This window comes from Hyperolius riggenbachi, chromosome 4 (genome assembly GCF_040937935.1).
Source record: "Hyperolius riggenbachi isolate aHypRig1 chromosome 4, aHypRig1.pri, whole genome shotgun sequence".
Lineage (NCBI taxonomy): Eukaryota > Metazoa > Chordata > Amphibia > Anura > Hyperoliidae > Hyperolius > Hyperolius riggenbachi.
Genome location: NC_090649.1, coordinates 33,202,928 through 33,347,106, shown reverse-complemented (window position 1 = coordinate 33,347,106; position 144,179 = coordinate 33,202,928). Strand labels below are relative to the sequence as shown.

Here is a 144,179-nt window from a genome sequence, read left to right as displayed (position 1 = left end):
TAAATTAGATTATGAGTGACGGCCTGCCCCCCTGTGGCATATGAGGCTGTGTAGGACCCACAGAGTCCAAGATCCCTCTGCTAACCCATTGATTGATGTGTTACTTTTTGTGGGAATTATTTTATATATATTATTTGTGATCTTAGTTGTTCTTTCCCCTAAGCTACGTTTATGAAGACTTGAGACCACCTTCGTTTCCCATATATGGAGACTTGAGTTGGCTTATTCACCTCTGGTTCTTACATAGATACTCACCTGCCAGAGACTGGGTAAAAAAATTGGGAGGGGTGGCTGCTCTCCTTGAGAGAGTGGCAGGGTGGCAGTTCTTAATATATAAGTTGAATGATATAAGATACCTTACATTATGGTGTTGGGGGGTTTGTGTATATTCTGAGGAGGTCTGGGTACACACACTGTATCGGCGGAGAGGCTTGTGGGGCTCTAGTTGTGCTGTGGATTTGATGCACAGCCTTGCCGCAGCGTATGTGAGCTATGCGGAATAGAATATGGTATAGCTATGTAGGGGTAGAGGGTTTGGATTCACAAGACACGGGTGGAGGGTGGGGCAAGTGGGGAAGATCTAAGGGTAATAGGTGTAGGCACAAGTGGATACGGAATTCCGTGTTACGATGTGTATTGTAATCAGTTAATATATTGTTGGAGGTATACGAGCATACGGACTTCCGTGTTATTGTGTGCATTGCAACCAGCCAGGTTTCCGCCCCCGCCGCCGACTGAACCAATTAGCGAACACCCTAGTCGGGGTCATAGTGCGGTGGGAGGTGGCATGGGCGGGCATTCGCACACTTAATCATTGCAGCGTGCGGCGTGTTCAGAGCCCCTGATGAGTCACGTCCCATTGAGTGCCGAAACGCGTAGGGCGGAGTTTCTGGACACGCACGCTTAGCCAATTACACCATGGACGGACACAGCCGGCGTTACGGCGGGGAAGCCTGGAGGGCGTCCATGGATTTGTGAGATGTGCTTTTTTACTTTTTTATCTGCTACGCAATTTTGATTGTGGGCTTTTATCCATATTAAAGAAGATTTTATGCCATGCGAGGCGGTTGTCTTTTACATTCTCTAGATCCTATTGCTGATATATATTGATGAATCTGCTGATGTGCCTGGCCTAAAGAATACCTTTGGTGAGCAGGGAAACGTGGGGGGGAGTGTGACCCCCGAACCTGCATGTGGTGATAGGAAACCCCTTGCACAGTGTGTGTGTGAAACACAGGGTGTACTAGTGCTAGGGGATTACACACTATGTGCTTATTTCTCTCTGACCTAGGTATATGAATAACCGGCACGCTGTAGGATAAACTTTGGACGCGCTGCTGTGATCGGAACTTGTTACTGTGAGGGGGAACTTGGCGTTTTCACTCTTGGACAGCTGGCTGCATACCAAGTGACTGTTTTGAGCGCTGTATCAGTTTGTTAATTTTAATCTTCATTTATCATTTCTTCTTATAATAAAATCTGAAAATATTGTTTATAACGATGATATAAATCGAACTACGTTCGTAATAAGTGTTGTAAAACATTAGTAAGTATTACTAAAATTTTACTAAAACTATACCTAACCCTACTCTCACACAGAACCCTCCCTGTACCTATCCCTAACCACTAGACCTTCCTGGTGGTGCCTAAATCTAAGACCCCCCTGGTGGAGCCTAAACCTAAGACCCCCCCTGGTGGTGCCTAACCATAACCACCCCCCTGGTGGTGTTGTATATTGTACTGTAACTTTACCTAACCCTACTCTCACACAGAACCCTCCCTGTACCTATCCCTAACCCCTAGACCCCCCTGGTGGTGCCTAACCCTAAGACTCCCCTGGTGGTGCCTAACCCTAAGACTCCCCTGGTGGTGCCTAAACCTAAGACTCCCCTGGTGGTGCCTAACCCTAAGGCCCCCCTGGTGGTGCCTAACCCTAAGGCCCCCCTGGTGGTGCCTAACCCTAAGACTCACCTGGTGGTGCCTAAACCTAAGACCCCCCTGGTGGTGCCTAACCCTAAGACCCCCCTGGTGGTGCCTAAACCTAAGACCCCCCCTGGTGGTGCCTCAACCTAAGACCTTTCTGGTGGTGCCTAACCCTAAGACTCCCCTGGTGGTGCCTAAACCTACGACCCCCCTGGTGGTGCCTAACCCTAAGACCCCCTGGTGGTGCCTAAACCTAAGACTCCCCTGGTGGTGCCTAACACTAAGACGCCCCTGGTGGTGCCTAAACCTAAGACCCCCCTGGTGGTGCCTAACCCTAAGACCCCCTGGTGGTGCCTAAACCTAAGACCCCCCTGGTGGTGCATAAACCTAAGACCCCCCCCCTGGTGGTGCCTAAACCTAAGACCCCCTAGTGGTGCCTAAACCTAAGACCCCCCTGGTGGTGCCTAACCCTAAGACTCCCCTGGTGGTGCCTAAACCTAAGACCCCCCTGGTGGTGCCTAAACCTAAGACCCCCCTAGTGGTGCTTAAACCTAAGACCTCCCTGGTGGTGCCTAACCCTAAGACTCCCCTGGTGGTGCCTAAACCTAAGACCCCCCTGGTGGTGCCTAACCCTAAGACCCCCCTGGTGGTGCCTAAACCTAAGACCCCCCTGGTGGTGCCTAAACCTAAGACCTTCCTGGTGGTGCCTAAACCTAAGACCTCCCTGGTGGTGCCTAAACCTAAGACCCCCCTGGTGGTGCCTAACCCTAACCACCCCCCTTACTGATCGCTTTATTATGTGGATAATAATGTTTTACAAATAATGACTGTAAAAAATATATTGCAATTTACGTTACTTACTGATTGCTTTATTTTGTGAATAATAATGTTTTACAAACAGTAAGGGATAACATTTTAAATAATGTTTTAGTTAAATAGGATAAATATGTTTAGTATTTTTATAAACGTTATTCGTCACGGGTGCAATTTCTAAACGTAAATCACCACAAGCACAGTTATAAAACATTACAAATCTCCGGGCGCGGTTTATAAAACGTTATTAATCTCCGGCACCCTTTTTTCCTGTTCGGCGCCCATTAAACAATATTTATTATGAGAGTGAATGACGGCGCCCTTTTTGTCCACTAGCTGCCTGCGCCCTTTTTTCCTGTTACCATCATATGGTGCCCTTGTGTCAAGATATGCAGTTTGTATTACCTACTATGGCTATCATTCATAAAGCATTTCCGCATGCGCAAATGCTTATAACAGCTGACTTTACCGACCGCTCAGCAAATTCAGCATTCATAAAGGCTCCTTCCTCATGAAAAGCTGACCTTACCGAGCAGAGCGATAAATCACCGCCTTGTGTGGTGATTATTGTAAAAAATGTAGCAAAATGTTAATTCATAAAGATCACTGCAAGCGGTGTGAGGTCGGGAAGTACCGCTCCCTCTGATGTGGCGATAACAATGTTAAGTGAATGGACACACAGACCTCCCAGGCAGCTGCAGCAGAGCGGAACACGGAAAAATGTATCAGCTCGGCAGCTTCCCGTGCTTCCGCAAGCCTACCGCCTGCCTACCGACAGCCTAGTACGGGGAATCTCCGCACTACTATCGCATGTGAACACTTTTTCATGAATGCCCACCCAGAAGTCTAAAATACCGACAGCGGGGTTTTCCCGCACTGATTCTCCTTAACGACAACAGGTTTATGAATGATACCCTATGTGCAGTAGTATAAATACTGGACATACACAGTCCAACATGCTGAATATAAGTAAAGGAACATTTCTTATCAAAATCTTGTGAGTCTTTCTCAGGTGTGAAATCCCTCTTATAGCACATAACATATACATGGCCTTGCTCATCAGAGGAACAAGCAGACTGAATAAATGTACGCTAACACAGGGATTTGAGTAATTGGGTAACTCAGGAAAGTCTCTCATTAGATTGCAATATCTAATAGTGCAAAGGTCCCTGCATGTGCTGTCGCTTTAAATGTATCAGGAGGCTCTACCTGCAGCCACTAAGACAGGTGCTCTTTGTCAAGGTGCAGTTTGCGGTCATGGATGCTGAGACACTTGGTTTTGGGCCTTGCAATATCTGGTAATGCAAAAGTCCCTGCAGATGCTGTCATTTTTAATGTAGCAGGAGGCTCTAGACTGGAACACAATTTCCAGAATGGACAAATATCTGCGTTAAACACAAAATTCGGAATTGCAACATTTTGCGTAAAAACGCTAAATTTGGCATAATTCCACGAAATTATGAATTTTTTATTACGGCCGCAATCATGATTTTGCAAATTACGTGACATTTTAGGTCATTACGCTCATTGCTGCCTCTAAGGCTAAGTTCACAGTGGTGCAGCAGTTGTGTTGCAGTATAATGATGGCACGCCACATTGTAACTCACTGTATGCAGTGTGTTACTCCAGAATGCGTGCATTAACATTGACAGCGAAGCATCCTTTTTATTGACTGTATGCTTCACTGTACTTCACTATTAGAGATGGCCCAAACGCTTCACCGGCGAGCAGTATTCGGCAAAGATCAGGTATTCATGCTTGCCACGAGCGGTGAGCACATGGCACTATTCAACCTACCCCATACAACATCTTTGGGCTAAACTTTGACCCCTTACATCACAGTCAGCAGGCACATTGCAGCCAATCAGCCTGCACTCCCTCACGGACTACCCCGCCCCCTATAAAAACGCAGCAGCATCGGCCATGTTCAGTCTGTCTTCGACTGGAATAGTGTGAGGAAGGGGCAGAGCTTGTTGGAGATAGGGAAAGCGTTAGCTTGGCTTGTTTATTTTGATCCTCACTGGCTGATTGTTGTTTAATGACTACAAACATTCCTTCTTAGGGATACTTCATACTTCTGCTGTTTTTTGTTTTTTTTTGTGTGTGCCCAGTGCCAGGGATGCTCACCCGGATTCCGGATATCCGGGTTACCCAGATATCCAAACTTTTTTACACTATCCCATTCGGATTCCGGATTTTGTTTAAAATCCGGATAGCTTTCTGCAGATATTTGGATGAATAACTCGGATATCCGCGGATAATGCAGATATCCGGATCCAAAACCGATTACAAAGATAAAATCTCTCCTCCCACCTCCTCACTGTTCATGGATCTTGTCTTCCAGGGATTTGAAGAATGTCAAATGCACGCTCACATACATTGGCCAGGAATGAAACCAACTGCTTGGAAGGCAGCTATGCTCACCACTATACTACCGACACTATAGGCTGAAGCCAGCCAGTTCACTCATCTCTTCAACTACAAGAAAGGCCCAGGAGTAGTCTTAACTACCGTAATATCTATGTTACAGCAGGCCCTTATTACACTTTCTCTTACAGGGCTATGGAAACCGTTTTGCCCATGCGATAAAGCGAGGTGCAAAAATGAAATCATGCCTAGCAGAGGATGATTTCAATCCATCGACCTCTGGGTTATGGGCCAGCACACTTCCGCTGCGCCACTCTGCTGCCACACAGTGGATGCTTCGTTGTAGGAAAAAGTGGCGTTAAACTTCTTGGAGCAGACTTACTTCCTCCCTCCAAAAGACACACATAATTACAGAGGGGCTGCAGCGGAACCGGGAAAAAAGGGCGCAGGCAGCTAGTGGACAAAAAGGGCGCCGCCATTCACTCGCATAATAAATAACGTTTAATGGGCACCGAGCAGGAAAAAAGGGCGCCGGACATAAATAATGTTTACAAACGGCGCCCGGAGATTTTTAATGATTTATAAGTGTGCTTGTGGTGATTTACGTTTCTAAAATGCACCCGTGCCGAATAACGTTTATAAAAATACTAAACATATTTATCTTATTTAACTAATTAAAACATTATTTAAAGTTTTATCCCTTACTGTTTGTAAAACATTATTATTCACAAAATAAAACGATCAGTACGTCACGTAAATTGCAATATATTTTTTGCAGCCACAATTAGTAAAACATTATTATCCACATAATAAAGGGGGGTCTTAGGTTTAGGCACCACCAGGGGGGTCTTAGGTTTAGGCACCACCAGGGGGGTCTTAGGTTTAGGCACCAACAGGGGGGTCTTAGGTTTAGGCACCACCAGGGGGGTCTTAGGTTTAGGCACCAACAGTGGGGTCTTAGGTTTAGGCACCACCAGGGGGATCTTAGGGTTAGGCACCACCAGGGGGGTCTTAGGGTTAGGCACCACCAGAGGGTCTTAGGGTTAAGCACCACCAGGGGGGTCTTAGGTTTAGGCACCACCAGGGGGGTCTTAGGGTTAGGCACCACCAGGAGGGTCTTAGGGTTAGGCACCACCAGGGGGGTCTTAGGGTTAGGCGCCACCAGGGGGGTCTTAGGGTTAGGCACCACCAGGGGGTCTTAGGTTTAGGCACCACCAGGGGGGTCTTAGGGTTAGGCACCAACCGGGGGGGTCTTAGGTTTAGGCACCACCAGGGGGGTCTTAGGTTTAGGCACCAACAGGGGGGTCTAGGGGTTAGGGATAGGTACAGGGAGGGTTCTGTGTAAGACTAGGCTTAGGTATAGTTTTAGTAAAATTTTAGTAATACTTACTAATGTTTTACAACACTTATTACAAACTTAGTTATATTTATATCGTCATTATAAAGAATATTTTCAGATTTTATGATAAGAACAAACCATAAATGAAGGTTATTCACAATAATATACAATTATAACAATTAAACATATATTATTGTTTTTTTAATAAACGTAATTATAAGTTTAACTTTTGAAACAGGGAAGATTAACGTTTTCACAATTGCCGCATTCATAAACATTACTTAATGATTTATAATTTTGTAAAACATTATTTGTAAACGAAATATAGCACACTATTCTTATAAACGCTATTAATGATTAATTATTAATTAGCGTTTACACCCCGCGCCCTTTTTGTCCGGGCACCCTTTTTGTACGTACGCGGCTGCAGCACACAACAGGAAAACAGTGACAGGGGCTCTTGGTTACGCTTTAATGCGCTTAAGCTCACCAACTGTGCCAAAGTGTCCCCGATCTGGTGAGTCCTACTCTATCATGCAAAATGCCAGTTTTTATAAGCAGTCTAGTGGGAACTAAACCAAAAACCCAAGAGTCAACTAAAGGGGAAAAAAGGAAATTAAAAACACCTTACCTTTCACTAGCTACTAAATGAACTCTCTGAACATGTGCAATGCACTCATTTATATGCTTAACTGTGCTAGAGGTGGGCGTGGTTATGCAAGCTTACAGGGGAAAATCCTACTAATATAATAAATGGGAGAGTTCGGATGTTTGGATGTTTGGTACTTGATCACGCAAAAACGGCTGAACGGATTTGAATGAAATTTGGCACACACATAGTACATTACCTGGAATAAAGTATAGGATACTTTTTATTCCCATAACCAAAAAGAGACAAATACAAATTTCACTGGAAAGTGTAAACTGCAGCCATTCTTACACTGTTACACTGCAGGTGTGTTTAGCTGCTAAGGGCACAATGGTTAATTTGCATATATTTAGCAGTGATGCACTGGGAGACATCTCAAGCTCACTCCAACCAGAATTATCGCAAATTCTTTCTGTTTTAAGAAAGCAAACTTTTGTTTTTCTTACACTGTTAATGGTAGGGATCTCAAATTTTGCACAGTTGGTCGCTGGGTGACTAGGATTAATATTCAGAAAGGTGGGTGGAGCCTATAAAAGCCAATCACAATGCATCTATTGATTTTCAAGGGGAATATTTACATTTCTGCCATTCTTGCACTGTTAATGGCACAAGTGTCAAACCTGGTGTAGTTGATCATTGGGTGACTGGGGTTCAATTTCAGAAAGGGGGTGGAGCCACAAATAGCCAATCAGATTTGTTTAATTCCAATGCAAATTATTTTTGCCAAACACCGCAAAGCTCAAAAACTTGGTAATTGAGTAATTGATTAATTGTGTGTTAGGGTTAGGAAAGTGGGCACAGCCAACACCAGCCAAATACATAAGCGGGCAACGCAGGGTCATAAGTGGGAAGAGACAAATACAAATTTTACTGGGGAAATGTAAACAGCAGCCATTCTTACACTGTTAATGGAAGGGTTCTCAAACTTTGCACAGTTGGTTACTGGGTGACTGGGATTAATATTCAGAGCAGGAGCGCTAACTCCTTTTTATGTGTATTAAAGCGGAATATAACCCTGCATTTCAACTTTGCTCTAAAACATTATTTACAGCATATTATATGCAAAAAGCATTTTTTTTTTACTAGACCAGCATTGGAAGGGTTAAACACAGAGGTGTTAAGTTCCGTGCAGACATTCAGATGGTTACATTCTATTTAGTTAGTGTGTAACTGTTTATCAATAGATACATCTCTTTGGCTGTCCTCCAAGCTCCTTCTCAGTGAGAGAGATGAGTCATAATAAACACATATTTGTAAACAAAAAGTATCTAACTCAAGTTCGGATTCGGTTGCAGAAATCTCTAGGGACTTTAAAGCCCTGTGTAACCCTTCCAATGCTGGTCTAGTAAAAAAAAAAATGCTGGTTGCATATAATATACTGTAAATAATGTTTTAGAGCAAAGTTGAAATGCAGGGTTATATTCCGCTTTAAGTCTGTATGCATGTTGGATTATTATGCCTCTGTACAAATTAACAAACTGACACATCATTGCATTCCAGCGGTTCTGGAGGTGTGTTTAGCTTCTAAGGGTAACAATGGTTAATTAGCATATTTTCAGCAGTGATGCACTGGAAGACATCTGAAGCTCACTCCAACCTGAATTATCGCAAATTCTTTCTGTTTTAAGAAAGCAAACTTTTGTTTTTCTTACACTGTTAATGGTAGGGTTCTCAAACTTTGCACAGTTGGTCGTTGGATGACTAGGATTATTATTCAGAAAAGTGGTTGGAGCCTATAAAAGCCAATCAAAATTCACCTAATGATTTTCAAGGGGAATATTTACATTTCTGCCATTCTTGCACTGTTAATGGCACAAGCCTCAAACCTGGTATAGTTGATCATTGGGTGACTGGGGTTCAATTTCAGAAAGGGGGTGGAGCCACAAATAGTCAATCAGATTTGTTTCATTCCAATGCAAATTATTGTTGCCAAACACCGCAAAGCTCACAAACTTGGTAATTGAGTAATTGATTAAAATGTGTTAGGGTTAGGAAAGTGGGCACAGCCAACACCAGCCAAATACATAAGCGGGCAATGCAGGGTCATACGTGGGCGGAGACAAATACAAATTTTACTGGGAAAACGTAAACAGCAGCCATTCTTACACTGTAAATGGTAGGGTTCTCAAACTTTGCACAGTTGGTTACTGGGTGACTGGGGTTAATATTCAGAAAAGTGGGTGGAGCCTACAAAAAACAATCAAAGATTGCCTATTGATTTTTCAGGGGAATATTTCATTGTTGCAATTCTTGCACTGTTAATGGCACAAGCCTCAAACCTGGTACAGTTGATCATTGCGTGACTGGGGTATAAATTTATATAAGGGGGTGGAGCCCCAAACAGACAATCTGATTTGTTTCATTTTAATGCAGGTTATTGATGCCAAAGACCACAAAGCTCTCAAACTTGGTAATTGAGTAATTGAGTAATTGTGTGTTAGGGTTAGGAAAAGTAGGCACAGCCAACACCAGCCAAATACATAATCGGGCAATGCTGGGTCATCAGTAGGCGGAGACAAATACAAATTTCACTGAGAAAATGTAAACTGCAGCAATTCTTACACTATTAATGGTAGGGTTCTCAAACTTTGCACAGTTGGTCGTTGGATGACTAGGATTATTATTCAGAAAAGTGGTTGGAGCCTATAAAAGCCAATCAAAATTCACCTAATGATTTTCAAGGGGAATATTTACATTTCTGCCATTCTTGCACTGTTAATGGCACAAGCCTCAAACCTGGTATAGTTGATCATTGGGTGACTGGGGTTCAATTTCAGAAAGGGGGTGGAGCCACAAATAGTCAATCAGATTTGTTTCATTCCAATGCAAATTATTGTTGCCAAACACCGCAAAGCTCACAAACTTGGTAATTGAGTAATTGATTAAAATGTGTTAGGGTTAGGAAAGTGGGCACAGCCAACACCAGCCAAATACATAAGCGGGCAATGCAGGGTCATACGTGGGCGGAGACAAATACAAATTTTACTGGGAAAACGTAAACAGCAGCCATTCTTACACTGTAAATGGTAGGGTTCTCAAACTTTGCACAGTTGGTTACTGGGTGACTGGGGTTAATATTCAGAAAAGTGGGTGGAGCCTACAAAAAACAATCAAAGATTGCCTATTGATTTTTCAGGGGAATATTTCATTGTTGCAATTCTTGCACTGTTAATGGCACAAGCCTCAAACCTGGTACAGTTGATCATTGCGTGACTGGGGTATAAATTTATATAAGGGGGTGGAGCCCCAAACAGACAATCTGATTTGTTTCATTTTAATGCAGGTTATTGATGCCAAAGACCACAAAGCTCTCAAACTTGGTAATTGAGTAATTGAGTAATTGTGTGTTAGGGTTAGGAAAAGTAGGCACAGCCAACACCAGCCAAATACATAATCGGGCAATGCTGGGTCATCAGTAGGCGGAGACAAATACAAATTTCACTGAGAAAATGTAAACTGCAGCAATTCTTACACTATTAATGGTAGTGTTCTCAAACTTTGCACAGTTGGTCACTGGGTGACTGAGATTAATATTCAGAAAAGTGGATGGGGCTACAAAAGCCAATTAAAATCCACCTATTAATCTTTAAGGGGAATATTTAATTGACGCCATTCTTGCACTGTTAAAAATAAACAACAAGTGTCAGCACCAAGGCAGAAGGCGACCGCAGCCGAGAAGGACGATGTCCAAAAGTCCACACAAGCAATGAATATATAAAGTCAGCGCAGGTCTATAGTAATACAGCTTTCGTCATTTTCTGGTATACAGGATCTTCGAACAAAAAGGGTAAAGAAGCAAGGCTTACCGGATTCCAACAACCCACATTATAAGGTTGTAAACGAGTTTGATAGATGGTCCGCAGAACTTTCATATGGTGCCGTTTCACCAGCGATGTTGCACACCACAGATTCCTCCGGAGTATAGTAGATATCCTGAGGTCGCAGAGACTCGCCAAAGAGGGAGTCCAGGAGGATAGTGACATGAAAGAGATGTACGGCACATCTAAGTGTGAACCGTCTTTATTACATAACAAGTAAAACAATTTAAAAGCAAGGATAAAAGAAACTCACATACGGGGCCCGTGCACTGGAACCCCGAAAAAGTAGCACGCATAAAATGGTCAATAGAAGACCTCAAATAAAATGGTGCCGCCTGTCACCTTCCCTGAAGGCGACAGGCGGCACCATTTTATTTGAGGTCTTCTATTGACCATTTTATGCGCGCTACTTTTTCGGGGTTCCCAGTGCACGGGCCCCGTATGTGAGTTTCTTTTATCCTTGTTTTTTTTTGAGTGCACAGTCTTTGTGGTGCAATTGGTTAGTGCATTCGGCTGTCAACCAAAAGGTTGGTGGTTCAAGCCTACCTAGGGATGGCCTTGTCTTTTGTGTTCAACAGTTGTCCAAAGAGAACCCCAGATAGCCATTTAGCAGCAATTGCATGCACAGTCTTTGTGGTGCAATTGGTTAGCGCATTCAGCTGTAAACTGGAAGATTGGTGGTTCAAGCCCACCCAGGGATGGCCTTGCCTTTGTGTTCAACAGTTGTCTGAAGAGAACCCCAGAGTTTAACGCCACTTTTTCCTACAATGAAGCATTCACTGTGTGGCAGCAGAGTGGTGCAGCGGAAGTGTGCTGGGCCCATAACCCAGAGGTCGATGGATCAAAACCATCCTCTGCTAGGCATGATTTTATTTTTGCACCTCGCTTTATTGCATGCGCAAAACAGTTTCCATAGCCCTGTAGGAGAAAGTGTAATAAGGGCCCTGCCGTAACATAGATATTACGGTAGCTAAGACTACTCCTGGGCCTTTCTTGTAGTTGAAGAGATGAGTGAACTGGCTGGCTTCAGCATGTTATGTTGGTGGTATAGTGGTGAGCATAGCTGCCTTCCAAGCAGTTGACCTTGGTTTGATTCCTGGCCAATGTATGTGAGTGTGCTTTTGACATCCTACAAATCCCTGGAAGACAAGATCCATGAACAGTGAGGTGGAGGTATTTTTCACCTTCCAAAACGTTTTGGAAGCTATTTAAAGGGCACTTCCGGTTTTCCTATCCAGATATCCGAATAGGTCGGATATCCACGGATAATGCGTCTGGATATCCGCGTTCACATGGATATTTAAAAGGTTAGATTCGGATATCTGAAATGGATCCGGATATCTAGATATCCGGATCAATTCGGATTTTAAAAAGTCATACCCAAGCACCCCTGCCCAGTGCCCACTACAGGCACAAGAGTGCTCCAGGGTCTCTGTTATTATCACTAAATAGTATTTGAACTGTTGCAGCATATTCTCAGTGTCTGTCTGATAGTGCACAGGCAGCACACCAGCACTCAGCCACACCTGTGTCCACTTCTAGTGATATTCAATTGTGTGCCACATAAAAGCACAAGCACAGTTTTTTCCACTATTTCTCCAGGGCATCTGTTATTATCATTGTAATGTGTTTGACCTCACCTTTTGCATATTCTCAGTAGAGATGGCCTGAACTGTTTGCCACCGAGCACTATTCGGCAAAGATCATGTATTCGCTCTCGCCGAGCACTAGAGATGTAGCGAACGGTTCGCCGGCGAACGGTTCCAGGCGAAATAAGGCGGTTCGCGTTCGCCTGCACCAGGCGAACTTTTGCGGAAGTTCGATTCGCCCCATATTGCAGTATGAGGGTCAACTTTGACCCTCTGCATCACAGTCAGCAGGCACATAGTAGCCATTCAGGCTACACTAAGCCCTGAAGCCCCACCCCCCCTTATATAAGGCAGGGTCCGGCGGCCATTAGCCTCACTCATGTGCCTGCTAGAGAGAGGAAAGGGACAGCTGCTGCAGACTTTTTCTCCTAGGGACAGATTAGTTAGGTTCTAGGCTGCTTTGCTTGCTCCTGACTGATTATTATTGCTTTTAAAGCACCCAGCAACAGCTCTTTTCAGAGCTCAACCTGTACATTTTTTTTTCTGTGTGTCAAATTGACACTTTTGTTGCATGCACAGCCTTGCTAATTGATATTGTATGTGCCACTGCCAGCATCCCAGCACATTCAGTGACTACCTGTGTGTGTGACAGGGAGCTGCACATTGTACTACCCAGTACTGCATATACCCCAGTACCTGTTGTGTTTACTTAACCCACCTCATCACTGCATATACCTAGCTTTGTGTTGAGTGAACCCAGCTCACTGCATCTAACTACCCAGTACCTGTTGTGTTTACTTAACCCACCTCATCACTGCATATACCTAGCGTTGTGTTGAGTGAACCCAGCTCACTGCATCTAACTACCTGTTGTGTTGAGTGAGAACCCACCTGGCCACCTCACTGCATCTAACTACCTGTTGTGTTGAGTGAGAACCCACCTCACTGCATCTTAAGTACCTTTACTGTTCAGTGAACCCAGCTCACTGCATCTAACTACCCAGTAGCTGTTGTGTTTACTTAACCCACCTCATCACTGCATATACCTAGCGTTGTGTTGAGTGAACCCAGCTCACTGCATCTAACTACCTGTTGTGTTGAGTGAGAACCCACCTGGCCACCTCACTGCATCTAACTACCTGTTGTGTTGAGTGAGAACCCACCTGGCCACCTCACTGCATCTAACTACCTGTTGTGTTGAGTGAGAACCCACCTCACTGCATCTTAAGTACCTTTACTGTTCAGTGAACCCAGCTCACTGCATCTAACTACCCAGTACCTGTTGTGTTTACTTAACCCACCTCATCACTACATATACCTAGCGTTCTGTTGAGTGAACCCAGCTCACTGCATCTAACTACCTGTTGTGTTGAGTGAGAACCCACCTGGCCACCTCACTGCATCTAACTACCTGTTGTGTTGAGTGAGAACCCACCTCACTGCATCTAACTACCTGTTGTGTTGAGTGAGAACCCACCTCACTGCATTACAAGTACCTTTACTGTTCAGTGAACCCAGCTCACTGCATCTAACTACCTGTTGTGTTGAGTGAAAACCCACCTCACTGCATATAGCTAGCATACCCCCGAGATGGACAAAATGGACAAACCAGGTAGAGGAAGAGGTAGAGGCAGACCCAGAGGAAGGCCACCAGGCACCGGCAGGTCTGTGGCTGTGCGAGGTGGTGTTGCTGTGATTTCGTGCGGACCTGCCCCAAAATACAGTGCTCAGAAGAAGGCATGTGCCATCACTTCCCAAAATCGTGAGGAGGTGATTGAGTATTTAACACAGAACACCTCATCTCCCGCAGCCACCAGCGCTACAACAAGCACCACATCCGCTGCATTTGACACTTCGCAGGAGTTATTTGGTGGTGGTGGTGAAATCACTGATTCCCAGCCACTACTGCAACAACAACAAGAAGGCGCAGGTACACCACCTCATACGTCTGAGTTAGGTGGCGATAGTATGGACGTAACGTGTGTGGATGGGAATGATGGAGGACCACCTGAAGTTGGTGCACTTGAGGAGGTGTCTGAGGAAAGCGCAGCTGGCCAGGAGGATTATCATGACGATTATACGGATACCACATGTTCCCGGTAGAGGAGATGACCAGGGGGACAGTTCAGAGGAGGAGTCAGAGAGGAGTAGGAGGAGACGACTCCATGATAGAATCAGAGGGAGCTCGTCCTCAGAAACAGCTGGGGGCAGTGTCCGGCGCCATGTATCACCAGCTATGGCCAGCCAGCCAACATGCCCTTCAACGTCAGCTGCTGATGCCACCCTAGCGCCATCACCCCAGGGGGGTTCAGCGGTTTGTAAATTTTTTCATGTGTGTGTCTCAGATTGGAGCAAAGCCATCTGTTGTCTCTGCCAGCAAAAATTGAGCCATGGAAAGGCCAACTCCCACGTAGGGACAAGTGCCTTACGAAGGCACCTGGAGAGAAGGCACAAACAGCTATGGCAAGAACACCTGAGGAAAAGCAGCACCCCTCAAAAGACTAGCCACCCTCCTTCTCCTCTTCCTCCTTCAGGTGCATCGTCTTCATCCACTTTCTCCCTTGCACCTTCACAGCCACCCTCCTCCACACCGCCTCTTCCCTTCAGCGGTTCCTTCTCCTCTGCCCACAGCAGTACCTAGCTGTCCGTGAAGGAAGTATTTGAGCGGAAGAAGCAAATGTCTGCCAGTCACCCTCTTGCCCGGCGTCTGACAGCTGGCGTGGCGGAACTATTAGCTCGCCAGCTATTACCATACAAGCTGGTGGAGTTGGAGGCTTTCCGTAAGTTTGTGGCCATTGGTACACCGCAGTGGAAGATACCAGGCCGCAATTATTTTTCACAAAAGGCCATACCCAAACTGTACCGTGCAGTTGAGAGGCAAGTGGTGTCATCTCTGGCACACAGCGTTGGGTCAAGGGTCCACCTGACCACGGATGCCTGGTCTGCCAAGCACGGGCAGGGCCACTACATTACATACACAGCCCATTGGGTCAACCTGGTGACCGATGGCAGCAAGCAGGGAGTACGTGGCTGCGCAGAGGACCGACCTGTCACACCTCCACGGCTTGCAGTCAGGCCTCCAGCCACCTCCTCTCCACCTGCTATCACCGCTTCGCTGTCGTCATCCTCCTCCTCCACCTCCTTGGCTGGTGCCGCCATCTCCTCTCCAGCTACACAGCCCCAGCACCCCAGGGCCTATGCTGCATGCCAGGTGCGACGGTGTCATGCAGTGTTAGACATGTCTTGCCTGAAAGCGGAGAGTCACACTGGGGCAGCTCTCCTGGCTGCTCTTAAAAAACAGGTGGAGCAATGGCTGACCCCGCACAAGCTTCAGATTGGCAACGTGGTGTGTGACAACGGCAGCAATATCATTGCTGCGTTGAATTTGGGAAAGCTGACACACATACCCTGCATGGCACATGTGCTTAATCTGGTCGTGCAAAGATTTGTGTCCAAGTACCCAGGCTTAGAGGACGTCCTGAAGCAGGCTAGGTAGTTGTGTGGGCGCTCTTACAAGGCCATGGCACGCTTTGCGGACATTCAGCGTAGAAACAACTTGCCGGTGAGACGCCTGATTTGCGATAGCCCGACTCGCTGGAATTCCACCCTGCTGATGTTCTCTCGCCTGCTAGACCAGGAGAAAGCCGTCACCCAGTACCTGTATCATTACAGTACAAGGACACAATCTGGGAGGATGGGGATGTTGTGGCCCAACAACTGGACACTGATGCGAAATGCATGCAGGGTCATGGAGCCCTTTGAGGAGGTGACCAAACTGGTGAGTCGCGATGAGGGCACCATCAGCAACTTGATCCCCTACGCCTACTTCCTGGAGCGTGCCGTGCGTAGAGTGGTGGATACAGCTGTGGAGGAGCGTGAACAAGAAGAGTTAGGGCAGCAGGAGTCGTGGGAGCCATTTACACATGAACCCGATGTTTCCACAACACCGGCGGCAGCACAGAGGGGGGAGGAGGAGGAAGAAGAGGAGTCATGTGGGGAAGGAGAGGAGTCAGACTCTGATGATGGTGATGATGAGGAAGGTGTTTCTGTGGAGGAGGAAGAGGTGGCGGAAGGAGAACAACCGCTGCAGCCATCACAGGGGGCTTCTGCTGCTCCACGTTCCCGTGGTATTGTTCGTGGCTGGGGGGAGGAAGAGGAGTTGCGTCCCGTCACTGAGGAAGAGCAAGAGGAGATGGAGAGTACGTCTGCATCCAGCTTTGTGCAGATGTCCTCTTTCATGTTGTCCAGCCTGTTGAGGGACCCCCGTATCAAAAAACTCAAGACAAATGACCTGTACTGGGTGGCCACGCTACTAGACCCTCGGTACAGGCACAAAGTGGCGGACCTCTTAGCAACTCAACAAAAGGCGGAAAGGATGCAGCACGTGCAGAACAAGCTGTCGATGATGCTTTACAATGCATTTAAGGGTGATGTGGCTGCACAACGCAATCAAGGTACCACTGGCAGTAACCCTCCTCCTCCCAAGTCCACGCAGGCAAGAGCAGGACGCTTCAGCGATCTCAGGATGATGTCGGACATGCGGACATTCTTTAGTCCAACTCCTCACCATAGTCCTTCCGGATCCACCCTCCACCAACTCCTGGACCGGCAGGTAGCCGACTACCTGGCCTTGAGTGTGGATGTAGACTCTGCGAAAAGCGACGATGAACCCTTGGACTACTGGTTGCGCAGGCTTGACCTGTAGCCAGAGCTGTCCCAATTTGCCATACAACTTCTCTCTTGCCCCGCCGCAAGCGTCCTGTCAGAAAGGACCTTCAGTGCAGCTGGAGGCATAGTTACTGAGAAGAGAAGTCGCCTAAGTCACGACAGTGTTCAGTACCTGACCTTTATCAAAATGAATGAGGAATGGATCACGGAGGGCTACTGCACGACCTAAGACTAAGTCAGTCCCCACACACAGCATCTCTGCCTGCAGGCCGCTTGACTGCCTTCTCCGCCACTACCAACAGGGTCCAGGACTCTAGGCGGATTCCTGAATTTTAAGGCCGCTGCTAGCAGCGGCCGCTACACTAATTTTTCTGGTGCGTGTACATGTGCCCGTCCCCCTTCGTGATCATTACCTTGCCGCGGTGAAGGGGCTTGCGCATCACAATGAAGCAATGACCGCCGGCTATTTGAGTGTCTCGGGTGGGGGTGGCACACAAAAGATAATAAGGTCGTTGCTCCATTGTGGTCAGACCAAATTTGATCAGCTGGACAGTCACTGTTCTGTCATTCAGCTACATCAGCCGGGCGAGCATATGGGCTGAAAAGCCACCATCACCTGCACTCTCGTCATGGTGCGCACCAGTCCAGCACGGCCGTCACTACACAAACGGCTGTTTGCAGTCACTGCATACCTTTCACTGCATCTGTGACTGCACATTATACCTGGCAGTCAGTGCATAACTTGCACTTAAATGGATACACTATTAAACAATTTAAAAATAAAACCATCTAAACTTTCAAACAATTTAAAAATACAACCATCTATCATTTTCAAAAAATTTAAAAAAAGGGCAAAACAACTTGCCCTCCGTAAAAAAATTCTTGGCAAATGCTTTCGACCTGGTTGGTCTTCCGCTGGCTCAAGGGTCCATCTGACCACAGATGCCTGGTCTGCAAAGCACGGTCAGGGCAGCTACAGCATGGGTCTCAGCAGGCTCCCACTTCGGGCCGGAATCCAACCTTCATTCCCCGCGGTGACAATGGCAGACTTGCCCTCCATAACGGATTCCCGTTAAAGGATTTAAAGTTAATTCATTTCAAATACACAGCAGGGCCTCGAAAGTCCTCCTCCTGTATTGTTATTTTTGATCACTACCTCGGGGCGGGCGGGCGTGCATGCCTGCCCGCTGCCCTCCTTGGATGTGTAGTGGTAGCCGTTGCTCAGGCTCCACACCGGATTCAAACCCCTCATTCCCCAGCCATTACCCGGGGTCACAATGGCAGACTTGCCCGCCTCCACAGGATTCTCATTGTAGCGGTACTGAACAAGTACACAGCAAGTAGAAAATGTAATTTAAAAACAAAACGTAAGCTTTTTAACAATGCCATGGAAAGTTGAGAAGGAAGTCACACATTACCTGACATCACTGAGTGAGGAAGAGCAATCTCGCCATGTTGCGCAGTAGTCCAGCATGGCCGTCACTACACAAACAGCTGTTTGCGGTGCGTTACACAGTGAGTTTGGTGTGTCAGTGTGAAGCAGTATTCTAATTACACTCCCTGATTGATGTATACACATGCAAGATGTTTTAAAGCACGTTAGGCCTGCAATTTAGCATTCAATGTGATTTCTGCCCTTAAAACGCTGCTTTGCGTCACATCCAGATTTTTCCTCGGGACTTTTGGCATGTATCCCACTCCGCCATGCCCCCCTCCAGGTATTAGACCCCTTGAAACATCTTTTCCATCACTTTTGTGGCCAGCATAATTTTTTCTATTTTTTAAAGTTCGCCTCCCCATTGAAGTCTATTGCGGTTCGCGAACTTTTCCGCGAACCGAACCTTCCGCGGAAGTTCGCGAACCGAAAATCGGAGGTTGGCGACATCTCTAGCGAGCACATGATGATATTCAATCTGTCCCATACATCATCATTGGGCTAAACTTTGACCCCTTACCTCACAGTCACCATGCACGTGACAGCCAATCAGGCTGCACTCCCTCACGAACCCCTCCCCCCCCCTATAAAAATGCTGCAGCACACGTCATGTTCGAGTTAGTCTTCGGCTGGGATAGTGAGAGGAAGAAGGAGACATTGCTGGAGACAGGAAAAGTGGTAGGCTCTTTTATTTTGTTCCTTGCTGACTGACTTGCTTTAAACGCACCCCCAACAGCCCTTCTGAGGGCTACTACATTGTTCTGCTGTTTTTTATTTTTGTGTGTGCGAAACTCCACAGGCCAGTGACACCCACCCAGAGCTGTTCACATTAATATCATTGTGAGCCACATTACACAAGCACACTAGTGATCCAGGTCCCTTGTGCCTCTCCCTCTTCTAAAACCAGCCTGCACATCTGGCAGTTCTCGTTCCATTTATTGCTGCAGTCTGGATTGTAGAATTATGTGTATTACCTAACTAGAATCAATGTAAGATAAGTGCAATTGTCCGATAATTTGAACAATGCTCAATTTTTGCACTGGAATGTAAACTGACCTTTTCCAATCGAGTGGCCACTCTTGTGTTTTTCATATTTGATTTTAAATTGCCAACAATACTCCAACAGCATCCTTATGCAAGCTGGTCAGAAGTTCTACTGGACTTCCATTACTTCCTGGAGCAAGACCTTCTAATGCCCATTTTACCTCACTCATTCAGATGCATTGCTTGGTTCATTTTCAGCATACATATTCCAAGTGTAAGAACTCAAATCAAATCAAAGATAGCTTTATTGGCATGACCAAGATTCATTACAGGTATTGCCAAAGCAAGGGGAAAAAGGGGGACATGGGAGGGGGTGGGGTAGGGGGTAGTGTTGGGCGAACATCTAGATGTTCGGGTTCGGGCCGAACAGGCCGAACATGGCCGCGATGTTCGGGTGTTCGACCCGAACTCCGAACATAATGGAAGTCAATGGGGACCCGAACTTTTGTGCTTTGTAAAGCCTCCTTACATGCTACATACCCCAAATTTACAGGGTATGTGCACCTTGGGAGTGGGTACAAGAGGAAAAAAAAAAATTAGCAAAAAGAGCTTATAGTTTTTGAGAAAATCGACTTTAAAGTTTCAAAGGGAAAACTGTCTTTTAAATGCGGGAAATGTCTGTTTTCTTTGCACAGGTAACATGTTTTTTGTCGGCATGCAGTCATAAATGTAATACATATAAGAGGTTCCAGGAAAAGGGACCGGTAACGCTAACCCAGCAGCAGCACACGTGATGGAACAGGAGGAGGGTGGCGCAGGAGGAGGAGAAGGCCACGCTTTGTGAGACACAACAACCCAGGCCTTGCATGAGGGCAAGAAGCGTGCGGATAGCATGCTTTGTACCGCCATGCAGTCATAAATGTAATAAAGATAAGTGGTTCAATAAACAGGGACCACGCGGCAACGCTAACCCAGCAGCAGCAGACGTGATGGAACAGGAGGAGGCGCAGGAGGAGAAGGCCACGCTTTGTGAGACACAACAACCCAGGCCTTGCATGAGGGCAAGAAGCGTGCGGATAGCATGCTTTGTACCGCCATGCAGTCATAAATGTAATAAAGATAAGTGGTTCAATAAACAGGGACCACGCGGCAACGCTAACCCAGCAGCAGCAGACGTGATGGAACAGGAGCAGGCGCAGGAGGAGAAGGCCACGCTTTGTGAGACACAACAACCCAGGCCTTGCATGTGGACAAAAAGCGTGCGGATATAGCAGCAATGCTTTTTGCCGCCATGCAGTCATAAATGTAATACAGATGAGAGGTTCAATAAACAGGGCCCGGAAACGCAACACCATCCCAGATGTTCATTGGTCATGTTACTTGGTTGGGGTCCTGGAGTGTTGCGTAGTCATTTCCAATCCAGGATTGATTCATTTTAATTTGAGTCAGACGGTCTGCATTTTCTGTAGAGAGGCGGATACGCCGATCTGTGACGATGCCTCCGGCAGCACTGAAACAGCGTTCCGACATAACGCTGGCTGCCGGGCAAGCCAGCACCTCTATTGCGTACATTGCCAGTTCGTGCCAGGTGTCTAGCTTCGATACCCAATAGTTGAAGGGTGCAGATGGATGGTTCGACACAGCTACGCCATCTGACATGTAGTCCTTGACCATCTTCTCCAGGCGATCGGTGTTGGAGGTGGATCTGCACGCTTGCTGTTCAGTGGGCTGCGGCTGCATGGGTGTCAGAAAATTTTCCCACTCCAAGGACACTGCCGATACCATTCCCTTTTGGGTACTAGCTGCGGCTTGCGTTGTTTGCTGCCCTCCTGGTCGTCCTGGGTTTGCGGAAGTCAGTCTGTCTGCGTACAACTGGCTAGAGGAGGGGGAGGATGTCAATCTCCTCTCTAAAGTCTCCACAAGGGCCTGCTGGTATTCTTCCATTTTGACCTGTCTGACTCTTTCTTCAAGCAGTTTTGGAACATTGTGTTTGTACCGTGGATCCAGAAGGGTATAAACCCAGTAATTGGTGTTGTCCAGAATGCGCACAATGCGTGGGTCACGTTCAATGCAGTCTAGCATGAATTGAGCCATGTGTGCCAGAGTCCTACCAGAATCCTCATCATCCTCTTGTGAGCGTTGTGATAGTTGTTGTGATGCATCATAGTCGTCACCTTCCTCCTGGTCTGCTTCTGCTGACCATTCGCGTTGAATTGTGGAAGTCCAACGTGCACCGCTCTGGCCCTCGTCAGTGGTGGCATGAAATTCCTGCTCCAACTCCAGCTGTTCCTCCTCCTCTTCTTCGTCATAGCTGCTGGGGCCAGCGTTCCCTGAGGCGGATGGCCTGATGTTGGTACCATCACGCTGATCGTTTTCTCCTTCAGATTCCCCAGTTGCATCATGACAGCTGTTTCCTTGATTTTTAACATCAACCTCTTCAGTAAACACAGCAGTGGTATGGTAATGCTGACTGAAGAGTTGTCACTGCTCACAAGCAACGTGGATTGCTCAAAATTTTGGAGGACTTGGCAGAGGTCCAACATGTTGGCCCAATCGGATCCACAGAAGCTTGGCAGCTGGCCGGATGCGCCTCGGTACTGCGCCGTCATGTACTGGACCACTGCACTCTTCTGCTCGCAAAAGCGGGCTAGCATGTGCAGCGTAGAATTCCAGCGCGTAGGGACATCACACAGCAAGCGATGGTGGGGGAGATTGAAGCGCTCCTGCATCTTGGCGAGTGCCCCCGAAGCAGTACTGGAATTTCTACAATGTTTGGACACTCGACGCACCTTCAACAGCAGATCGGGCACGCCTGGGTATGTCCTCAGGAACCGCTGAACTACTAGGTTCATCACGTGCGCCAGGCAAGGGATGTGTGTCAGCTTAGCCAACCTTAAAGCGCGAATGAGATTACTCCCATTATCACACACAACCATGCCCGGTTTCAGGTCCAGCGGTGCCAGCCACAAATCCGTCTGTTCCTTTATTCCCCTCCAAATTTCCTCCCCTGTGTGCTGCTTATCCCCAAGGCAGATTAGCTTCAGCAACGCTTGCTGACGCATGCCAACAGCTGTGCTGCACTGCTTCCACGATCCTACTGCTGCTGGGTTAGCGTTTCCGGATGAGGTACAGCTTTGAGATGCGTTGGAGGAGAAGGAGTCAGAGAGGTAGGTGCTGCTGTTATCCAGTGGGAGGGACGGCGGTGCAGCTGTTTGTGGCGTGGGCAACACCCGTGCCGTAGCAGGTGAGGAATCGCTGCCAGGCTCCACAAGGTTCACCCAGTGCGCGGTAAGGGAGATGTATCGACCCTGGCCGAACGCACTCGTCCAGGTGTCAGTGGTGAGGTGAACCTTGCAGGCAACGGCATTCTTCAAGCTTCGGGTTATTTTGCTGACCACGTGCTCATGCAACTCAGGCACTGCAGAGCGTGCAAAGTGGTAGCGGCTGGGAACCACGTAACGTGGGATGGCCACTGACATCATGCCCTTGAAGCTGTTTGTCTCCACCAATCGATATGGCAGCATTTCGCAGGCCAGAAGCTTGGCTATGCTGGCTGTTACTGCCACGGCCCGGGGGTCATTTGCTGGCAATTTCCTCTTGCGCTCAAACATCTCCGACACAGACAACTGAACCGTAGCGCTGCACACGGAAGGGCTGTTGGTTGTTGTGTTTGATGAACACTGGGAGACCTCAAGAGCACTACTCCGGAAAGTGACAGTGTCAGCGTCGTCTGATGTTTGTGAATGTTGTGAACCACGCAATGGCTGGGCTACTGCTGCTGCTGAGGCGGGTCTGGTGGTGAGTCTGGTGAACCCAAGGGAGGCAGTGTTGTTTCTGGTACCCTGTCCTGACGCGTTTGCCCAAAGAGTGGGATGTTTGGATAGCATGTGACGGCTCATGCTGGTGGTGGAGAGGTTGTTAATATTTTTCCCCCTGCTCAGGCGGGTCTTGCACACCTTGCAAATCGCCATGGTAACATCCTCAGTGCAGTCTTCAAAGAAAGCCCAGACTTTGGAGCACCTGCCTCCTTGCTGGCGATTTCTGTTTGCTCCTCTTTTGCCTCTCACTTGAACTTCCACGCTTGTGGTGCCTGAAATTGCGCGCCGCCTACCTTGTGGCACAAGGCGAACTCGTGCAGCAGTGTGTTCTTCAACAGACTCATCTGTGCTGCTGCTACGACGGCGATGTTCTCGTTCACAAACAAAATCTGGGTCTCTGTCCACATTGTCCATACCCTCCTCTTCCATCTCCTCAAACTCGTCATATGTCATTGTGGGCCACCGCCGTGGAGTAGAGCTCCCCACAACAACCTCTGCGCAGCACACTCCAACGTCGTCTTCCAGATCTTGTCGGCCGACCTCCTGCAATTGCAACCCCTCCTGCCCAAATTGCTCTGGGATTTGGGTTTCCGAGTCATCTTCGGACTCGCCTTGTATTTCAGTGCGCGGTGCATTTCCCACAGTTAACGGTTGTGAATCCAGGCACAACATTTCTGGCTGTTCCTCCATTGACCTTTGAAAGGTGGAAGTTTGTTGGGCTGGGAATAGCTCCTGCGAATACCCCATTGTGTCCTGAGGTAATTCATCGGACTGGTTATCTGGCAGTTGTGTGCGTGGTGTCGCTGCCGGTTGTGTCAGCTTTGTGCCCACTGGCTCCTTGTAACTGGCTGAGGACTCGGACCTCGTGCGTGATGTGCTGGTGCTGCTTAACCCACTGCTGGACGCTTGAGAGGTCATCCAAGTAATTATCTGGTCCTGTTCTTTTGGATTTGTGAGGGTTGTTGTCCTGGACAACATGGGCGGTATTGAGTGGGTTTTCTTGGGTGCTCCCCTGTGGCCTGTACGTGAACCGTCAGGGGAAACACCTCTTCCCTTGCCCCTCCCTCTTTCACCGGATTTCTTCCTCATTTCACTTATCCTTACAGTACACGCTGACTGGCAGCAGTACAGTGGCAGTACAGAAATGCTATACAGTACCACTATTCCCAGCAGCGACACAGAGCACAATGCTATACAGTGACGGGTGAGCGGTGTACCACTATTCCCAGCAGACACAGAACAGTACACAGAATGCTATATAGTGTGGCTGAACGAGCGGTGTACTACTGTTCCCAGCAGACACAGAACAGTACACAGAATGCTATATAGTGTGGCTGAACGAGCGGTGTACTACTGTTCCCAGCAGACACAGAACAGTACACAGAATGCTATATAGTGTGGCTGAACGAGCGGTGTACTACTGTTCCCAGCAGACACAGAACAGTACACAGAATGCTATATAGTGTGGCTGAACGAGCGGTGTACCACTGTTCCCAGCAGACACAGAACAGTACACAGAATGCTATATAGTGTGGCTGAACGAGCGGTGTACTACTGTTCCCAGCAGACACAGAACAGTACACAGAATGCTATATAGTGTGGCTGAACGAGCGGTGTACCACTATTCCCAGCAGACACAGAACAGTACACAGAATGCTATATAGTGTGGCTGAACGAGCGGTGTACTACTGTTCCCAGCAGACACAGAACAGTACACAGAATGCTATATAGTGTGGCTGAACGAGCGGTGTACCACTGTTCCCAGCAGACACAGAACAGTACACAGAATGCTATATAGTGTGGCTGAACGAGCGGTGTACCACTGTTCCCAGCAGACACAGAACAGTACACAGAATGCTATATAGTGTGGCTGAACGAGCGGTGTACTACTGTTCCCAGCAGACACAGAACAGTACACAGAATGCTATATAGTGTGGCTGAACGAGCGGTGTACTACTGTTCCCAGCAGACACAGAACAGTACACAGAATGCTATATAGTGTGGCTGAACGAGCGGTGTACTACTGTTCCCAGCAGACACAGAACAGTACACAGAATGCTATATAGTGTGGCTGAACGAGCGGTGTACTACTGTTCCCAGCAGACACAGAACAGTACACAGAATGCTATATAGTGTGGCTGAACGAGCGGTGTACTACTGTTCCCAGCAGACACAGAACAGTACACAGAATGCTATATAGTGTGGCTGAACGAGCGGTGTACCACTGTTCCCAGCAGACACAGAACAGTACACAGAATGCTATATAGTGTGGCTGAACGAGCGGTGTACCACTATTCCCAGCAGACACAGAACAGTACACAGAATGCTATATAGTGTGGCTGAACGAGCGGTGTACTACTGTTCCCAGCAGACACAGAACAGTACACAGAATGCTATATAGTGTGGCTGAACGAGCGGTGTACCACTGTTCCCAGCAGACACAGAACAGTACACAGAATGCTATATAGTGTGGCTGAACGAGCGGTGTACTACTGTTCCCAGCAGACACAGAACAGTACACAGAATGCTATATAGTGTGGCTGAACGAGCGGTGTACTACTGTTCCCAGCAGACACAGAACAGTACACAGAATGCTATATAGTGTGGCTGAACGAGCGGTGTACTACTGTTCCCAGCAGACACAGAACAGTACACAGAATGCTATATAGTGTGGCTGAACGAGCGGTGTACTACTGTTCCCAGCAGACACAGAACAGTACACAGAATGCTATATAGTGTGGCTGAACGAGCGGTGTACTACTGTTCCCAGCAGACACAGAACAGTACACAGAATGCTATATAGTGTGGCTGAACGAGCGGTGTACTACTGTTCCCAGCAGACACAGAACAGTACACAGAATGCTATATAGTGTGGCTGAACGAGCGGTGTACCACTGTTCCCAGCAGACACAGAACAGTACACAGAATGCTATATAGTGTGGCTGAACGAGCGGTGTACCACTATTCCCAGCAGACACAGAACAGTACACAGAATGCTATATAGTGTGGCTGAACGAGCGGTGTACTACTGTTCCCAGCAGACACAGAACAGTACACAGAATGCTATATAGTGTGGCTGAACGAGCGGTGTACCACTGTTCCCAGCAGACACAGAACAGTACACAGAATGCTATATAGTGTGGCTGAACGAGCGGTGTACTACTGTTCCCAGCAGACACAGAACAGTACACAGAATGCTATATAGTGTGGCTGAACGAGCGGTGTACTACTGTTCCCAGCAGACACAGAACAGTACACAGAATGCTATATAGTGTGGCTGAACGAGCGGTGTACTACTGTTCCCAGCAGACACAGAACAGTACACAGAATGCTATATAGTGTGGCTGAACGAGCGGTGTACCACTGTTCCCAGCAGACACAGAACAGTACACAGAATGCTATATAGTGTGGCTGAACGAGCGGTGTACTACTGTTCCCAGCAGACACAGAACAGTACACAGAATGCTATATAGTGTGGCTGAACGAGCGGTGTACCACTATTCCCAGCAGACACAGAACAGTACACAGAATGCTATATAGTGTGGCTGAACGAGCGGTGTACTACTGTTCCCAGCAGACACAGAACAGTACACAGAATGCTATATAGTGTGGCTGAACGAGCGGTGTACCACTGTTCCCAGCAGACACAGAACAGTACACAGAATGCTATATAGTGTGGCTGAACGAGCGGTGTACTACTGTTCCCAGCAGACACAGAACAGTACACAGAATGCTATATAGTGTGGCTGAACGAGCGGTGTACTACTGTTCCCAGCAGACACAGAACAGTACACAGAATGCTATATAGTGTGGCTGAACGAGCGGTGTACTACTGTTCCCAGCAGACACAGAACAGTACACAGAATGCTATATAGTGTGGCTGAACGAGCGGTGTACCACTGTTCCCAGCAGACACAGAACAGTACACAGAATGCTATATAGTGTGGCTGAACGAGCGGTGTACTACTGTTCCCAGCAGTGACACACAATGACTGGGGGGGACCCTGGCTAGCGTGGCTGGAGCGCGAACTACCCTGCCTGCCTACCCAAAGCTAAACCCACAGACAAATGGCGGAGATATGACGTGGTTCGGGTATTTATTTACCCGAACCACTTGACAGTTCGGCCAATCAGAGCGCGTTCGGGTCCGAACCACGTGACCCGTTCGGCCAATCACAGCGCTAGCCGAACGTTCGGGGAACGTTCGGCCATGCGCTCTTAGTTCGGCCATATGGCCGAACGGTTTGGCCGAGCACCGTCAGGTGTTCGGCCGAACGGTTTGGCCGAGCACCGTCAGGTGTTCGGCCGAACTCGAACATCACCCGAACAGGGTGATGTTCTGCAGAACCCGAACAGTGGCGAACACTGTTCGCCCAACACTAGTAGGGGGACAGTGGCTAAGCAGTCTGTGGACTTTTTTTTTTTTTTAGTTTTACAGTTCCGTTATGCTCCTCTCAGTCTGTGGCATGCTGTGACATAGTGTGCAGCGATTGTCACTGTGGATTCCTCTTCTCCTAGTAGGATATATGTTTTTCTCTCGTCTTCTAGTGTGAGAAAGTCTGGGAATAGTTCCAACAATATCTTGAAGTAAGTGTCCCTGGTTGCAGTATATTTGGGGCAGTGCAATAGGAAGTGCCTTTCATCCTGAAGGGTCTTCTGCTCACAGTGTTGGCATAGTCTCTCCTCCCTGGGTTTGTACGTCTGTCTGTGTCTCCCAGACTCTATTTCGTGGTTGTGAGCACTCAATCTGTAGACACTCAGGATTTTACTCTCTTGAGAGTTTTGCAGCTTTTCCAGGTATGGGGCCATTTTATATTCTCTTTGTAGAGACTGGTATATGGTTAGCTTTTGTGACTGTTTTATTTCACTCCTCCATTTTTCCACATAGTCTTCTTTGCTCTTAGCTGTGGTGTGTTTTATCTGGACTTTTGTTATGACCTGTGGGTCGGGGGTTGGAGGGAGTATAGAGCTGACCACGACTTTCAGTGCACATGGCTTTTCTTGGTCTTCATTGTGCAGCATGGCTTTGTAGTGGGGTGAGTCAGGGCTGCTGCTCTGTAGGTGGGCCCAGAAGGACAACACTCTCTTCTGTATCTCAAGCAGTAATGGGAATCCCCAGCTCAGCTCGGCAGGCATTGTTTGAGGTACTCCGATGGACATGGAGAAGGTGTTTGCAGAACTCAAGGTGGAATATTTCTGTTGGGCTGGATTTTGATTGGTCTGGGTAGGTGGTGGGGCCCCATACTTCACTTCCATACAGTAGGATTGGGGTGATGACTCTGTCAAATAGTCTCAGCCAGACCTTTAATGGTGGTTTGATGTGGTACAGTTCTTTCCTGATGGCATGCTTTGGCTTTTAGGGCCTCCATGGCTGACTTAAGGCTTCCTGATTGGTTGATTTCCAGACCAAGGTAGGTATATTTATCAGTTCTGCTGATTTCACAGTCTTCGAGTATAAAGGATGGGCTCTGGGCTGACCTGTTTTTCCTCTGGAACACCGTGGTTTTGGTTTTCTTTAGATTAATGGGGAGTGCCCATGTTGTGCTAAATTTCTCCAGGATTTCTAGGCTGTCTTGTAGACCTTCTTTAGTTGGTGATAGCAGTAGGAGGTCATCTGCGTACATTAAGAATTTCACTGTTGTGTGTGTCATGCAGGGTGAGTCCTGGTGCTGGCGAAGCCTTTAGGGCTGAGGCTAATTTGTTGATGTATGTCCATGTATTCATGCCATCTCTTCTTAAAGGAATACTGTAGGGGTCGGGGGAAAATGAGTTGAACTTACTCCGGGCTTCTAATGGTTCCCCCCAAACATACTGTGCCCACGCAGCCACTCACCGATGCTCTGGCTCTGCCTCCGGTTCACTTCTGGAATTTCAGACTTTAAAGTTGGAAAACCACTGCACCTGCTTTGCCGTGTCCTTGCTCCCACTGACGTCACCAGGAGTGTATAGCACAAGCCCAGTATGGTCTGTACCTGTGCAGTACGCTCCTGGTGACATCAGCGGGAGCGAGGGCACGGCAAAGCAGGTGCAGTGATTTTCAGACTTTAAAGTCTGAAATTCCAGAAGTGAACCGGAGGCGGGGCCGGAGCATCGGTGAGTGTCTGCGCAGGCACAGGATGTCTGCGGGGGACCATTAGAAGCCCCGGGTAAGTTCAACTCATTTTCCCCCGACCCCCCCCCCCCCCTACAGTATCCCTTTAACATCTTCTGCCTCTGACAGATCCTTTCCATTTTGTCTTTCACCATTCCCAATTGTAATCCTACCATAGTCATAGTCTCAGGGGCGTAGCTAGAAATGACTGGGCCCCATAGCAAAAAAAAATTATGGGCCCCCCCCCCTCCCCCGACGACCTTCCAACCCCACGGACCTTGGACCTCCCACCCAAACATTTTGTGGGGCAATCTGATTTCCCACAAAATGCAACCAGATTGTCGGCATATTTCCCTACAATATGCAACCAGATTGTCGGCAGATTTCCCTACAATATGCAACCAGATTGTCGGCAGATTTCCCTACAAAATGCAACCAGATTGTCGGCAGATTTCCCAACAAAATGCAACCAGATTGTCGGCAGATTTCCCAACAAAATGCAACCAGATTGTCGGCAGATTTCCACACAATATGCAACCAGATTGTCGGCAGATCTCCACACTATATGCAACCAGATTGTCGGCAGATTTCCACACAATATGCAACCAGATTGTCAGCAGATTTCCCCACAAAATGCATCCAGATTGTCGCCAGATTTCCCCACAAAATGCAGTATATGTAGTTAGGTCTATAGTGGGCTAACATTAATTACCTGGAGGGAGGGTGGTTGGGCAGGCTGGCACACTATTTGCGGTGCAGGCAATGCACTGGGTAGGCAGTTAGGTAGCTGGGTGGGAGGGTAGGGAGATAGGTAGACGAGTGGGAGGGTAGGCAGATAGGTAGACGGGTGGGCAGTTAGGTAGCCGGGTGGGAAGTTAGGTAGAAAGGTGGGCAGTTAGGTAGCCGGGTGGGAAGTTAGGTAGAAAGGTGGGCAGTTAGGTAGCCGGGTGGGAAGTTAGGTAGCCGGGTGGCAAGGTGGGCAGTTAGGTAGCTGGGTGGCAGGGTAGGCAGATAGGTAGCTGGGTGGCAGGGTAGGCAGATAGGTAGCCAGGTGGGCAGCTAGGTAGCTGGGTGGGCAGTTAGGTAGCCGGGTGGGCAGTTAGGTATCCAGGTGGGAGGGTGGGCAGTTAGGTAGCCAGGTGGGCAGTTAGGTAGCCGGCTGGGCAGTTAGGTAGCCGGGTGGCAGGGTGGGCAGTTAGGTAGCCAGGTGGGAGGGTGAGCAGTTAGGTAGCCGGGTGGGAGGGTGGGCAGTTAGGTAGTGGGCAGTTAGGTAGCTGGGTGGGAGGGTGGGCAGTTAGGTAGCCGGGTGGGAGGGTGGGCAGTTAGGTAGCCAGGTGGGAGGGTGAGCAGTTAGTTAGCCGGGTGGGAGGGTGGGCAGTTAGGTAGCCGGGTGGGAGAGTGGGCAGTTAGGTAGCCGGGTGGGAGGGTGAGCAGTTAGGTAGCCGGGTGGGAGGGTGGGCAGTTAGGTAGTGGGCAGTTAGGTAGCCGGGTGGGAGAGTGGGCAGTTAGGTAGCCGGGTGGGAAGGTGGGCAGTTAGGTAGCCCTCAGTTAGGTAGCCGAGTGGCAGGGTGGGCAGTTAGGTAGCCAGGTGGGAGGGTGAGCAGTTAGGTAGCCGGGTGGGATGGTGGGCAGTTAGGTAGTGGGCAGTTAGGTAGCCGGGTGGGAGAGTGGGCAGTTAGGTAGCCGGATGGGCAGTTAGGTAGCCCTCAGTTAGGTAGCCGGGTGGGCAGTTAGGTAGCCAGGTGGGAGGGTGAGCAGTTAGGTAGCCGGGTGGGAGGGTGGGCAGTTAGGTAGCCGGGTGGGAGGGTGGGCAGTTAGGTAGCCTTCAGTTAGGTAGCCCTCAGTTAGGTAGCCGGGTGGGAGGGTGGGCAGTTAGGTAGTGGGCAGTTAGGTAGCCGGGTGGGAGAGTGGGCAGTTAGATAGCCGGGTGGGTGGGTGGGCAGTTAGGTAGCCGGGTGGGTGGGTGGGCAGTTAGGTAGCCCTCAGTTAGGCGGGTGGATGGGTGGGCAGTTAGGTAGCCGGGTGGGAGGGTGGGCAGTTAGGTAGCCGGGTGGGAGGGTGGGCAGTTAGGTAGCCGGGTGGGCAGTTAGGTAGCCATCAGTTAGGTAGCCGGGTGGGTGGGCAGTTAGGTAGCCCTCAGTTAGGCGGGTGGATGGGTGGGCAGTTAGGTAGCCGGGTGGGAGGGTGGGCAGTTAGGTAGCCGGGCGGGAAGGGAGGTAGCTGCCTCACCTGGGGTCCCCCCTCCTTTTATCAGCGGCGGGAGGTCAGGTGCGTCATATACAGAAGGCTCCGTCGGAGTAATCAGCTACTAGAGGTTCAGCTGCCTCCGGGCTACGGTGTCCCCACTGTATTGCTGCTCGCAATAAAACCAGGAAGCAGTGCGAGCAGCAATACAGTGGGGACACCGTAGCCCGGAGGCAGCTGAACCTCTAGTGGCTGATTACTCCGACGGAGCCTTCTGTATATGACGCACCTCCCGCCGCTGATAAAAGGAGGGGGGACCCCAGGTGAGGTGAGGAGGGAGGGGGGCCCGGGGCCCCAAACAAAAAGTAAAAAAAAAAATAATAAAAAAAAAAATTCCTCTCGGGCAGCTGCGGGCCCCCTGTGACATAGCGCTGCCGCGGGGCCCCGTAGCAACGCTATGGCGGCTATCCCCATTGCTACGCCACTGCATAGTCTTATGTCCTACCATATTATTATGTGTTAATGTAGCACTTACATGTTCTGAAGTACTTTACAGAGTACATAGCCTTCTTACTGACTGTCCTCAGAGGAGCTCACACTCTAATCTTCCACAGTCATAGTCTAATGTCCTACCACCACATTATTATTATGTATTTACAGTATATAGCACTGACATCTTCTGCAGCACTTTACAGAGTACATAGTCATCATGGCACTGACTTTCCTCAGAGGAGCTTACAATCTAATCCTATTATAGTCATAATCTAATGTCCTGCCATATTAATATGATGTATTTATATAGCACTGACATCTTCTGCAGCACTTTACAGCGTACATAGTCATCATGGCGCTGACTGTCCTCAGAGGATCTCACTATCTAATCCTACCATAGTCCTAGTGTAATGTCCTACCATATTATTATTATGTATTTATATAGCACTGACATCTTCTGCAGCACTATACAGAGTACATAGTCATGTCACTGACTGTCCTCAGAGGATCTCACTAACTAATCCTACCTAAGTCATAGTCTAATGTCCTACAATATTAGCAGCAGTGCAAGTAGGCCTGCCCAGCAAAATGTTGGATGAAGCCCCCTCTTCATTAATTAACCACTTGCTGACCGCCCACTACCTATGGGCGGCGGCAAAGTGACTCCCCCCAGGACCGCGTAACGCCGATCGGCGGCAGCACCTGGGGGACTGATTAGCCGGGGATCGCGCGCAGGGATGCGCGTGCATCTGCCGGCATTAGGCTCCGCCCATCCGCAACATCAACCCGCCGGCAAATTAGCAGCGCCAGTAGGTTGTTAACCCTCCGATCTCCCCGTGCAAAAGTGTATAATACACTTTGTTATGTATACAAAGTGTATTATACTGGCTGCCTCCTCCCCTGGTGGTCCCAGTGATTGAGTAACCACCAGGGGAGGAGGCAGCCCTTGTAGTAAACACCAAAGCACACTGATCACTCCACTGGCTACCGATAAAATGGAGAATTCTGTTTAAGATTGGCTTACTGACATTCAAATCCTTGCACAATCTGGGCCCTGGATACCTGAAGGACTTGTTGCAACTACATCACACCCCCCACAATCTTAGATCAAAAGGACGTAACACCTTGGTCACCCCCAGAGTCCACCTCAAAACCTTTGGAGACAGAGCCTTTTGTCATGCTGCCCCTACACTTTGGAACTCCCTGCCACACCCAATCAGGACAGCCCCATCCCTGGAAGCATTTAAGTCTAAACTGAAAACCTACCTTTTCAGTCTGGCATTCATGAACATCTGACTATCTCCTCTGTAACACAACCCAGCCTGAAACCCTGTATTAATCTGAGACACAGCTATGCGCTTTGAGTCCTATGGGAGAAAAGCGCTTTACAAATGTTATTGTATTGTATTATTGTATCCTGCCACCCCTGCCCCCTGATCGCCCACAGCACCCCTCAGACCCTCCCTGATCACCCCTTCAGAGCACTGTTTGCACCCAATCACCCCCCTAATCAAGCATCAATCAACCCTGTCACTATCTGGCAACGCTATATTTTAGATTAGGTCCTAAACTGCCCCCTGTGGGCTCCTGATCACCCCCCACACCCTCAGATCCTCCCCAGACTCCCCCATGTACTGTATACATCTATTCTCCCCTGTAATCACCCACTGATCACCTGTCAATTACCTGTCAATTACCCATCAATCCCCCCCTGTCACCACCTGTCACTGCCCCCCATCAGATTATACCCTAACCTGCCCCTTTGCGGCACCTGATCACCCACCCACACCCTCAGATCGCCCACAAACCCGCCCTCAGATCACCTCCCAAGTGCATTGTTTACATCTTTTCTCCCCTCTAATCACCCACTGATCACCCATCAATCACCCATCAATCACCCACAGTCACCACCTGTCACTGCAACCCATCAGATCAGACCCTAATCTGCCCCTTGCGGGCACCCAATTACCTGCCCACACCCTCAGATAGCCCTCAGACCCCCCCCCCCATCACTTCCCTGGTGCAATATTTACATCTGTTCTCCCCTCTAACCACACCCTGATCACCTATCAATCACCCCATCACCCCCTGTCACCACCTGCTACTGCTACCCATCAGATCAGACCCTGATCTGCCCCTTGTGGGCACCCAAACACCGCCCACACCCTCAGATTTCCCTCAGACTCCCCCCCCCCCCCCCCGATCACCTCCCCAGTGCATTATTTACATCCGTTCTACCCTCTAATCACCTACTGACCACCCATCAATCACCCCCTGTCACCACCTGTCACTGATACCCATCATACCCATCAGATCAGACCCTCATCTTCCCCTTGCGGGCACCCAATCACCCGCCCACACCCTCAGATAGCCCTCAGACCCCCCCTTATCACCTCCCCAGTGCATTGATTGCATCTATTTCCCCCTCTAACCACCCCCTCAGACACCCATCAATCACCTCCTGTCACCACCTGTCACCCCCTAGCACACCTACTCATCAGATCAGGCCCTTATTTGCCCCGTGTGGGCTCCTGATCACTCAGTCAAACCCTCAGATCCCCCTCAGGCCCCCTTCCGATCACCTCCCCAGTGCATTGATTGCATCTATTTTCCCCTCTAATCACCCCCTGAGACACCCATCAATTACCTCCTGTCATCACCTGTCATTCCCTAGAACTCCTATCTATCAGATTAGGCCCAAATATGCCCCCTGCGGGCTTCTGATCACCCAGTCAAACCCTCAATCGCCCCACCGCAGTAAAAGAGGTGCTGGCAAATCCCAATGTCCCCTGTTTCCGCCGCACTCGTACTGCCCCCTTTCACCGTCCAGTCTGGAGTCCAGGGTGAGACAGATAATCTAGGATCGGCCCTAGACTTTTTTCATCTGTTCTGCACCGTGGATCTCTATGACTTACAGTTGTGTTCAACATAATTCAACCCCTAATGCTGTAAAGGGTTTTAGGGGATTTAGTGTACATTTGTAATTGTGTTCAGAATGAAATCTTACAAGGACTTTTTAAAGGACCAAATGCAAATAAAATGACATCAATTGTTTTTGTAACAGAGTATTAAATGGTTTTTTTTTGTGGTTTCTTCATTGACACGATTATTCAACCCCTTAAAGACTACCACTCTTAAGAACAGAGGTTTATTCAAGTGTTTTCGACCAGGTATTTAAAACACCTGTGGATGTTAACGAGCCGCAATCAAGCATAATAAGCACCAATTAGGCAGATTTAAAATGACTGTGATACTCAGCTCCTTCTAGAAATTTACTGGTGTGTTTACAAACATGGTGAAGTCAAGAAAATTGTGCAGGAATACAAGAGAAGAGGTGATTTCTCTTCACAGGAATGGCAAAGGCTATAAGAAGATTGCAAAGATGTTAAACATACCAAGAGACACCATAGGAAGCATCATTCGAAAATTCAAGGCAATCGGCACTGTTGAAATGCTACCTGGTTGAGGCAGAAAGAAGATGCTGATTTCGACTGCTGTGTGCTACCTGATGCGCAAAGTGGAGAAAAGTCCCTGTGTGACTGCTGAGGAACTGAAAAAAGATTTGTTAGATGCGGGTACTGAAGTTTCAGCTCAGACAATAAGGCGCAAACTGCGTAATGAAAGCCTCCATGCCAGAACTCCCAGGCGCGCCCCATTGCTGTCTCCAAAGAATAAGAAGAGTCGAATGCAGTATGCCAAAAGTCATGTGGACAAACCACAAAAGTTTTGGGATAGTGTTCTGTGGACTGATGAAACAAAATTACAACTGTTTGGGCCCATGGATGTTTGGAGGAGGAAGAGCAAGGCCTATGAAGAAAAGAACACCTTTCCTACTGTGAAGCATGGCGGGGGGGTCAATCATGCTTTGGGACTGTTTTGCTTCTGCAGGTACAGGGAAGCTTCAGTGTGTGCAAGGTACCATGAATTCCCTTCAGTACCAGGAGATATTGGATGAAAATGTGATGCAGTCCGTCACAAACCTGAGGCTTGGGAGACATTGGACCTTTCAACAGGACAATGATCCCAAGCATACCTCCAAGTCCACTAGAGCATGGTTGCAGATTAAAGGCTGTTGGAGTGGCCATAGCAGTCACCAGACTTAAATCTGATTGAGAACCTCTGGTGGGACTTAAAGAAAGCAGTTGCATCGCGCAAGCCTAAAGGTGGCCACTAACAGTCCAATTTCTAGCGAAAAATCGTTCGAGCGATCAGAAATTCTGATCGGACAAAAAATCGTTCACTACACCATCAACTAACCAATCATTGCTTCCTATCTATCACGACCACCAAGAACATCCAAATTTTCGTTCGACGAAAATTCATTCGGGCGACATTTTTTTCACTCGTTCATAATCGATTGTGTCCACCAATGGAGATTATTTACAACCAATCCGATCAGAATTTCTTATCGCTCGAACGATTTTTCGCTACAAATTGGACCATTAGTGGCCAGCTTAAGAATGTGACTGAACTGGAGGCTTTTGCCCATGAAGAATGGGCTAAGATACCCGTAGATCGCTGCAAGACACTTTAAACGCTGTTATAACTGGAAAAGGATGTTGTACTAAGTACTAAGAATGAATGTCACTTGAGGGTTGAATAAAACTGATAATGATGTGAGCACCGAAAAGACATTTGTGGTTATTTCATTATAAATGTTATGTTATATTTGTCTGACTTACAAGTGCCTCTTTGATTTAATTGTAAACAAGATGACTGAAATTATCAAAATGTCAAACTGGCCAAAACACTCAATTTCAGAGGGGGTTGAATAATTTTGAACACAACTGTAGTGTGAACAAAATAAATATATTGTGAATTAATTTCTTCAATTGAATACTTACCACATTGACCATTTGTTCCGGTCACAAATAAATTCTTGATATTTCCATTTGAGTCAATGTCTGGAGGATTCCTCTCAGTCGGGTAAGAACAAGAGTCAAAACAGGTTATACCACTAGCTTCTGCAACAGCAGACTGCCCTGCATTATTGATGAATTACTCTGATCAGGATAAATAATCAATAGTTTAGGGCACTACAGCAGCCAGTGCACATGGCTACTAATGTCAGGCAACTTCTAAAGCACTAAACACATCCTGCCACCTCTCCCTGCTAATGTCCCAGCACAGCAATCATTGTCTCTACTCACCCTGCTGCTCTGAACATTCACTCACTGCAGGCGTTGTGTAGCGAGCGAGGAGTCACATTGCCCACGGGACAGGAAGGGGGAGGGGTGGTGCCTCTAGCGCAGGAAGTAGAACAGTCTCCAGCACTGCCTGCTACAAATATTCCTGAATGTTGCCCAAACTATGAAAAAAGGTGGATGAGCCCAGTGGCACTCCTAGCCATGGCTACACCCGGTGCTGTGAGCACCTGCAGCCTCATGATAGGTACACCACTGGCAACAGTATCTGTGTATAATATTGTGATGACTGACAAAGGCAATGGACCTCCAGGCGCTGTCCCTCAAAATGTAAATGTGCCCCCCCCCTCCCCCCGTGCCCCTGCAATTGTAAATCTGACTGCCGTGGTGGTGCTTGGGGGAGACAGCGGAGGAGACTGGGAGTAGCAGCAGCTGGAGCAGGTGAGATTTCGATGCATTGGTCCCGGGGGGAAGTATGGTGACTCGGTAAGTGTAAAAGGGGCCTTACTCATGATGCTATATTTGCTACTGTAAAAAGTGGCCTTAGTGATTGCTGTACCTACCAATGTTGTATTTTTTACCAGTGTCTATGTTTGGTGTACACCATTGTCTGTATTATTATGTACCCCATGTTTGTTTCTTACTTTGTACAACACCACCGAATATGGTGCTTTATAAATCAATAATAATAATTGACTCAAATGAAAATAATATTTGGCAAGCAAGCGGGTTTTCTCTTTTATGGCCGGACGAGCTAATATTTACAGGGCACTTGTCTGTGACTCATACAGCTTACTCTAAAGCTATCTCTCGCCTTTCCCACTGCTGATTGCTGGCATTTCATCAGGCCCTTTGAGTTTTGAGAGGTTAGTCTTGATAAAAATATAGATTTTTTTTTCCATTACAGTGACTGTTTTGTCGTATGGTATGATATCTTTTACAGTTCTAACGAAATGTGAAGTTTCTTTGTCAACAATTCCTGTTAAGCCAGTGTTGTTTGGATTTGAATTTCAACATTCCTGGACATATGACAGCCGTATGGTTCTCTTGTATGAAGTTTGCATTTCCTCATTTGCGTCAGAGTATAAATACTGCACATACACAGTCCAGCATATATCGGTAAATTAAGATTTCTTACCAAGATCTTGTGTTTCTCTCGAAAGGTGTGAAATCTTCTTACTGCCCACTTATCTTTGCTGATGGTCTTGTTCACAGGGGTGATTGAATAAATCTGTGCTAGCTCAGGGAGAGAATTAGCTAATCAAAGCCTCTTAGGCTACGTTCACAGTGGTGCGGCATAAGGGTCGCTTTGTATCATTGCTTTTTGCACAGCGATGGCTCCCCTTTTCCACGTTCACAGTGCAGCGGTTGTGTTGCAGTATAATGATGGCACGCTGTATCGTAACACACTGCATGCAACGTAACAAGCAATCTGGTGCTGTATCCACAACGTAGTGAATAGGACCTGGATCACAAAAGCTTCTGCCTCACCCCATGTAGGTGTTCACTCACCAGATACATAGACAGATAACACTGTCATATAGTATGCGTGTTCAAAAGCCATCTGTTCTCAAAGGCTGACAGCATAAATCTCTCCCAATGGGGTGTGATGGCTAGCCAAGGATCGTGTAAAAAAAATGGCCTCAGTAGTGTAACACTGTTTAAAAACAATGTATTCTCCCATAAAAACAACAATGGTAAACTCAACTTTACAAGATGTATGTCCAGCTAAGGAGCATACAAAGGAGCACGTGAAAGCAGTAAGTGAAGCTGTTGTCCTTGCACGCTGTAGGAATGGTCTGGCCGCATCCTCCTCATAAAGCTCCATGCCCCGCCGGAGAAAAAACATGACTCCGTCTTGCTACTGCCCTCTAGTGTCAGTCCCCAACCAGTTTCATCCTGACACGGACATTATCAAGGGTACCTCTACCCTTGATAACATCCAAGACGATTCCTAGAATGCGCAGGGATACCAAGTTTACTCACTGCTTTCACATGCGTTTTTGTATGCTCCTCAGTCTGACATACATCTTATAAAGTTTGGTTTACCATTGTTGTTTTTATGGGAAAGTAAATTGGCTTTTAAACAGTATTACACTATTGAGGCCATTTTTTCACATGATCCTCAGCTATCCATCACCCCTACAAGATGTATGTCAGGCTAAGAAGCAAAAAGAGCACGTGAAAGCAGTGAGTGAACTTGCCGTCCCTGGGCGCTGTAGAAATTGTCTGGCCTGCATCCTCTTTGGACGTTATCAAGGGTAGAGTTACCCTTTATAACTTCTGTGTCAGGACAAACCCAGTTGGGGTCTGCTACTAGAGGGCAGTAGCAAGACAGAGTCACATTGTTTCTCTGGCGGAGCAGGGTGTGAGAGCTCTATGAGGAGGACACGACCAGACCATTCCTACAGTGCACAGTGACAACTACCTTGTTGCCTTCTGCCCTGTGAGACCCATAGACAAGATTGCACTCTGTGGTGATATGGAGGCATTATTCTGAAGGCTGCTACTCAAGGAAAACTTCCATGATAAGGAGGCCTGTAAAACAACAGATAATGGGCCAACACAAACCATATCACAAAAAAGCTAGCTGGACCCCTTGAGAAGGGGAAAACCCTACCTTGGAAAAGTACATCAGTAAATTTAGATGCAGAGTCTCTGACAGGGTCCTGAATAAAAGAAAAACATTGGCTCAGAACATAACATCCCAAGAGCGACAGGCTGTCAGGTCCCTGAAGGAGAATAGAGATATTGTCATCAAACCCTTGGATAAAGGGTGTGCCATAGTCTAAATAATTAATCAGGGATATACCAAAGACACGGAAGATCAAAAATTGAAAAATTACTTTTTCTTTTTTATTTGCAAAAAAGTGCAGAAATATGTACACAAATTCTTTAATCACGTAAAAAAGTGCATATAATTGATTGAAAAAAAGGCCCTGCAATTCACACTAATTCTCGCAGCTAGCTGCGTTCTTCATCGACGCGCGAGCCGAGTGATCCACCGCTAAGAGTCCTGGACTCTTAGCGGTGGATCACTCGGCTCACGCGTCGATGAAGAACAAATTAGTGTGAATTGCAGGGCCTTTTTTTCAATCAATTATATGCACTTTTTTTACGTGATTAAAGAATTTGTGTACATATTTCTGCACTTTTTTGCAAATAAAAAAGAAAAAGTAATTTTTCAATTTTTGATCTTCCGTGTCTTTGGTATATCCCTGATTAATTATTTAGACTTTGAGCTTGGTGTTTGTGGTGTACCTGCAGGGATTTTTTGTATGTTTTGCTTCTCCCAAATACACTAACTAAAGGGGGTGCCATAGTCATCATGAACACCAGTGACTACATCCATGAGGCACAAAGACACTTGTCCAACACACACAATGCACTATGCAGAATTACAGGGGGACCCAACAAAATACTACAGGATGGCACTAAATAAGGCGGTAAAGGTTTTGCCCATGAGCATTAAAGCACATGTACGGACTTTAAAGCCTAGAACAGCCTGCTTTTACATGCTTCCCAAAATCAACAAAGAGGGAAACCCAGGCAGGCCCATAATTTCAGGGAGTGGAACTTTTACAGAGAACATCTCAGGGTGGTTGGAGAACATTTTGAAACTTCTTGTCTGTAAGGGCCCTTTTCCACTAGCGCGTTTGCGCTAGCTGAATCGCAAAACCGCAAACCGCTAGCGATTTTACAATCGCTACGGTTTGCTTTCTAACATAGGAATCGCGGTAGGTCATTTCCACTACCGCGATTCGTTTTTTACTTGATCGCGATCGCGCCGCGGAGCGACTTTTGCCGCGATTTTGCTATGCAGTGCATAGCATAGCAAAATCGCGGCCGCAAACGTCGGGAAAACGGCGGAATTGCGATTCAGCAATCGCTAGCGTTCAGCGCGAACACTAGCGACTGCTAGTGGAAAAGGGCCCTAAAAGACCCCCCTGGTGGTGCCTAAACCTAAGACCCCCCCTGGTGTTGCCTAAACCTAAGACCCCCCTGGTGGTGCCTAACCCTAAGACCCCCCTGATGGTGCATAACCCTAAGACCCCCCTGGTGGTGCCTAACCCTAATACCCCCCTGGTGGTGACTAAACCTAAGACCCCCCTGGTGGTGCCTAAACCTAAGACCCCCCTGGTGTTGCCTAAACCTAAGACCACCCTGGTGGTGACTAAAAAAGCTATATAGCTATCAATAACCCACCTAGGCAAAAAAAGTCACATCTATGCATGAAGAAAAGCTGCCTGAAAAGGGTAGAGGGTCTCAATTACCCTTAATCCTTCTAAATACAATAAATGATCATTCCAAACATATCTTCAAAAATAATATAAATTTATTAGGGACATATCCCTTTAAAAGATTAAAAACAAGTACATTTACAATCCCCCAACATTGCATGTAAGCAATACACCTCCCAACTACTGAATTATGTCGTTGCTGTCAATAGGAGTATAGAGATATCCGTATAAACAAAGTGCTAGTGCTAAGGTGCAAAAAAGATATTGTGCGATACGCAAAACCTGTGCTATACAATAAATCACTAACAATGTACAAAACTACAAAAATAAATGAAATACAAAAATATGAAACACACACAATTGCCATAAATGCACTCACAATGCTGCTATGATGTCTGTGCTACTAAAATAAGACGGTGAGTGTCTTGAGAAAAGGTTGGCAATATAGCGTGCAAAAAGGGCATGTGAACAAAGTGCTTGAGTATGAGAGGAAATACTTTACCCGTGTGGTAGGGAAGGGGGTGGGGGTGTTGCTAAAGTTGCAATCCAGATCTAAGTACATGTCCTACATGTTACAATCCTCAAGGGACTTCTTAAAATCTCAATTGAAGACTGCATTGCCTCCCTGGTACTGAGGTGGACAGACAGCCCCAGCATAAGCATCTTTCAATATTACTCTTTTGCCCATTGATAAGAATCCTCCTTGAAGAGGATTTTCATTGGTTAGATCATTTGCTGAATGAAAAAAAAGTGTTTATTGGAACCTGAAACAGACTAGTGCCATGGCATTGCATTGAAACGTTGGATGCCATACGTTCATTGTCATCTGCAATTAGATATCTGCTTTGACAACTATTCTTTACTTGTGGAATAGAAAATTAACTGCTCTGCACCCGCCTGACGCCAATTGGCGGCCACAGAGTGGCTCCCTAGGACCGCCTAACGCCGATTGGCATCAGGACCTGGAAGTGGGTATTATTTAGGGAATGCACGCACATCACGCACAGTGGAAATCCGTGATCAGCCTGCCAGCCACCATCAGAGCTGGCAGGCTGTTCAATTTGTACAGCGCTGCAATCTAGACTAGCACAGCGGTGTACAGGGGACAGCTTTGTCACTTAGCAGTCGCCTGAAGTGGCTCACAATCTAATTCCTTTCGTAGACTGATGCCTATAAGAGGCGATCATAGTGGGTGGATCTAGGGGGGGAAGGAGGGATGGAAGGTGGGAGGGATAAAATAAAAACCGTGTATTTTCTAAAAAAAATGCTCACGCAATCGCTTGCCAAAGCGATCTTGCGAGTGTTTGGCATTTTTCCTATACATTGAGGCAAATCGCCTAAAAAATGGCCTAACGAACTGCTCTGATACGAACTCTCTCATAGAGAATCATTGCACAAGTGCTTTCAGGGTGATTTTGAATATCGCCCACGCTTAAAATTTTACAAAACCGCCTATAATGTGAGCAAGGCCTCAATGATGAGGCAACACATGTTTGTACAACACACATTTATGGGACATATCATTTGTTTGTATTTCAGGTCTTATCAATGTTTTAGTTTAATCTTTATTTGTACAATTAATTATTTTAATTTTTATAGGTTACATTTCTGAGGAAAGGAGAAGTTCTTGAATCAACAAAAATTGTACAGTAAATTTGAGTAATTTTTAATCTTAATCTATTGTGACATATGGCAGCCAAGAGGATTCTCTTTTCCAATGAAGAGGAATAATGATTTTCCTGTTACAATATTTAGTATAAATACGAGGTGTGCTCTGTCTGACGCACACATCGGTGAAGAACATTCCTTACTTAGACAAGTGATTATTTTCAGGTATAGTATGCCTCTTACATGATATTTATGGTATTATTGAGCCCTGTTTGAACTTACAATTGATTAAGCAGAGAAAAACTATAATTGTGGCATAGGTGTATATATTTAGTGAAGATTAGTGAACTTTTGGTATTCAGTGCCAGCTCCGGGTCCATTTTTTTTTGAAGGGGGCACAAAGGGGTAACAGTGGCTGGCGAGGCCCATTTGGGTGGTCAAAATCGATCTTCGTATGGCAAGCTTTAGATATTTTTTTGCCTAACTCAGGTAATAAAATTAAAGCTAACAAGTACAGCAATGGTAGAGACCCAATGTAAATATCACAAACAGAACTTAGAGGCTTTTGCGCAGAGTAGATTGTGGTGCTATTATTGAAGTAAAGTTATCTACAGATGTACTTGACTAGTTGGCTGGCATGCTTTAATCCTCACTTACTAGCAAGCTGCTCCTGTGTGGACAGATCACAGACAAATCATTCCAGCCCCCAGCCTGTGTGACAACTCTACAAGCAAGGGGGTGGAGAAGAGGCAGAAGGGAGAGAAACACTTAGGGCTTGATTCACTAAGCTGCGCTGCTACAGCTGTGCATCTTAAAGGGGCACTATGGTTAAAAATTGTAAAATTTAAAATATGTGCAAACAGACAAATAAGAAGTACGTTTCTTCCAAATTAAAATGAGCCATAAATTATGTTTCTCCTATGTTTCTGTCACTTACAGTAGGTAATAGCAATCTGACAGAAGCGACAGGTTTTTGACTAGTCCATCGCTTCATGGGGAATTCTCAGGGATTTATTTATTTTCAAAAGCACTTAGTGAATGACAGTTGCTCTGTACAACTGCCAAAAAACTGTGTAGCGAGCAGGGAAGCTGGCCAGCATCATTGTTTAAATCATTTTTAGGTAATATCTTTATAAAGATAATCCCTTATGAAGAGATGGGCTAGTCCAAAACCTGTCCCTTCTGTCAGATTTCTACTGCCTACTGTAAGTGACAGCAACATAGGAGAAAAGTAATTTATGGCTCATTTTACTCTGGAAAAAACGTATTGCTTATTTGTGTATGTTTGCTCATATTTTAAATTGTAAATTTTTCCCCATAGTGCCCCTTTAATGACTACAGGGAGTGTTATAATTCCCTGCGCACGCTATGCAGCCATAGCGTGCGCAGTCCGACTATGCTGGGCTCAATTAGTTTAAAGACCACTTTGTTACATTTAATGATCGCTCCACTGAGCCTGCCCAGAGCCCGGCGGGTCTAGTGGTTTTAAAGAATGATATTACTGCACTTTGATTGGCCCAATAGCCTGACTGTCAAGTGACTTATTATTATTATTATTACTAAGCTGTTGCAGGGCAGCTTAGTGAATAAATTCCTGTGTGTGTAATTCCTTATCTTAGTAGCTAAGTGGATGCAGACTACTATTTGTCAGCAATATATCACCACACTATTATCCTAATTCAAAACTTCCTGCCTGTAAAATGCAAGCTCTAGTTTATTGGCTAGTTGTAAACCTTTTTTAGACTCCTTTTGACAGACAATGTTAGGACAGACATACAATCAGAAGGAGGTAGAGGGTTTTTTGTTTTTGTTTTTTTCAAATATAAGTGTCATCCAGTACATTGATTACAAGGGATCTTGCAAGGATTGTGATATATTTTTGGCAAATAGATAAGCCCCTCGGTTTACTTAACGCCTACATAGACTCAGGCTGACATGGAGAGATTTTTTACAGATCCTATCCCATTCACTATATGCTGCGGGAGCCTGGAAACAGTTAACTGTATGTTACTGAGCAGGGGGGCACACAGGGGGCACAGTGATTCCCATGGCTGGCCAATGCCCCAGTGTAACGCTGCCCATGTTGGTATTATGTAGTATTAGTTAGGCTCCTAAAAACTAAAACACAGAGATAAGTTAATTGGCTTCCCCTCAAAACTGGAGCTAGACTATGTTGGACATATGGCAGGGATCACATTGTGAGTTCCTCTGAAGGACAGTTAATGACATAACGACCATATTTTTTCGGCATATAAGACGCTCACGGACTATAAGATAGTATAGGTGCCCCCTGTATAGGAAGCCATGTATAGTTGCCCCAGTATAAGTAACCAGTATAGTTGCCCCCAGTATAGGTAGCCAGACATAGGTGCTCCCAGTATAGGTTGGCTAGGTATAGATGCCCCCAGTATTGGTTAGCCAGAATTGTTGCCCCGAGTATAGGTAGCCAGTATAGTTGCCCCCAGTATAGACAGCCAGTATAGTTTTCCCCTGGTATAGTTGCCTCCAGCATAGGCAGCCAGTATAGTTGCCTCCAGTATAGGCAGCCAGTATAGTTGCTCCTAGTCTAAGTAGCCAGTTTAGGCAGCCAGTGTAGGTGCCCCCAGTATAGGCAGCCAGTATATTTGCACCCAGTATAGGCAGCCAGTATAGTTGCACCCAGTATAGGTAGCCAGTATAGTTGCCCCCAGTCTAAGTAGCCAGTATAGGCAGCCATTATAGGGGCCCCCAGTATAGACAGCCAGTATTTTTGCACCCAGTATAGGCAGCCAGTATAGTTGCTCCCAGTATAGATAGCCAGTATAGTTGGCCCCAGTATAAGTAGCCAGTATAGGCAGCCAGTATAGGGGCCCCCAGTATAGGCAGCCAGTATATTTGCCCCTGGTATATGTAGCCAGTGTAGTTGCCCCCAGTATAGGTAGCCAGTATAGTCACCCCCAGTATAGGTTAGCCAGGTAGGTGCTCCCAGTAGGAAGCCAGCCTGCACCCCCCCTCCCCCCCGGTCGGCGCTTGGCTCCTCTATGAGAGTCCCCGGTCTTCCCCTCACTACCAGACCTCAGATCAGCAAGAACAGCAGCACTGCTTTGACAAGGAAACAGGAGAGCTGTTCACCTGGTAATGGTGCATACACAGGAAGTAAGTACTTCCTGTATATGTGCCGCTATGGGAGCTACTCTCCTGTTTCCTCATCTCAGCGGCGCTGCAGGTCACGCTGATCTGAGGTCTATTAGTAAAGGGAGGACTGGGGAATCTCATAGAGGAGGTGGCCACCACCTCAATCATAAGGTAATGAGAGGCAGCTGCAGGGAGGGAGGGGCATGCACCATGCTGATGTCACTTCTCTGCCGCCTGATGCACGCCACTCACAATAATGTTTTATTTTAATTATTGTGTCCTCCTGTGTCCCCATGTGTCATCCTGTGTCCCCTTCTGTCCCTCATATGTCCCCCTTTGTCCTCCTTTACTCCCCCTGTTTGTCCCCCTCTGTCCCTTTTCACTCCTTCTGTGTGTCCCACTTTGTTATCATTTGCCCCGCTGTCCTCTTCTGTCCCCTTCTGTCAATCTTTGCCCCCAGTTTGTCCCTTTCTTTTCCCCTGTGTCCTCCTCTGGTCCCCCCAACATGTGTCTCATCCACTCCCCATTAGTGATGGCCCAGACATCAAATTTTCTGCTCCAAAGGTTCTTGAACGGGCGACCCGCCATAGACTTTAATGAGCAGGCGAATTTTAAAACCTACAGGGACTGTTTCTGGCCACAAAAGTGATGGGAAATGTGTTTCAAGGGGCCTAGCACCTGGACAGGGGCATGCCGGAGGGGGATGCATGGCAAAAGTCCCACCAAAAATTACGGAGTTGATGCAGAAACGTGTTTTAATCTCTAAAGGGCAGAAATCACATTACATTCATAAATTTGTGAAATTAAATGTTTTAACCATTTATGCCGCCTGGACGTGATCCTCACGTCCAGGCAGCTGCTGCGCTGCTGCTGCTGGCTTCGGCGCGCTCCCGCATGCAATCCAGCGTCGCCCTCCGGTAGCCCAGAGATCAATGAATGGGAACATGATTCCCATTCATTGATACAAGTCCCCAGCAGAAAAACCCGATGGCTTCTCAACAGAGGCCACGGTCTTTTCCGTTTCCGTCCTCTTTATGGTTCCTGGAAGCTAGGAGGACTAGGAAAAAAAACTCACTGTTTTACAAATAGGAAAACTACATCTACATACAGTTTTTAACACAATAAACACACATTATTACATTAAAATTAACTGTCTATTTCCCACACCAAAATGTACCCAAATAACATTTTTAATGAAAAAAAAAATTACAATAAAAAAAACAAAACATAAATAGTTACCTAAGGGTCTAAACTTTTTAAATATGCATGTGAAGAGTGTAGATTACGACCATGTTTTAAATTATAAGCTTGTAAATAGTGATGGACGCAAAACTGAAAAAATGCACCTTTATTTCCAAATAAAATATTGGTGCATTTTGTGATAGGGACAAAATTTAAATGTTGTAATAACCAAGATAAATGGGCAAATAAAATACATAGGTTTAATTATGGTAGCATGAATTATTTTAAAGCTATAATGGCCGAAAACGGAGAAATATTTTTTTCCATTTTTTTCTTAATATTCATGTTAAAATGCATTTAGAAAAAAATAATTCTTAGCAAAATGTACCACCCAAAGAAAGCCTAATTAATGGTGGAAAAAACAAGATATAGATCAAGTCATTGTGATTATTAGTGATAAAGTTATTAGCGAATGAATGGGAGGCGAAAATTGCTCTGTTGCATAAGGTGATAAATTCCCTCAGCCTGAAATGGTTAAAACGTCCAGCTTGCATACACGGTGATAAGGTAGTGTAAAGGTTAGGCCCGGTTCTCACGGACAGACGATACGCCTGCAATTAACGCACCTCAAACAACCACAAAGAACTTTAGTGATAATGTCAGGTGAGCCAATCATTGTTTTTGCTAGTTGGCACCTCCAGGACATAAATGTTAGTCCTCACGGCAGCAAACTTTGTGTAGTGGTGTATAGCCACCGCTGTGCTTGTGCACACAATCATGGGAGTGCAGGAGATTGTGGTTTTTCAGCCTCTATGATCAGGCTGAGATAGTTCAATGACAATTATGTGACCAATCATACAATGATTCTGCACTGAGGCCTTAGGGCCTGTTCAGATCACAAATGCGGATGGCCATGCGTGCGGAACGCGTGCGAACCACAACGCGTACGAACGCACGCCATCCGCGTTTGTGTGCGTTGCGTGGCTGATCCCATCACTGAAAAGTGAATGGGACAGCCGCGCGTTTTGTCAAAATCTGCGTGCAGCATGCGTTCCCGGACCGCACAGGTCCGGAACGCATGCAGTGTGAAGTTGTGAACATCAGACAGTGCACTCTATGCACTGTCTGATGTCGTGCGTGTCGGCCACCTGCACGCGTTTCCAAAACGCGACTGGAAACGCGTGCAGTGTGAACAGACCCTTATACAGGGAGCAGTAGTGAACACTAGATGCCAGTAGTGGTGGTGAAGGAATATTGGGTTATGGTCAGTGCACTACTAGGACTAGCAGACCTGTTTCCAACAGTTAACGTGCACTGGACACACAGAGCTGCAATATAATAATAGAAAGTACATAGCTCCCAACTGTCCCGGGACAGTCCCTCTTTGGCAGCCCTGTCCCTCTGTCCCTCTTCATTTGTCCCTCTTTCAGGGCTTTGTCCCTGTTTCTATGTAAATATATATATTTCTCTACTAAAAAATGTGTTTGTTTGACTCTAAACTTTATTCCCATTCTTTAAATTGATATATTACTAATTTCAAAATGTTAATATGAAGGAAAATGAACCAGGATAGAAAGGACCAGTGTGGTTTGAATTATAAAACAACATATTTTTCTTATAAAATCTTTATGGTATGCATGGCTAGGGGTGTGATGGGCGTGATCAGGGGTGTGGCTTAAGTGTCCCTCTTTCTCATCTCAAAAAGTTGGGAGGTATGCAAGTAGAAAAAAAACATCCCTTACAAGGACGATTGATTTATCAAGTCGGTGCACTAATATGACCAGCAGACCTGTCTCCAACAGCTATTGGGTGCACTGGACACACAGAACTGCAGTATAACAATAGCAAGAAAAAGAAAAACAGTCCTTAGAAGGGTGAACTACTAGCACCAAACACTGACTGCACCTGTCTGCAATAGCTAAAGAACACTGAACAGCAATATCACAAGATCAAAACACAGCCTTTAGAAGGGTTCTTGGGGTTATGTATATGGTGAACTGATATTGTAGCAGCAAGAAACTCCACTGAGGACATAAAACGCTTTCCCTTATAGCAGTACAGCTCTGTCCCTAGTCTCCTTCACAGCAGCCACAAGCAGAGTGTATGGCTGCTGTGCTGGCTTTCTGATAGGTGTGGGGGTCCAAAGTGTAGGTACCTACACTCTGACCCCTAGAGCATGGATATAGTGTAGATTAGAGGTGCCTACACTCTATTCCCTATGCTATCAAGGCATTTTGTATTGACCTGAGGAAGCGGGCCATGACCCGTGAAACATGTTGTCAGAGTGCTTACTGAATAGATTTTTCAAAAAGACCTTGCTTTTTCAAAAAGACCTTATACTTTTTGAGAAAATCTATTTTAAAATTTCAAAGGAAAAAGGTGTACTTTTAAAGGGACTCCGAGCAGTGCAGAAACTATGGAAAGATGCATATCATTTTAAAGCTCTCTTTCTCCTCTTTCCAATGATATATAAACCGCTGCCCTACGCCTTTTAGTTTTCGCTATTTTCGCGATTGAAATTGCCGCGGACGCGATTTCAATCGCGAAAATAAAGAAAACTAAAAGGCGTAGGGCAACGATTTAGGTGTCGCCAGAAAGAGGAGAAAGAGAGCTTTAAAATGATATCCATCTTTCCATAGTTACATTGTATTACACAGGCCGACTTTTTCTGTTCAATGGAGCTGCTGACACTGGGGAAAGTGTCGTCCTGTGTAATACAAGTAACTATGGAAAGATGGATATCATTTTAAAGCTCTCTTTCTCCTCTTTCTGGCGACACCTAAATCGTCGCTCTACGCCTTTTAGTTTTCTTTATTTTCGCGATTGAAATCGCGGCCGCGGCAATTTCAATCGCGAAAATAGCGAAAACTAAAAGGTGTAGGGCAGCGGTTTATATATCATTGGAAAGAGGAGAAAGAGAGCTTTAAAATGATATGCATCTTTCCATAGTTTCTGCACTGCTCGGAGTCCCTTTAAATGCGGTAAATGACAGATCGTTAATGAAACAAAACCCGCCCACTTTAGAGGTTAATAGTAAAGCCCCCTTACATGGTAGACTGTGATGGTCCGAAACGGTGGACCGTAGCCACTATGCAGCTTTAATGTTTGTACTTTTTATGATCCAATAAAATAATTTTCTGATTAAAAGAGCTGTGCTGGATCATCTTGGAGAAACCCTTACATGGTAGAAACACCAAATTTGCAGGATATGTTAAAAAGATAGTGGGAAAAAATATTATTTTCATATTTAACCACTTTACCCCTATGCGTACGTATTTTTCCGTCCCTTTTTCCATCCTTTCACCACCAGGGAAGGAGAAATCCGTACTTTCCGCGCTCCCGCTCGCTCTAGCGCACACTCCCACTCGTAAACACGCCGCCGGCCGCTTGCCCGGAGATTAATGAATGGGAAAATCCATTCCCATTCGTTGATCTAAGCCCCGCAATGATCCGCTGCTTCTCCGATAAGGAGCGCGATCATTGTGAAAAAAAAAAACTTTGCCAGCCTCCTAGTACTTCCTGCAAGCGTCCGGAAGGACGCTTGCAGGTCGCATTAAACAAAAAGTTACCGTTGCCATCTTGTGTCCAAATAGTAAAACTACACCCTAAAGCATTTTTCACATACAAATAAATTAGTTTTACACAAAAAATTAACTCCTTACCTCCCACACTCCCCAATTTTTTTTTTTTTTAGTAATTAAAAAAAAATTACAATTAAAAAAAATACATAAATAGTTACCTTAGGGACTGAACTTTTTAAATATTTATGTCAAGAGGGTATAACACTGTTACTTTATAAACTATGGGCTTGTAATTAGGGATGGACGCAAAACTGAAAAAAATGCACCTTTATTTCCAATTAAAATATTGGCGCCAAACATTGTGATAGGGACATAATTTAAACGGTTTTATAACCGGGACAAATGGGCAAATACATTGCATGGGTTTTAATTACAGTAGCATGCATTATTTAAAAACTATAAAGGCCGAAAACTGAAAAATAATAAATTTTTTCCCACATTTTTTCCTATTTTCCCATTAAAACACATTTAGAATAAAATAATTCTTGGCATAATGTCCCATCTAAAGAAAGCCTAATTGGTGGCGAAAAAAACAAGATATAGTTCATTTCATTGCGATAAGTAATAATAAAGTTATAGATGAATGAATGGAAGGAGCGCTGAAAGGTGAAAATTGCTCTGGTGGTCAAGGGGTAAAACCCCTCAGTTGGGAAGTGGTTAAAAAAAATATTTTTTTTTAATGTGCAGAGTGTGGGAATTTTAAAAAAAAAATGACATAGGGTCCCCCCTACCCAGCATATTTAACGTCTTGTCAACCATGAAGGCTGGAATTGCCAGAATGCGGAGCCCCGGCTGACTGGGGCTTCGCACCCTGAGCTATACCAGCCTGCATGGTCCATGGTATGGGGGGGGGGCTCTTGGGGAGACGGACAGCCAAGCCTTCCCCTTTCCCCTGAGCCCTTATCCAATCCAGGAACAAAGGGCTCTTTCCCACCTCCGGTGCCCCAGGACCCCCAGATGCCCACCCTCCTCCCAGGAGAAATGTGTATAGGGATACAAAGTACCCATTTCCAGAAAGGGTTAAATGAAATAAAAACACAACAACGAAAAAAGTCCTTAATTAATCTTAATTAAACAGAAATACTTACCTGTACCTTTAAGAAAATGTTCCTACGCCAATATCCTCGGAAAAGGTCCCACGCCAATATCCTCTAACTTGCGACATTGATTAAAGATCTCCGATGACCCACGCAACTGCCACCTCACACCGCCGGTCCCCCGCGCAGCTCTAGTGTGGAGCAGAAGGATGATTTGTGATTTGTGATTACATGCAGTTATTCGACTCAAAACCGAACTCCAGCCGGATATCTGTTTTTCTATTCGTGATCATGATCACGAGTTAATTTGAAAGTGGACGGAGTCAAATTCGTGATCACTCGAATCGTGATTGGGGGTATCCGAGCAACCCTGCTAGTGAGGATATGTACAGGAGAGAGAGACTGTGGAGAGCTTTGTAGGTTAGGGTTAAGAGTTGGAACTGGACCCTCTGGTTAATTGGTAGCCAATAAAGAGTTTGACAGAGAGGGGCAGCAGAGGAAGAATGAGAACGAAGACAAATGAGACGAGCAGCTGAGTTCAGTACAGATTGAAGCAGTACAAGTCTGTTATTTTATAGACCACAAAGTAGTATGTTACAATAGTCCAGAAGAGATAATATAAGAGCATGTATTAACTTTTTAGTAGCGTCCTGAGTGAGAAAAGGTCGAATGCGAGATATGTTTTTGAGTTGGAGATGGCAGGAGATGGTTAGGGAGTGAATGTGAGGAATGAAGGAGAGAGAGGAGTCAAACTATTTTTTGTTTTCAAAAGCTACAAGGTTGGTTATAAAAAAAACATTTTTTTCATATTCCCACTGGTGACCCGGACATACATAGCACATCTAATAGCATGCAACGAACCAAAAACCTGCCTTGGTACGATATTGCAATCATTTTAAAAGGTGTGGGAAAGCACAGTTTTGTTCGTCAGGTGATAACAAATACTTTATTTTTCCAGGCTGACTGTCAAGACTGCAGAGGAGACCATGAAGAAAAGAAGCATCTCTCTGCCCATTCTTATCCTCCTATTGGTGTCGGCGGATGCACGTGAGATCCATTTAATTTTTTCCCAAATGCCTTTAATATCTTATTTATAAATTAGTGTATGCTAAAAGATAACAAAACCTGCAGCTAGCACACAGTAACCAGTAAGAAAATCCAGAAGATCCGCACGCTCGTTGAAGGATAAAGTGGTGTTTATTCACATAGCATGCCAGATGTCCATTCACATAACCAACGACCGTTTCAGGGCCACGGCAGGTCCATTTTGTCAAGGTTTCAAACAGAATGGTAACACAAACTAAATGTGCATGACAGGCATATAAGTGAAACATCTCATACCAAAACACCCGTTCCAATTTCCAAGCTACCGCCAACACACTATGCTCATTTTCATATGTAAAAATAATGTCCATACAATGCATATTAACTCAATGTGAACTGAAATACAGTTGCTAATTAGCATAATTAATTGTACCTTAGATCACCACAAGTGCCCATATGTCCCTTCACCAGGTACAGAGCAAGAAGAGAACATTGCCGCAAAGTTTGCTAGGGTGGAATAATTGGGTGGAAGTCCCGCCTCCTAACTCCCACCAGAGGCTCTGTCCATCCACCATGAGCCCACTGCTCAATGGTTGGAGCTGCTGCTACTCATCACTACTATACTGCCCATCGTGATCAGCAAGGAGTGACGTAATCATGTAGGGTAGGTGTTACTGGGCAACCGCACGCTCAGGAGGGTCATGTGTGTCACACTCGCTGTTATGGAGGATTGTGCACCAATGTAGCATTGCCACAAAGTTTGCCAGGTGCAACCCTTGGGCAGAAGTCTGGCCTCCTAACTCGTGGTGGTGGCTCTGTCCATCCAGCGTGAGCCAGATGCTTACTGGTTGGGGCTGCCACTACTCGTCGTTACAATGCCGCTCATCGTCAGAGAGTGACATAATCGCTTAGGGTAGGCATTACTGGGCAACAGCACACTCCCCAGGGTCATGTATGTCATGCTTGCTGCCATAGGCGGACTGTGCACTAGGGTAGCATTGCTAGGAAACCATTGGGTCTGTCATAGGCTCCAACTGAAGCATCATGTGCTGTGGTGACCATCGCCACAGTACAGATGACATGTTGGGCCTGCAAGGAGCTATGCACTCCCTTGCACAACCTAGTAGCACATCCAGCACAAAGTGTATGGCTGCGGCTTGTGTGGCTGGGGCAACAAGTAAGGTGGCACTGTGGCATCCAACCCTAATACGCAACTTGGCATATGGCAGACACCAAAAAAAAAAGGAAAATGCGTGAGGAGATACTACTTACTTTACTGCCAGAAAGTATGAAAAAATAAAGAGCACCACATGTGACACCCTGTGAGGACAAAAACAGAGAAAGTTAGTAAAGAGCCTTAAGATAGTTAAAAACCATGTAATGCAAAATTTGCAAACTATGCACAAAGCATACAATTGTGGCATTAAAAAACAATCAATACTTAGAAGGCAGAAAACAAGACAATCCATTATGGCTATTGAGACCAAAGGGGTCAAGGTAGCCATAGACCTGAGGATTATGGGCAGATTTTACAGAGACAAATTTATCTCTAATCAAATCTGATTTGTCTCTTGTCGAAGCTGCCCATATACTACAGGCCAATTCCTGTCCGATTTCAGCGTGAAATCTTCAGGGAATCGGCTGTGCCCGCCACGTCCACCCCGCTGCTGCCCCTCAATGTATAAATGTGACCCCCCCCCCCCAGTGTGTGCATTTATACATTACCTGTCCTGTAGCAGCCGCCACGGAGTGACCTTCCATCTTGCCAGGTTCTAACAGCCGCCTACACGCCGCTAGCGTGTATGAGTGTATGTGGAACCCGGCGAGATGGATGGACATCGTGTGGAGACTGACACCGGACAGTTAATGTATAAATGCACATGGGGGGAGGGGGGTCACATTTATAAATTGTGGCAACAGCGGTAGGGGGTTTTCATCGTTTCGTCGCTCATTCCAAAATCGTCCGCCTACCACCGCGCACCCAACCAACTTTGGCCCAACATCTTGTAGCATGCATGATCGATAAAGCGACCAATTCCCGTCCCCAGTTGCCTGATGTATGGCTACCTTAACAGTATTAGGGTGTAGATCCAAAATGCTTATCTCTTTAGAAGCAGACGTTCACGGTCACCACCCTTCTTAAGCTGTGAACCTGGCATAGTGATCACCATAGCAACCATAGCGACTTCTATGGGGCCCATAGCCACGAGTAGGCCCACCAGTCCTTGCTGCCTGTGTTCTTTTTGTTTTGTTTTATTTTATTTGTTTCTTAAATATGGCCCCTGGGTTGGTAATTTCCATAAGTAAACACACCATCCAAAGCTTATTGCAGACAGGCCAGCAGGTAAAAGGGACTATTCTTTCAATTTCAGCTTCCCTGCGCATTAATATGACTCTGTTCCCAGCCAACAATTAGTTTATAGTTCCGGCTTGGAACAGAGTAACACAGCACAGGGCGGGACTCCTCCTCGGCCCCCACCCCTCTACAGCAAAGTTCAGACAAAGCAGCAGAGGGGAATGCAGCCAGAGAGCGAACAAGTTTGTTTACTGGAAGAGATTAGAATCAGGTTTATTTCACCAAGTACAATGGGGGTTGTACCCAGATCTGGTTTTGCCACTACCGGGTCGGTGGTGGTACAGTAAACACCATGGTGTATTAAGCATACAGATACAGTAGATTATATAGGTAGATACAGTATATTATACAAGGTTCGGCACATGAAGGAAGATACAAAAAAGATGGACCCAAAAGAAGGACAGTCTATTGCACTCAAATGCTTCTTTTGCGATAAATGAATTAGATGGTCTGCAGTCTGTCCTTGGGGAAAGGAAAATAAAAGAGACAGGGAAAGAAAAAAGTCCCCTTGGGTTGAAGTGGTATCTGGCTGGTTAGTGTCCTAGGCTGGTTGGCCTGACCAAAAGCCCCCTGTAAGCAGCCTGCTGGTGAGGTGAGCTGAAGGCTGCTTTCCTTGTCGAATGGTGCGTTCCTGCAGACCATTGATGGAACAGTGCAGTGCAAGGGGTAGGCGTGATGGAGCTGATGCCATCTGCTGTGGGGACCAGGAGGAGGGAGGCTGACAGTGGTGCTCGAATACCCCCAATCACGAATTTGAGTGGTCAGAAATTCGACTCCGCCCACTTACGAATTGACTTATGATCTTGATCACGAGTAGAAAGGGATATCCGACTCGAGTGCGGTTTTGAGTCAAATACTGTAAATGCATGTAATCACGGATCACGAGTCGGTATTCATGATTAAAAACCCGTCTACTGTAACGGTTAATAGCTAAGCTCCCTTACATGCTAGAAACACCAAATTTGCCAGATAGGTTAAGAAAAACAGTGGGAACAAGAGGGAAATTTTTTTTCGAAAAGACCTTATAGTTTTTAAGAAAATCGATTTTAACATTTGAAGGGAAAATAGTATACATGCAAAGGTGGTACAATTTTTTTATTTTTTTTTATTAAATAATTTAGTTTGATGATTCCGTTAGATCGAATATAAAAAATTTTCCAGCATGTCCGATCAGATTTTTCTCGAAAAAACGGGATAATCGTTCGAATTTCTTGATAAAAAAAAAATATTTTCAACTTTCATTCGATTCAATCATTTAGATCAAATAAACGGGAAAATCGAACGTTTTTATTGTGTCGTGTATGGGCACCATAAATGCGGTAAATACATTAACTGTCATTTACTGCATTTAAATGTATACTTTTTTCCTTTGAAACATTAAAATCGGTTTTCTCAAAAACTGTAAGGTCTTTTTGAAAAAAAAAAATTCCTCTTGTTCCCACTGTTCTTCTTAACATATCTGGCAAATAAGTAACTCATGATCATGAGTCAGGTAACGAGTGCATTAGTGATCGGCATTCATGATCAAGTGCTGATCACTAATGCTGATTAAGACCTCCTGATCACAAAAAAATAATTTTGATCATGAGGTCGTGATGAGCACCTCTGGAGGCTGGCCCACATTGCCAAGTAGGGGACTGCCAACCTGGCTTCCCAGGGGACATGGAAGAGATGGTGCCTTGATTTCCCTGGGGACACAGGCAGTGGGACTGCCACCTAACACTAACCTTCCTGCTGCTACACTTAACATTAACCTTCCTGCCACTACCCCCAACACTAACTTTCCTGCTGTTACACCTAACACTAACCTTCCTGCTATTACACCTAACACTAACCTTCCTGCTGCTACACCTAACACTAACCTTCCTGCTGCTACAACTAACAGTAACTTTCCTGCTGCTACACCTAACACTAACCTTCCTGCTATTACACCTAACACTAACCTTCCTGCTATTACACCTAACACTAACCTTCCTGCTGCTACACCTAACTCTAACCTTCCTGCTGCTACAACTAACACTAACCTCCCTGCTGCTACACCTAACACTAACCTTCCTGCTATTACACCTAACACTAACCTTCCTGCTGCTACACCTAACTCTAACCTTCCTGCTGCTACAACTAACATTAACCTCCCTGCTTTGAAAACTAACACTAACCTTCCTGCTATTACACCTAACACTAACCTTCCTGCTGCTACACCTAACACTAACCTTCCTGCTGCTACACCTAACAATAACCTTCCTGCTATTACGCCTAGCACTAACCTTCCTGTCAATACACCTAACACTAACTTCCTACTGATACGCCTAACACTAACCTTCCTGCCGTTACACCTAACTCTAACCTTCCTGCCACTACACCTAACACTAACATTCCTGCTGTTACACCTAACATTAACCTTCCTGCTGTTACACCTAACACTAACCTTCCCGCTATTACACCTAACAGTAACCTTCCCGCTGTTACACCTAACACAAACCTTCCTGCTGCTACACCTAACACTAACCTTCCCGCTATTACACCTAACAGTAACCTTCCCGCTGTTACACCTAACACAAACCTTCCTGCTGCTACACCTAACACTAACCTTCCTGCTGTTACACTTAACACTAACCTTCCTGCCACTACACCTAACACTAACCTTCCTGCTGTTACACCTAACACTAACCTTCCTGCCACTACACTTAACATTATCCTTCCTGCTGTTACACCTAACACAAACCTTTCTGCTGTTACACCTAACACTAACCTTCCTGCCACTACACCTAACACTAACATTCCTGCTGTTACACCCAAAACTAACCTTCTGATGCTATTACTAAAACTTTTCTTCCTGCTGCTATATCTAACACTGATCTTCCTATCGTTATACCTAGAACTAACCTCTACACTTACCAATCATCATATCAAGCGCATTCAATCTGATGCACCACTTGCTGAATAGCTGCTGCTTATAGTTCTGTGACTGCCACATGCCAAACACCCAGCGCCCCATAGCTGCAAATTAACATTACAGTCTATGGGACTGCCATTATGAGGTGGTAGCCGTCCTACTAAAAATAAGCATTCTGTGGAAATACTGTGTATAAAAATGGACCTGCCAATGGCCTGCATTAACTAATGTGCAGGTTACTACCAGGGCTGTGGAGTCGGAGTCGAATCAATTTTGGGTACCTGGTGTTGGAGTTGGTGGTTTCTATAAAGTGATGAGTCGGAGTCGGATGATTTTTAAACCAAATCCATAGGTTTTGTAAAAATTAGACTAAGGAGTTGTGGTCGAGGAGCTGGAGTCAGAAAATTTTTTGGGTAGAGATGGCCCAAACGGTTCGCCGACGAACTTGTACAATGGGGGTTTGTGTCGAAACACGAACATATAGCGAGTTCGACCTGCCCCCTATACTACATCAGTGGGCTAAACTTTGACCCTCTACATCACAGTCAGCAGACACATGGCAGCCAATCAGGCTGCATTCACTCCTGGACCCCCGTGCCCCCCCCCCTTCCCTATAAAAGGCAGCAGCGTCGGTCATTTTCTCACTTTGTCTGCTGCCTGCTTTGCCTGCTTTAGTGAGAGAAGGGAGCGGTTGCTGCAGAGGTAGGGAAAGCGTTAGTTAGATCTTATTAGCTTGCTCCTTGCTGATATTTGTTGCTGAAAAGCACCACAAAAAAAGCTCTTTTGAGAGCTAATTTTCTTTGTGTGTGTGTGTGTGTGTGTGTGTGTGTGTGTGTGTGTGTGTGTGTGTGTGTGTGTGTGTGTGTGTGTGTGTGTGTGTGTGCCACTGACACTGCATATACAGCCCTGTCTGTCCCAGCTGGCCCTTGCTAATTGCTATACTGTGCTAGGCCCAGCACATTCAGTGAATACCTTTTCACTGCATCTGTGTGACTGCACATTGTATTATACCACCAGTCACTGCATACCTTTCACTGCATCTGTGTTGCTGCACACTATTTTATATACCCATCAGTGCATACCTTTTCACTGCATCTGTGTGACTGCACATTGTATTATACTGCCAGTCACTGCATACCATTCACTGCATCTGTGTGACTGCACACTGTTTTATATACCAGTCAGTGCATACCTTTTCACTGCATCTGTGTGACTGCACATTGTATTATACCAGCAGTCAGTGCATACCATTCACTGCATCTGTGTGACTGCACATTGTATTATACCAGCAGTCAGTACCTTTCACTGCATCTGTGTGACTACACATTTTATTATACCAGCAGTCAGTGTATACCTTTCACTGCATCTGTATGGCTTCACATTGTATTAGTCAAGTCAGTGCATACCTTCACTTCATCCCCTCCCCCCCCCCCAATATGGACAAAACAACAGGCAGAGGCAGGCCACCTGGCAGGTCTGTTCGAGGTCGTGCTGACGTGATTTCGTGCAGCCCTCGACCAAAGTACAGGGTTCAGAAGGCATGAGCCATCAACTCCCAAGATTGTCAGGACGTAGTTAACTATTTAACACAGAACACCTCATCTTCCTCAGCTTCCGCACGGAACCGTGACATATCTTCCTCCTTCTGCTTTGATTCTGGCACCCCACTTAACACTCAGCTGGCAGCCACTGTAGCAGGTAGAAAGAGGGGGGATCTATTTATTTTTATTTTATTACCTGGTCAGCAGCTTTAAATAGAGGCGCTGCTGACACAGGTTTGTTAAGTAAGGGCATTTTTCCCTTAGTTGTAATGTGTAATGTGTGGGTAGGCAGAGCTGATGGCTGAGGGAAGGTTGCTAAGCAACCAGACACACAAGCAGGGGAGCCGTTAGGGAAGATATAACAGCTTTCTGAGGAGTTGAGTTGGCAGTTGGAGCAGACAGGAGAAGGGGAAAGATGCAGCAGAACAGACGATGCGATAGCTGACATTTTGGGAGAAAATTACTGAGCCATGATGATTCTTCAATCCTCCATAAGATAAGCCAGCCATCAGTCCTGTAAAGCTGACAAGGAGTGGGAAAGCCAGGAGAGAGATTTCAGACAGAGGAAAGATGATAGCCAGTGATTCTTGACACTGAAGTGCTGGAAAAGAAATCGTTCAAGATGACACGTATGAAATATGATCAATGTGTTGATAAATCAGCAAGTCACAAGAAAGATTTTTGAACATTTGTAATTACAGTAAATTTGGCTCTGGTAATATCCCCCACTTCTGAAGTGTAGTGTTAGGAGGCTGAGAATTCAGAATTATCCTCCCTACTGTGATGAATATAATCTCACTTGTATTTTATTTTGATTTTTATAAGTGGCCTGAATGGTTGCTGTAATGGGAAAACAGTTGTGTTATGGAAGGCAGAAACTGCATATTACCCATATACTAGGCCTGAGACTTAGAGATAGTGAGATTGAGAGAAAAGTGAATCTGCTTAAGGAAATGAGCTACTGTCCTGTCCGCTAGAGGCCTATCTTAACCTCTTATAGCTTACTGACTTTACCAAAGTAATAAATGCAAGAAGCCATTTTGTTTTGGTTATTTTATGTGTGGTGCACAAGATAGTGCGAAGTTATATTGGAAGAAATACTTACCTATGGGAAGAGTGGTCCGACTGGATTCCTGTAAAAGAAAGGAGAAATGATTAATATGTCCATTTACCAGTAGTGTTGAAAGATTTAGAAGAAGTACCTGTTAATAGACTGTTTCTCTGGCAATAGACTGGTCCTGCAAAAGAACAGAAGAGATTACATACAGGAGCGGCAGAAGCTGAGATTTATAAAGAAACTGTTGTGTTTTTATTTTTCTGCTGTTTTTTGGACAAGCATATTGAGTAGTTTTGCTCATAGGAACAAGTGACGGAGTTATTTTCTTCTTATTATTTAATTCTAGTAACCTTATTAATTTACTAAGAATTTAGTAATTCACTAACCAATTTTATTTCTTTTATTATTAACTTATTAACCAACCAATTTATTAACTTCTAACCATCTAACTTATACATTTATTATTCTGGCTTTTCCTAAGAAATGGCTGAACTATTGAATAAGAAAAATAGCCAGAATAATTGATCAGACTGAGAACAAAAAAAACAAGAGTACTCTATTTACTATTGAGTTATGAAAGATTTTGCTGATCAGCAAACTTAGAGGTTAAAGTACTATATAATGGTTTTGTCAGGGAAGCATTAAACCGAAATTATTTTGGTACTCAGGGTTTTTGGGAACCCAAATAGGGTCTATTTCTCATTAGGGAGGGTGGATACGCTTAGCAAATACTTACCGGGTGGAAAGGTTTTGTGTTATTGTTAACTAGTTGTTTTCCTTTCTAGCTTCCGAAAGTGTCCTATAGGAAGAAGACCAGAAGATATTAAGAAGACTGAGATATTAGATTGTGTTGTGTGTAATTCTCATTGGTTATATGGAGTAGAATCTGTATTTTTATTTTTTTTGAATAAACTTTTTGAATTTTACAACCTACATTGGTGTTTGTGGAATTCTCCTTCAGTTGGCGGTTTGGAACCGTTTACATAATTTTGGCGTAGTCGGCAGGATGGAGGCCGAGTTACAGTCAGAGGGCCAAGTCCCCACTCCAGGAACCAGTGCCGCTGCGGGGGAAAAATCCCACTTAACACCCTCTGCTTATCAGATGACACCTGTTGGGCTTCTGGCCACCTATTTACCTAAATTTAATGGCCATAATATGTCGCTAAGAGATTGGATTGAACGAATCCAGAGTGCTGTTAAGGCTTATAAAGTCCCTGTGGAAATTCAACGAGAAATAGCCATCCTAGCATTGGAGGGGGATGCACGCAAGACTATAGTCACCTCTGAACTCCCTGAACCTGCTCCAATAGAGACAATTATTGAAATATTGGAAGAAATATATGGAGATCCAGCTGATCTACATATACTGCGTAAGAGATTTATTGATCGTATACAAAAACGAGAAGAGACTATTCCTCAATTCGCAAATGCCCTCAAAGAGCTGATGAATGCCCTGATTCAGAAAGAAATGGAAGAAGATGAGATTTGTCATATGGATGCCGAGGCTTGGTTGGTACACCAGTTTTTGTTGGGTTTGAGGAGTGGAACCACTCGACAACATCTTAAGGAAAAATTGGAACGGGAACGGAAAATTGGATTTTATAAATTGCAAAGTTTAGCTGTAAAATACCAGCAAGAGGAAGAAGCCATGCAGACTACGTCATTCCAAAGAAGTGTGCAGGTACCTACTATACCAATTCAAGAGCCAAAAGAATTTAGGAAGGGGGAATTTGAGATATTGACTGGGGCCGTTCAACAGTTGACTGAGGAGATACAGAAATTGCAGAAAGAGAGGCCATCCTCATCTAATGATGTTCCATCATCTAGGAACAATTATGAGAAGAAGCTTCTATTTGTTTGTTGGAATTGTGGGAGAGAAGGACACATGGCTAGAAACTGTACTGACCATAGGCGGTTGGAGCGACGACCATATTTAAACTGAAATATCCTACGGTGGAGGGTCACACGGTGGGAAGAAATGGAATGACCCCCGAAGAGGAAATAAACCATCAAATAGTAGGTCAATGTCCAAAAATTCGTGTTTTATTGGATAATCGCCTTGTTAACTGTTTAATTGATACAGGTTCTCAAGTGACTACAATGGAAGAGGATTTCTTTATTAAAACTTACCCAGAAAAAACAACTGGAATTCAAGACTCTTGGGTATCATTGACTGCTGCTAATCATTTACCTGTACCGGTCAAAGGAATAACGTGGATGACATTACAGATTGAAGGAGTTCAGTTACCCAAACGGGGAATTTTGATAGTTAAGAATAAGAAAGTATCAGCTGAACCAGTAATTTTGGGCATGAATATTCTTAAAGATTTAAATTTGCAACTCTTTAATTATTACAATCGAGACCGATTGGGAGTTCTTCCAAAATCACAACCAGATCGGATGGTGTATCAACAGTTAATAAAGATGGGAAAAGCTCAACAACATGTTGACGGTTGTCACGGAGAATTGGGACTCATACGATCCCCTTATAGCCGAGTCATAAGAGTCCCTGCCCAAGCCGAAAGAATATTTCAGTTATCAGTGGGAACGCATCAGCCCACTACTGGAGTCACAGTTATGATTGAACCTGAGATTAATAGGACCGGAGTCTTAATTGCTCGAACAATGGCGGTTATAAAAAAAGGAACCCTTCCAGTAAGGATAATGAATTGTAATAATGAAGACGTAATAGTACCGGCTGGGACGTTAATAGCTAGAGTTTATCCCATTGAAGTGGTATCTGCTGGAAACAAAGAGAATTGTTTCTTTGAGTCCACCCAAGATTCTGCATGTACTCAGGACCAGGAACGCGCAGTGGTAGAGAGAATTATTCAGGCTATGGCTCTTGATGGGGAATCTTTTACGTATAGTCAGAAAGCTGAAATTATGGATCTCATTAAGACCAACCTTGAAGTGTTTTCTCAGGGAGAAATGGACTTGGGATGTGCTGATCAGATCTCACACCGGATAAATACTGAGAATCATATGCCTATTCGAGAGCGTTATCGACATCTATCTCCTCTCCTCTATCAAGAAGTCAAAACCATGCTCCATGAGATGATTCAGACAGGGGTAGTGGAGGAAAGCAAGCGCCTATGGGCAGCCCCAATTGTCCTAGTTAAGAAAAAGGATGGAACCTTACGTTTCTGTGTGGATTATAGAAAATTGAATGCTGTAACTGTTCGGGATGCTTACCCTCTTCCCCGAATTGACGATTCTTTAATGACATTAGGAAAGGCCCAATATTTTTCCACTCTTGACTTACATAGTGGATATTGGCAGATAGCCATGGACCCGAGAGATAAGGAGAAAACTGCTTTCATCACCCCTATGGGCCTATTTCAGTTCAATCGCATGCCGTTTGGATTAACGAATGCTTCTGCTACGTTCCAACGAGCAATGGAGGCATGTCTGGGAGATTTTAATTATGACCATTTATTAATTTATTTGGATGATATTATTGTTTTTTCTTCTTCTTTTTCTCAGCACATACAACATTTACAGTCAGTATTTCAACGTTTACAACAATTCGGATTCAAACTTAAGCCACAAAAGTGTCATTTGTTTAGACAAAAAAATTCTTTTTTGGGACATCAGATTACGAAAGAGGGAGTTCAACCTAGTCCAGATAAAGTGGAGGTCATTCGGAACTGGAAACCGCCCAAGAATGTCACCGAGGTACGATCCTTCTTAGGCATGGCTAGTTATTATCGGAAATTTATCCCGAAATTTGCACAACATGCTGGCCCATTACATTTACTTTTAAAAGGGGCTAAAGCCAAGTCCGGGAAAGAAGCAGTTTCTTGGGGCCCAGAGCAAGAAAAGGCATTCGAGTGGCTAAAAAAACAAATTACTACACCTCCTATATTGGCTTTTGCAGATTTCAGTGAACCTTTCAGAGTTTATACTGATGCAAGTATGAGAGGTTTAGGAGCTATACTTGCACAGATTCAAAATGGAAAAGAGCGAGTCATAGCTTTCGCCAGTAGGAGCTTAAGGGACACTGAAAGAAAAATGGAAAACTATAGTTCTTTCAAGTTGGAATTGTTAGCAGTAGTATGGGCTGTTACAGAAAAGTTTGCTGAGTATTTAAATGGGGCAAAATTTACGGTATATACTGATAACAACCCAGTTGCTTATCTACAAACCGCAAAATTAGGAGCTCTTGAACAGAGATGGGTAGCCAGATTAGCTAAGTTTGATTTTTTGATCAAATATCAACCAGGAAAGGTGAATGTGTGTGCAGACGCTCTGTCCAGATATCCTTATGAAATTCCAGTTACAGATGTGGATTCGGAACTAGAGGAGGTGGAATTTACTCCAATAGGAAGAGAAGCAAAAACCCCAGTGGAGATCTTTCAACAAGCTCAGATTCAGAAAGAAGAATATGACTGGGTCAAATTTCAAGAAAAAGATCCCATTTTGAGTCTCCTTAAGAAGTGGGTGCAAGCTGGCAAGAAACCTCCTCCAAAAGTCCAGAAAACCCTGGATCTGGAACTGGTAAAGTTGTTGCGACAATGGACTCGTTTAAGCATACACCAGAATATATTATATCGGAAAGTGAAATTAAAGCACCAATTACAAACTACTAGACAGGTGATGTTATCTCAGTCTTTAGCTGTCAAAATCTTGCCTGAATTTCACCATCAACTAGGTCATTGGGGAACAGAGAAGACGTTACAATTATTTCAGACTAGATTCTATTGTAACAATGCTCGATGGTTTATAGAACAAGTGTGCCAACGGTGTCCTCAGTGTGCCATTAATAAAGGAGCTGAAGTTAAAGTGTCTCCATTGAAGTGGAACACCTCCGCGCCCCTAGAAGTACTAACCATGGATTTCCTAACTGTAGATACTTCAACAGACGAATTGAATCATATTCTGGTCATGGTGGATCATTTTACCAAATTTGCCATAGCTGTACCAACTCGAAAACAGACCGCGGAAGTAGCAGCTAAATGTGTGTGGCAGGAAGTTATCCAAAAGTATGGCTGCCCAGAAAGAATCCATTCTGACCAGGGTCCCTGTTTTGAAAGCCATTTATTGAAAAGTTTGTGTAACTTATATGGAGTAAGTCGAACGCATTCATCTCCTTATCACCCTCAAGGAAATGGAGCCTGTGAGCGGTTTAATAGAACCTTGATCCGGCTTTTAAGATCATTAGAGGAAGAAAAGAAAAGGAGATGGTCTCTGTATTTGCAGGAGTTGATTTGGATATACAACCATACTATCCATGAAGGTACTGGATTTACCCCGTATCAAATGATGTTTGGACGAGATGATGCGGGTCTAGAGATGAGCGTAATGACCTAATTACGATTTTGCGAAATTTCGCGTAATTAGTGTAATTACGATTATGGCCGTAAGTACATAATCGTAATGAAGAAGGATTTCGCGAAATTTCGCGTAAGCGTAATTTTCGCGTAATTTTCGCATTACAGTCGTATCATGCCGTAATTTCGCATTAAACGCTACCGTAATTTCGCGTTAAACCGTAACGCTCCGTATAATATAAAAAAGCCGCCGACTTTAAGGGTTAATAGCAAAGCCCCCTTAAATGCTAAGAGCCTCAAATTTGGAGAATATATTAAGGAGATCAGGAGGAATAAGAGGAAAAATTTTTTTTTCAAAAAGACCTTATAGTTTTTGAGAAAATCGATGTTAAAGTTTCAAAGGAAAAATGTAAACATTTAAAAACCCGCCGACTTTAACGGTTAATAGCAAAGTCTGCTTAAAGTTTAGGAACACCAAATTCCCAGGGTATATTAAGGGGATCAGTGGGAATAAGAGGAAAAAAATTTTTTTCAAAAAGACCTTATAGTTTTTGAGAAAATCGATTTTTAAGTTTCAAGGGCGAAAATGTCTTTTAAATGCGGAAAATGTCAGTTTTTTTTGCACAGGTAACAATAGTGTATTATTTTCATAGATTCCCCCAAGTGGGAAGAGTTTTACTTACTTCGTTCTGAGTGTGGGAAATATAAAAAAAAAAACGACGTGGGGTCCCCCCTCCCAGACCTCTTTAACCCCTTGTCCCCCATGCAGGCTGGGATAGCCAGAATGCGGAGCACCGGCCGCGTGGGGCTCCGCACCCTGACTATACCAGCCCGCATGGTCCATGGATTGGGGGGTCTCGGAAGGGGAGGGGCAGCCAAGCTTTCCCCTCCCCCTCCGAGCCCTTGTCCAATCCAAGGACAAGGGGCTCTTCTCCACCTCCGATGGGCGGTGGAGGTGGAGGCCGCGATTTCCTGGGGGGGAGGTTCATGGTGGAATCTGGGAGTCCCCTTTAAAAAGGGGTCCCCCAGATGCCCACCCCCCCTCCCAGGAGAAATGAGTATAGAGGTACTTGTACCCCATACCCATTTCCTTTAAGAGTTAAAGTAAATAAACACACAGACACTTAGAAAAAGTATTTTAATTGAACAAAAAACATAACCACGAAAAAAGTCCTTTAATATTCTTAATTAACCATTAATACTTACCTGTCCCTTTAAATAAATGATCCCTCGCAATATCCTCGGAAATGTTCTATCAGTTACAATGTAACAAAGTTATTACAATGTAACAACTTTGTTACATTGTAACTACGCCGCACCCTACGCCACTCGCCGCTCAGCCGCCGCATACGCGTCCGTGCAGGACGCTAAGTCCCCGCAGCTCCCGCTGTCCACCCCGCCCACATCTGTCACCCACATGTCACCCACATGTGGGTGACATGTGGGTGACATGTGGGAGAGGCGGGGAGGGCAGCGGAGCCGGCGGGGACTTAGCGTCCTGCACGGACCCGACAGATCTCTGAGCTATATAGCTCAGAGCTCTGAGAAGCATCTTTGTATTTGGGCTCCAAGGAGCCCCATTGGTCCTTAGCAGACCAATGGGGTTCCTTCAAATCAGAAGGAACCCCATTGGTCTGCTAAGGACCAATGGGGCTCCTTGGAGCCTAAATACAAAGATGCTTTCGAGAGCTCTGAGCTATAGCTCAGAGCTCTGTCGGGTCCTGCAGCGCAGACGCGGCGGCGGCGGCGAGTGACGTCGGGTGCGGCGTAGTTACAATGTAACAACGTTGTTATATTGTAATAACTTTGTTACATTGTAACTGATAGAACATTTCCGAGGATATTGCGTGGGATCATTTATTTAAAGGGACAGGTAAGTATTAATGGTTAATTAAGAATATTAAAGGACTTTTTTCGTGGTTATGTTTTTTGTTCAATTAAAATACTTTTTCTATGTGTTTGTGTGTTTATTTACTTTTAACTCTTAAAGGAAATGGGTAAGGGGTACTACAAGTACCTCTATACTCATTTCTCCTGGGAGGGGGGTGGGCATCTGGGGGACCCCTTTTTAAAGGGGACTCCCAGATTCCACCATGAACCCCCCACCCAGGAAATCGCGGCCTCCACCTCCACCGCCCATCGGAGGTGGAGAAGAGCCCCTTGTCCTTGGATTGGACAAGGGCTCGGAGGGGGAGGGGAAAGCTTGGCTGCCCCTCCCCTTCCGAGACCCCCCAATCCATGGACCATGCGGGCTGGTATAGTCAGGGTGCGGAGCCCCACGCGGCCGGTGCTCCGCATTCTGGCTATCCCAGCCTGCATAGGGGACAAGGGGTTAAAGAGGTCTGGGAGGGGGGACCCCACGTCGTTTTTTTTTTATATTTCCCACACTCAGAACGAAGTAAGTAAAACTCTTCCCACTTGGGGGAATCTATGAAAATAATACACTATTGTTACCTGTGCAAAAAAACTGACATTTTCCGCATTTAAAAGACATTTTTGCCCTTGAAACTTAAAAATCGATTTTCTCAAAAACTATAAGGTGTTTTTGAAAAAAAAATGTTCCTCTTATTCCCACTGATCCCCTTAATATACCCTAGGAATTTGGTGTTCCTAAACTTTAAGCAGGCTTTGCTATTAACCGTTAAAGTCGGAGGGTTTTTAAATGTATACATTTTTACTTTGAAACTTTAACATCGATTTTCTCAAAAACTATAAGGTCTTTTTGAAAAAAAAAAAATTTCCTCTTATTCCTCCTGATCTCCTTAATATATTCTCCAAATTTGAGGCTCTTAGCATTTAAGGGGGCTTTGCTATTAACCCTTAAAGTCGGCGGCTTTTTTATATTATACGGAGCGTTACGGTTTAACGCGAAATTACGGTAGCGTTTAATGCGAAATTACGGCATGAACGAAACGCGAAATTTCGCGTTGAAAATTACGCTTACGGTATTTTCAATTACGATTTTAATGGCAATTTCGCTACGCTAATTTCGCATCGTAATCGCAAATTTCGCATGCGTAATTATAGTAATGCGAAATTACGAAAATTTCAGCTCAACTCTATGCGGGTCCTATTGATCTCAGGTTTGGTCTTGTGGGAGAACACCGTGACTATACCCTGGAAAATTGGGTCACTCATCACAGGAGAAGAATGTTGGAAGTGCAAGAACTAGTGTTAAAACGGCAACAAAAGGAACACAAAAAGAAGTTAGATAAGTACCCTCAGATTAAAATGGGGGATGAAGTTTTACTGCGACGCAAGGGAGCTCATCAAAGAGGCAAGTTATTATCGTTGTGGCAACCAGAGCCCTGAATTGTTACAAGACAATTATTTCCAGATATTCCGGTATTTGAGATCCAACAGAAAGATGGAACTAGAAAAATTAAACGAATTCATCGTTCCTTGTTGAAGTTGTATAATTCCCAGGAGGGATGTACCGCGGAATTGCCAGAAAATGATAAGACTTCTTCATGTACAGTTGAGGAACCTCGAGCAGAGGAAATGTTAGAAGCATGGTGGATTCCCCCAAAGAGTGCTGAGTGTTCCACCCCAGAGGGTGGGCCTGTTGACTGTGGCTTCGCCTCCTGTTCTGATACTGCTTATGATTCTCCTGAGAGAATCCCAAATTTTGAACAAGAAGAGGTAAACGTTGCTTTGACTGGGGAGAATTCCATAGACCTCAATGAGGTGGGGGTGGGAAATTTAGAATGTATTAGAAAATCTACTCGAACTAACCAAGGAAAGTTACATGATAGGTATATGCAAGAGGAATTCCTTTGGTATTGATGTATGATTTTAGTGTATAATTGTAGAGGACTACAATATTTAAAGAAGGGGGGAATTGTAGCAGGTAGAAAGAGGGGGGATCTATTTATTTTTATTTTATTACCTGGTCAGCAGCTTTAAATAGAGGCGCTGCTGACACAGGTTTGTTAAGTAAGGGCATTTTTCCCTTAGTTGTAATGTGTAATGTGTGGGTAGGCAGAGCTGATGGCTGAGGGAAGGTTGCTAAGCAACCAGACACACCAGCAGGGGAGCCTTTAGGGAAGATATAACAGCTTTCTGAGGAGTTGAGTTGGCAGTTGGAGCAGACAGGAGAAGGGGAAAGATGCAGCAGGCCAGACGATGCGATAGCTGACATTTTGGGAGAAAATTACTGAGCCATGATGATTCTTCAATCCTCCATAAGATAAGCCAGCCATCAGTCCTGTAAAGCTGACAAGGAGTGGGAAAGCCAGGAGAGAGATTTCAGACAGAGGAAAGATGATAGCCAGTGATTCTTGACACTGAAGTGCTGGAAAAGAAATCGTTCAAGATGACACGTATGAAATATGATCAATGTGTTGATAAATCAGCAAGTCACAAGAAAGATTTTTGAACATTTTTAATTACAGTAAATTTGGCTCTGGTAATATCCCCCACTTCTGAAGTGTAGTGTTAGGAGGCTGAGAATTGAGAATTATCCTCCCTAATGTGATGAATATAATCTCACTTGTATTTTATTTTGATTTTTATAAGTGGCCTGAATGGTTGCTGTAATGGGAAAACAGTTGTGTTATGGAAGACAGAAACTGCATATTACCCATATACTAGGCCTGAGACTAAGAGATAGTGAGATTGAGAGGAAAGTGAATCTGCTTAAGGAAATGAGCTACTGTCCTGTCCGCTAGAGGCCTATCTTAACCTCTTATAGCTTACTGACTTTACCAAAGTAATAAATGCAAGAAGACATTTTGTTTTGGTTATTTTATGTGTGGTGCACAAGATAGTGCAAAGTTATATTGGAAGAAATACTTACCTATGGGAAGAGTGGTCCGACTGGATTCCTGTAAAAGAAAGGAGAAATGATTAATATGTCCATTTACCAGTAGTGTTGAAAGATTTAGAAGAAGTACCTGTTAATAGACTGTTTCTCTGGCAATAGACTGGTCCTGCAAAAGAACAGAAGAGATTACATACAGGAGCGGCAGAAGCTGAGATTTATAAAGAAACTGTTGTGTTTTTATTTTTCTGCTGTTTTTTGGACAAGCATATTGAGTAGTTTTGCTCATAGGAACAAGTGACGGAGTTATTTTCTTCTTATTATTTAATTCTAGTAACCTTATTAATTTACTAAGAATTTAGTAATTCACTAACCAATTTTATTTCTTTTATTATTAACTTATTAACCAACCAATTTATTAACTTCTAACCATCTAACTTATACATTTATTATTCTGGCTTTTCCTAAGAAACGGCTGAACTATTGAATAAGAAAAATAGCCAGAATAATTGATCAGACTGAGAACAAAAAAAACAAGAGTACTCTATTTACTATTGAGTTATGAAAGATTTTGCTGATCAGCAAACTTAGAGGTTAAAGTACTATAATAATGGTTTTGTCAGGGAAGCATTAAACCGAAATTATTTTGGTACTCAGGGTTTTTGGGAACCCAAATAGGGTCTATTTCTCATTAGGGAGGGTGGATACGCTTAGCAAATACTTACCGGGTGGAAAGGTTTTGTGTTATTGTTAACTAGTTGTTTTCCTTTCTAGCTTCCGAAAGTGTCCTATAGGAAGAAGACCAGAAGATATTAAGAAGACTGAGATATTAGATTGTGTTGTGTGTACTTCTCATTGGTTATATGGAGTAGAATCTGTATCTTTATTTTTTTTGAATAAACTTTTTGAATTTTACAACCTGCATTGGTGTTTGTGGAATTCTCCTTCAGTTGGCGGTTTGGAACCGTTTACACCACTACTGCCATTTGACTCCGCTCCAGCCTGACGATTCTGCACCTCTAGCCATCTGATTATGTTTTGTCTGATCCTCACAATACGACTGACATCTGATTACATTACGACTCTCTCTGTTTATTGACTACGAGATTGCCTGGTGACTCTGCACCCTGGTAATCTAACTTGTGCACAAGTTCTGACTGAACCAGGTTACACCTTTGTACTTACATTTATATATCTGTATGTTATCTTGTCACACACCAGCGTGACATTATCAAGGCCCCAAACTGATATCATGGAGGTCATGCAGGAACAGATTCAGACTCTTATTGGCGCGGCTAATCATCTCACTGAGCAATTGAATAATCAGCAAACTCAGATTACACAGCTATCTAATGCGGTTGCTCAGATCAATATACCCGCTAATGTTCGGCAGGCTCCTTCATCGGCTCTCATTTCACCTATCTTTGAGCTGAAAATGCTGTTACCAGAGAAGTTCTCAGGGCTACGGTCAGATTTTAGTAATTTCAGAAACCGTTGCATGTCTTATTTTGAAGTTAGGCCAAGATCTTCAGGTACTGATGCTCAAAGGATCAATCTTATTAAAACCTTGCTGCAGGGTGACTCGCAAACATGGGCGTATGGTCTTGATTCCGATCATGTTGCTCTCACCTCTGTGGAAATTGTGTTTAATAAAATGGGTGCCATCTACGCTGATCCAGACATTTCTGCTACAGCAGCACGTAAATTAAGAGATCTACGGCAGGGGCGTCACTCTGCTAAAGAATACGCTGCTGAGTTCAGAAAGTGGTCAGTGTCTGTTAAGTGGGGTGGGGCAGCACTCCTAGACCAGTTTTTATTTAAATTATCTGATGTTGTTAATGACGCCTTAATCAGTCATCCAGAACCAAGAACCCTAGAAGAGGCCATTTCACTAGCCATTCGTACAGATAGACGGATCAGGCACCGTCGTCAGGGAAAGGCATATGTAATGACTGCTAGCGCTTGTAAAACTACCGGTTCATTTCTCACATCCGGCGAAGAGCCAATGCAGCTGGGTTTTTCAAAACTCTCGACAGCAGAGAGAAATAGAAGAAAACAGGAAGGGTTGTGTATGTACTGTGGGGGCAAAGGTCATTTCGCGCAGTCCTGTTCTGTAAAACTCCAGCGCCTAGGTGAAGTTGGGGAACTTCATTTAGGCGAGCAGTCTCTTCCCTCAAAATAAAGAAAGTATTGCTTCCAGCTACCCTTTATGTAAACAAAAAAACGTTCCATTTTCAGGCATTCATTGATTCTGGGGCAGCTGGAAATTTTATTGATTCTGTGACTGCAGCTGATCTAGGTATTCCACCCCCATATCAAAATTTCTGTGACGCTTTCTCTTCCCAGTCTGCAGACAAATTACCTCCTCACAGACCATATGACTGTCCAATTGACCTACTGCCCAGTACTATGCCTCCACGAGGTCATCTTTACAACCTGACTGGTCCCGAGAACATTTCTATGAAAGAATACATACAAGAGAATCTGGAGAAAGAGTTCATACGACTTTCCACTTCTCCAGCCAAATCTGGGTTTTTCTTTGTGGAGAAAAAAGACGGGGGGTTATATACCCGTATCGATTATAGGGGGTTAAACAAATTCATCGTGAAAAATCAATACCCTCTACCACTTTGATGATCTTTTCTCGCAGGTGTCAGGTGCTAGAATTTTTTCTAAGCTGGATCTGAGGGGGGCATATAATTTAATCAGGATACATCAGGGTGATGAGTGGAAGACAGCATTTAACACTCAAGACGGGCATTATAAATATCTTGTGATGCCCTTCGGTCTCTGCAATGCATCTGCAGTCTTCCAAGATTTTGAAAATGACCTGTTCAGAGATGTCTTAGGGAAATTTGTCGTGATTTAATTAGATGACTTTTCAATTTATTCAAGTAATCTGTCAGAACACAGTCAGCATGTAAGATTTGTTTTGCAAATACTGAGGAAGAACTCTTTGTTTTCAAAATTGGAAAAATGTCTGTTGGAAGTTACCCAGGTACCTTTCCTAGTGTATATAATTTCAGATACTGGGTTATCTATGGACCAGAAGAAACTCTCCTCAGTTTTGGACTGACCGCAACCTAAAGGTCTCAAGGCTATTCAGAGATTTTTAGGATTTGCTAATTACTGCCGCAAGTTCATAAATAATTTCTCCACCGTGGTTGCCCCCATTACCGACTTAACTAAAAAGAATGCAGATCCTGTCCATTGGTCACCTCAGGCTTATAAAGCATTTTCCAACCTGAAATCTGCATTTTGTTCAGCTCCCATTCTTACACATCCCAACACAGACTTACCATTCTTCATTGAGGTTGACGCCTCTGAAGTTGGAGTGGGAGCAGTGCTATCACAATATTCAGGTCGGCCTGAACGATTGCACCCTTGTGCGTTCTTTTCCAAAAAAAATTTGTCTGCGGGACGTTATTATGATATAGGCAACAGGGAGTTATTAGCGGTAAGAATGGCCTTTGAAGAATGGAGACATTGGCTAGAGTGAGCACTTCATCTGGTTACTGTATATACCAACCACAAGAACTTACAATATATTGAGGGAGCTAAAAGACTCAATCCAAGACAGGCCCGCTGGGCCATGTTCTTTTCCCGGTTCAATTTTACCATTACATATAAACCTGGGCCCAAAAATATAAAAGCTGATGCTTTATCACGAAGTTTTGAGGTTGAAACTTCTCCCTCTATAACTTCTGAAACCATTCTTCCTGCACATTGTGTCTTGGCAGCATTAGACATTAAGGAAGTTCCTGATTTGAGTGCATTGTTACAACCTTTTCAACAAGACAGTCCTTCAGAGAAACCTCTCAATGTTGATTACGTGCCCCTACGCCTCCAGATACTTCAATATTTTCATGAGCCAAAATTAGCGCGTCATCCAGGTGAGATTAAGACTTTGGAACTCTTGTCTCGTCAAGTGTGGTGGCCTTCCCTAAACAAGGATTGTAAGGCTTTTGTGGCTGCTTGTACCATTTGTCCCAGAAACAAGGTTTCTCGGTATGCCCCTGCGAGGTCATCTGAGACCTTTACCCATACCAACTAAACCATGGACTCATTTATCCATGGATGTTATAGTCGATCTGCCCCCCTGGGGTGGGAAAAAGGTAATTTGGGTAATCATTGATCGTTTTAGTAAAATGGCGCATTTTGTACCACTGACTGGATTGCCTTCAGCTAAGGCAGTGCTGTCCAACTGGTGGCCTGTGGGCCGCATCCGGCCCACTAGGCCTCCTGCTGCGGCCCCCCTTCTGCCTTCTCCATGCTGTGGCAGGGCAAATTTTTTTTTAACAAAAAATCCTTTCCCCCATGCTGCGGACTATATATATTTACAGCCTCCCCCCTCGTTGTCCCATGTGCTGCCGCCTCTAACGCACCTCAGATCGGCGGCAGGCAAAATATAGGAACCAGCCACACCGGCGCATGGCAGCCGCACGGGGGACTTTAAGTGCTGAACATGACCGATGATGTCACTTCTTCCATTCAAATTCACCGCGCGGCTGCTATGTGCCGGTCTGACTGGCTCCGATCTCCTGCCCACCGCCGCCGATCTGAGGTGAGTTACAGGCGGCAGCACGAGGGACAACAAGGGGACGGGGAGGTGTAACTATTTTAGCCAATCTGCGTGTATTTTGTGGGCACATCTGCGGCCAATCTTACTGCATTTTGTGGGCACATCTATGGCCAATCTGATTGCTATTTGTGGGCACATCTGTGGCCAATCTTACTGCTTTTTATGGGCACATCTGCGGCCAATCTTACTGCATTTTGTGGGCGCATCTATGGTCAATTTGATTGCATTTTGTGGGCACATCTGCAGCCAATTTGATTGCATTTTGTGGGCACATCTGTGGCCAATCTGACTGCATTTTGTGGGCACATCTGCGGCCAATCTTACTGCATTTTGTGGGTGCATCTGTGGCCAATTTGATTGCATTTTGTGGGCACATCTGCAGCCAATTTGATTGCATTTTGTGGGCACATCTGCAGCCAATTTGATTGCATTTTGTGGGCACATCTGTGGCCAATCTGACTGCATTTTGTGGGCACATCTGCGGCCAATCTTACTGCATTTTGTGGGCGCATCTGTGGCCAATTTGATTGCATTTTGTGGGCACATCTGCAGCCAATTTGATTGCATTTTGTGGGCACATCTGCGGCCAATTTGATTGCATTTTGTGGGCACATCTGTGGCCAATCTGACTGCATTTTGTGGGCACATCTGCGGCCAATCTTACTGCTTTTTATGGGCACATCTGCGGCCAATCTTACTGCATTTTGTGGGCACATCTGTGGCCAATTTGATTGCATTTTGTGGGCACATCTGCGGCCAATTTGATTGCATTTTGTGGGCACATCTGTGGCCAATCTGACTGCATTTTGTGGGCACATCTGCGGCCAATATTACTGCATTTTGTGGGCACATCTGTGGCCAATTTGATTGTATTTTGTAGGCACATCTGTGGCCAATTTGATTGCATTTTGTGGGCACATCTGTAGCCAATCTGACTGCATTTTGTGGGCACATCTGCGGCCAATATTACTGCATTTTGTTGGCACATTTGCGGCCAATCTGACTGCATTTTGTGGGCACATTTGCGGCCAATCTGACTGCATTTTGTGGGCACATCTGGTGCCAATCTGATTGCATTTTGTGGGCACATCTGCGGCCAATCTGACTGCATTTTGTGGGCACATCTGCGGCCAATCTGACTGCATTTTGTGGGCACATCTGTGACCAATCTGATTGCATTTTGTGGGCAAAACTGCGGCCAATCTGATTGCATTTTGTGGGCACATCTGTGGCCAATCTGGCTGCATTTTTTGGGCACATCTGCGGCCAATCTGACTGCATTTTGTGGGCACATCTGTGGCCAATCGGACTGCATTTTCTGGGCACATCTGTGGCCAATCTGACTGCATTTTGTGGGCACATCTGTGGCCAATCTGACTGACATCTGCGGCCAATCTGATTGCATTTTGTGGGCACATCTGCGGTCAATCTGAATGTATTTTGTGGGTAAATCTGCAGCCAATCTGAATGTATTTTGTGGGTAAATCTGCAGCCAATCTATGTGTATTTTGTGGGTAAATCTGCAGCCGATCTTTGTGTATTTTGTGGGTAAATCTGCAGCCAATCTGACTGCATTTTGTGGGCAACTCTGCAGCCAATCTGAATGTACTTTGTGGGTAAATCTGCAGCCAATCTGAATGTATTTTGTGGGTAAATCTGCAGCCAAACTGAATGTATTTTGTGGGTAAATCTGCAGCCAATCTTTGTGTATTTTGTGGGTACATCTGCAGCCAATCTTTGTGTATTTTGTGGGTAAATCTGCAGCCAATCTTTGTGTATTTTGTGGGTACATCTGCAGCCAATCTTTGTGCATTTTGTGGGTAAATCTGCACCCAATCTTTGTGTATTTTGTGGGTACATCTGCAGCCAATCTTTGTGTATTTTGTGGGTAAATCTGCAGCCAATCTTTGTGTATTTTGTAGGTAAATCTGCAGCCAATCTGAATGCATTTTGTGGGTAAATTTGCGGCCAATCTGACTGCATTTTGTGGACAAATCTGCAGCCAATCTGAGTGCATTTTGTGGAGAATCTACTACCAATCTGGTTGTACTTTGTGGGGAATCTATCACTCTAATTGCATTTTGTGGCGAAATCTGCTGCTAGATTTTTTTTTCGGAGGGGGGGGGGGGGGTTGTGTCAGTCTGCCGGCCCTCCACCATGTGGTCTGGGAAAAAACAGCCCACCCTGCCCCCGAAGTTGGACAGCACTGTGCTAAGGAATTGGCAAAGCTGTTTATCGTTCATGTATTCCGCCTGCATGGAATACCCGAAAATATAGTGTCTGACCGGGGGGTCCAGTTTGCCTCCCGTTTCTGGCGGACTTTCAGTTGCCTTTTAGGGTTCACTTTGTCCTTCTCATCAGGTTTTCATCCTGAGACAAATGGACAAACAGAAAGAACTAATCAAGCCTTGGAGCAATACTTACGGTGTTTTGTATCTGATTGTCAAGAATCATGGCTGGAGTTTTTGCCTTTTGCAGAATTTGCTTTTCATAATCTTTCTAGTGCCTCAACTAAAATGTCTCGATTTATGATTGTGTCCGGTCAGAACCCTTGGTTCACTTGTTTCCCGTCAACTCCCTTTCCTTTTCCAGAATTAGAGGACTGGAATTCTCACTTTCAGCGAATCTGGGCCAAGGTTCAACAAAATTTATAGGATGCTGTGGACCGTCAGAAACTATACTCAGATGCTAAACGTCTACCTGAGTTTACATTTTCTCCTGGAGATCTTGTGTGGGTCTCTACTCATAATATTTCATTATGACAACCATCTGCTAAGTTAGGACCAAGATTTATTGGTCCGTATCCGATCCAAGAAAAAATAAATGATGTAGTCTACCGGCCGGGTAATGTTACCTCCATCTATTAAGGGAGTTAAATCATTTCATGTTTCACTCCTAAAACCGGCAGCTAACATACTTACCTCTGTAAATCCTCCTCCTCCTGTTGAAATAGATGGGGAGATTGAGTATGAAGTCAAGAAAATTCTAGATTCCCGTAAGGTCCGTAACTCTTTACAGTATCTGGTAGACTGGGAGGGATATGGTCCTGAGGAGAGATGCTGGGTCCCGGCTAATCAGGTTCATGCAGATCAGTTGGTGCAAGTATTTCATTCAGAAAATCCTGATAAACCCAGTAATAAGTGTTTGGAGACCACTCCTCGGGGGGAAAAATTCTTTTTTCCTCTTATTCCTAATGATCTCCTTAACATATCCTGCAAATTCAGGGTTTATAGCATTTAAGGTGGATTTGCTATTAACCATTAAAGTCGGCAAGATTTTAAATGTGTATTTTTTTATTTTTTTTCCTTTGAAACTTTAAAATCGATTTTCTCAAAAACTATAAGGCCGATTTGAAAAAAATGTTTTCCTCTTGTAGCCACTGGGGGTCCCTACAAGCTCTGGGGCCCTGGGGCAGCTGCCTCCTTTGCCTCTTTGGTAGCGCCAGCCCTGGCTGCATGCCAGGTATGATGGTGTCACACCATCTTGGACATGTCTTGCCTCAAAGCCCAGAGTCACACTGGAGCAGCTCTTCTGGCTGCTCTGAACAAACAGGTGGATCAGTGACTGACCCCACACCAACTGGAGTTCGGCAACGTGGTATGTGACAAAGGCAGCAATCTCTTGTCGGCTTTGAGTTTGGGAAAGTTGACACGTCCAAATCCAAAGATTTGTGTGCAAGTATCCAGGCTTCCATGAGGTCCTGAAGCAGTCCAGGAAGGTGTGTGGGCATTTCAGGAGTTCCTACATGGCCATTGGCCATGGCACGCTTGGCCGATATTCAGCAGAGAAACAACTTGCCAGTGAGGCGCTTGATTTGCGATAGCCCGACTCGCTGGAATTCAACGCTCCTCACGTTTTACCACCTGCTACAACAGGAGAAAGCCGTCAACAACTATCTGTACAGCTATGCTCAAAGGTCATGGTCTGGGGAGCTGGACATTTTCTGGCCGAAGTACTGGACACTCATGCGTAATGTCTGCAAGCGTATGCGTCCGTTTGAGGAGGTGAAAAACCTGGTAAGTCGCAGTGAAGGCGCCATCAGCGACTTGATCCCATAAGCTTTCTTCCTGGAGTGTGCTGTGCGTACAATGGTAGATCAAGCTGTAGAGGAGCATGCAGATGTGGTATTTCATGCTGTCCAGCCTGTTGAGGGACCCCTGTATAAAAAAACTCAAGGGGAATAACATGTACTGGGTGGCAACGCTACTAGACCCTCTGTAAAAGCACAAAGTGGTGGAGAGGTTACCAAATTACCAGAAGGCAGAAAGGATGCAGCACTTGCACAACAAGCTGCCAAGTATGCTTTACACTGCATTTAAGGGTGATGTCACAGCACAACGGAATAAAGGTGTCACTGCCAGTAATCTTCCTCCTCCTCTCATGTCCACGCAGGCATGGACAGGACACTCTAGCGATCTCATGGTGATGTCGGATATGCGGACATTCTTTAGCCCAACGCCTCGCCTTAGCCCTTCCGGATCCACCCTCCACGAATGCCTCGACCAGCAGGGAGCTGACTACCTGGCCTTAAGTGCGGATATAGACACTCTGAGCAGCGATGAACCCCTGGACTACTGGGTGCGCAGGCTTGACCTGTGGCCAGAGCTGTCACAATTTGCCATCCAACTTCTGGCTTGCCCTGCCTCAAGCGTCTTGTCAGAAAGGACCTTTAGCGCAGCTGGAGGCATTGTCAGTGAGAAGTCGCCTAGGTCAAAAAAGTGTTCAAGACCTCACCTTTATCAAAATGAATGAGGCATGGATCCTGGAGGGCTACTGCCTGCCCAAAGACTAAGTCAGTCCCCACACACAGCATCTCTGCCTGCACCCCATGTGACTGCCTGCCCGAAGACTAAGTCGCTACCCACACAGCATCTCTGCCTGCTGGCTGCTGCTTCCTGCCCCAAAACCAAGTCGGTCCCCACACAGCATCTCTGCCTGCAGGCTGCTTGACTGCCATCTCCACCACCACCAACAGTGTCCAGAACGCCAGGCGGATTCCTGAATTTTTAAGGCAGCTGCTAGAAGCAGCAGCTAACAAAAAGCCTAATTTTTCTGGCTGCACTGCGGCTGCAACAACAACAAAAGGCATGTACATGTGTAAATTCCCCTTCGTGGTCGTTACCTTGCCACGGTGAAGGGGCTTGCGTATCACAATGAAGCAATGACCTATATGAGTGTGTTGGGGGGCACACCCAAGATAATAAGGTCATTGCTTCATTGTGGACAGACCAAATTCGATCAGATGGACAGTCACTGTTGTTCTGTCATTGAGTTACCTCAGCACGACCATATGGGCTTGAAAACCGCCATCGCCTGCACTCTCGCCATCGTGCGCACCAGTCCAGCACGGCCATCACTACACAAACAACTGTTTGCGGTGCATTACACAGTGAGTTTGGTCTTTCGGTGTGAAGCAGTACTCTAATTACACTCCCTGCTGATCCATGTCTGCACACGCAAGATGTTTTCAAGCACTTTATGCCTCCAATTTAGGAATGCAATGTGATTTCTGTTCTTTAGGAAATATAACCCTTCTGTGCGTCAAATCCGTAATTTTCCCCGGGACTTTTGGCGTGTATCCAACTCTGCCATGCCCCCCTCCAGGGGTTACACCTCTTGAAACATCTTTTCCGTCACTTTTGTGGCCAGAAACAGTGTTTGTAGTTTTTCAAGTTTGCATGCCCATTAAAGTCTATTGCGGTTCACCTGGTTCGCGCGAACTCGAACTTTTGCGGAAGTTTGCGTTCGAGGTTTGCGAACCCAAAATCATAGGTTCAAGCCATCTCTAATTTTGGGTACCTGGAGTCGGAGTCGGTGGTTTCATAAACTGAGCAGTTGGAGTCGGAAGATTTTTGTACCAACTCCACAGCCCTGGTACAATCTTACTGAGTAATGGTGATCATAGTGTGGGACAGAGCCAATTATAGCCTTAGCCAACATTACTTTCCTCCAATGTGTTGACAGCTGAGATGTGATGCTGTCACTGTCAAAACTATACAATTCAGCAGTAAAATGAGAGCTATAGTTACAGCTGCTTTTAACTTAAAAAATAAATAAATAAAAATGAATTCACTTGTTTGACTTAATCTTTTTGATGTTTAATTAAAGTGGAGAATCTTGCGCTTAGAGGCCGTGCAACCATGTCATCTACATACATAAAGGATGGTCCATTAACTGCTGCCATACATGCAATAGACGGAAACCCGGATCCCGCCTACAATCACGGATCATGTTTCTCCACAGTAGAGCAAACTACTCCTTGGTGGAGAGTAGATTTACTGGAGAGCTACACAATATCCCATGTGGTCATCACCAGCAGAAGTGACTGTTGTCCTAATTATATGAACGGAGCTGAGATTCTTATCGGTGACTCCCTGAGTCATAATGGAAATAATAACCCAAGGTAGGTATTGATATATTTTGTTGTTGTAACATGCTGTGATCAATTTCAGACTGAGAAAGAAAATGTACTTAAAAATACTGGTGTCCAATAGGAATGAGCAAGCCAACCAATCTCATGGTGAATTGGGCTTTTGATAGCTTAGTAAGGATTTTGTGTTGCTTTAACCAATTAAAGGCATCCTGACTTATTAAAACGTCCTGTTTCAGCCTGTTAACGGCAACAGGATATTTTAATAAGTCACTCGCTCCTGCCACTGCTCCGCACGTGTGCGTGCCGCTCCTGCCGCCGTTTACTGTCGGGTCTCCGTGTTTCGTGATTGGGGAAGAGGACTGAGCGGTCCTCTTCCCAATCGCAATGCCTGGAGTGAATGGATGTGACACGATCAGTGGCCGTGTCCATTCACAAAACAGGATGCCGTCACAGTTTATTAAACTGTCAAAAAAATAAATTAAAAAAGTGTTCACTAGCGCCATCTTGTGTCCAAAAACTAAAATTACACATACAGGCACATACATACACATCCACTTATACACAATATTAATACAATTAATAACTTGCCTTCCAAAGCCCCCCCCCCCCCCCAAAGCAAAAAAAAAGCAAAAAAAAAAAACAGTTAAAACATATATATATATACAGTTAAAATATAGTATATATATATATGGTTGTTTTAAAGGCTCAGCTTTTATATTTTATTAGGGAATTTTACTATAATTTTACTACATAGGAGCTTGTAATTATGGACCAGACAAAAACAAAACAGATACATACATTGTGATAGGCAAAAATGTAAAGAAAAAAGTCCTCTCTCTTTTTGATAGCAAAAATTCCACACAATTAGTCGGGTGTCAAACACATCTGACTACCGTATATTACTATAATTCTTGGGTCTCCAACTAGTAATATAAACTGATATGGGGAAGAAAAAAGAAGGTAACATGAGACCTCAAGTTTAAAAAATAGAAAAACTTTATTGAGAAACCTTCAAAAACAGACACTGAATCACACTAATTAAAAGCACTAAAATCACAGGATTAGGGCTCACCAACATTCACTCTGGGATCTATTATTCACACCTTCACACACCAGCATGCATGTCACATAATTGTGTGGGACAGATTCCTTTTACCACATTACTTAACTGCATATAATCACTAAATTTGCAAAGGATTGTATACATAGATGGATGTGCACAATCCAATAATCTGAACTTAGTAAATTCATGTAGCTCACAAAAAAGCGCTAATCACAGCATGGTGGTCGGTTCAGTATAGTAAACCAGTCTTGTCACATTCAGTTGTTAGTAGGCATTTGGCTTAGCCAATGCACAGTTAGTTGCATGCAGACTTAGAACATAGTTCATTTCAAATTTAGTTAGGTTTAGCGTCTTGCATAATTGAGCTAGCAACCTTAGCTAAGCAGAGTGGCATAAAGCAGTTGTAATGGTGTAGGCAGCATGATTTAAACAAGGCAGTCCGTGATTGCTTGATCGGGCACCATAGCCCTACTTAATTCCACTCACCGCAATGCTAAGCTGCCAATTGTTGTTTGTTGTGAGTACTCACACATTTAGGTGCACTTGCTGGCTGTGGCCATGGAAGGGGATCCCCTGTGAATGGCCATCTCCATCCCGTGATCTATCCGCACTTCCATAGTTCCTTGGCGGAGATCAGTGTGGGACAAGGCTGTGGATAGGTTCGGCGTCCCTAGGCTCCGCCCACCTACATGTTTTGGCCAGTCATGGCCTTCCTCAGGGTGTAGGCGTGGCGGGGAAGTTTTCAACCACATATACAGGCCTCAAGGCGATCACCAGACTGCAGTGTCAGCGCCATCTTTGTTTCTGAAAAAACGGCCCATACCACGTATGGTTTACAGCAAAAGACCGAAGGAGACTCTAAATTGTTGTCAGATTTAATTTGTATTTGTATTTAGATCTTTGGGGCAATTATCCACTTTTATCTTATAGAGCTATTTTAGTTGTCACAAAGCAAGAGCCCGTATTTTAAAAATCACATATTTTTGTAGGATCACCACCAGGTTGCTAACACATACTAAGGACACTCACTAAGTTTATTTTCCAAATAGGTGACCTAAGCCCGTTTAAAAACGGGCTCTAGGTCTGTGTCGAATCCCCATCCCCATCCCCTCTCCTCCACTCCCCTCCCACCTCCCCTCCCCTTTCCTTCCACCTCCCCTCTCCTCTCACCTCCCCTCCCCTCCACTCCCCTCTCCTCCACTTCCCTACCACTCTCCGCCGCAGTGTCACCGTGCATGCACGCACCCGCTGCCCGCTGACCTGCCGCAGACCCGGCCGCCCGCCCAAGCGCACCGCTGACCCACCGCACGTCCGGCCGCCCACTGACCCCACCGCACGCCAGGCTGCCCGCTGACCCATCGCATGCCCCGCCGCTAGTCTGGCCACACGCTGACCCGCCGCACGCCCAGCCACCTGCTGACACGCCACAAGCCTGAGCAGCCCGCTGACACAAAGCACACCCGGCCGCCCGCTGACACGCCGCCCGCTCAGCTCCCTGGTCCCAGGCAATCTTTGTATAGCGTTGTCCGTGCTGTGTAGTGCGCACATGCGCACAACGGTTCAGCACGGACAATGCTACACAGGGACAGCGCATGGACACAGGGTTTTATTATATAGGATTCTCTAACAAGGAAAGCCCAGGTTATTAAAGCTATATGAGCTATAATTTCAAAGGATGTATGAGACAGAGATCCCATCTATCCACTATGCCCACAATAAAGATTGTATATATAATAGTAGAACACACCTCTCACTCTTCATTATTCAGACTACTAGTTCTTAAAGGAGACCAGACCTCACCCATCGTCACATATAGGATCATGAGAATAAAGGCTATTGTACTCGTCATTGCTACAATGTGCACCATGGTATCATCCGAAAAATCTTAGAACAGGCCAAACTCTGGCTAAGCTTTCCCTTAAACCATCCCAATGGGACCCAAATTGTGTCACAATTCTTTCTCTAGGGGCGGTGTTTGATCCATCTCCCTCTTTTGGGCCAAGGAGGGTTTTTCGATCATGATTTTTGGCTCTCTGCCAACATCTCCTCAGAACTCTATGGGAATACCCTCGCTCTCTTAACCGTGCATAGAGCTCCCTCGATTCCTTCTAAAACTCTTCCTCCTCAGAACAGTTCCTTCGCAAATGAAGGAACTGTCCGTATGGGATATTTTTCACCAGGTGACTAAGATGATGGCTGGTGGTGTGGAGAATCGTGTTTCCAGTAGTCGGTTTTCTGTATGTAGAGCTTATTAGAGAGTAATCCCTGATCACAATTTAAGATCCAGGAATCAGATCTCCTTTTCGTCATATTTTTATCATTTTTGTTTATTAACCCTATGAATTCACTCAATTCATCTCTGCTACTTCTCCACACCACCAGCACATCATCTATAAATCTTATCCAAATAGCGATGTGGCATTGGAATAACTCCATTACATATACATCCCATCTCTCCCAGTACCCAAGGTGGAGACAGGCAAATGATGGTGCACACGCCGCCCCCATCGATGTCCCGGTCACCTGGTGATAGAACCTACCTCTAAACAGAAAGAAATTTTCTCCCAAAACCAAACGTAAGAGGTCCACAATTAGTTGGTTATGTTCTACCAGCGCTGGATAGGTCTCCCCAAGGAAGAAGGAGACAGCCTCGAGGCCCGCCCGGTGGGGAATCGACGTGTATAACGACTCCAAGTCTATCCCCACCAGGAAGGCTTGAAACCTTGAATCCAGAGATGACTTTTAAGACATCCCTGGAAACCTGGACATGTGATGGGAGGTTTTGGACAAGGTGTTAAGCTTGGAGGTGTATTCTCCACAGTCAGCACACAACACATAAGCTGACGTGAAGGAGGTACACACACCAGCACAAGGAATCAGGATATCCCCAGTTTAGTGGAGGAGAGGACTGACTCCAATAGGAGATTGTGGTGCACAGAGCCGGTGCAGATCCGAACAGCCACAAACAATACTTTCGTGATAACGTCTCAGCGCAAAGTAGCGCTAAGCGCATAAACCAGGACTGAGGAGATCAGGACAGGTTGACAGAATGAACGCTTGCTTAACCAGCCACTACTCAGTGACAGAAAGCGTCCACAACAAGACAGACTGGAATGAGGCAGCCAATGCTTGCAGCGATGGCGTGCCTCACAAAGACAGGACAGGATAGTCAGGATATAGGAGGATCAAGATAGATGAACGTAACACAGACAAATATACAATAAGTATGTTTTCCTAGCGTATTACAATTACAGCTATCAATGAAACTATTTGTAACGTCTGACTAACATATGTATATATTGGCAATGAACCGATTTATGACATAAGCAGGAACACTGACTAGCACTGGAGCAATACAGGGAACAGGACTCAGAAGGATTCGCTATCTCTTCGCAGAGATGAACGCAATCCACAAACGGTAACAGGACAGGATTCAGAAGGATTCGTTATCTCCTCGCAGAGATGAACGCAATCCACAAACAGAACCAGGAGCAGGATACTAACTCAGCACGGGTGATCACGATACGCGCAACCTACCAAAACGTGCTGGAAGGCTGACTAACTGAACACAGGAAATAAACAGTTCGTGTACGTATATATCAGCGACACTGATGTATCAACGTAACACAAATACAAGGAAAATAACAAAATGTGCAAGTATGCGTATATATTGGCGATGAACCAATATATGACACAAGACCAGCAAAGTAACAACTTCTAGAAACAAGAGCAGAACTAGGAGGACTCGCTGACCCCTTCGCAGGAGTCAGCGCAGTCCACATGGACTAGGAACGAGGTGGGGCACGAGCAGAGTAACAGACAGAATCTGAGACTATGGTAGCCCATGAAGCATTGCAGGAAGCAGTTCTTTATACTGAGGTCATCCAATGGGAGCAGACCTGCAGATTCCCACAAAAGTGAATGGTAATTAATCACAGGCTGACAGCAGGAAAAGGCAGACAATGATATGCAGCCTGCATGAAAGGGATTGCCACCCCATTGCAGCAGACAATGTTTGTTTTCACAAAAGCATATTAAACTGACACTAACTTCAGAGCGACTGCAGATAGAGTCAGCAACTAGTTTGAGTGCAAACCAAACTATGCAAGCAAATGCATGTAATGACATCAAAAACTGCTTCTCTTCAGTCAAACTGCAGCCAACAATACATGCTGCAGACATGATCATAACACAAGGTTTTTTAATTTTCAACAAATTGACCAATTCGTTCAGTGGGTCCACCAATACCGGACACAATTGGATGACCGGGGGGTTTTCTTTGTTTTTATGCAACTTGGGGATAAAATACAGCGTTGGTCTTACATACTCATAGATTTTCATATATTCATACTCACCTTTAGAGATGGCCCGAACAGTTCGGCGGCGAACGGTTTCCCCGGCAAACTTCTGGGGTTCGCGTTCGCGGAGAACCGCAAACTTTTCCAGAAGTTCGGTTCAGAATCAATTTTATTTCGCCAAGTAAGTTTGCACCTACAAGGAATTTGTCTTGGCAGTTGTTAACAAACACAAACAAAAACAATACAAGGACAGACAGTGTGTATATTACAAGTCAAGGACATTTATGCAAGTATAGTGGCAGTAAGCAATGTGAGAATTGTTTGTTTACAGTTCTGTGCTGATTACTATCAAGTCCTAGCAGCTCTAACGCGGTTCAGCATTAAGTATGGATACCGCTTGAGGAAAAAAGCTGTTCTTGTGTCTGGAGGTTTTGGTAGGGATTGACCGGAATCTTACTCCTGAAGGCATGCGCTGGAAGATGGAGTGAGCTGGGTGAGAGGGGTCAGAGGCAATTTTGGTTGCTCTCTTTCTGCACCTGCTAGCGTAAAGATCCTGCAGGGAAGGTAAGCTACAGCCAATTATCCTTTCCGCTGTTCGGGTGATGCGCTGCAGCCTCCCCTTTTCTGATCATTTCTAATAGACCAGATAATGTATCAAATGTGCAGGTTCAAGAACATTTGGGAAATAGTGATCACAACATGATAACGTTTGATCTGGTGACTGATAGGCCACGGGGCAGCGGGACCACTAAAACTATGAATTTTAGAAAAGCAGAGTTCAATCAAATTAGGCAGGCACTAAGTTTGGTGAACTGGGATAATGTACTACAAGGGGAGGACACTGAAGAGAAATGGCAAGCTTTTAAACTTATTCTCAATCAATATTGTATTATGTATATCCCATATGGAAACAAAATGTCTTGGAATAAAAAAAAGGCCTCTATGGATGAATAGAAAGGTTAGGGATAAAATGAAGAGGAAAAGGAATGCCTATAAGGTCCTAAAACAGGAGGGGACCCACGCTGCACTAAGCAATTATTGCAATGCTTTCTTTGCTTCTGTCTTCACAAAGGAAACGGCACTGTTGCAAATTACAGAGGCAGAAGAGTCTCAATCTTCTAACTGTAATATTAAATACTTAACGCAGGAAGAAGTGAAGGCAAGACTAAATAAATTAAAAATAGACAAGGCACCTGGCCAGGATGGCATGCATCCTCGGGTCCTAAGGGAATTAAGTTCAGTTATAGATAAACCCCTTTATCTTATCTTTTGTGACTCTCTTTCAACTGGCAGAGCCCCAGTGGATTGGAGTACAGCCCACGTTTTCCCATTATTTAAGAAGGGCAAAAAATCAGATCCAGGAAATTATAGACCTGTAAGATTAACATCAGTTGTATGCAAACTATTTAAGGGGTTACTAAGAGATACTATACATGACTTCATAGTAGAAAATAATCTTATTTCTCAGCATCAACATAGGTTTACTAAAGACAGGTCCTGTTTGACTAACACGCTCAGCTTTTATGAGGTAGTGAATGCTAATATGGATATTGGGAATGCTGTAGATGTGATATACTTGGACTTTGCAAAGGCCTTCGACACTGTTCCCCACAAAAGTCTGCTGCAAAAGATGAGGATGCAAGGACTGGGGAAGAGTCTGTGTGCATGGATAGGGAACTGGCTAATGGACAGAAAACAAAGAGTTGTGGTCAATGGTTCGTACTCAAAATGGGAGACTGTTAGCAGTGGGGTCCCACAGGGGTCTGTACTGGGTCCAGTGCTCTTCAATTTATTTATTAATGACCTAGTAGATGCAGTAGTGAGCAATGTTGCTGTTTTTGCAGATGATACAAAATTGTGCAGAATCATCAACTCTCAGGAAGATAGTGTCATATTGCAACAGGATCTGGATAGGATGGCTATGTGGGCACATAAATGGCAGATGAAATTCAATGTTGAAAAATGTAAAGTCTGTCGAAGAAACCGCAAATGCCGTACAGTCTGTTGCCTCCCGGGTGCTCGGGTTCGGCATGTAGCGGAAAGAATTGACAGATTACTGGGTGGGGCTGGGGAAGACCCGGCTGTCATGGTACACATTGGCACCAATGACAAAGTTAGTGGGAGATGGAAGGTCCTCAAAAAGGATTTTCAGGTACTTGGAGATAAACTTAAAGCAAGGACCTCCAAGGTGGTGTTTTCTGAAATACTGCCAGTGCCACGTGCTACATCTGAGAGACAGTGGGAGCTTAGGGAGTTAAATAAGTGGCTGAGAAATTGGTGTAGGAAGGAAGGGTTTGGGTTCCTGGAGAACTGGGCAGACTTTGCAGTCGGCTACAGGTTCTACAGCAGGGATGGGCTGCACCTTAATGGGGAGGGTGCAGCTGCATTGGGGGAGAAGATGGCTAAACGGTTGGAGGAGATTTTAAACTAGGATCTGGGGGGAGGCGGGAGGATAAAGTCTCAATACGTAGACAAGATGAGGTAAAAAGACAGTGGGAACCTATCATTATGGAGGGTGGAGAGGGGGGTGGGGACAGTGTAAAGATTAAGGAGGTTGGTAAAAATTCAAGTAGCCAATTTCATGTAAACAAAATTGGTAAATGTGGCGGTAAAAATATAAAGTGCATGGTAACCAATGCTCGGAGCCTTGCAAATAAAATAGACGAACTAGAGTTCATTCTGAATGACAAAGGCTATGACATTGTGGGAATAACCGAGACGTGGATGGATGAAAGCCATGACTGGATAGCTAATTTAAAAGTATACAATGTGTTTAGGAGGGATAGAACAGGGAAAAAAGGTGGAGGGGTTTGTCTCTTTGTTAAGAATTCTCTTACAGCTGTCCTCAACGATGAGATGGAGGAAGATTGCGAAGATGTGGAGTCCGTTTGGGTAAATATTCATGGTGGAAATAAAAGTTGCCAATTGCTTATTGGGGTATGCTACAGGCCACCTCTTATTAATGAAGCTGCAGAACTGCGATTACTACAGCAGATTGAAAAAGCTGCAGGTAAAAATGAGGTCATAATTATGGGCGACTTCAACTTTCCAGACATTGACTGGAGTATTGAGGCTACCCATTCTGGTAAAAGCAGCAGATTTCTGGCAGCACTACAGGACAATTACTTGACTCAAATAGTAACTGAACCAACTAGGGGGAATGCGTTGCTGGGTCTGATCATTTCTAATAGACCAGATAATGTATCAAATGTGCAGGTTCAAGAACATTTGGGAAATAGTGATCACAACATGATAACGTTTGATCTGGTGACTGATAGGCCACGGGGCAGCGGGACCACTAAAACTATGAATTTTAGAAAAGCAAAGTTCACTCAAATTAGGCAGGCACTAAGTTTGGTGAACTGGGATAATGTACTACAAGGGGAGGACACTGAAGGGAAATGGCAAGCTTTTAAACTTATACTCAATCAATACTGTATTATGTATATCCCATATGGAAACAAAATGTCTAGGAATAAAAAAAGGCCTCTATGGATGAATAGAAAGGTTAAAGATAAAATGAAGAGGAAAAATAATGCCTATAAGGTCTTAAAACAGGAGGGGACCGAGGCTGCACTAAGCAATTATAAGGAGTGCAATAAAAATTGTAAAAAAGAAATTAGGCAGGCAAAGATTGAAGCTGAAAAACAAATCGCTAAGGATATCAAATCTAACCCAAAAAGTTTTACAAGTACATTAACTCTAAAAAAAGAAAGGTTGACTATATAGGACTCCTAAAGGATGAGGATGGGAACTCAATGGTGGATGACCAAGGTAAGGCAGAGTTATTAAATGCTTTCTTTGCTTCTGTATTCACAAAAGAAACAGCACTGTTGCAAACTACAGAGGCAGAAGAGTCTCAATCTTCTAACTGTAATATTAAATACTTAACGCAGGAAGAAGTGAAGGCAAGACTAAATAAATTAAAAATAGACAAGGCACCTGGCCAGGATGGCATGCATCCTCCGTTCCTAAGGGAATTAAGTTCAGTTATAGATAAACCCCTTTATCTTATCTTTTGTGACTCTCTTGCAACTGGCAGAGTCCCAGTGGATTGGCGTACAGCCCACGTTTTCCTATTATTTAAGAAGGGCAAAAAATCTGATCCAGGAAATTATAGACCTGTAAGTTTAACATCAGTTGTATGCAAACCATTTGAGGGGTTACTAAGAGATACTATACATGACTTCATAGTAGAAAATAATCTTATTTCTCAGCATCAACATGGGTTTACTAAAGACAGGTCCTGTTTGACTAACATGCTCAGCTTTTATGAGGTAGTGAATGCTAATATGGATATTGGGAATGCTGTAGATGTGATATACTTGGACTTTGCAAAGGCCTTCGACACTGTTCCCCACAAAAGTCTGGTGCAAAAGTTGAGGATGCAAGGACTGGGGAAGAGTCTGTGTTCATGGATAGGAAACTGGCTAATGGACAGAAAACAAAGAGTTGTGGTCAATGGATCGTACTCAAAATGGGAGACTGTTAGCAGTGGGGTCCCACAGGGGTCTGTTCTGGGTCCAGTGCTCTTCAATTTATTTATTAATGATCTAGTAGATGCAGTAGTGAGCAATGTTGCTATTTTTGCAGATGATACAAAATTGTGCAGAATCATCAACTCTCAGGAAGATAGTGTCATATTGCAACAGGATCTGGATAGGATGGCTATATGGGCACATACATGGCAGATGAAATTCAATGTTGACAAATGTAAGGTCATGCATTTTGGACGTACTAATGGTCTAGCACCATACAAAATAAATGGGATACAGTTAGGGACATCAAACTTGGAGAAGGACTTAGGAGTACTCATTGACAACAAGTTAAATAATCGTACTCAATGCCAAGCAGCTGCAGCTAAAGCTAACAGAATTTTGGGATGCATTAAAAGGGAAATAAAAACTCGAGATGCTAGCATAATATTGCCCCTGTTTAACTCTCTAGTAAGGCCACATCTGGAATATGGAATTCAGTTCTGGGCACCACATTACAAAAAAGATATTGCAGTTTTAGAGCAGGTGCAGAGACGAGCAACAAAATTGATGCGTGGGATGGAAGGTCTCACTTATCGAGAAAGGTTAGATAAACTGGGTTTATTTAGTCTAGAGAAAAGACGCCTTAGAGGGGATCTAATTAGCATGTATAAATACATCAGAGGGCAATATAATACCTTGGCGGATGAGCTTTTTGTCCCTAGGCCTTCTCAAAGGACTAGAGGACATGATCTGCGCATGGAGGAAAAACGTTTTAACCATTTATTTAGGAAAGGGTTCCTTACAGTACGAGTGATTAAGATGTGGAATGCATTGCCACAGGAAGTCGTTATGGCAAACTCTATACCTGCATTTAAAGGGGGCTTAGATGCTTTCCTTGCGTTGAAAGACATCCATGGCTACAATTACTAGGTAATGCCTAATGATGTTGATCCAGGGATTTTATCTGATTGCCATCTGGAGTCGGGAAGGAATTTTTCCCTTTAGGGGCTAATTGGACCATGCCTTGTAAGGGTTTTTTCGCCTTCCTCTGGATCAACAGGGATATGTGAGGGAGCAGGCTGGTGTTGTACTTTATACTGGTTGAACTCGATGGACGTATGTCTTTTTTCAACCAAAATAACTATGTAACTATGTAACTAATTTTGATCGTACCAATGGTCTAGCACCATACAAAATAAATGGGATACAGTTAGGGATATCAAACTTGGAGAAGGACTTAGTAGTACACATCGACAACAAGTTAAATAATCGTACTCAATGCCAAGCCGCTGCAGCTAAAGCTAACAAAATTTTGGGATGCATTAAAAGGGAAATAAAAACTCGAGATGCTAGCATAATATTGCCCCTGTTTAACTCTCTAGTAAGGCCACATCTGGAATATGGAATTCAGTTCTGAGCACCACATTACAAAAAAGATACTGCAGTTTTAGAGTAGGTGCAGAGACGAGCAACAAAATTGATATGTGGGATGGAAGGTCTCGCTTACCAAGAAAGGTTAGATAAACTGGGTTTATTTAGTCTAGAGAAAAGACGCCTTAGAGGAGATCTAATTAACATGTATAAATACATCAGAGGGCAATATAATAGCTTGGCGGATGAGCTTTTTGTCCCTAGGCCTTCTCAAAGGACTAGAGGACATGATCTGCGCATGGAGGAAAAACGTTTTAGCCATTTATTTAGGAAAGGGTTCTTTACAGTAAGAGTGATTAAGATGTGGAATGCATTGCCACAGGAAGTCGTTATGGCAAACTCTATACCTGCATTTAAAGGGGGCTTAGATGCTTTCCTTGTGTTGAAAGACATCCATGGCTACAATTACTAGGTAATGCCTAATGATGTTGATCCAGGGATTTTTATCTGATTAGCATCTGGAGTCGGGAAGGAATTTTTCCCTTTTAGGGCTAATTGGACCATGCCTTATAAGGGTTTTTTCGCCTTCCTCTGGATCAACAGGGATATGTGAGGGAGCAGGCTGGAGTTGTACTTTGTACTGGTTGAACTCGATGGACGTATGTCCTTTTTCAACCATAATAACTATGTAACTATGTAACTATGTAACCGACAAAAATGGGACCAGGTAGAATATTGGTTGGCCTCTCAAGCGTCCAGCAGCGGGTTAAGCACCAGCCCATCCTTGTCAGGCACAAGGTCCTCTGCCAGTTACACAACCGGCAGCTACACCATGCACACAACGGCCACATACCGAGTCCGACCAATTGTTCCATGACACAATGGGATGTTCAGAGGAGCTATCCCCCCCCCCCCCCCCTCCCAGATGTGCAACCTTGCATCTGTGAAAGGTCAATGGAACAGCCACAAATCTTGTGCCTGGATTCACAAGCAGTGAATGCTGAAAATACACCAATTACTGAAAGGCAAAGCGAGTACGAAGACACCCAAATCTCGCAATGTGCGCAGGAATTTGAATTGCAGGAGGTCTGCCAAGATGAGGCTGAGATGGGATTGAGGTGCGCAGAGGTTGTTCTGACTAGGAGCTCTACTCCAGTGCACACACATGAGATGGAAGAGGAGGTTACGGACGATGAGTTTGCAGACCCAGCATGGGAAGCAGGCCATCGCCGTCGGCATAGCACTACAGATGAGTCATCTGAAGAACCCACTGCTGCAAGAGTTCGTGTTGTGCCACAAAGTATTCAGGGAATATCGACCACAACAAGCGCAAAAGTGAGGCGCGCAAGAGGCATGCGCCAAACTCCCCAGCAAAGCAGTAGGTCCTCAAAAGTCTGGTCTTTTTGAAGACAGCAGGGAGGATGTAACCAAAGTGGTTTGCAAGATGTGCAGGACCACAATGACCAGGGGAAAAAATGTCAACAACCTCACCACCACCAGCATGCGCCGGCACATGGAGGCCAAACATCGCAATCTGTGGGCATACACACAAGGCCAGGGTACCGGCTTGCTTCCAGCCCCCTGCAACACTGCCTCCGTTTTGGACACCAGACCCTCCTCAGCAGCCCAGCCAATACGTGTTGGCCAACCATCAGTACCCGATGTCAGTCGCAGCAGTAGTGCTCTTGACTGTTCCCAGTCATCGATGACAACGACCAACTGCCCTTCAGTGTGCGAGCCTACTGTTCCGTTGTCTGTCCTGGAGATGTTGGAGCGCAGGAGAAAATTGCCAGCAAACGACCCCCGGGCCATGGCACTAACAGCCAGCATTGCCAAATTCCTGGCCTGCGAAATGCTGCCATATAGAGTGGTGGAGACAGAGAGCTTCAAATCCATGATGTCGATGGCCATACCACGTTACGTGGTTCCCAGCCGCCACTACTTTGTGCGCTGTGGCATGCCAGCATTACAGGAGCACGTGGTCGCCAAGATCACCCGAAGCCTGAAAAATGCAGTTGCCTGCAAGGTTCACCTCACCATTGACATGTGGACGAGTGTGTTTGGCCAGGGTCACTTACGGCGCACTGGGTGAACCTTGTGGAGCCTGGGAGTGACTCCTCACCCGCTATGGCACAGGTTTTTCCAACACCTCAAATAGCCGGACCTGCGTACCTACAAGTTGATGACAGCATCTACCTCTCTGGCTCCTTCTCCTCCACCGCCTCTCTAAACTCTACCTCATCTGGCAGCGCTAACTCAGCAATAGGTGTGTGGAAGCGGTGCAGCACAGCTGTTGCCATGCGTCAGCAGGCCTTATTAACCTTCCTGGCGGTAAGCCCGAACTGAGTTCGGGCTATGCCGCCGGAAGGCACCGCTCAGGCCCCGCTGGGCCGATTTGCATAATTTTTTTTTTGCTGCACGCAGCTAGCACTTTGCTAGCTGCGTGCAGTGCCCGATCGCCGCCGCTACCCGCCGATCCGCCGCAATTCCTCTCGCCGCGGCCGCCCCCCCCCCCCCCCCCAGACCCCGTGCGCTGCCTGGCCAATCAGTGCCAGGCAGCGCTATGGGGCAGATCGGAGTCCCCTCTGACGTCACGACGTCGATGACGTCGGTGACGTCATCCCGCCCGTCGCCATGGCGACGGGGGAAGCCCTCCAGGAGATCCCGTTCTTTGAACGGGATCTCCGGATCTCCGATCGCCGGCGGCGATCGGAGGGGCTGGGGGGATGCCGCTGAGCAGCGGCTATCATGTAGCGAGACTTTGTCTCGCTACATGAAAAAAAAAAAAAAAAATTTAAAAAAAAAGATTTGCTGCCCCCTGGCGATTTTTTTGCAAACCGCCAGGAGGGTTAAAGCTGATCTGCCTTGGAGATAAGCAGCACACAGGCGCTGAAATTTGGTAGGGAATACAGGAACAGACCCAGTTGTGGCTGGCTCCGCTGGACCTGGAACCAGGCCTGGTTGTGTGTGTTAATGGGAGCAATCTCATTCGCGCGTTACAGTTGGCAAAGCTGAGACACATCGCTTGCCTGGCCCACGTTCTGAACCTAGTGGTTCAGCGGTTCCTCAGGACATACCCAGATGTGGCGGATCTTCTGCAGAAGGTGCGACGAATGGTAAAGCATTTTCGCAAATCCAGTACCGCTTCGACCGCACTCACCAAGTTGCAGCAGCAATTCAGTCTACCCAACCATCGCTTGGTGTGTGATGTCCCCATGTGCTGGAATTCGATGCTGCACATGTTAGCACGCCTTTGCAAGCAGAAGAGTGCTGTAGTCCAGTACCAGATGGAGCAGTACCGAGGCTTATCCAGTCAGCTGCCAAACTTCTGTGGTTCAGATTGGGCCACCATATTGGACCTCTGCGAAGTCCTCCAAAATTTTGAGCAATCCACGTTGGTTGTGAGCGATGATAACTCAGCATTACAATACCACTGCTGTTTACTGAAGAAATCAATGTTGAAGATCAAGGAAGACACAAATCAGGATGGAAGAGGAGGAATTGAGAGAGGACACCGCACAGCGTGATATCCACATCAGGCAATCTGCCTTGTATGATGAAGAGGTCGAGGAACAGCTGGAGTTGGAGCAGGACATGGATGCCTCCACTGCCGAGGGACATGGCATGTTTGACTTGCACAATTCAGCGGGAATGGGCAGGAGAAGAAGACGAGGAAGAAGGTGGGCATGATGCTGGTGAAGGTGCATCACAAGCAAGCACAGAACATGATGATGACGAGCAACCTGTTGGGAGTCTGGCACACATGGCTCAGTTCATGTTAGGCTGCATTGAACGCGACCCGTGCATTGTCCGAATTCTGGCGGACGTGGATTACTGGGATTATACCCTTCTAGATCCACGCTACAAAGACATTTTTCCAACATTGGTTGAAGAAAGTGTCAGACAGGTAAAAATGCAAGAATACCAGAAGGCCCTTGTGGAGAAATTAGTGAGGAGATTTGCATCCTCCTCCAGCCACGCCGACAGACTGACTTCCGCTAACCCAGGACTAGGAGGTGAGCAAAGAACAACACAAGCTGCAGCTAGTGCCCACAAGGGAACGGTATCGGCAGTGTCCAAGGTGTGGCAAAGTTTTCTGACACCCAGGCAGCAGCCCACAGAACAGCATCGGCGCAGTTCCACCTCCACCAACACTGCTCGCCTGCAGAGGATGGTCACGGACTACATGTCAGATGGCGTAGCCGTGTTCATCGCTCCCCATTAATTATTGGGTCTCTAAGCTAGACACCTGGCACGAACTGGCACAGTACGCAATAGAGGTGCTGGCTTGCCCTGCTGCCAGCGTTATGTCCGAACGTTTTTTCAGTGCTGCCGGAGGCATCGTCAGAGATCGGCGTATCCGCCTTTCCACAGCAAATGCAGACCATCTGACACAAATAACAATGAATAAAACGTGAATTGGAACCGACTTCACAACACCTCTCGACCAACCACCATGAACATCTGTGCTGGGTTAGCGTTGCCGGTCCCAGATAGGAATAGAATTGCTTTTCAGGAATATCTCCTTTGTATAATATTTATCAATGCACGGCGGCAAAATGCATTGGTTTAAAGTGAACCTGAGGTAAGAATGAGATGGAGGTTGCCATATTTATTTCCTTTTAAAGAGGACCCGAGGCGGGGTTCTTCCATCGCAATCCATATACAGAGGCTGGGTCTGTCTATAGAGCCCAGCCTCTGTTTCTAGTTCGTTCCCTCCAAAGCCCCCCCTGCGCGCTGTCAGACCCCATAAAACACAGCCGCGCTATGCGGCTGTGTTTACCTCACTACTGTCAGTCTCGGCTGCACCCCCGCCTCCTGAATTGCTCCGGTCCCCGCCCGCGTCCCTTCCCTCCAATCAGCGGCGAGGAAAAGGAACGTGGGGGGGGGGACCGGAGCGATTCAGGAGGCGGGGGAGCGGCGAGACTGATAGTAGTGAGATAAACATAGCCGGCTGCGACACGCTGCGTGTCGCCAGCGCGGCTGTGTTTTATGGGGTCTGACAGCGCGCAGGGGGGCTTTGAAGGAAACGAACTAGCAACAGAGGCGGGGCTCTATAGACAGACCCAGCCTCTGTATAAGGATTGCGATGTAAGAACCCCGCCTCGGGTTCTCTTTAAACTATACCAGTTACCTGGCAGCCATAATGATTTATTTGGACGCAGTGGTGGGTGAATTGAACCAGAAAGAAGTATGCAGGTAATCTTGCCAGGTCGGACATTATTGTCAGACATGAGTCCCTGCTTTTATTCTGAGCCTAAGATCTATGTGTAAATGCCCCCCCCCCACACACACACACACACACTATTTCCAACCCATTTTGCAGAAGTTTCCCTCATTTTTCAAATTTTTTTCAGGCCTGCAAAGTAGGCATGCTCGGGTCCCCATTGACTTCAATTAGGCTCGGTGTTCGGCGGAATACCCCGAACATCCGGACCATGTTCGGCCGAGCCGACCCGAGCCCGAATATCTGGGTGTTCGATCAACACTACGTGGCATGCCGGAGGGGGATCCATGGTAAAAGTCCCACCAAAAAGTACGTAGTTGATGCAGAGTCGTGTTTTAATCGTGAAAGGGCAGACATCACAGTACATATTGTGGAATTAAGTACTTTAAAACAGGGGTCCCCAACCTGTGGTTCGCGGCCCACTGCTGGTCCATGGAACGTTTGCAGTTGGGCCGCGGGACAGTCCTCTTGCCCCCCCCCCCCCCGCTTGTCCCCCACCCCCCACGGCCGCCGCTGCTGTTACCTTAGCCGGCGGCCGCTTATTCCCCTTTCAGCAGCGGCTGCGGGGGGAGGGGGGGACGCTATACTGGGGCACTGTACTATCTATACTGGGGCTATACTAGCTATACTGGGCACTATACTAGCTATTCTGGGACTATACTAACTATTATGGGCATTGTACTAGCTATACTGGGACGATACTAACTATACTGGGCACAGTACTAGCTATACTGGGCACTGTACTAGCTATACTGGGGCTACACTAGCTATACTGGGGCACTATACTGGGGCACTATACTGGCTATACTGGGGCACTATACTGGCTATACTGGGGCACTATACTAGCTATACTGGGCACTATACCAGCCATACTGGGGCACTATACTAGCTATACTGGGCACTGTACTAGCTATACTGGGGCTATACTAGCTATACTGGGCACTATACTAGCTATACTGGGGCTATACTAGCTATACTGGGCACTGTACTAGCTATACTGCGGCTATACTAGCTATACTGAGGCTATACTAGCTATACTGGGCACTATACTGGGGCTATACTAGCTATACTGGGGCTATACTTGCTACACTGGGGCACTATACTAGCTATATTGGGCTCTATACTAGCTATACTGGGCACTATACTAGCTATACTGGGGCTATACTAGCTATACTGGGGCTATACTAGCTATACTGGGGCACTATACTAGCTATACTGGGGCACTATACTAGCTATACTGGGGCACTATACTAGCTATACTGGGCACTATACTAGCTATACTCGGGCACTACACTAGCTATACTGGGGCACTACACTAGCTATACTGGGGCTATACTAGCTATACTGGGGCTATACTAGCTATACTGGGGCTTAGTGATGCTCGGATACCCCTTTTTATTATTCGAGTTTGGTCGAATTCGAATAGTAAATTATTTGAATTCAGTCGAATATTTGAGTCGAATATTTTTTACTATTCGATTCGACCTCGGACTTCGAGCTCACTATTCGAGTCGGTATTCGAGCTCATTATTCGAGCTGACTATTCGAATTGGCCTTAAATAGCTTCCAACACTTGTTTTGAGGGTGAATGATGCAAGAAACATCTTTTTTTCCAAGTAACAACAGCAAGTGATTATGTGGGGATGTTCCTTTAAAAAAAAAAGGTGGAAAGAGAAGTTGTGTCCAGAATTTTGTTCAGTACTGTATATACTTCTTCTTCTTCTTCTTCTTCTTCTTTTTATCTTCTATATCTTCTTCTTCTTCTTCTATATCTTCTTCTTCTATATCTTCTTCTTCTATATCTTCTTCTTCTATATCTTCTTCTATATCTTCTTCTTCTATATTGTCTTCTTCTTCTTCTTCATCTTCTTCTTCATCTTCTTCATCTTCTTCATCATCATCTTCTTCTTCATCTTCTTCTTCATCTTCTTCATCTTCTTCATCTTCTTCTTCTTCATCTTCTTCTTCTTCATCTTCTTTTTCTTCTTCTTCATCTTATTCATCTTCTTCTTCTTCATCTTCTTCTTCTTCATCTTCTTCATCTTCTTCTTCTTCATCTTCTTCATCTTCTTCATCTTCTTCTTCTTCATCTTCTTCTTCTTCATCTTCTTCATCTTCTTCTTCTACATCTTCTTCATCTTCTTCTTCTTCATCTTCTTCATCTTTTTCATCTTCTTCTTCATCTTCTTCATCTTCTTCTTCTTCATCTTCTTCATCTTCTTCTTCTTCGTCATCTTCTTCTTCTTCATCTTCTTCTTCTTCTTCTTCTTCTTCTTCTTCTTCTTCTTCTTCTCCTTCTTCTTCTTCTTCTCCTTCTTCTTCTTCTTCTCCTTCTTTTTCTATATCGTCTTCTTCTTCTTCACTTATTTCTCTTTTATATTTTTTTTTTAAAGAAATGCAGCTATTTTTGAGCGTAATAAATAGCTGGTGGCGCACGCATGTTGGAAGCGCCATTGTATGTGCTACCTGGCAGTGGAAACACACAGACAGCAGGAGGTAAATTCAGCAGCAGCAGCAGGAGGAGGCGGATGATTGTGTGGCAGCAGGCAGTCAATGAGGCAGGCAGCGAGACATAATAGGCTGTGTGGTACCTAGCGGTGGTACCAGGCCGAAAATACACAGCATGAGGTTCCAGACAGCAGTCGTGAAGCCCACATCATGTCCAATACACAACTGGGACAACACAGTTTTCAACCCGGACACCTCTAAAAATAATATCACACAGTATTAAAAAAAAGTATATATAATTTTTTTGTTTTTTTAAAGAAATGCAGCTATTTTTGAGCGTAACAAATAGCTGGTGGCGCACGCATGTTGGAAGCGCCATTGTATGTGCTCCCTGGCAGTGGAAACACACAGACAGCAGGAGGTAAATTCAGCAGCAGGAGGAGGAGGATGAGTGTGTGGCAGCAGGCAGTCAATGAGGCAGGCAGCGTGACATAATAGCCCTGGTACCTAGCGGTGATACCAGGGCTGTAAATAAACAAAGCAGGCAGGAGGTCCCAGACAGCGGTCGTGCAGCCCACATTGTGTCCAATACACAACTGGCACAACACAGTTTTCAACCCGGGCACCTCAGAAAAATTAAACCTTTTTTTTAATGGTTTTTTGGTTTTGTTTGTAAAACAAATTACACAGATATATAGCTATTGTTTAACGTAATAGCTGGTGGCATAGTGGCAGCAGAAGGTAAATCTGTGTACCCTGGCGTTGGGAAACACAGACAGACAGCAGCAGCAGCAGGAGGAATGGAGGAGTAATTATGTGAACAGCTATTGTTTGACGTAATAGCTGGTGGCAGAGTGGCAGCAGAAGGTAATTCTGTGTACCCTGGCAGTGGGAAACACAGACAGACAGCAGCAGCAGCAGGAGGAATGGAGGAGTAGTGTGAGTGTGGCAGCAGGCAGGCAGCGTGACATAATAGCCCTGGTACCTAGCGGTGATACCAGGGCGTAAATAAACACAACAGGAGGTCCCAGACAGCGGTCGTGCAGCCCACATTGTGTCCAATACACAACTGGGACAACACAGTTTTCAACCCGGGCACCTCAGAAAAATTAAACCTTTTTTTTTTAATGGTTTTGTAGTTTTGGTTTTACAACCAATTACACAGATATAGCTATTTTTTGATGTAATAGCTGGTGGCAGAGTGGCAGCAGAAGGTAAATCTGTGTACCCTGGCGTTGGGAAACACAGACAGACAGCAGCAGCAGCAGGAGGAATGGAGGAGTAATTATGTGAGCAGCTATTGTTTGACGTAATAGCTGGTGGCAGAGTGGCAGCAGAAGGTAATTCTGTGTACCCTGGCAGTGGGAAACACAGACAGACAGCAGCAGCAGCAGGAGGAATGGAGGAGTAGTGTGAGTGTGGCAGCAGGCAGGCAGCGTGACATAATAGCCCTGGTACCTAGTGGTGATACCAGGGCGTAAATAAACACAACAGGAGGTCCCAGACAGCGGTCGTGCAGCCCACATTGTGTCCAATACACAACTGGGACAACACAGTTTTCAACCCGGGCACCTCAGAAAAAGTAAACCTTTTTTTTTTTAATGGTTTTGTAGTTTTGGTTTTACAACCAATTACACAGATATAGCTATTTTTTGACGTAATAGCTGGTGGCAGAGTGGCAGCAGAAGGTAAATCTGTGTACCCTGACAGTGGGAAACACAGACAGACAGCAGCAGCAGCAGGAGGAATGGAGGAGTAATTATGTGAGCAGCTATTGTTTGACGTAATAGCTGGTGGCAGAGTGGAAGCAGAAGGTAATTCTGTGTACCCTGGCAGTGGGAAACACAGACAGACAGCAGCAGCAGCAGGAGGAATGGAGGAGTAGTGTGAGTGTGGCAGCAGGCAGGCAGCGTGACATAATAGCCCTGGTACCTAGCGGTGATACCAGGGCTGTAAATAAACACAGCAGGCAGGAGGTCCCAGACAGCGGTCGTGCAGCCCACATCGTGTCCAATACACAACTGGGACAACACAGTTTTCAACCCGGGCACCTCAGAAAAATTAAACCTTTTTTTTTTATGGTTTTTTGGTTTTGTTTGTAAAACAAATTACACAGATATATAGCTATTGTTTGACGTAATAGCTGGTGGCATAGTGGCAGCAGAAGGTAAATCTGTGTACCCTGGCGTTGAGAAACACAGACAGACAGCAGCAGCAGCAGGAGGAATGGAGGAGTAATTATGTGAGCAGCTATTGTTTGACGTAATAGCTGGTGGCAGAGTGGCAGCAGAAGGTAATTCTGTGTACCCTGGAAGTGGGAAACACAGACAGACAGCAGCAGCAGCAGGAGGAATGGAGGAGTAGTGTGAGTGTGGCAGCAGGCAGGCAGCGTGACATAATAGCCCTGGTACCTAGCGGTGATACCAGGGCGTAAATAAACACAACAGGAGGTCCCAGACAGCGGTCGTGCAGCCCACATTGTGTCCAATACACAACTGGGACAACACAGTTTTCAACCCGGGCACCTCAGAAAAATTAAACCTTTTTTTTTTTAATGGTTTTGTAGTTTTGGTTTTATAACCAATTACATAGATATAGCTATTTTTTGACGTAATAGCTGGTGGCAGAGTGGCAGCAGAAGGTAAATCTGTGTACCCTGGCGTTGGGAAACACAGACAGACAGCAGCAGCAGCAGGAGGAATGGAGGAGTAATTATGTGAGCAGCTATTGTTTGACGTAATAGCTGGTGGCAGAGTGGCAGCAGAAGGTAATTCTGTGTACCCTGGCAGTGGGAAACACAGACAGACAGCAGCAGCAGCAGGAGGAATGGAGGAGTAGTGTGAGTGTGGCAGCAGGCAGGCAGCGTGACATAATAGCCCTGGTACCTAGTGGTGATACCAGGGCGTAAATAAACACAACAGGAGGTCCCAGACAGCGGTCGTGCAGCCCACATTGTGTCCAATACACAACTGGGACAACACAGTTTTCAACCCGGGCACCTCAGAAAAAGTAAACCTTTTTTTTTTTTAATGGTTTTGTAGTTTTGGTTTTACAACCAATTACACAGATATAGCTATTTTTTGACGTAATAGCTGGTGGCAGAGTGGCAGCAGAAGGTAAATCTGTGTACCCTGACAGTGGGAAACACAGACAGACAGCAGCAGCAGCAGGAGGAATGGAGGAGTAATTATGTGAGCAGCTATTGTTTGACGTAATAGCTGGTGGCAGAGTGGAAGCAGAAGGTAATTCTGTGTACCCTGGCAGTGGGAAACACAGACAGACAGCAGCAGCAGCAGGAGGAATGGAGGAGTAGTGTGAGTGTGGCAGCAGGCAGGCAGCGTGACATAATAGCCCTGGTACCTAGCGGTGATACCAGGGCTGTAAATAAACACAGCAGGCAGGAGGTCCCAGACAGCGGTCGTGCAGCCCACATCGTGTCCAATACACAACTGGGACAACACAGTTTTCAACCCGGGCACCTCAGAAAAAGTAAACCTTTTTTTTTTTAATGGTTTTGTAGTTTTGGTTTTACAACCAATTACACAGATATAGCTATTTTTTGACGTAATAGCTGGTGGCAGAGTGGCAGCAGAAGGTAAATCTGTGTACCCTGACAGTGGGAAACACAGACAGACAGCAGCAGCAGCAGGAGGAATGGAGGAGTAATTATGTGAGCAGCTATTGTTTGACGTAATAGCTGGTGGCAGAGTGGAAGCAGAAGGTAATTCTGTGTACCCTGGCAGTGGGAAACACAGACAGACAGCAGCAGCAGCAGGAGGAATGGAGGAGTAGTGTGAGTGTGGCAGCAGGCAGGCAGCGTGACATAATAGCCCTGGTACCTAGCGGTGATACCAGGGCTGTAAATAAACACAGCAGGCAGGAGGTCCCAGACAGCGGTCGTGCAGCCCACATCGTGTCCAATACACAACTGGGACAACACAGTTTTCAACCCGGGCACCTCAGAAAAATTAAACCTTTTTTTTTATGGTTTTTTGGTTTTGTTTGTAAAACAAATTACACAGATATATAGCTATTGTTTGACGTAATAGCTGGTGGCATAGTGGCAGCAGAAGGTAAATCTGTGTACCCTGGCGTTGATAAACACAGACAGACAGCAGCAGCAGCAGGAGGAATGGAGGAGTAATTATGTGAGCAGCTATTGTTTGACGTAATAGCTGGTGGCAGAGTGGCAGCAGAAGGTAATTCTGTGTACCCTGGAAGTGGGAAACACAGACAGACAGCAGCAGCAGCAGGAGGAATGGAGGAGTAGTGTGAGTGTGGCAGCAGGCAGGCAGCGTGACATAATAGCCCTGGTACCTAGCGGTGATACCAGGGCGTAAATAAACACAACAGGAGGTCCCAGACAGCGGTCGTGCAGCCCACATTGTGTCCAATACACAACTGGGACAACACAGTTTTCAACCCGGGCACCTCAGAAAAATTAAACCTTTTTTTTTTTAATGGTTTTGTAGTTTTGGTTTTACAACCAATTACATAGATATAGCTATTTTTTGACGTAATAGCTGGTGGCAGAGTGGCAGCAGAAGGTAAATCTGTGTACCCTGGCGTTGGGAAACACAGACAGACAGCAGCAGCAGCAGGAGGAATGGAGGAGTAATTATGTGAGCAGCTATTGTTTGACGTAATAGCTGGTGGCAGAGTGGCAGCAGAAGGTAATTCTGTGTACCCTGGCAGTGGGAAACACAGACAGACAGCAGCAGCAGCAGGAGGAATGGAGGAGTAGTGTGAGTGTGGCAGCAGGCAGGCAGCGTGACATAATAGCCCTGGTACCTAGCGGTGATACCAGGGCGTAAATAAACACAACAGGAGGTCCCAGACAGCGGTCGTGCAGCCCACATTGTGTCCAATACACAACTGGGACAACACAGTTTTCAACCCGGGCACCTCAGAAAAATTAAACCTTTTTTTTTAATGGTTTTGTAGTTTTGGTTTTACAACCAATTACACAGATATAGCTATTTTTTGACGTAATTGCTGGTGGCAGAGTGGCAGCAGAAGGTAAATCTGTGTACCCTGGCGTTGGGAAACAAAGACAGACAGCAGCAGCAGCAGGAGGAATGGAGGAGTAATTATGTGAGCAGCTATTGTTTGACGTAATAGCTGGTGGCAGAGTGGCAGCAGAAGGTAATTCTGTGTACCCTGGCAGTGGGAAACACAGACAGACAGCAGCAGCAGCAGGAGGAATGGAGGAGTAGTGTGAGTGTGGCAGCAGGCAGGCAGCGTGACATAATAGCCCTGGTACCTAGTGGTGATACCAGGGCGTAAATAAACACAACAGGAGGTCCCAGACAGCGGTCGTGCAGCCCACATTGTGTCCAATACACAACTGGGACAACACAGTTTTCAACCCGGGCACCTCAGAAAAAGTAAACCTTTTTTTTTTTTAATGGTTTTGTAGTTTTGGTTTTACAACCAATTACACAGATATAGCTATTTTTTGACGTAATAGCTGGTGGCAGAGTGGCAGCAGAAGGTAAATCTGTGTACCCTGACAGTGGGAAACACAGACAGACAGCAGCAGCAGCAGGAGGAATGGAGGAGTAATTATGTGAGCAGCTATTGTTTGACGTAATAGCTGGTGGCAGAGTGGAAGCAGAAGGTAATTCTGTGTACCCTGGCAGTGGGAAACACAGACAGACAGCAGCAGCAGCAGGAGGAATGGAGGAGTAGTGTGAGTGTGGCAGCAGGCAGGCAGCGTGACATAATAGCCCTGGTACCTAGCGGTGATACCAGGGCTGTAAATAAACACAGCAGGCAGGAGGTCCCAGACAGCGGTCGTGCAGCCCACATCGTGTCCAATACACAACTGGGACAACACAGTTTTCAACCCGGGCACCTCAGAAAAATTAAACCTTTTTTTTATGCTTTTTTGGTTTTGTTTGTAAAACAAATTACACAGATATATAGCTATTGTTTGACGTAATAGCTGGTGGCATAGTGGCAGCAGAAGGTAAATCTGTGTACCCTGGCGTTGAGAAACACAGACAGACAGCAGCAGCAGCAGGAGGAATGGAGGAGTAATTATGTGAGCAGCTATTGTTTGACGTAATAGCTGGTGGCAGAGTGGCAGCAGAAGGTAATTCTGTGTACCCTGGAAGTGGGAAACACAGACAGACAGCAGCAGCAGCAGGAGGAATGGAGGAGTAGTGTGAGTGTGGCAGCAGGCAGGCAGCGTGACATAATAGCCCTGGTACCTAGCGGTGATACCAGGGCGTAAATAAACACAACAGGAGGTCCCAGACAGCGGTCGTGCAGCCCACATTGTGTCCAATACACAACTGGGACAACACAGTTTTCAACCCGGGCACCTCAGAAAAATTAAACCTTTTTTTTTTTTAATGGTTTTGTAGTTTTGGTTTTACAACCAATTACATAGATATAGCTATTTTTTGACGTAATAGCTGGTGGCAGAGTGGCAGCAGAAGGTAAATCTGTGTACCCTGGCGTTGGGAAACACAGACAGACAGCAGCAGCAGCAGGAGGAATGGAGGAGTAATTATGTGAGCAGCTATTGTTTGACGTAATAGCTGGTGGCAGAGTGGCAGCAGAAGGTAATTCTGTGTACCCTGGCAGTGGGAAACACAGACAGACAGCAGCAGCAGCAGGAGGAATGGAGGAGTAGTGTGAGTGTGGCAGCAGGCAGGCAGCGTGACATAATAGCCCTGGTACCTGGCGGTGATACCAGGGCGTAAATAAACACAACAGGAGGTCCCAGACAGCGGTCGTGCAGCCCACATTGTGTCCAATACACAACTGGGACAACACAGTTTTCAACCCGGGCACCTCAGAAAAATGAAACCTTTTTTTTTTTAATGGTTTTGTAGTTTTGGTTTTACAACCAATTACACAGATATAGCTATTTTTTGACGTAATAGCTGGTGGCAGAGTGGCAGCAGAAGGTAAATCTGTGTACCCTGGCGTTGGGAAACAAAGACAGACAGCAGCAGCAGCAGGAGGAATGGAGGAGTAATTATGTGAGCAGCTATTGTTTGACGTAACAGCTGGTGGCAGAGTGGCAGCAGAAGGTAATTCTGTGTACCCTGGCAGTGGGAAACACAGACAGACAGCAGCAGCAGCAGGAGGAATGGAGGAGTAGTGTGAGTGTGGCAGCAGGCAGGCAACGTGACATAATAGCCCTGGTACCTAGCGGTGATACCAGGGCGTAAATAAACACAGCAGGCAGGAGGTCCCAGACAGCGGTCGTGCAGCCCACATCGTGTCCAATACACAACTGGGACAACACAGTTTTCAACCCGGGCACCTCAGAAAAATTAAACCTTTTTTTTTATGGTTTTTTGGTTTTGTTTGTAAAACAATTTACACAGATATATAGCTATTGTTTGACGTAATAGCTGGTGGCATAGTGGCAGCAGAAGGTAAATCTGTGTACCCTGGCGTTTGGAAACACAGACAGACAGCAGCAGCAGCAGCAGGAGGAATGGAGGAGTAATTATGTGAGCAGCTATTGTTTGACGTAATAGCTGGTGGCAGAGTGGCAGCAGAAGGTAATTCTGTGTACCCTGGCAGTGGGAAACACAGACAGACAGCAGCAGCAGCAGGAGGAATGGAGGAGTAGTGTGAGTGTGGCAGCAGGCAGGCAGCGTGACATAATAGCCCTGGTACCTAGCGGTGATACCCTGACAGTGGGAAACACAGACAGACAGCAGAAGGGCAGTACACAGCAGCCCACTGTAGGTGTAAAATTTGTGGCTGCAGGCGACGTAATAGTCAAAGTGAACCAGGCTGGCTTAGTGAGCAGGAGCCAGGAGGTGGTAAAGGGTGGTAAGGCACATTAACGATGGTTCTTCAGTTCATGTCCCCCTCTCGCCGACAACAGGGGCCAGGAACTCGCCTTCCACCCACGCCTGGTTCATCTTGAGAAACGCCAGTCTGTCCACAGACTTGTGAGACAGACGTGAGCGTTTCTCGGTGACCACGCCACCAGCTGCACTGAAGCAGCGCTCGGACAGCACGCTGGAAGGGGGACAGGACAGCACTTCCAGGGCGTACTGCGCCAACTCGCTCCAGATCTCCAGGCGCTTGACCCAATACTCCATGGGATCAACAGGGGCATCGCTGTCAAGCCCGCTGTAGGACCCCATGTAGTCAGCCACCATTCGGGTCAGGCGCTGGCTGTGACCGGAGGAGGATGCTGCTGCATGCACCTCCTCTCTAGTCACTGCTGCCGGAGCCTCTACAGTCCTGTAGAGCTTGTTGCTGAGAGACAGCAGGTCTGTGGGGCGCTTGCTGCTGGATGCAGGCACCTGCTGCTGCCTCTGTGCTGGCTGGACAGTGGGGGTGGAAGGCTGGGGGAAGGCTTCCTCCAAGCGCTCAACAAGGGCCTGCTGCAAGCTCCTTATTTGTTGCGCTGGGTCTCCTCCTGCAGGCGGCAGGAACTGGCTCAACTTCCCCTTGAGGCGTGGGTCCAACATCATGCTGATCCAGATGTCCTCCCTCTGCTTCATCTGGATCACCCTGGGGTCCTTGCGCAGGCACGTCAGCATGTGCGCTGCCATTGGGAAGAGGCGGGCCACGTGTGCTGGCACATCGGCGGCAGTGCTGTCCTCATCCTCCTCCTCTCCCTCCTCAGCCTCATCCTCTCTCCACCCCCGCACCAACTCAGCTGCACTGTGCTGATCCCCCTCATCAGCAGCAAGGTCAGGGACCTGCACCAAGTCCTCCTCCTCCTCCCCCTCAGAGGTGGACTGTGCAGCTGCTTGCCGCTCCTGCTGGTCCAAGGCTGCCGCTCCCTGTTCCAGCAAAGCATCGAGGGCTCTGTTCAGCAGACAAACCAGGGGCACCCACTCGCAGACCATAGCATGGTCCCTGCTCACCATGTTAGTAGCCTGCAGAAAGGGAGCCAGCACTAAGCACACCTGCTGCATGTGCCTCCAGTCATCATTGGGGACGATGGACGGGATGTTGCTGGTCTTGTCCCTTCTCTGAGCGGCGGAAACAGTGGCCAGGGCAAGGTACTGGTTGACAGCGTGCTTCTGTTCAACCAGACGCTCCAACATCACCAGGGTGGAGTTCCAGCGAGTCGGAACGTCAAGGATCAGCCGATGGCGTGGCAGCTCCAGCTCCTTTTGCACGTCTTCCAGGCTCGCACAGGCTGCAGCCGAGCGCCGGAAGTGACGCACAACGTTCCTTGCCGTTTCCAGCAGTTCACCCATCCCCTGGTAGGTGCGCAAGAACTTCTGCACCACCAGGTTCAGCACGTGGGCAAGACAGGGGATGTGGGTCAGGTTTCCCCTGTCTATTGCGGCAACCAGATTGGCCCCATTGTCGGCAACCACCTCTCCGACTCTGAGGCCTCTGGGGGTCAGCCAAATCCTCTCCTGTTTCTGGAGTTTGGCCAACACATGGGTTGCCGTCAGCTTGGTCTTCCCAAGGCTGACCAAGTGCAGCAGCGCTTGGCAGTGGCGGGCCTTCACGCTGCTGCTGAGGCGGGGGGTTTGGCCAGGTGTGCCGGAGGATGGCAGAGGATCGGAGGAACCTGCTGCAGTTCCCCTGACCCTGCGGGGTGGCACCACCCACTGTGTTGCTGCTGCTGCTGTGCCCGCTGCTGCTCTCCCATCCTCACCCCCTTCCACCAAGCTGACCCAGTGGACAGTGAAGGACAGGTAGCGGCCTGTCCCGAAGCGGCTGCTCCAGGAGTCCATGGTGACGTGGACCCTTTCACCAACCGCGTGCTCCAGCCCTCGCTCCACATTGGCCATCACAAAGCGGTGCAGTGCAGGAATGGCCTTGCGGGCGAAGAAGTGTCTGCTGGGGAGCTGCCAGTCTGGGGCTGCACAAGCAAGCAGCGCACGCATGTCGCTCCCCTCCTGCACGAGCGTGTACGGCAGGAGTTGGGAGCACATGGCCCGTGCCAGCAAGCCGTTTAGCTGCCGCACGCGACGGCTGCTGGGAGGCAGAGCCCTAACCACCCCCTGGAAGGACTCGCTCAAAAGGCTCTGGCGTGGCCTTTTGCTGGCACGGGAATCAGCAGACACAGCAGAGGAGGCCACTGAGGACTGGCTGCCAGAACAGGCCTCAGTGTCGGCGGCAGGAGTTGCAGAGGGGGGAGGAGCAGTGCATTTCCGCACTCCTGCTGGTGCTGCTGGAGGAGCAGGAGGGCGGGTGGCTGCTGTTGCTGCTGCTGCTGCTGCTGCTGAAGGCTGTGCAGTGATGGGTGTGGTGCCACTGCCAGCACCAGATGCCTTCAGCCTCTGGAACTCCTCATGCTGGTGGAAATGTTTCGCAGCAAGGTGGTTGATGAGCGAGCTGGTGCTGAACTTTAAGGGGTCTGCACCTCTGCTCAACTTCCGCTGACAGTGGTTGCAAGTGGCGTACTTGCTGTACATTGTGGACATGGTGAAAAATCGCCAGATTGGTGACAAAAACAACCCCCTACGGCATGGAACCGCTGCTGCCTGTCTCCCTGTGGTGGTTGGGGGGGGGGGCTTGGGTGCGGCTGGTGGTGGTACTGGCAGATGCTGCTGCTGCTGCTGCTGAGCCTGAGACACCAGCAGGCTGTGGGACCTGCCTACTGCTGCCAATGATGCACCTCCTTGCAAGGCCCACAAGCGCATCCTCCTCCTCCTCCTCAGAGCTGCTGATGACGACATCCCCTGGAGCTGGTGGCACCCAGTCTCTGTCTGTCACCGTGTCATCATCATCCTCCCCCTCCTGAAACATGTCCTGCTGGGATGATGACCCCCCAAACTCCTCTCCTGATGCATGGATGGGCTGCTTGACTGTCGCCACAGTCTTGCTGTCCAATCCCTCCTCGCCCAAAGTGCCCATCAGCATCTCCTCCTCCAAATCGCCAACAACAGCAGACAATTTACTCATGATGCCTGGGGTCAAAAGACTGCTGAGTGACAGGTCGGCGACTGACGGTGAACTGGCCTCCTCCCCAGGCCCTGCTGGGCGGCTGCTGCGAACAGGGGTGGTGGTGGTGGTGAGGGTGGAGGCCTCGGATGCAGAGCTGATGGCGGGCTGCTCATCCTCCGTCATCAGTTGCACCACAGTGTCTGCATCCTTTTCCTCAATGGGACGTTTCCGACCCGGCTGGAGGAAAATCGGAGCAGGTGCTACACGCTGCTGCTGTGTCTCTGCAGCGTGAGTTGCAGATGCTCCTGCTGGGCGGCGCCCAAGGCGTCCATGGCCAGTGGCTATAGGAGGAATGTTAGCCACTGACGCTGCTGCTGCTGCGGAACTGTGCATGGTGGCACGGCCGCGGCCTGCCACAATGCTGCTCCCTCTCCTCCTGATTCCCTTGCTGCCCTTCCCCTTGCCCAAACCGCGCTGGCTGCCACTTCCAGACATCTTAGATGTTTTGGGCGTAAACACAAAAGTTTTTTAAAAGGGCGGGTGAAAAGTGGGGTACTTTAATGGAGTGGGTTGGTGGGTGAGGTGACACTAATCACTAAGTGATTAGATCGCTAACTGATTAGTACAGTACAAATACAAAATACAATAATCGGTAATCAGTAAGTGTGAACAGTGAACAGTGAGTGTGTCCCCTAGTACACTAACTAGAAATTACAATAATCAGTAGTAATCACAAGGAAATAGAGTGTGTGTACACTACAGACAGTGAGTGCACGCACGCGCACACACGCGCAGGAGCTAGCCTATGAACAGTGACTGAGTGAGTGTCCCTAGTACAGTAAGTAAGTAGTAACAGTCAGGAAGTACAACTAGAAATTACAACTTAATCAGATTCAGTAATCAGTAGTAATCACAAGGAAATAGAGTGTGTGTACACTACAGACAGTGCACGCGCACACACACGCAGGAGCTAGCCTATGAACAGTGACTGAGTGAGTGTCCCTAGTACAGTAAGTAAGTAGTAACAGTCAGGAAGTACAACTAGAAATTACAATAATCAGTAGTAATCACAAGGAAATAGAGTGTGTGTACACTACAGACAGTGAGTGCACGCACGCGCACACACGCGCAGGAGCTAGCCTATGAACAGTGACTGAGTGAGTGTCCCTAGTACAGTAAGTAAGTAGTAACAGTCAGGAAGTACAACTAGAAATTACAACTTAATCAGATTCAGTAATCAGTAGTAATCACAAGTAAATAGAGTGTGTGTACACTACAGACAGTGCACGCGCACACACACGCAGGAGCTAGCCTATGAACAGTGACTGAGTGAGTGTCCCTAGTACAGTAAGTAAGTAGTAACAGTCAGGAAGTACAACTAGAAAATACAATAATCAATAGTAATCACAAGGAAATAGAGTGTGTGTACACTACAGACAGTGAGTGCACGCACGCGCACACACGCGCAGGAGCTAGCCTATGAACAGTGACTGAGTGAGTGTCCCTAGTACAGTAAGTAAGTAGTAACAGTCAGGAAGTACAACTAGAAATTACAACTTAATCAGATTCAGTAATCAGTAGTAATCACAAGGAAATAGAGTGTGTGTACACTACAGACAGTGCACGCACACACACACGCAGGAGCTAGCCTATGAACAGTGACTGAGTGAGTGTCCCTAGTACAGTAAGTAAGTAGTAACAGTCAGGAAGTACAACTAAAAATTACAATAATCAATAGTAATCACAAGGAAATAGAGTGTGTGTACACTACAGACAGTGAGTGCACGCACGCGCACACACGCGCAGGAGCTAGCCTATGAACAGTGACTGAGTGAGTGTCCCTAGTACAGTAAGTAAGAAGTAACAGTCAGGAAGTACAACTAGAAATTACAATAATTAATCAGTAATCAGAAGGAAATAGAGTGTGTGTACACTACAGACAGTGCACGCACACACACACGATCACACGCAGGAGCTATGAACAAACAGTGACAGTGAGTGTCCTAGTTAGTCCTAGTACAGTTATATAACTACAGTACAAAATACAATCACTCAGTAGTACTAGTAAAGGACAGCAGAAATACTGGTATAGATGAGAAGAAATAAACTAACAGAGGACAGGAGAGAACAGCTGAGCTGCCCACACAGGCAGGCCCTGAGGCCTAAAGTTGTGTAAGCTTGCCTGCAGCAGCTGGCTCTCTAGTAACACACAAGCTACTAACTAAAATACAATGTCTATCTAACTAACAACAATATAGGTGTATATAGGAGGTGTATGTGAGCAAAAACGCTAGGTGAATGACCACAATAAAGCTCTTGCTAAGCCAAAGCACAAAGGAGCAGATCTCTCTCTGTACAAAGTCAGGCAAGGACGGAAAAACCGAACATGGCGGCCGCTATTTATAGGGTAGGGGCTGGCCAGGGTCCCCCTCAGTGATTGGCTGCCGTCAGAGGGCCTGGGAGCCCTCTGATTGGCTCTAAGGACATCAATCTGGGCTATGACGCTATTCGAGCTCGGTATTCGAGCTCGAATAGCGCTGTTAGCTCGAATAGCGCGAATAGTGAATGTGCTATTCGAGTTCACTCGAATAGCCCATTCGAATATCTCCAGCTATTCGGAGCTCGAATACCGAGCTCGAATAGCTGAAAAAGAGCTCGAATATTCGAGCTACTCGAATATTCGAGCTCTGCTGAGCACCACTGCTGGGGCTATACTAGCTATACTGGGGCACTATATACTAGCTATACTGGGAACTTTACTAGCTATACTGGGGCACTACCTACCCATACTGGGGCTATACTAGCTATGCTGGGGCACTATACTAGCTATACTGGGGCTCTATACTAGCTATACTGGGGCTCTATACTAGCTATACTGGGGCTATACTAGGGCACTATACTAGCTATACTGGGGCACTATACTAGCTATACTGGGGCACTATACTAGCTATACTGGGGCACTATACTAGCCATACTGGGCACTATACTAGCCATACTGGGCACTATACTAGCCATACTGGGAACTATACTAGCTATATTGGGGCTATACTAGCTATACTGGGCACTATACTAGCTATACTGGGGCACTATACTAGCTATACTGGGGCACTATACTAGCTATACTGGGCACTATACTAGCCATACTGGGCACTATACTAGCTATATACTGGGCACTATACTAGCCATACTGGGCACTATACTAGCTATACTGAGCACTTTACTACCCATACTGGGACTATACTAGCTATACTGGGACACTATACTAATTTGGTCAGAAAGTGGTCCCGGGCCGGAAAAGGTTGGGGACCCCTGCTTTAAAACATCCGGTGTGCATACACGGCAATAAGGTAGTGTAAGGGTTATGCCCGAATCACACTGACAGAGGAAACGCAGTGTTTATGCACCGCAAACAACCTCAAAGAGCGTAAGTGATAACATCAGGTGAGTAAATCATTGTTTTTACTAGTTGACACCTCCAGGACATAAATGTTAGTCCTCTCAGCGGCATTCTTTTTACAGTGGAGTGTAGTGGTCGCCATGCTTGTGGTTTTCCAGCCCCTATATTCGGGCTGAGGTAGTTCAATGCCAGTTAAGCGAAAAAAAAAAACACTGATTCTGCACTGAGAGCTTATACAGGGGCCACTAGTGGATACTAGATGCCAGTAGTGGTGGTGAAGGATTATTGGGTTATGGTCGGTGCACTACCGTCTTTCCCCAAATTTAAGACTTCCCCCTAAAGTAAGATACCCCATATATTTCGAGAGTGCTCGAAATATAAGACATCCCCCTAATATAAAACCTAGTGGCAGACCGGTTCCTGCTCGCTTGCCCGCCTGCTCCCTTTACCTCCCCTGCTCCCGCCGCTGTCCCCTCGTTGAAGTCCTGAATCCTCTGCTGATTATGCCTGTCATTAATCACACCGCAGATTAGCGGTGACTCGGGGTGAAAGCAGCTACAGGAATGTATCAGGTAACAGTGCCGCCCTATACAGGAAGTGATCTCTGTTTAATTCCTGTCGGCGCTGTTACCTGATACATTCCTGTAGCTGTTTTCACGCGAGTCAACGCTAATCTGTGATTAATGACAGGCATAATGAACAGAGGATTCCGGACTTCAACAAGGGGACAGCGGCGAGAACGGGAGGTAAAGGGCACAGGTGGGCAAGCAAGCGGGCGGGCAGACTGACATAACCAATCAGGAGAGGCTTCCGGAGTTTAACAGGAGCACAGCGGCAAGAGCAGGGGAGGTAAAGGTAGTGGGCGGGTAGGGGAAATCTATCTGGCTACCATCATAGAATTTAAGCCCTCCCCGAAAATAAGACCTAGCACAAATTTTGAAAGACAAATTAATATAAGACAGTGTCTTTTTTGGGGGGAAACATGGTACTAGGGCCAGCAGACTTGTCTCCAACAGCTAACATGTGAACTGGACAAACAGAATTGCAATATAACAATAGCAAGAAAAAGAAAAACAGCCCTTAGAAGGGTGAACTAATGTAGCACTAGGCACTGACTGCATCTGTCTGCAACAGCTAAAGTGCACTCTGTGGACACACTGAACAGCAATATCACAAGATCAAAAAATAACTTTTAGAAGGGCTCTGGGATTTTATATATGGTTAATTGTTATTGTAGCAGCAAGAAACTCCAATGGGGACACAGAACACAGGCCTAAGTAACGCTTTCCCTATCTGCAGCACAGCTCTCCCTGATCTGCCTAGCACAGAAGCCAGACTGCAAAATGTCTCCTGAGCTGGCTTTCTGATAGGTGTGTGGGAGGAGGGGGGTCCAGGTGGGAGGGATAGCTGATTGGCTGTCATGTGCCTGCTGACTCCGGGGTGAGGGGTCAGAGACAGTTTGGCTTCATTATAATGTATAGGGGGGTCGGTCAAACACGCCATGTGTTTGCCTGAGGCGGCAAACGCGAATATGTTTTTTTTTGCAGCGAACAGTTCTGGGCCATTTCTATGTGTCAGCTGCAAATTTATTGTCCTTAACGGAGTCGGGGGTTGTGGTTCAGTTGTTGGTGTACAGGGAGAACAGGATTTAGGAGAATACGCATTCAGAGCATTGAGCAGCCTCCATCCCCAGTAAGTCAACTTATTAAATTGCCCCTGCCAATCCCAGCAGTCACTGTTTATTGGTTCTTACAGGTCACTTCAAAGCTTGAAAGTTCCATTCATGTAGCACTCACCACAGTCATGTGCACAGAAAGTGTTCCTGTTCTGCCATCGGGACATTAGCAGGGGTCTCCAAATGGTGGAAGGGTCATCAGAGTTCATATGCAGTTCTACCATAAGGAGAGGTCAAGCAGCCAGGAAACAGAGGGGGTGGGGCATCATAACTCAGCACAGCCAGCAGCACAGTGCCCTGCCATGCCTGATCATTGCTGTGCTGCTGCTCATGTAGTCTTCTCGGCACAGTGAGAAGTCACGTTGATGTGACAAGTTCAGAGCTCAGCACAGCCATAGCGGGCATGAGGTATAACAGGTTTGGGCATTGAAAATGTTCGGCAGCTACCAGTGCCAGCCTGCTGCCCCTTGGTTGCGCTCTAGGCTCTGGCCTTTAGTGCCCTTGCCTGAAAAATCTAGCACAATGTGAGTGACTGAGAGCTCACGTCCAGTTTCTACCCTACATTTTGAATATCACTGTATGCTGTACATCACACTGTATGCATTGTTTTTCATGTTTAAATTGCTTGCTTTTCTTTAGATGTGCCTTAGTTACACACTTACCATCCGGTGCTACACAAACCTACCACTGTCCTGGGAGGAAGGGGCGATATGTAAATGTGGCCATACTTGGAAAGAAAGGAGTCATCAGTTTTTGTGAAATTCAGATCTTTGGATCTCTTGGAGTGTCTAGGAATGTCAGCGTTCCTCTGAGTGGTTCGGGGTCACCATGAGCTACCTGGGTGCTCCTTCCAACGTTCTCCTGACAGATGCAAGTGAAAGAGGAACATGATGTGACCTGGGCTTTGAAATAGCTCTGCAAATGTTAATAACTATCATACAATAAAGAAACAACATGATGCAGCCATTGCCTCTGTCTTGTGAACTATTGAAAATTATTATTATTATTATTATTATTAATAATCTATTGATATAGCACCAACATCTTCTGCAGCTCTGTACATAATACAAAACAGATGATAGTAAAGGTGTCCATACATTACTCAATTTGCAGCACCCGATATTCTGCCAATCAATGCCGCAACAGACAAATTCGATCAAAGTGATTGATCCAGCTAGCTGGAAAGGGCCCGGTTGAATGTACAGCATTCAATTTCCTGATGACCAATGGCCCTCTGGCCAGTCTCTTCCCCCCCCCCCCATGTGTAATATGTACCCCTTGGACCCAGGGTAAATGTTTCAATGTAGTTTTGGATCTCTTGTCCACTAGCGCTCCTCCTCCTGTATGCCATATCTGTCTCCATTGCTCCCCTACGCCTTTTCCACATGACTCCACTGCCTGTGCATGATGGCAGTATATGCGGCAGGATAATGGGGGTACAGGTGCCCCAGGCGGCAATGGAAGTTACGAGATAGTCACAGTGGCGTAGCAATAGGGGGTGCAGAAATTGCGACCGCATGGGGGCCCTTGGGCCAGAGGGGCCCTCTCTCAACCTCCTTATTAGTCCTGTGCAGATAATATTCACTTATTTAGATGCTTTAAATAGTAGTGATCATTTACACACTACCCATCCCCTTCTTGCACGTCTGACACTGTGGTTGTCTTTGATTGGTTTTGGTGCGCCGTATCAATTATGTACGGAGTGCTTCGGGGGGGGGGGGGGGGCACCATGTAAAACTTGCACCGGGGCCCACAGCTTCTTAGTTACGCCACTGGACATGCAAGCTAACAGACAGGTGAGCCAGAACTACTCTGCACAGTCCGGGGGCAAGATATTACTAGTAAGGATCTTGATTCATTAAGTTGCGCTGCTTCAGTAGCAAAGCCTAACCTCCCTGGCGGTACGATTCCTTCCTGATTTTAGGGTCTAAAAGTGGTACAATTTTTTTCATGTGCTTTTAGACCCTAAAATCAAGAAAAAAAATCATACCAGCAGAGAGTCTGTAGCAGCCCCAGCACTTACTCACCTCCCTGGGATCCAGCGCTGCAGTTCTCCCTCTGTCCTCCAGGTGGCGGCTGTAACCCTATAGTAAGTAGTTGGCGATCTCACCAGGGGGATGCAGAGCCTCCGAGGAGAGGAAGAGGAATGGCCAACAGCATCTGGATTGCCTGGGAGGTGTGAGAAAGCCCACTGCCCGCAATGCTCTGCACTGACCTCCCGGAAGCTACCACGAGTGAAGCTCGGGGTTACCACTCTGAGCTGCAGTTTTCCACCCCCAATTGTAGCTCGTGGTTGCCACCAAGGAGGTTAATGTGAGACAGCGCTTGTTAAAAGGAAGATCGGCCGATATGCACGCCTTACATAGCAGCGCTTCCTTTGTTCCGCAGTCTGCGTCGCTTAGATAGCAACACACATATTTTAAAATGCAGGTGGTTTTGTGAAGTGTTGCGACTGCGATACTTCACTAGCGGCTGTTACTATGTAAATTAACATAGCTACTATACATAGTAGCTATGTTACTTAACATAGTAGCGGCTGGGAGTGAAGTATTGCAGTCGTAATACTTCACAACAGGACCACCCACATTTAAAGTTACGCACATTGCTATGTAAGCTACGCGCGTAACTGTAAGGAAGGCACACTCCTTACATAGCAAGGAGCGCTGCTATGTAAGGTGTGCCCAGCGGCCACATTTTAAGAAGCGCTCCCTCACATTAAGCTGTTCTGCTTAAACAAGGTCTTAATGTGCTATTTTGGCTTGAGCAAAATATCACATACAATTTTGTAATTGCGATTACACCTAATTATGATTTTGTAATTTCATCGATTTTGCGTAATCCATTCGTACATTTTACATGCTTTGCAAATAAACAAAAATGGCCATTGAATTTTTCATGTAAATTGCAAAAAAAAGTTCAAGCAAACCAGAGAAAAGTAGGAACCAGTAAAAAAAAATTCAAAAAGTCGTTTTTGATAAAATTAGATTTAAAAAAAAGAGCTTTTTAAACCCAGCAAAATAACACTTTAAGGGCCTGAGCCCACTAATGCAGTTGTGTCCACTTTTCAGTAACACATCAATGTTAAAGAAGTGGACACAACTGCGCACAACTGCGTTAGTGGGCTCAGGCCCTAAAGGGAATCTGTAACAAAAAAAAAACAGCCCCTGGGGGTACTTACCTTGGGAAGAGGAAGCCTCAGGATTCCAAAGATGAGCTTCTCCTGTCCTCCTAATCCTCAGTGATCCAGCGCTGCCCCCCCCCCCAAGAAAAAATAGAGCCGGCAAGCTCTGCGCCCACAATATTTACCTACAGCAATCCTGCGCAGGTGCTGTAGTGGCTTTCTGATCGGGCTCGGGCAGGAATAGCCAAGCTCGATTGGATCCGTTCTACTGCGCAGACGCGAGTCACAGTAGAGCGGACCTGATCGGGCTCGACTATTTCCGCCTGAGTCCCAATCAAAAAGCCGCCACTATGCCTGTGCAGGATCACGGTAGCTAAATATTTACCTCACTGGTGTTCAGGTGCTGCAAGGGCTGGGTCCTGGAGGGTGAAAAGGATGGGGAAGCCTCATTAGGATCCTCCCAAAGTAAGTACCCCCGGGGGGGCTGTTGTTTTTTTACTTAAAAATTTCCTTTAATATGTACCAAGTTCCGAGTCTGTGTACACATTTTATACATTTTAAAGCAAAGCTGTGTCTTTAAAAAGAGAGAAAGTCATATATGTGGGACGAGGGAAGCATCCTACAGAGGCTTCCCACATCCTTCTCAAGACCACCGATCCAGCGCTAAAGACCCTCTGAAAGTTTGAGCCCACAGTGTCATCCAGCAGCATGAAGCAGATCGGGTACAGTGGAAAAAGCTGAGCCCGTTCAGATCCACGCCACAGTTTAGGCTTGGGGCATCCTGCGCAGTGCGGCTGTGTTCATTCAAAGACGGGGCGCAGTCGCAAACTTTCATAGGGTCCCAGAGGACATGGGGAACCTCTGATGTAAAAATGTGGCTAGGAGCACACTTGTCTGTTCGGAAAACCACAAGTTTTCAGTCGTGTTTTTGCATTTTTCGTTTGTGTTTTTCATGCATTTCTGTTTTGTGTTTTTCATTTAATGAGGGAAAAAATACATTATCAAATATGTTTCCCCATTTTTTTTTCAAAAACACATCAGTAGAATTACATGCATTTTTGATTCCCCATAGGATAGCATTGCATGCGTGGGTTTTGCATACAGTATGCCAAAAGAAGAAACTTGCTGTGAGATTATTAAAATGCACATAAAATCGCATTTGAAAATGCATCCCTGAAATTTTTGTGCAGCCTATGGACCAACATTATGTGTGATTTCGCATGCGTATGCTGTTATGGGGAAAACGCATCGGTATTCTGCTCACTGTGCTCCCTGCCTTGACTTTCTCTCTTTTTTTAAGTTACAGACTTACTTTAATCTATATATATAAAATTGGATGTATGTGTGTGTGTGTGTATGTGTGTATGTGCCGCGATCACTCGAAAACGGCTGGACCGATTTGAACGAAACTTGGTATACAGATCCCTTACTACCTGGGATGATATGTTCTGGGGGTCTTGCGGCCCCCCTGCACACCTGGGCGGAGCTACAAACAGCAAATCAGATTTCACCCATTCAAGTCAATGGAAAAAATGTAAAAGGCTGCCATTCTCACAGTAATCAAGCCAGAGTCCCCACACTTGGCACAGTTGGTCACTTGGTGACTGAGGTTACAAATCCAGGAAAAGTGGGCGGAGCATAAAACAGCCAATCAAAATTCAGCCATTCATTTTAAATGGGAAAATGTAAACTGCAGCCATTCTTACACTGTTAATCGCAGGGTTCTCAAACTTGCCACACTTGGTCACTGGGTGAATAAGATTACGATTTAGGAAAGTGGGTGGAGCCTACAACAGCCAATCAAAATTCACCTATTGCGTTTAAAGGGGAATATTTAAACTGCTGCCATTCTTACACTGTTTATGGCAGAGGTTTTAGACTTGCTGCAGTCAGTCATTGGGTGACTGGGGTCCAAATTCACTAAAGGGGCGGGGCCAAAAACAGCCAATCAGATTTCTTTGCTGGATAAACTGCTTCCATTCACAGATTGTTGATGCCAGGAACCTGAAAGCTCACAAAATTGGTCATTGAGTGACTGTGTGACAAAGTTACACAAAGTGGGCGGAGCCAAAAACAAATTTTACTGGGAAAATATAAACTGCAGCCATTCTTACACTGTTAATGGCAGGGTTGTCAAACTTTGCACAGTTGGTCGTTGGGTGAATGAAATTAAGATTTTGGAAAGTGGGTGGAGCCTACAACAGCCAATCAAAATTCAACTTTTGATTTTCAAAGGGAATATTTAAACTGCTATCATTCTTATACTGTTAATAGCAGATGCCTCAACCCTGGTACAGTTGGTTACTGGGTGACTGGGGTTCAAATTCAGAAAGGGGTGGAGCCACGAATAGCCAATCAGATATACAAAGTATTGATAACAAGTACCCCAAAGCTGATAAACTTGGTAATTGAGTGACTATATGTCAAGGTTACAAAAAGTGGGCGGTGCCAGAAACTTAATTTTTTACATGGCAGGGTTCCCAAACTTGACGCAATTGGCCACTGGGTGCCTGGGATTATTATTCAGAAATGTGGGTGGAGCCTACAACAGCCAATCAAAATTCACCTATTGATTTTCATGGGGAATATTTACATTGCTACCATTCTTACACTGCTAATGGCAGAGGCCTTAAACCTGATACAGTCAGTAATTGGGTGAATGGGGACCAAATTCACTAAAGGGGGTGGAGGCACAAACAGCCAATCATATTTCTTAGATTGATTTCAGCCATTCTGTTATTGGCAGGGTTCTCAAACTTGACACAGTTGGCCACTGGGTGAATAGGATTAATATTCAGGAAAGTGGGTGGAGCGTACAGCGGCCAATCAAAATTCATCTTTTGATTTTCAAGGGGAATATTTACATTGCTGCCATTCTTGCACTGTTAATGGCACAGATTATTATACAGATAAGTGGGTGGAGCCTAAAAAAAGCCAATCAGAATTCACCAGTTGATTTTCAAGGGGAATATTAAAATTACTGCCATTCTTGCACTGTTAATGGCACAAGCCTCAAACTTGATACAGTTGGTCATTGGGTCACTGGGGTTCAAATTCAGAAAAGGGGATAGAGCAGGCACGGGCAAACTTGGCCCTCCAGCTGTTGAGGAACTACAAGTCCCACAATGCATTGCAGGAGTCTGACAGCCACAGTCATGACTCATAAAGGCAAATGCATTGTGGGATTTGTAGTTCCTTAACAGCTGGAGGGCCAAGTTTGCCCATGCCTGGGATATAGCCACAAACAGCCAATCAGATGTGTTTCATTTCACTGGGAAAATACAAATTATTGATGCCAAGAACCCAAAGCTCACAAACATGGTCATTGAGTGACTGTGTGTCCAGGTTACAAAAAGTGGGCGGAGCCAAAAACAAATTTTACTGGGAAAATATAAACTGCAGCCCTTCTTCACTGTTAATGGCAGGGATCTCAAACTTTGCACAGTTGGTCACTGGGTGACAGAGATAAATATTCAGGGAAGTGGGTGGAGCCTATCATAGCCAATCAAAATTCACCTGTTGATTTTCAAGGGGTATAATTAAATTGCTTCCATTTTTGCTCTGTTAATAACACATGCCTCAAACCTGCTACAGTTGGTCATTGGGTGACTGGGGTTCAAATGCTGGAGAGGGGCGGAGCCACAAACAGCCTATCTGATTTGTTTAATTCCTATGGGAATATACAAATTATTGATGCCAAAGACCCCAAAGCCAGGGGCGTAGCAATAGGGGTTGCAGAGGTTGCGACCGCATCGGGGCCCTTGGGCCAGAGGGGCCCCGAAGGGTCCTCCCTCAACTACAGTATTAGATCTCTATTGCTCCTGTGCTCATAATAATGACTTCTATGGATACTTTGAATAGTGGTTATCATTAACAAACTGTTCCATCCTTCTTGCACCTCTTCCATCCCCTTCTTGCACCTCTGCCACTGTAGTTGCCATTGGTAGGTTTTGGTGCGCCGTATCAATTGTTATGTATAGAGTGTTTGGGGGGCCCCATTGAAAAACTTGCATCGGGGCCCACAGCTCCTTAGCTACGTCACTGCCCAAAGCTCACAAACTTGGCCATTGAGTGTCCGTGCATTAGGGTTAGAAAAAGTGGGCGGAGCCAAAACCGGTCAAATACATACACGGGCGGGCAGTTCCAGGTCATTAGTGGGCGGAGACAAATACAAATTTCACTGGGAAAATGTATACTGCAGCCATTCTTACACTGTTAATGGCAGGGTTCTCAAACTTTGCACAGTTGGTCACTGGGTGACTGGGGTTCAATATTCAGAAAAGTGGGTGGAGCCTACAAAAGTGAATCAAACTTCACCTATTGCTTCTCAAGGGGAATATTTAATTGCTGCCATTCTTGCACTGTTAATGGCACAGGCCTCAAACCTGCTACAGTTGGTCATTGGGTGACTGGGGTTCAAATTCAGAAAAGGGGGTGGAGCCAGAAACAGCCAATCAGATTTTTTTTTCATTTCAATGCAAATTATTGATTCCAAAGACAGCAAAGCTCACAAACTTGGTCAGTGAGTAATTGTGTGTTAGGGTTAGAAAAAGTGGGCGGAGCCAACACTAGCCAAATACATTCCCGGGCAACGCCGGGCAACCAGCTAGTATTGTATAAAATGTGCATTCGGAGCGCGTTATAGATTTTAGTGTACCGCAGCAAAATGTCATTTTTGCAAGTTTAAAATAAAAAATAATAATTTTTCTTTTAATTTTTTATAAATCCATTTTCTCAAAAAATGTTTTCAAAAAAAGTATTTTTGAAAGAAAAAAAAAAACTTTTCACTTGTCCCCACAGAATCAATTTTGATATTTTCGTAAAACTGCACATAATTGCGAAATTAAAGAACTTCACTACGGTTAAGTGGAAAAATGTATTGTGATTTTGCCCAAAATGTTGTAATTTTGCATTGTAATTGTGAATTTGATGCAAAATTGATTATGAGAAACTTTACATATTACATTGGGGAAGATCTGGGGAACTCGACTGATCAGATTTAATAACCGGGGGATCTGTCTGATGGTCGAATCTGCTGCCCCATCTGCCAATGTATGGGCACTTTAAAATGGACATGAACTCTTGCACTCATTTGTGTCTAATCACAAGTTGTAATCTGATCTCTCCCCTGTGTCACATGACTGCCTATGGCAGAGAGGGCAGATAAGCCCATTTGAAAGCAGTGAAGGTTAACAATATATATGTCTGCTTCTATGAATCAGGAAGTAGAAACAGTGCAGATTTATTGGAGGATTTGTATCAGATGTAACAAAGAAATGTTTTTTGTTTAAAGGCTATTATGCTGGTGTGTATCTTTTAGAGCAGAGAGGAGGTCTGAATTCAGGTCCTCTTTAAAGAGAACCCGAGGTGGGTTTGAAGAATATTATCTGCATACAGAGGCTGGATCTGCCTATACAGCCCAGCCTCTGTTGCTATCCCAAACCCCCCTAAGGTCCCCCTGCACTCTGCAATCCCTCATAAATCACAGCCACGCTGCTGACAAACAGCTTGTCAGAGCTGGCTGTGTTTATCTCTATAGTGTCAGTCTGCTGCTCTCCCCGCCTCCTGCAGAACTCCAGTCCCCGCCTGCATCCCTTCCCTCCCTGCTGATTGGAGGGAAGGGACGGGGGCAGGGACCGGAGCTATGCAGGAGGCGGGGGAGCAGCCGAGACTGACACTACAGATGTAAACATAGCCTCACAGCACGGCTGTGATTTATGAGGGATTGCAGAGTGCAGGGGGACCTTAGTGGGGTTTGGGATAGCAACAGAGGCTAGGCTGTATAGGCAGATCCAGCCTCTGTATGCAGATAACATTCTCCAAACAAACCTCGGGTTCTCTTTAAGGAACAAAGACATGTGAGCATTTGTACAATCAGGCCACCCAGCAACACAAGTACAAATACATACAACTGATTTGTGGTTTGAGACATCACCACTACTGTTACATTTTCATGTGATAAAATACGCAGAAAACACTAGGGGGAGGTCCCTGCCCTTTCGAGTTGGGTGGAGACATTAGAGGAGGGGACAACAGGTTTGGCGAATGAGGCAGTGTGCCTCAACTTCTAGCTATAAAAAATTATAAACTTGTCTGAAGAGTTGTGTCTTGATTCGACCAGGGACTTAGAGCTGCAAGGCAAGAGTTCTATCCACCACACCACAGTCTACTTTAAAATGTGTATGCAGAACTTGAAAAGAATGGCACGTTGTGCCAAATGTGGACAGATAGCAAGCCTGTGCATCCCAAAATCCGATAGGGTCACCACCGCCCAGACATGTACCATCATCCCCACCTCAACCAACAAACAAGCAAGCATAGATAGCCATGTGCCATTCTTTTTGGCCGTTGCAGGCCTTTCTGGATTTCTGTAATGGCCACAAAGGCTGGGGTCTTGGGAGGCTGCAGCCAAAAGGGGTGGCTAGGCATGAAATAGGGGTGGCTGCATATGGAGGATAAAACTGCAAATTGAAAAAGAAGGCTGCAAAAGGTGGAGCAAAACGCAGAAGTGAGCTGCTGCCCAAGAGAGCTGTTTCTGAAAGACAGGTGCTGCTGTACATGGATGCTTAGACATGGAAGAGAAAGGCTGCAATCAGGCCTTATGTAGGTGGCTACGGTCCTGGGATTCAGATGGTTTAAGTGGTGGCAGTAGATTTAATTCGGGCTTTGACAAGATCCTCACAAGTTGCCTAACAGTGGGCGATGTACATGACCTGATTGCTAGAACTGTTAGAAAAGGAAAGGGCACTCTCTAGACACTGTTTCTTTTTATTTTTGATATGTGTGTTAGTGGTAGATTTGTGTTAGTTTTTTATGTTGGCACTTGTCTATTATATTTGAAGTATTATTTGCTTTGATTCCCTAAGCAATTTATATCTGTTGATCTGTTCAATAAAGCTTTTTAATCATAAAAAAAGAAAAGTAAAGGGCGATGGCCATCTGACATCCCTGTGTGGATTGTGTTGGGGGGGAATCTGCATAAACCCACTCACAGAGTACTCTACTTAGGTGAATGAGCTCTAGTGTGAGTGAGGAATAGGAGGTCTCAGTACGACAATTATATGGTGGAAGTCTCAATTCGGAAAACATAGGGAAATTCATATAATGGCAATAGGAAGTCTCAATATGAAAATCACATAGTGGAAGCCTCGGGGCACCCAAATTTTAGGTTAGGCACCACCATGGAAGGTTTAGGCACCACCAGGGGAGCAGTTAAGGGTTAGGCATCGGTAGAGGGATGGTTAAGGGTTAGGCATCGGTAAAGGAAGAGTTAAGGGCTATGCATCGGTAGAGGGATGGTTAAGGGCTTTGCATTAGTAAAGGGAGGTTTAAGGGTTAGGGATCGGTAGGGGGAGGGTTAAGGCTTAGGCATTGGTAGAAGGAGGGTTAGGAGTTAGGCATTGGTAGAGAGAGGGCTAAGGGTTAGGCATTGGTAGAGAGAGGGCTAAGGGTTAGGCATTGGTAGAGAGAGGGCTAAGGGTTAGGCATTGGTAGAGGGAATGCTAAGGGTTAGGCATTGGTAGAGGTAATGCTAAGGGTTAGGCATTGGTAGAGGGAATGCTAAGGGTTAGGCATTGGTAGAGGGAATGCTAAGGGTTAGGCATTGGTAGAGGGAATGCTAAGGGTTAGGCATTGGTAGAGGGAATGAGGGTTAGGCAATAGCAGAGGGAGGGCTAAGGGTTAGGCATTGGTAGAGGGAGGGTTCAGGGTTAGGCATTGGTAGAGGGATGGTTAAGGGTTAGGCATCGGTAGAGGGAGGGTTAAGCATTGGGCATTGGTAGAGGGAGGGCTAAGGGTTAGGCGTTGGTAGAGGGAATGCTAAGGGTTAGGCATTGGTAGAGGGAATGCTAAGGGTTAGGCATTGGTAGAGGGAGGGCTAAGGGTTAGGCAATAGCAGAGGGAGGGTTAAGGGTTAGGCAATGGCAGAGGGAGGGTTAAGGGTTAGGCATAAGTAGAGGGAGGGTTCTGTGTGAGAGTAGGGCTAGGTCATAGTAAATATCAGTAAAAATTAGGAGTTAAGTGGTAGAATCATTGTCCAGTGTCCTTTTTTGTAGTCACCTTTATTAAATGTATGCGGCAAAGTGATCCATTTCCATTGACTGAGTTTTTGAGAAATCTTGATAGTTGTGTGCAGAAATTACACCTATTTATGCGGATTATGCATGGAAATGTTATCGCTCATGCAAAATTACATTTGCGTTACTTATGCATCAATTCGATTTATTTTTTCTGGCATATGAAGGCATTTTTCGCATTAAATATTTAACTAATACCCACACACATGCAGCTGATAAATGCATTTTTTTTTTTTGCTTACAAATTCATTTTATGCATTGAATATTTTAATGCACATGCATGGTACACTGGCAAATAGATGCAAATTTGTGTAAGCATTTATGCGTAAATTACGCGTAATTGCATCATTACAGGCATAATTTATGTTTCACAAATGTACTACGCTGTACATAACGTAATCGCAATTACGCAATGTGTAAATGTGAAAAAATATGCGCTATTTTGCGTAATTATGATTGACCCATTACCAACACCACCAAATCCCGAATCTCAAGAGGGCCTGCTGTACCTACCATAGGTTAAGTTGGTGGTCTGGAAAGTATTTTATGTATTTGAAAGATTTACTATATTACAATAGGTTACTACCTCTAAAAGATTTAGACAGAGAGATTGACCCTCCATCCAGAATTGCGGCAGCAGAATGGCTTCCCCAGGACCACCTAACGCAGGATTGGGTCATCTCACGATGGGTGAGATTTGCAGGGAACAAGAGCTTGCTCAAGCACCGTTCCCTGCAGGGGGAGAGAGGTGGCTGCAGCGGTTAGCTTGTCAGCCCACGATCGCGACTGGCAGGCTTCTGATCAGAGCCACGGGGGAGGGGGGGGGGGGGGATCATTACATTTAAACAGCACTGTCACTTCACTGTCCCTTTCAGATACACGCTTAATCTAATCCCGGCCACAGTCCTATGTCTTGTAGGTATCGGACTGCTCGCCGATCGCCATCTAGGGACAATTGGGGAGGGGGGGGGAATTAAAGTAAATACGTTTTTTTGTCTTTTTGTTTGTTTTTTAAGTCATTTTTTGTGCATTAATGCATTTTAATGCAATTTAAAAAAATCTAAAGATCACAGAGCGATCAGAGATCTCCAAAAGAATGTCCTGTAAAGGACAAGAAAAGGAGGTAAGACTCATTTATGTGCTACGTTGTATGGCTGTGCAGAAAGCTGTCAAAGCTGCACAGCACTGATTTGTGAAAAATAGCCTGGGGGGGGGGTGTAAGCCTGTGGTCCTGAAGTGGTTAAAAAATATAACAACACCTCCCCCCCCCCCCCACCAAGATATTTATCTAACCACATTTGAAAAGTGGTGTCATGACCCTCTACTAGAGGGCAGGGTTTTTTCGTTATATGACGGTATTGGCAATCCACATACTTTCAAAATTACAAAATCCCTACAAAAGTGGGGCAACATTTTAATTTTACTTCATCCCCAGGTAGATGGAGTCATTGTTTCTCTACTTAATCAGAAGGCAGTTTATACTATTCCCACATTGAAGCTTCTTTGAAGGTGGTTCCCAGAGCCTACTTTACTCCAGTTCTTGCCAATAAGAAGGATCCTAACATCTCACCGGTCTGCTTTAGAGGATGTAACAGTGTGGGATCAATAGAGCACATTTGGTGGCAGTACCCATTGGTTAAATGTTTTTGGTGAATAATTCCCTCTATAGCCTTTAGCTGAAGTTGTGATCCCCTGTCACCCACTATATATTTATTTAAAGGGGCATTACGGCAAAACATTGTAAAATTCAAAATATGTCTAAACATATACAAATAAGAAGTGTGTTTCTTCCAGAGTAAAATGAGCCATAAATTCCTTTTCTCCTATGTGTCTGTAACTTACATTAGGCAGTAGAAATATGACAGAAGTTACATGTTTTGGACTAGTCCATCTCTTCATGGGGGATTCTCAAGGATTTATTTATTTTTAAAAGCACTTAGTGAATGGCAGTTGCTCTGTCCAACTGCCAAAAAACTGTGCAATGAGCAGGGGAGCTGGCCAGCATCATTGTTTAAATCCATTTTAGGGAATATCTTTATAAAGAATAAAAGCCTTGCTGAGAATCCCCTATGAAGATATGGACTAGTCCAAAACCTGTCACTTCTGTCAGATTTCTACTACCTACTGTAAGTGACAGCAACATAGGAGAAAAGTAATTTATGGCTTATTTTACTAAAATACATACCCGGGCAACACCGGGTCATCAGCTAGTAACAAATTTATTAAGCAGAAGAGGGAGATGCAAGCGAAATGCAAAAATAGAGAGTTGACATATACCGTATTTTTCGGACCACAAGACACCCATTTTATCCCCCAAAATGTCTTATGGTCTGAAGGCGGCCTGTGGATGCTGCTTTCCCATGTCTCTAATGTACCCCTGTGTCTCCTTTCCACCCTCCTACATCTCTGTTGTTCCCGGAGTCCTCCTTTACAGTCCCCATGTCTCTGATGTACCCCTGTGTCTCCTTTCCATCCTCCTATGTCTCTGTTTTACTCGGAGTCCTCCTTTGCAGTCCCCCGTGTCTCTGATGTACCCCTGTGTCTCCTTTCCATCCTCCTATGTCTCTGTTTTACTCGGAGTCCTCCTTTGCAGTCCCCCGTGTCTCTGATGTACCCCTGTGTCTCCTTTCCATCCTCCTACGTCTCTATTGTCCCCGGAGTCCTCCTTTGCAGTCCCCCGTGTCTCTGATGTACCCCTGTGTCTCCTTTCCATCCTCCTACATCTCTATTGTCCAGGAGTCCGTCCTCCTTTGCAGTCCCCATGTCTCTGATGTACCCCTGTGTCTCCTATCCACCCTCCTACATCTCTGTTGTTCGCGGAGTCCTCCTTTGCAGTCCCCAGTGTCTCTGATGTACCCCTATATCGTTCTCTCCCCCTTCCCCGTCTCTGATGTCCTGGTGTCCTACTTTCCTCCCTCCCCATGTCTCTGATGTCTTGCTTTCCGGTATCCCTCTGTTTTTGATGTGCCCCCTGTGGCTTCATGTGTGGCCTCTGTCCCCCTGTAGGTGAGATACTTACAAATCGTCATGAACAATACAGCATAAGTCCCTCAACGAGCAGGGAGTCCGTCTTTGTTCACCCGTGGCTCAAGTTTCAAAAGTACTTCCCTCAGGCTTCAGACTCCGTGCAACCAATCAGGTGGGGCTGCTGCACGTCGGACACCATCCAATTATCGCCGCCCGCTGTTCTAACTGGACGTGATGGTCCTGCGGGCGGGTCTGTATCTTTGTCATTAAGCCGATCACTCAATTGGTCCAATAATCAATACTTCATTAAGCTGGGAGATCCAATCAGTTAAAGAGGAACTTCAGTGAAAATAATGTAATAAAAAAGGTACTTTATTTTTACAATAATTATGTATAAATGATTTCGTCAATGTTTGCCCATTGTAAAATATTTTAAATCCCTGATTTACATTCTGACATTTACCGCATGGTGACATTTTTACTGCTGGCAGGTGATGTCAGTGGAAGTAGCTGCTGCTTGCTTTTAGGTAAGTTGGACCCAGCTGTAAACAGCCGTTATTTTTTCACAATGCAATGAGGCTCACAGACAGGAAACTGCCAGGACCATGGTCATGACATCACACTGTGGGAGGGGTTTCACCACAATATCAGCCATACAGACGCCCCCTGATGATCCGTTTGTGAAAAGGAAAACATTTCTCATGGCAAAGGGGGTATCAGTTACTGAATGGGATGAAGTTCAATTCTTGGTCACGGTTTCTCTTTAAAGTAGGTGAAGCCTCATCTTTCCAATTTTGCAGTAATAGCTTTTTAGCTTGAAATAAGGCTCTAGAAATAGCACATTTTAATAGAAGGAAGACGTGAGTACACAGCCACAAGCCCACAAATTGCAACTCACTATTACATTCATATCTGGTTATAAACACGTGTAACAGACCATGACCATCTACGAAAAAAAATACATGCATATTGATGGGCAAGCAATTGTGGCTGAAAATGTACCATCCTCAAGCGAATAGCAACTAGTAAATTGGGCACCAAATTTCCTCATTGGGTTGATCATTTGGCATCTTTAGTTAAAACTCCTGTTCAGGCAGTTTTTATAAGCATTTCATAGAACATTATTTTACATCAATAAATAAATGTAGTAAGGAATGTAAGTGTTTTTAAAAACTCCTCTTCCACCATTTTGTAGAACCTGCATAATTTATGGCTTACTGCTCGCAGCAAATTAAGTAGAAGTGAGTAGGCATCTAGAGGTTTGAGGAGGAGAAAAAGAATGATTTATGATCTGCGACAGACGGTATTTGTATGTGTATTTCACATGATGTACAGTGTTCTGTTAAATGCACGTTTTAAGTGTCTGAACTTAAAGTACTCCTGAACTGGAAAATAGTTAACTTAATTTTAATTCTGATTTATGTGTGGTGCTGTGTCATACAGCGCCATCCGTGCCTTCCAGTACCCCCCCCCCCCCCCCCACTGCTCAGCCATAATCTCTGACATCAAATATGGGCAGAGAGGAAGTGGCAGTTCCCCTCCTCTCTGCCCATCCCTAGGAACTTCACTCTGTGCTGATGGTTCCTGTTGTCAATGTGTGTAAGGGCTGGTTCAGACGGACGTTTGGAGGCGTTGCGTTCGTTGGTGTGGCAGCGGCAATGCGTTCGGGCTTTCAGCAGCGTTCGCATTGTGTTCAGATGCGGTCGCATTTTTTCTTCCCCTAGGGGAACATTACCCGTCGCGGTTGACCGCCCCTGGAAGCAACATGTAGCTTCCAGGGGCTCCTTGAACGCCAGTAAAAATCGGGACCCGAATGCCGCGTTCGTGAAAATGCGCATGAAAGCTTGGTACAAACACTCCCATTCACTTGAATGGGAGCGTTTAACGCCAAGCCCCGAACGCTGGCAGTAAACGATCCGCAAGTGTCCGTCTGAACCAGCCCTAACAGCACACAGCGCAGGAGAGCTGCAACTTGTGTGGGCTTAGGGAGATTGATCTCAGAACGATAGTACACTGATATAGGCGCAGACAGCTTCTGCCTGTGCACTAGCATGGAGCTTTTTCTGCTGAGGCCAAGTGGTGGCTTCGTGCCACTGCGAAGGTGCAAGGTGCCTATGCCCGTGCAGTCCGGGCAAGTTCTGTGGAACTTCAGGGGTTCCAGCACTCAAACAGAGGGACGAGGGAAGAGAATCAGGAAATTTGGGCTCCTGGGGCTAACGGACTATTTGGGCGCCCCATAAGCACTAATGCAAAATATCGGCTATGGGGCACCAAGGAAGAAATTTGGGTGCCCGATAAATAGTGAGTCCCGAGTCCACCCAACCAAAATGTTTCGTCTTGAGAATTAGAGTTTTAAAAAATATTGTTTTGAATTTTGTTTTTAAAATTATCATTTTTGTAAATTATCGTTTTAACTTTTTTAAATAGTTTTGAAATTTGTTTTCAGAATTATAATTTAATAAATTATTGTTTTGAAATGAATTATCTTAGAAATGAATTTTTGTATTAACAGAGGAGAAACGGGGTTTTAGGGTTAGGCACCACCTAAGGGTTAGGCATCGGTAGAGGGAGGGTTCTGTGTGAGAGTAGGGTTAGGTTTAGTTGTAGTAAATGTGCTTATTACGACTGTAAATATATTTTTGTTTTCATTGTTATAGACAATATTTTGCCCTTTATAATACTGTTATTTTAACGTATTTATCATTTTATCTCAGATAAAGGTGACAAACAATTAAAAAATGTTATAGACAATATCTTAAACTTTCGGCTATACCCCGTGCCCTTTTTTCCTGGTGCCCTTGTTTAAAGAGACTCTGTAACAAAAATGTCATGCTTTTTTCTACAAGTTCCTAAACCTATTCTAATGTGCTCTGGCTTACTGCAGCACTTTCTACTATCACCGTCTCTGTAATAAATCAATGTATCTTTCCCCTGTCGGACTTGCCCTGTGTCTGGAAGGCTGCCAACTCTTCCGTGCTGATCTGTTATGCACACCCCTCTCCAGGCCCCTCTATGCACACTCCTGTGTGTGTGTTATTTACATAAGCCAGCAGCGTCTCTGCTCTCTTATCAGTGAAAGAGAGCTGGATAAAAATCCTCCTCTGTTAGGGCTCATTTCCACTATCGCGAATTCGCATGCGTTTTTCGCATGCAAATTCGCATAGCAATACAAGTGGATGTAGAGATGAGCCGAAATTTTCGAAATTTCGAACTGCTTTTATTACGAATGCGAAATTTAACATTACGACCCAAATTCGTAATTTCGTAATTAATTTTCAAATCGTAATTTACAATTTCGTAATCGAAATTTCACTCCCGTAATGACGAATTTCGTGTCTCCAACCGAAATTTTACTGTTTCACGTTTGTAAGGGTTTCTATCCCTCTAAATGCCTAAAATGAATAGCACAGCCAGCCATCCAGCCCTCCTCCTCCTCCTCCTCCTCCTCCTCCTCCTCCTCCTCCTCCTCCTCCTCCTCCTCCTCCTCCTCCTCCTCCTCCTCCTCCTCCTCCTCCTCCTCCTCTCTCTCTCTCTCTCTCTCTCTCTCCCCAGAGATCTGTAGTATTTCAAAACCATACTCACATTCATGACATGTCCAGGGATCAAACCCAGGCCAACCACATGGAAGACAGCTATGCTCACCACCATACCACCAAACACACACTAAATAGACTGCTAACCTAAATCTTACTTGTAGACAGTCATATGAGACACATGCTGGGTGCAGGGCTTTGTGATTGGACCATGGACCATGCGATAGAGTGAGGTGCAAAAATGAAATCATGCCTAGCAGAGGATGGTTTCACAATGCTAAATGCTAGGCTGGCTGTGGTGCAATTGGTTAGTGCGTCTGGCTGGTAACAGCAAGGTTACAGGTTCGATTCCATCCAGGCATGTCTTTTCCTTTTGCGTTCAACAGTTGTCCAAACAGAGCCAACAGAGCCCCAGATAGCCATGTAGAGTTAGGTCACAGCTAGCCTGGCTGTGGTGCAATTGGTTAGTGTGTCTGGCTGGTAACAGCAAGGTTACAGGTTCGATTCCATCCAGGCATGTCTTTTCCTTTTGAGTTCAACAGTTGTCCAAACACCGAGCACAAAGTTTTGCATGCGTAAAGTTTTACGCACGCAAAATACCCCATGGGGTTCAATGGCGCAGCGCGCGCACGCAAAAGGAAAAGACATGCCTGGATGGAATCAAACCTTGCTGTTACCAGCCAGACACACTAACCAATTGCACCACAGCCAGGCTAGCTGTGACCTAACTCTACATGGCTATCTGGGGCTCTGTTGGCTCTGTTTGGACAACTGTTGAACGCAAAAGGAAAAGACATGCCTGGATGGAATCGAACCTGTAACCTTGCTGTTACCAGCCAGACGCACTAACCAATTGCACCACAGCCAGGCTAGCTGTGACCTAACTCTACATGGCTATCTGGGGCTCTGTTGGCTCTGTTTGGACAACTGTTGAACGCAAAAGGAAAAGACATGCCTGGATGGAATCGAACCTGTAACCTTGCTGTTACCAGCCAGACGCACTAACCAATTGCACCACAGCCAGGCTAGCAGTGACCTAACTCTACATGGCTATCTGGGGCTCTGTTGACTCTGTTTGGACAACTGTTGAACGCAAAAGGAAAAGACATGCCTGGATGGAATCGAACCTGTAACCTTGCTGTTACTAGCTAGACGCACTAACCAATTGCACCACAGCCAGGCTAGCTGTGACCTAACTCTACATGGCTATCTGGGGCTCTGTTGGCTCTGTTTGGACAACTGTTGAACGCAAAAGGAAAAGACATGCCTGGATGGAATTGAACCTGTAACCTTGCTGTTACCAGCCAGACACACTAACCAATTGCACCACAGCCAGCCTAGCATTTAGCACTGTGAAACCATCCTCTGCTAGGCATGATTTCATTTTTGCACCTCACTCTATCGCATGGTCCAATCACAAAGCCCTGCACCCAGCATGTGTCTCATATGACTGTCTACAAGTAAGATTTAGGTTAGCAGTCTATTTAGTGTGTGTTTGGTGGTATGGTGGTGAGCATAGCTGTCTTCCATGTGGTTGGCCTGGGTTTGATCCCTGGACATGTCATGAATGTGAGTATGGTTTTGAAGTACTACAGATCTCTGGAGAGAGAGAGAGAGAGAGAGAGAGAGAGAGAGAGAGAGAGAGAGAGAGAGAGAGAGAGAGAGAGAGAGAGAGAGAGAGGAGGAGGAGGAGGAGGAGGAGGAGGAGGAGGAGGAGGAGGAGGAGGAGGAGGAGGAGGAGGAGGAGGAGGAGGAGGAGGAGGAGGAGGAGGAGGAGGAGGAGGAGGAGGAGGGCTGTGCTATTCAGTTTAGGCATCTAGAGGGATAGAAACCCTTACAAACCTGAAACAGTAAAATTTCGGTTGGAGACACGAAATTCGTCATTACGGGAGTGAAATTTCGATTACGAAGGCATCTAGAGGGATAGAAACCTTTGCAAACTTTAAAATACTAAATTTCGTAATCGTAATTACGAAAATTTGCGTAATTTGCGAAAATTACGAAATTTCGATTACTGCTAAAATCGTAATTGTAGTAATTTCGCGAAATTTCGGAAATTCGTAATTAGGTCATTACGCTCATCCCTAAGTGGATGGGACTGTTTCCACTTGTCAGGATTCCTTTGCGTTTTTCTGTGCAGAAAAAATTCGCATGGCAGAGCCATCAGAATTCGCATACCGCATACCGCTATGCGAATCGCATACAATGCATTTAATAGGAAATTCGCATGAGGTTTGGGTATGCGAATTTTCATGCGAAGAAACAATGGAAAAGCACACCAGCACTGCCATGGTTAAATTCGCATACATCGTCATCCGTGCGAATACGCATGAAAATTCGCATGGACCCGCATGCGAATTTCGCATCCGCATGCAAATTTTTACCGCGGCGATTCGCACCGCACAAGTGGAAATGCAGCCTTAGGCTGCGAAAGGAGCTGGCTGACACATACTGAGGAATTACAGACAGGGCAGAGCTGTCTGCAGGAAGAAATGATCAGCCTGTCACTAGTATTCAGTGGATGAGAGCTGCAGGGGGAAAGAAACACACAAATGATCTCTTGAGATTCAAAAGGAAGGCTGTATACAGCCTGCTTGTGTATGGATGTATTTTCTATGTGTGGACATGCTGTACACCAACCTACTTCCTGTTTTGGTGGCCATTTTGTTTGTTTATAAACAAAAACTTTTTAAAACTGTTTTTGACTACTTTTAATGCGTCGGGGAGCGGCGAAATTGTGACAGAGGATAATAGGAGATGTCACCTAATGCACTGGTATGTTTACTTTTGTGCGATTTTAACAATACAGATTCTCTTTAATGCCGGGGTAAGCCTCTGGAGAATGTAGAAGCTTCCCTCTCCCAAGCTAAGTATCTGCATTTCCCTACTCATTCTCCCCTACATTTCCCAAATTCCCAAGTTGAATTGCTGTTCATGAAAAAATCTTGGCCCATTTTTTACCAAGTGCTTCTTTCACGTCATTATTTCTCAGGCTATAGATCAACGGGTTTAACACGGGGATGACGATTCCATAAATAAGTGAAACATATTTGAAATCTGAAGAATAGCTTATTGTTTGACCAATGTAGATGGTGATACCTGTCCCATAAAATATAAAAACTTCGGCCAGGTGAGCAGAACATGTAGAGAAAGCTTTGGCTCTACCTTTGGTAGACCGGATCCTTAATACCGATACGACTATAAGAATGTAAGACAGCACAATGAACACCAGTGGTCCTACAAGTGTGAAAAAACTCACAATAACAGCAGCAATTCTGTACAAAACAACATTTCCACATGCTACCTCAAGAACAGCCATGAGCTCACAAACAAAATGGTCCAGTCTGTTTTCTGTACAGAACACTAGAGGGTTTATAAGGGAGGGGCCAAAAGACACTAAGAAGCTTCCCATCCACATGGTAATGGTCATGTTCCTACAGACTTTCCAGCTCATAATGATGTGATAGTACAAGGGGGAACATATGGCCACATAACGGTCATACGCCATCACTGCTAGGAGCAAGCACTCCGTGCACATCAGGAATGTGCCAACGTTCATCTGTACCATGCAACCAATAACGGATATGGTTCCTCTTCTGGACAGCATGTCTATCATTCCTTTTGGAAGGAAGCAGGTTGAGAAGAATAACTCTATGAATGAAAGATTGCAAAGGAAAAAGTACATGGGGAGATGAAGCTGGGGACTGACGATCACAATCACGATCAGAAAACTGTTTCCAAAAACAGCAAAGATGTATATCAGCATTGACGCCAGGAAAAGTATTATAGAAATCAGACTGCTCTGAAAAAAGCCAAGTAGGATGAATTCCTTCAATACGGTTTGGTTTCTGAATTCCATGTTTAAGATTACATTCTGGAGTATCCTGTGCTGCATTGCTGGTAGTTACTGATAACAAGTCTATATACACAGCAATGAAGCAGACATCGATGGTCTTTCCCAAGGGGTCAGATTTCCTCCAAGTTTCATTATATATATTTTTTTTCACGCACCTGCAGTTATTAAATAATATAAATTAATTTTCTCTCTATGCTTACAGTTAAGCCATTAAACATAAGGCTAGGTTCACAACCAGCCTTAAATTGGCCCAATGGACCACAATGTACCAGCAGACACATCTACATTTGTTAAAGGGACACTTAAGTAAAAAAAAAATAAATGAGTTTTACTCACCTGGGGCTTCCAATAGCCCCCTGCAGCTGTCCAGTGCCCTCGCCGTCTCCCTCCGATCCTCCTGGCCCCGCCGGCAGCCACTTCCTGTTTCGGTGACAGGAGCTGACAGGCTGGGGACGCGAGTGATTCTTTGCGTTCCTGGCCACAATAGCGCCATCTATGCTGCTATAGCATATATCATATACCATATAGCAGCATAGAGGGTGCTAATGTGTCTGGGAACGCAAAGAATCACTCGCGTCCCCAGCCTGTCAGCTCCTGTCATCAAAACAGGAAGTGGCTGCCGGCGGGGCCAGGAGGATCGGAGGGAGACGGCGAGGGCACTGGACAGCTGCAGGGGGCTATTGGAAGCCCCAGGTGAGTAAAACTCATTTTTTTTTTTTGACTTAAGTGTCCCTTTAAGCCTTGAATCTGTTCAGACGTGCTTTCAAATTCCATGCTTAAAGGGCATACATTAAATATGGGTGCCAGGAAAAAAAGGGCACAGGGTGAAGCCGATATTGTAAAATATAGCTTATGGCAATGGGTTTTTTTTATAATTTCTTCATCTTTATGAGTGGAATTGATTTAGATTTATGCCACGACAGATGCCAAGGTCAAGACCACCAAAACATTATTTTCCAGTTTTGGGAAATACTACCATTGTTTTAGCCTCTGACAGTTCACCAATTACCACTTACCTTTGTACCATTTCATGCTATTTATTGGACTTCCTGAATTTCAATAAACTATCATGACTGTTAGTGTGTGTATGCGTGTTTTTTTTAAAATATGGTTCTGCAACTCTGCTATAATTTATTTATCTTCTAAGGTGTTCGTAATTAAAAAGTACAACAAAAGTTTGCTTTCTTAAAACAGAGAGAATTTGCGATAATTTCTTTAGGCGGTGAATGTCTAATTAATTAAGTCAGAGTTTATGTAATAGAATAATATAATTTTTAAGCAGCATGGAAGCTAAACTAATATATCTTATAGTTAGAACCAATGATCTCACCTGGAGGGTTGGCTGGAATGCCCAGGTGACTAAACCAGCAAATCTTGGTGAACCAACATAGAGTTCCTGGGTGGTGAAGATCCTCTATGGTGTCTGCTGGCCATTGTAGTTCCACAGTTATCAACTGTATAACGTATTTGCTCTGCAGGTTAAGTGGCTACAAATAGAGGCAACACAAATGCCCCTAAACAAACTTCTGGAGATGAGAAAACCGGTGGTGCATTCCTTTGATTAAAAACTAAAACAACACTCTGGATTAGCACACAATGGTTTTCAAGAGTACATTATGACCATCCTATCCACTTAAAATACAAAGTATTTGTTAGTAACCCTGGCTGGTGCAACTGGAAAACATTCAAAGAGGAGCTGTCAGCCAAACTATCTAAAAAACCACATATATAAGTAGATAAATACTTGCTCTACGTACATAACATATGTATTGCACTGTCCATGTTTTGATTTTAGTGATTTTTATATAGTAAAAAAAGAGAAAATCCTTCTTAGGATTCTCAACTGTGTCTGTGTCTATCTTGAAGCCAATCATTCAACTGCAACTTCCTTTGTGCAGCAGATGTACCAAATAAGAGCCAGGGAAACTGGGGAATGATGTTTTATGGAGTAGAAAAGTAAGAGTGATTTTTCACTTTTGGATTGCCTGGTTAGAATACTTATTATTACTTGTTTACCAGATAAAAATAAAGAATTGATTTTTTTATTTTATGCCCGACAGTCACACTTTAAGAGAGAAGCCCACCACCTCACCCCAAGCAGTGGGCACTCACCCTTGATAAATGGCCCTCAATTAGATGGGTCATCAGGCTGCCTCCTGCCTTATCAGGACTTTCCAGTGTCAACTTCTCAGGCCAAGAACTTCTTAAACCATATTATCTCAAATAAAATATATTGGGGACACCATAGTGTAATATTGCTTACAACTTTTTTTTTTATTAATTTATTATGGGGCAGCATGGTGGCATAGTGGTTAGTGCTTTTGCCTTGCAGCGCTGGGTTCCCGGTTCGAATCCCAGCCAGGTCAACATCTGCAAGGAGTTTGTATGTTCTCCCTGTGTCTGTGTGGGTTTCCTCTGGGCACTCTGTTTTCTTCCCACATCCAAAAAACCTACTGATAAATTAATTGGCTTCCCCTTAAATTGGCCCTAGACTATGATACATACACTACACGATACATACATAGACATATGACTATGGTAGGCATTAGATTATGAGCCCCTCTGAGGGACAGTTAGTGACAAGACAATACACTCTGTACAGCGCTGTGTAATATGTCAGCGCTATATGAATACTTAAATAAAATTGTGCGTTTATAAATGTTCTGCAAGGATTACTGTGAAGGAGTACTTTGTATTTTATGTGGACTTGGTCATAATGGAGGCTTGAAAATCATTGTAGGCTATACTAGGGTGTTGTTTTAGTCACATGTTCTGTTGTTATGTGGTGAGGGGGGCGGAGGGTGCAAGAGAGAGTGACAAGAACAATGTTCTAGGCCAACGTTTGGCCAGATCAATCCAAAAGACTTATCACTGGCTGAGGCATCGTGGAACATCGGGGCTGCTGTGCAAACTTTGGATTCTCAGCAGAGGAAGTCATTATTGGCTTAAAGGACTTACGAGGCCAATTTAAAAAAAAAATAATAAAAAAAGTTAGCTACCTTGCTCAGCTTGTAAGGCACGGAGGACGCCGTCCGCGCCCTCCGTGCCGTTCCGCAACAGTGGCGTGGATCGGGGGGTTGGCCTTAGAGCTGCGCAGCCGCACTAGCGGCTATGCGGACTGCGCAGCCGCGGCCAGCTCCGCCGGACATCTTGGTACAGGCTGGGGAGCCCGACCCGGGCCGCGCGGTCGGGGACCGTTCGGGGGGCTGTGCAGCGGCGGGGACCAGGCAGAACGGCACGGAGGGCGCGGACGGCGTCCTCCGTGCCTTACAAGCTGAGCAAGGTAGCTAACTTTTTTTATTATTTTTTTTTTAAATTGGCCTCGTAAGTCCTTTAAGGAAGTTTTATTGTATGGAACGCATTTCCCAGGGGTGCTCTCCCCTGCTTCATCAGGCAAATTGTACAGTGTATGCTGTATGGGCACCATCCGTGATACTGATCAGGTCTTAGTGATACTGAACAGGTCTTAGGCCTTGTTCACATCATAAATCGCAAGCACGAGCGTTTTGCGTTTTTGTGCACGATTTTTTTAAGCACCTACCTGTGCTTACCTGTGCATTGGGGATTTCTTGTAAAGCGTTTTTCTAAGCGCTTTTGCAGAGCGATTCGTTTTTTCACTTCCATTGAGGCAAATCACCCCGAAAATGGTACAGGCAGCGTTTTGGTGAGTGGATCGGAATCAAACCGCTCAGATGTGAACACTCTCATAGGGAATCATTACACAAGCGCTTTTAGGGCAATTTTAAAAATCGCCGGTGCTTAAAAAAAAAAAAACGAAAACGCTCTAGGTGTGAACACGTCCTGAGTGAATTGACCCCAGTGTGTTGTAGCTGCACTGGAAATGTGCGGGACCCTCCGACCCACTCGTTTCCTCATCTGTAGCACTGCTGGATGGGGTGAGCAGCACATGCAATGTACACTTGCTGCCTCTGGCTCTCCTGTGGTCCTCTCAAAGCAGGTAAAACAGCACCGGAGGCACCCTGATAAAAACTCTGCCACCATAGGCTGCAATGCTATGCAAAGCACACACTATTTTTAGCCTCAGTTTGCATAGCGGGTGGCTCAGGCACATGCTATTGTAGCAGGTGCGCCCCGCAACAAAGTTACTCTTAAAGTGGACCCAAATTAGGGGCTCATAATCTAATCCCTACCATAGTACTATGTCTATGTATGTATCGTGTAGTGCATGTATCCTAGTCTAGGGCAGGCATGGGCAAACTCGGCCCTCCAGCTGTTACGGAACTACAAGTCCCACAATGCATTTGCCTTTATGAGTCATGACTGTGGTTGTCAGACTCCTGCAATGCATTGTGGGACTTGTAGTTCCTTAACCTGCTGGGCGGTCTGGACGAGCACAGCTCGTCCAGTACCGCCGGAGGCTGCCGCTCAGGCCCTGCTGGGCCGATTTGGCTGAAATAAAAAGCAGCACACGCAGCCGGCACTTTGCCAGCCGCGTGTGCTGCCTGATCGCCGCCGCTCTGCGGCGATTCGCCGCGAGCAGCGGCGAAAGAGGGCCCCCCTAGCCGCCTGAGCCCTGCGCAGCCGGAACAAAAAGTTCCGGCCAGCGCTAAGGGCTGGATCGGAGGCGGCTGACGTCACGACGTCGGCTGACGTCGATGACGTCACTCCGCTCGTCGCTATGGCGACGATATAAGCAAAACAAGGAAGGCCGCTCATTGCGGCCTTCCTTGTTTATTCTGGGCGCCGGAGGCGATCGGAAGAACGCCTCCGGAGCGCCCTCTAGTGGGCTTTCATGCAGCCAACTTTCAGTTGGCTGCATGAAATAGTTTTTTTTTTATTAAAAAAAAACCCTCCCGCAGCCTGCCTGGCGATCTTAATAGAACGCCAGGCAGGTTAACAGCTGGAGGGCCAAGTTTGCCCATGCCTGGTCTAGGGCCAATTTAGGGGGAAGCCAATTCACTTATCAGTATGTTTTTGGAATGTGGGAGGAAACCAGAATGCCCGGAGGAAACCCACACAGACACGGGGAGAACATACAAACTCCTTGCAGATGTTGACCTGGCTGGGATTCGAACCGGGAACCCAGCGCTGCAAGGCAAAAGCACTAACCACTATGCCACCGTGCTGCCCCATAATAAGTTAATACAAAAAAAATTGTAAGCAATATTACACTATGGTGTCCCCAATATATTTTATTTGAGATAATATGGTTTAAAGTGGACCCAAATTAAAAATACAAGATTTCAGAAATAAAATCTATTTTCTAACTTATAGCAATAAATAGCTTTTTTTTTTTTTTAGCTGCATGATGACAAATATAAAATATTTTATATTTATTGGAGGAACCCCTCTCTTCTTTTCATATTGCCGGGACAGAATCCGGCAGACTGGTAGAGGAGATAAAAACAAAACACAGGCTGCTACTGATGATGTCAAAGTGGAGGTGATCTCAGCTTGTGTGAGATTTCACATAGACGATACCCCTGTGAGGGAGGGTAGCTGATGACAAACACACCCATGATCTAAAACCTCCTACTAAGCTCAGAAGTAATGGCTGCTGTATAACACTAGTTATGAAAAGAGAAGGGTGAAAAGCATGACTTAAATGCTCATAGGTTTGAGGGAGTGTTTATTTACATATGTATGTGTCAGAGTGGCGCAACTAAATATTTTGAATTAAAAAAATGTTTGGTTTGGGTCTCCTTTAATCATGCTATTAGCATTGCCGTCTGGGGTGGCGATAAAAACAGTTAGGCAGCCGGGAGGTGGAAGGTCTTAAGGTTTAGAAGCCGGGGAGGGGGGGGGGAGTCTGCTAGTCCTGAGTGTTAGGGGGGTCCATAAAGTTAGCATCTCCAGGGGGGTCATCTTTAGGCAGAACCAGGGGGATCGGTTAGGGATAGGTAGAGGAA

General features: G+C 45.7%; 1 protein-coding gene across 1 annotated transcript; it reads left to right on the top strand.

Moving 5' to 3' along the window:
• Nucleotides 1-43,358: 43,358 nt before the first annotated feature.
• LOC137571158 (fucolectin-like) lies at nucleotides 43,359-117,705 on the top strand. The gene is made up of 4 exons (XM_068279936.1): nucleotides 43,359-43,388; nucleotides 53,036-53,124; nucleotides 81,697-81,991; nucleotides 117,397-117,705. The coding sequence occupies exons 2-4, from the start codon at nucleotides 53,064-53,066 to the stop codon at nucleotides 117,587-117,589; spliced, it is 549 nt and encodes a 182-aa protein (XP_068136037.1). The 5' UTR covers nucleotides 43,359-43,388; nucleotides 53,036-53,063; the 3' UTR covers nucleotides 117,590-117,705.
• The last annotated feature ends 26,474 nt before the right edge of the window (nucleotides 117,706-144,179 follow it).

Coding starts and splice junctions, on each gene's coding strand:
- LOC137571158 (XM_068279936.1), top strand. CDS start 53,064: ATGAAGAAAAGAAGCATCTCTCTGCCCATTCTTATCCTCCTATTGGTG. Junction 53,125..81,696: donor ATTGGTGTCGGCGGATGCAC/GTGAGATCCATT, acceptor GTTTAATTAAAG/TGGAGAATCTTGCGCTTAGA. Junction 81,992..117,396: donor AATGGAAATAATAACCCAAG/GTAGGTATTGAT, acceptor GCTTTTCTTTAG/ATGTGCCTTAGTTACACACT.